We start from the raw sequence: 144,179 nt of genomic DNA, 5'->3' as shown, positions 1-144,179 counted from the left end.
GCATAGTTATTTTTATGAACAAAAGGGATGTGGATTATATTTACTTTTCCCAAGTGGAATGTCTTACCCAACCATTTCTATTTCTTGCCAATCCATATGTCTAAGTTTGCCATAAGTAAGAACAGAGTTGAACCTGGAGTTAAGGTCTAGAAAGCTGTCAAACTTCTATTTATATAAACATTATGAGAATGTTAAAATTTAAAAATTAAGGTTTACATATTTTTGTCTTTACCTTCAAGATACAGACTGAATTGAGAACAAGCTCAAGTCTCACTGATTTACAAAGCATTTAGGCTAGAAAGTTCTATTCATATAATAAATATAAACTCAAAATATAACATTACTAAATAAAGCTATTTTTCTTCATTTAGCAAACATAATATTTTAATATTTGTTTATATCAATTATATGGCAGTATTATAAAGCATAATACATATTTTACACTGAGAAATGCTTAGTGAGACATTTTCTTTCTGTCTTCATGAATGCTTATTTCATTGCTAAAAAAGCTAGCTATATTAGGTAAAACTTAAGTTATAAAAAATGTGTTCATAATAATAATTTGTCCATGTAATCCACGAATAGCTAAATTTTGGAGAAAAGTAACATTTTAACAGCTTTCTGGTGACTTATCACACTAGATTCAACTAGTATAATTTGAAGAAAAAATGCATGTTAGTATAGAATATATAGCCTAATTTTATTTTTTTTTACTTACTTGATCATTTGTGTGTGAGATATAGAGAGACAGGGAGACAGACACACAGAGAGACAACACACAGGGCAGGTGGCATGTATGACATAGTGCATGTATAGACAATCAGAGGATGTCCTGTGGAAGCCAGTTCTCCCTTGCCATCATGTGGACTCTGAAAAAAGAATGCTTAGTGGCAAATTCTTCTACCACTGAGTCCTCTCACTAGGTCATGTCTAGTTGTTTGCAGGTTTTCAGTTCAGTGTGACTTTATTTTAAAAATTCCAAAATGATCCATACTTAAACATAATAAAAGCAATATGCAGCAAACCAACAGCCAACATCAAACTAAACTGTGGGAAACTTGAAGCAATCCCACTAAAATCAGGGACTTGACAATGCTGCCCACTCTCCCCCTACCTATTCAACATAATACTGGAAGTCCTGGCTGGAGCATTTAGACAGCAAAAGGAGATCAAGGAGATACAAATTGGAAAGAAAGAGGTAAAAACATCACTCTTTGCAGATGACATGATAGTGTACTTATGTGGCCCCACAAATTCCACCAGAGAACTTCTACAGCTGATAAACAAGTTCAGCAAACTGGCTGGATACAAAATTAACTCAAACAAATCAGTAGCCTTTCTATATTCAAAAGACAAACATGTGGAGAAAGAAATTAGGGAAAAGGTACCCTTCACAATAATCCCAAAAACTATGAAATACCTTGGTATGACTCTAACTAAGCAAGTGAAGGAACTGTATGACAAGAACTTCAAACCTCTAAAGAAGGAAATTGAGGAAGATCTCAAAAAAATGGAAAGATCTCCCATGCTCATGGATTGGAAGGATCAACATTTTAAAAATGGCCATCCTACCAAAAGCAATCTACAGATTCAATGCAATCCCCATCAAAATTCCAACCCAGTTCTTCATTGAGTTGAAAAGATCAATTTGCAATACATATGGAATAACAAAAGACCTAGAATAGCAAAATCCATCTTCAACAACAAGAAAACATCTGTGGGAATCACTATCCCTGACCTCAAGCTATATTACAAGGCAATTGTGCTGAAAACTGCATGGTACTGGTACAGAAATAGGCATGTAGATCAATGGAATAGAATAGAAGATCCAGAAATGAGTCCTCACATATATGGTCACTTGATTTTTGACAAAGGAGCCGTAAACATTAAATGGAAAATGGACAGCCTATTCAACAAATGGTACTGGTCCAACTGGCACTCAGCATGCAAAAGAATGAAAATAGACACTTTCTTATCTCCTTGTACAAAGCTCAAGTGTAAGTGGATCAAAGATCTCCACATTAAACCAGATACACTGAAACTTTTAGATGAGAAAGTAGGGAAAACCTTAGAACACATAGGCACAGGAGAAAATTTCCTAACTAAACACCAATGGCTCAAGCTCTAAGGTCAAAGATTAACAAATGGGACTTAATGAGATTGCAAAATTTCTGTAAGACAAAGCACATTGTCAAGAAAACAAAATGGCAGCCAACAGAATAGGAAAAGATCTTTACCAACTCCACATCAGATAGAGGCCTAATATCCAAGTTATACAAAGAACTCAAAAAGCTAGACACCAGAGAATCAAACAACCCTATTAAAAAATGGGGTACAGAGCTAAACAAAACGTTCTCGGTTGAGGAATATCGAATGGCTGAGAAACATCTGAGGAAGTGCTTGACATCCTTAGCCATCAGGGAAACGCAAATCAAAACAACCCTGAGATTCCACCTAACATCAGTCAGATTGGCCAAGATCCAAAACTCAGATGACAGCAGATGCTGGTGAGGTTGCGAAGAAAGAGGAACACTTCTTCACTGTTGGTAGAGTTGTAAACTGATACAACCACTCTGGAAATCAGTCTGGCGATTCCTCGGAAAATTGGATATAGTACTACCTGAAGACCCAGCTATTCCACTTCTGGGCATATACCCCAGAGACACTCCAATATACAACAAAGATACATGCACCACAATGTTCATAGCAGCTCTATTTATAATAGCCAGAAGCTGGAAAGAACCCAGATGTCCTTTAGTAGATGAATGGATACAAAAATTGTGGTACATTTACACAATGGAGTACTACTCAGCCATCATAAACAATGACTTTACCAAATTCTTAAGAAAATGGTTGCATCTAGGGAATATCATCCTGAGTGAGATAACCGAGTCACAAAAGAACAGACATAATATGTAGTCACTGATAGTAGGATGCTAACCCCAGAGGGTCAGACTGCCCCAGAAACAACTTAAAGACTGTGTGAAGTTCAAGAAAAAAAGAAAAGAAAAGAAAACAAACAAACAAAAAAGTTATGCTCAATCCTTACACACCAAGAAGATGTTGACTAATTCTGGTTACACCCTGTTTTACATGTACTTTTTGCTCATTGTAAATGGTAAGACTTTAATGCAGAGTATCAAACCTTTAAAAAAGAAGAAAAAAAAAGCCAAGCACTGACACAATTGTGTTTGTATACATTTATGCAAAAAGGTTTAAAATTTTTTTCTTTTATCGTTGTTTTTAAAATAAAGTTTAAAAAAAAGAAAATAAACTTTCAATTTGTCTAATTTGACAATTTTGACAAAAACAATTCCAAAGTGATGGATTTATATGTTAGGTTGTGAAGCAATTTTCACAGTTTATTTTTCTACAATTGAATTTTGTGTTATACACTTGTAGAATAGAAGGCTCTGTTCAGTTGTCTTGTCAACAGCCTGAAACAACAGCTTGCTATCTTGTCACAAAATTGGGTTGTTTTTCATCTGACATTCATAATCAGTGCTGTTTAAATGACATAAAACACAAAACAAATACCATCTTAATGATTCAAATGTAAACTTCAGTGACATCAGTTAATCACTACTAAAAAATGAATTAATTTTTTAAGAGAATTAGAATCATGCTTTCAAATAATTCTTAATTTTTTCTTGTCTTCCAAAATGAAACAAGTGATACAGTTCTCTTGTCTCTTCACCAATAATATTGCTTTAATTCATCATCTATATTAACCATTTTATATATTTAACATAAGCCAACTGAAAAGTCTGAAACAAACAGTTCAATTTTTTGATACATACTGCTTACCTTTACATTTTTTTCAATTCTTGTTTTTTTCACAATGCAATAATTCTGTAAATGTTATTCAATTAAATTTTAATTAACTAGGCCTCAAAATATACATTTTATACAAAACTTTTAGTTCAAAAATAGTACTAAGTACAAAGTTAGCTAATATCCACTTACTACCTCACTCTAGTTGTACCCATTTGCCTTAAAAATCGTAGGTGTATGGGTTTCAATTTCAATTTCTGGGTATTCAATTTGAGTCCATTGATTGGACCTCTTTGTGTCTGTACCAATACCGTGCAGTTTTTATCACTATTGCTCTGTAGTATAGTTAGAGGTCAGGGATGCTGAAGAGCATACATGGGCTGGTCGGTGGTCACTGTTATATATGTAGCAGAGGACTGCCTTGTCTGGCTTTGTTGGGAGGAAATGTGCTTAGTCTGGTCGGTACTGGAAACTCCAGAGAAGGGGGTTGTTATAAAATGGAGTGGAAGTTGGTGGGTGGGTGAGTAGGTGGGGGAACATTCTCTTAGAGGATAAGGGAATTAAGGATGGATTTGGGGTTTCATGGAGGGGGTACTGTAAAGGGGGAGAGCATCTGAAATGTAAATAAATAAAATAATTAATAAAAGACCTCCTAATTTAAAGATCTATATTGGTTAGGTTTCTCAACCTGACACAAACTAGAGTTGTCTGAAAAGAAGGTACCTCAACCAAGGTTCACCTGCAGAGAGGACTGTTAGGCATTTTCTTGTTTGATGTGAGAGTGACAAAGGCACTGTGGGTAGTACCACCCATGAGCAGTGGTTCTAGTGTGCATAAGAAATCCAAATGAGTAAGTCATACAAATAAACAGCATTCCTCTGTGGTAACCCTCAAATTTCTGCCTTCGGTTTCCAGCACTCAACCTTGTCTTGGCTTCCTTCCGGGATAGACTGTAACCTTTAGATTATTTAAAACTTTTCTGCTCTTAAACTGTTGTCTGGATAGATTTGATCAGAGCAACAACATAATTAAGAAATGACCCATAAGAAGTTTATGATCTTTTCTAATGTCTATGCCCAATGAAATAACTTAAAATACAATGATGTAATATATGAATAATTCAAGATATAATCTGTGCATAAGAATAATCATGTAGCTTAGAGTTATTGGCTATATCAGTTAGCTAAGAAGAAATGAAACTTTGCATGGTTTATAAAAAGATTCTTGACCTATAGAAAACTAGAAAATAAACAGGAAATATAGAACTTCAAGAAGCTCAAAGTCAGAATCTTTTAATACTGATTAAAATATCAGGGTAATTAGATAATAATCCCATTCTACTGAGGTAGGTAATCAATCTGAGCAGTGTGAGGTTAATTTCCATGTGTCTATTTCATGAGCTATGTGATGCTCAGATATTCAGGTAAGCTTTTGTTTGATCATCATTATTTGTTTAGAGGTTGTAGGTGAGATTATCATTGAGTTGGTTAAGTTGATAGCAAAAATACCTACTTAGTAGGTCCTTATCCATCTGTTGAGACCTTAGATAGAACATAGTCTGTGCTTTGTTGTGATGTCTTTGAAATCACATTGGTACACACACCACCTGTTTTAGGTTGTCAGCTCGCTTTCTGAAAACATATGCTATCTTGCTTTTGTAACAAGATTATCAAATATCTTTAAGCATGTGTGTGTGTGTGTGTGTGTGTGTGTGTGTGTGTGCGTGTGTGTGTGTGTGTGTGAACAGAGAGTGTTATGAATACTTAGGAAGGTTAAGGAGAAGGATGAAAATGACAAAAAAAAAGTTATTAGACTATAAATGTTGTAATTGGGGTGAGAATAACTCAGCAGAACAGCCTTTGAGAGTGAAACTAAGAGGCACTATGTAGCAAACTTTCCCACAAAATGAAAACTGAAGGAACTCCTTAAAAACAGTCAAGCTAACATCCATATATGAGAAAGAACTTGTAGCATTTGTCTTTCTGAGCCTGAGTTACCTCATTGATTATATTTTCCATTCACCCATTTACTTGAACATGTCGTTTTTATGGATGACCAAGATTCCATTTTTATATGAGTATCTATCTCATACTCTCCAGTGCTCAGGAACACACTTAATGGGAACAAATAGGCATAGAAGTTAAAAGTTGGGGAAGAGTGCTGTAAAATTCTATTTTCTGAAGACATGGATACTATGCCCATAGGATGACAGCAGCACAGGTGATCTTTATAAGAACTGTACAAAGCTCAACCTCTCACATTCTGCTTTTTCAAAAGGCCCCAAGTCTGCCTGAAGATCTATAAGCAGATAATGACACTGGGATTCAAGGAAGATGTCATGCACTCACGTGTGTGTTTGTGTGTGGTATGTGTGTGTGTGTGTGTGTATGTGTGTATACATACCTGTGTACACATGCACACAACATAAATGTAGAACTGATACTTGGAAAATTAAGACATTTGCTGGGATAAAAACTATCATGAAAAAGACATTGATTAGAAAACAAAGTATGTATATGTATAAAATTATAGAAGAAATGAAACTTCAAAAAATACAGCATCAAAACAGAAACCAAAGGAGCTGTTCATTTCAATGGCTTCACAAAAGTTAGATAAACTATATGCTGGTTCCACATCTTTTCAAACACTGAAATTCTTTAACCACATACCTATAATTAGCTTAAATACACGTAGGGTTTATTTATAATAGATTCTTGCCAGTGTTCCTGTTAGTTTTAGTCTAAGATTAAAAAAGGTTGCAGTATCTATCCTGTTGTATATGTTAAATGAATCCCCAGAATATTAACTGAATTGATCAAAGATCTGAAACATGATGAAATTTTTCAAGAGCTTAAGACAATCCTCAAATTAAGAAAATAAATGTCTGTTCATTCACTCAGTTATGTTTTCCACATCATCTTCTTGGGTATTATTATTGTTCTCTCACAGTCAAACAGCATCTGTGAAACAACAAAAGCAAGGATTTGTATACACAATCCAATCATAAGTTGAGATCTCAGTCAATAATTTAAGCACAAGAATGATTTAATTGTGTATGTTTGAAAAATTAATGAAGGGCTTCACATTTCTTCCAGACTTTCTTAGTCAAACAATTTTGCCTACAAGGTTATCAGAAAGGAAATTAAGGTATTTATAGGCAATTTGAACAAATCACATTGGTAATCTTAATATTTACATGACAAATTACTGGAATAATTCAGTCTTAATCAGAATTTGGTGGAACTCAATTATCACATGTTGAATTTGCTTCTGGATTTTGCTATTCTTCTCCCAATTTCTTTTCCATATTATCCAACAATATGTAAATTAAAATAGAAAAAAAAAAGGCCTTTACTTTCCTGATTGTCACAGATTTTGAACTTGATTTACAGGTAAATAAACATGTATATCTTATAGACAGGTTTTAGGCAGACTCTTTTAAAATATGGTAGTAGTATATCTTTAGCATATAATTATGACTATAAATAATTTCTAGATTAATATACTGTTATATGTATAGACCAGGCAGAGCCTAGTCCAATCCTCATCAGAGACACTTTATCCAGCACCTGATGGGAGCAGATGCAGAGGCCTACATCAAAACCAAGCCTGGGGAACCATATGAAAGAGGGGGAAGAAGGTTCAAGGATGACATGAGAAAACCCACAAAATCAACTAATCAGGGCTGATAGAGGCTCATCAAGACTGAAGCAACACTCACAGAACCTGCATAGGTCATACATAGAGGCAACAGGCCCTCTGCCTGTATGTTATGGCTGTGTAGCTTGTTCTTCCTGTGAAGAGTGTCTCTGACCCTTTTGCCTGTTCTTGGGAACCTGTTTCTCCTACTGGGTTGCCTCATCCTGCCCTTCTGTGAGGGTTTGTGACAAGTCTTACTGCAAGTTGATATGATACCAATATTTGACTGATACCCATGAGAGGCCTGCTCTATTTTGAAGAAAAACTGAAGAAGAGCAGCTATAGGGAAGATGGAAAGTGGGGGATACTCAGAGGTGTGGAGGGAGAGGAAACTGTGTTTGAGATCAATTATGAAAGAAGAATAAATAAAATAAAAGTAGACATGTTTAAGTGATATAATCCCATATAGTATAAGTTGTTATCTATTAGACTAAAAATATAATTTCAACTTTAAGTAAACTTGGTTAAGAATACGCATGCACACTTAATTGCTCTTTTAAAATTGAAATAGGGGAAGAGCTAAGGGCCTTTAAAGAAAGGGAGGTCTTTCTACTCTCTGCTGTCCATAGCTGGAGGGCTAAGATGCCATGCCACTAGCCAGTGACTACTGGGTCCTTTGTCTTACAAAACCAAAGAAACAATTTGATAGGAAAGAAGTTTGATTATATATTCTGGCCAGATTCATGTCAATTTGATATCAGCTAAAATCATCTGAAAGGAGGTGGCCTCATATGAGAAAATGCCTCAATAGCATGTTATAGATTTGGTTAGCTGGTCCTGAAGAGCAGGCTACGTTTAAAAGGCCTGGTACAAGTAAAACCTTAGCATTGCTGCGACAATTGATACTTGTCAGCTGGAGCTAAGAAATTATCAGTCATTAATAAAAGCTCAATAGTACTGAGGCAAAATCTTCTTGGAAGTTTTTTTTCCAGAAGTGGCCAAATTTGTACCTCACATGGTAGTCCACCATGGTAGTGTAAGAGTCACACAGATAGTAATAGTTATGAAGTCATAAAGGAGCCATAAGAAAGAGTTTGGCACTGTGACAGGCAAGGAGAAGCCATGGGAGAAGGTGCTGCTTACTAAAGTGGTTGAAGCCCCAGAATTGAAGGGTTGTGAAAAAATGTTGAGTCTTGGCTCCATGGAAAGGAACTAGGAGAGGATAATGGTTCATCCCAGTTGAAGCAGAGATTGTAGAACTGTAGAGATGCTAGTCCCATAGAATGACCACCAAGGACAGCTGTAGTCCTTCAATAAGGACTCCCAGAGCATAAAAGACAACTCTGTGTGCTGCAGAGGGTGGAGCCAGAGAAATGACCCAAGTCCTTTGGAGGAGCCCAAAAGGCACTGAGTGGATCTCAGACACTGGGCATTGAGTTATTTACATAGAGTTTGGTTTTGCTTAGATTTGATTGTTACAGTGTCATTGTTCCACCATCTTGAAGTAAAAAACTTATTTTTGATTTTATACTGGCTCAAAGTTCATAGGCTTTGTATTTTTAATATAATTTTGAAAGTTGAATTTTTAAAACAACTCCACAAGGAGACCAAGAGACTCATCTAATCTGGACCCTTGGGAGCTTAGTCCTGCAGGAACTTGATGTGCCAAGGTGTGTTGAAACTGGAAGGCGGACTCTCCTCAATAAACAGAGAGGGTAATAAGGGGATGTACTATTTAACAGTGGGGACCGGGAGAATAGGGGTTTCAATTTGGATGAAAATTAATAAATGCGTTAATTAATAGAAAAATAATAAAAGACTATTTTACAGAAACTAAAAGGCTAGTTCTTTAAAATGAATTTTGAAAGACTGTGGGACTTTTAAATTGTAAGATTTTTTTTTATATTGCAATGTTTATATTCATGATCTTGGGAAATGAATAAAAATGAAAAATTTTGAGACTTAACATCAATGTTTGTGTGTCAATTTGACAAGGGATCATATCAATTAGAGAAAACGCATGACCCAAAGTAATCTGGATGCTGCTACTTTAGTGAATGGAGTCAAATTTAGTCATTAATTCTCACTTAACAATTGCAATAATACTTAGAACAAAAGAAATCAAATGGGTTAATTAGAAAAAGAATAAGAGAATAATCTTTTGACCTACCAATGATTTTTCTCGTGTCCTTGACCCTTTACAACAGGTTTAAGTCCCAATTACTCAAAATATTCTCTCTTGGAAATGATCAAGGAGAGATCATTTTTTCCTGACCAGGTATCAGTCAAAGGGATATGTAGAGGATCTCTCTGAGTGGATAAAGGGAATCCAGAAATAAAGAAACAAACTAAGCAAAAGCAAATAAGACAGGACAGAGCAGCTATAACAGAGACATGTGAAATAAATGAGAAACTATCTCAGAAGATTTCAAGACACTTCTATACACTCCCCTTACATTTGTGTGTGTGTGTGTGTGTGTGTGTGTGTGTTCTCTGAGATTTGCTTTGCCTTAAAAACTTTCTTTTGATCTTAACATGTGAATCAGTCTGCTACAAAACAAAGAAGACCAAAGGATTAGATATCCTACCATCTAAAAATCTTACAATTGAAATAAAAAAGTAGGTTTTCATCCAGTTTCTTCACTGATTAAATACATAGTGTTTCAAGATTCAGATATGGAGGACAATGTAACACAAAGTCCTCAGCATGAGAAAATGCAGTTAATAAAAGAAAGGAAGAAAGAAAGGGAGGGAGGGAGGGAGGGAGGGAGGGAGAGGAAAAAGCAATGGACAGAAAGAGAGAGGGGGGAGGAGGAATATTAGCAATGAACAAAGCATGCTAGTACATGAAAGTGGACATAGAAAAAATGGTGTGATACAGAAGGAGGCTTGTTTAAGGTTCCAGACTGATCAATGTAGTTGAGAAAGCACACCTCCAGCCTGAAGCTCCAGAGGGATGTAAAATCATTGGCTTTCTCAAATTTGGGATCAATGTAAAATACATTGGTAATATTTATCACCATCTTTTTTTTTAAATGGATGGGGTGGATTAAGATAAAATATATCTAAAACCAGGTAAATAACACACAGTAAAGGATCAAGAATGGTAGATAATGTTCAAATGTGTAACTACCAAAAATATTTTATTGACTTTTCTGGAATTTGTAAATCATATATTTACATACCTATCATTTTGAAAGTTACAATAAAATAGGACAAATGAAGTCAAAATAAGTGACAAAATAAACAGTAATTATCCTGACATTTTAAAAGTTTTCATGACAAATTTATTAAAGCAAATATTCACACTCTTTAGCTCAGCATACCAAGATTTATGGGCTTCACGTGGTACTAGCAGTATATCCTGATCATCCTCAACTCAAAGGGCAACTCAAATGATGATCCCCAGAGCTTTTGAAGAACTGGGGACCTGAACAAAGATCATCTGGTTAGCAGTTGTGGACCTTGTGAAAGGCAGTCATGCAGAGATCCCAGGCAGGCAGAAAACCATGTGAAGTAACTTCTGCTGCCTGACTCACTGCCTGTTCATTCCTTGTGGCAGCTCTCCCCAGGCCAAAGCCCAACCAGTAGCTGGAATGTAGGACGATTTGCATGACACAATGGTAGCATCTGTCTTCTGTTTTTATAAAGACATCACAGAAAGAGGCAGAGAATAACAGACACTAACCAGGACCCAAGACATGACAGACTTAGCTTTCTTTGATCTGCCATTGTGGATTTGTAATCTGTCAACATGATAGACTGAACTACATTTCCCGGCATTCTTCTTGTATGTTTCCGGCTAGAGAAGTCCAAGAGATTTGTGTAATATATGCTGAAGCTGAATGCTTAGGCTTATCAAAAACAGGAAGGTCTTTTGAATAGCTTCAAATCTCTGCATCATATAGAATTCCATTCTTCAAACATCATAAGAAGATGTGTAAAATTGAAGAAACAGAATGAGATGGTGTGGGCTGAAGACTACCGCGTTCAGACAGAAGACTAAAACAGAAAGGAAATGTGAAAACAGGGACTAGACTATATATAATCGTTTAGCTGAGTATGACAGGGAAATTTTTAACAGCAATATCTCTAAGAGGGAGGTGATTTACCTCCCCGATGAAACTCAGAATTAATGTAGTCATTTGGTCAGAGATGTCACCAAGGTCAAGGCTCCTTAATCTCATACTGTGTTCTTCTTGGGTCCTATCCTTATTCTCTTTGCATAGCCTGAATTGATGTTTCATCTTCCTTTCAACCAGAGGGAAGCCGGGGAGAGGGAGGTCAGTTTGGGCTTTGAGAGCGTATCCCAGAGAGTGCCCATGTGACTTCTAATCCTCATTCAGTATAGCTCACTGCACAGTCAACATGACAAAGGCCAGGTGTCCTGCTGACATGTCCAGAATTAGATAACTGGAGACTGTCATTTTGTTCTCTGAAGTATTCATTGTTATGTGCTCTCAAATTCAGTCCCGTTGGTTCACACAGAATGCGGGATTTCTGTGTGTTAGACAGACCCATTAGCTCTGTCTGTATATCTCTAAGAGCGAATGATGCAAAAAGAAAAGCTTCCACCCAGTCTGTGTGCCCATTGTAGAGAGTTCAAGATGAGAAATTGCTGGCATTTATTTTCCTCTTTGGAAAACGTAAAAATGTGGCTTGACGCTGTGTTTTTTAAAGACTGCTAGGTAACCCCCGAAATCTCATTGCTCCACATGGTTCCTGGCTATTGGCACCTGGACTGAAGTCAGCGCTGCGCTGCGGAGAGATGCATTGCTTCCCAGCATGCTCTACTTCTGCAATTTGTGGATCCTTGAGAGGGAGGCGATCTGATCACAGTTTCTGTAAATCAAGCCTGCAGTTTCTCTGCTAATCTAATTGCTTAACACGCTTAATGGGAACTCGGTGACTTTGGTGCTGACTGATCAATTCCAGCCTGGCACAAACACAAACCATAACTACCCTATGCATATCTGAAAATTTAGATATTTTTAAGCCTCTGCCTATGCCCATTCCAGTGAAACGGTAAGTTTGGGTGAAAACTCAACCCACTCAACAACTACCACTGGCTGCGGATTCAGCTTGTTTCAGTCAATGAAACTGAATCAGCTGGTTTAGTTTGCTCTTCCCATTTAGGAACCCAAGATATACACAGTTCCCTGCCTGTATAGAATATATACACGTGCTAGAATAGGCAAGATGCAGAAATACCTTTACAAAACGAACAATCTCTAATCTCTCATATATATTATATATTATATATTATCTCTAATATAAACACACATACACACACACACACACACAGAGAGAGAGAGAGAGAGAGAGAGAGCATATAAATATATATATATATATATGCTTTCACAATTTTATAGCAGCTTCTCAGCCTTTGGCGTCTATTCTTTCCTGGCATCACTCATTTTAATAAAACAAAGCAAAGACTTACATTTGTAAATAAATCTACTAACTATTGTTCCTTGCTCAGAAATTTAAAGAGAAATATAAAAAGCAACAAATAAAGAAGTTAATTTTTTTTTAAAATGGGATTTTGGATTATAAAAATCGACTTCTCTTTCTCTTTAACTTCCAATGAAACATCATTAAAACACACATTTATGTGTGTGTGTTTGTATAGGTGTCATTTTTATTTGTAACCCAAGTTAATAGACGGCAACATGACCAAAGCTTACATAAAGCATTTAACAAACAGAAACTTGGAGCAGACACATAAGAGTAAGTGCAGCGACGGCAGAGGATGCTATCATCTGGGTCTGTGGCTCTCATCTGGGAAAATGCCCCACTTGCAGGAGGCATTCACTGCAAGAGAGGATGTGGTGAATTTGATGGTCATAACCAGGCTGAGGAGGTGTTACTGGCATCCACCAATTAAAAATGGGAGGGGAGAGGGATTCTGTGTCAAACATCCCAAACATCTCAGGATACCCAGCAACAAACAACTATGCCTTCCAAAAGGCCTGTGGTGTTGTACTGAGGCCATTGAATACTGAGACGGAAGTAGACATGTGAGGAATCAAACTGTAAGTCTCCTGCCCCCAACCTTACCTAAGCAGGCAGCACCGCATTCAACTGGAAGATACTGTTCTGCTGACAGAGTTATTATGTGGATAAACAGAAAAGGGTTGATGAATTTTTTTTAAAGAGATCCATTTTGAAGTTTGTCTAGAAACCTGTGTCCTTGACAAGCGATACTAGTCCCAGAATTTACTAAAGTTTTCTGTAAAATTAATATATTAATTGGTTTGACTAAGTGATGAGCACTGAATTAGCATAAAATCCCTGTGGTTTATGAAACACTCCATGTATACATACATACATACTGCTCAGGGTGGGTCAGTTGCTTACTAGACTTGAGCTCACTCTTTTCCCACTGCTGAAATAGTGTGCACACTCAGTGTCTGTGTGTATGTGTGCATACACATGTACATCCAAACAGGCTACTGCAATTAAATACATTGTCTTTATTTCTTTACACACACTCAGATGGGCCTTCAATGAGATACAAAGAAAAGAAGTCAAAGAACCCTTGTAATTACTGAAATTGAGATCATTTATTAGGTTATACATTCTACCCACCTACTCCAACTTCTATCTTGGTGTCAATTTGGTTTTCATTGTCTTAGGTCTTTATTTACAATAAGAACATCTTCATAGAATTTAAAGAGCAATATGCAACATATAGACAATAATCAATTGTTCATATGTTTTGCAAATGTGAAGGAAAGTCCTCTAAAAATATATTTGTTAATACTGATACCACATTATCATAGTGTTATTTCTTCACGTACAGTCTTGCTAATAAGGAGATATTAAGGATTTTGGAAGTAAATGAAGCCTCTCTGATTTTTAAAACTTAATTTTTCCAAAGAAGTTAGGGCCACAAAAAATGGCATATAAGTTACTGGCCTTTGCAACCAAGAATCAAGAGGTAATTTTGATTCCTTGAACCAAGATTGAGGAAAAATAGAACTGACTTAATTCACTTCAGTTATTTTCTGATTTCCATGTATACTCCATGGTACATGTGTGATACACACACAAACACACATACACATACACACACACCACAAACATACACATAATAAAAAGAACAGAAAAATTAAAATTATTATTAAAATATAATCTATAAATCTCAAAATTATAATCTGAGATACTGTATGAAATTTTTATTCCATTATATATCACTTATATACTTTTTTTTAAAAAAAAAAGGAAACTAATACTTAAGGCTAATGTCATACTGGCAAGTTTTGTATCAACATGGCACAATCTGAAGTCATCAAAGGGGAAGGAGCCTCAACTGAGGAAATGCATCCATGAGATTAAGCTACATGCCATTTTCTCAATAAATGATCAATGGAGAGGGCCCAACCCAGTGTAGATAGTACCTTTTCTGGGCTGGTGGTCTTGTGTTCTATAGGAAAGCATGCTGAGTAAGCCATGTGAAGCAAACCAGTAAGCAGCCCCTCTCCATGAGCTCTGCATCAGCTCCTGCCTCCAAGTTCTTGCCCTGCTTGAGTTTCTGTACCAACTTTCTTTAATAATAAACAGCAATGTGGAAAATATAAGCTATGAAAGGACAGGACTTTGGTGCAGCAAAGGGTCACTTTCCCGGTGTAGAGGAATGCTGAGATAGGAGAGGGAGGTTGGGAGAGGGAGCACCTTCGTGAATGCAATGGGAGGGGGAGGTGTATGGGATTGCTGGAAAGGGGATAACACCTGAATTGTAAATAGAGAGAATATCCAATAAAATATTAGAAATTAAATAAATCTTGTCCTCCCCAACTTGCTTTTTGGTCATGGTGTTTCATTGCAGCAATAGAAATCCTAAGTACATGTGTATCACCTAATCAAATATGTACACACAAATCACTATCAAACACACATGTCAACAAGGAGGAAAATTATAAGGAAGGAAAGAGAACTGGGAGGAAACTGGAAAATAGGCAACATTGTCTTCATTTATCTTTTTATTTTACTTATTGAAATAACTTTAAAAGAAACTATGATGCGATATAGACAATACCTATTTCCTATTTGATGCATGAGAAGATGCCTGACATAATTTAACTCACTGTAAGTTTAATTTTTTTCATTAATTAAAATTATTATATTATGAAAGCTACATAATTATGTGTGAGGTTTAGATATTCAAAAACAAAGAAAAGCCTACATAAAAATAAGATGGAATACTGTGGGTTAACAGTACAGTCTAAAAGAGAGGAAAGCAAAAATCATAGTCAGATAAATAAAAGATAAAGGTAAAAATTATGATCTGCAGACTCATAAAGGTGAGGTAAAGAGGAGGAGGATGTATGAGTCTCCCTGGAAAGGGGAAATAGAAGAGATTTTAGGGGTAGACTGAGGTGAGTTCATGAGAATGGAAGGGATCAGGTGGAAGAATAGAGGGAGGGATTTCCGAAAGTGCTTGACAGGAACTGGGGATATTTGTAGACTGCTGTGGAAACCTAGTTCAGTGGAAACTTCCTTGAACATATGAAGGTGGTCCTACTGAGGACTCCTGATAATGAGGATATAAAATGTTAGCTAGGTATCTCTTATAGCCTTGCAAGAATTTCAAAGGTGTGTCAGGGTTGCATTCTATTAAGCTGTTGGTCAAGAGAGTCCCAAACAACTCAGGCTGATGATAAGTCAAAGTGTTGTTTTCTGAAAGTAATAGCAAAGACTCATTAAAGTGGACAATATACACAAAACTCACTGAATGTGAAGAAGTAGAGTTGGTGCTTACATGGAGTCCTTGCGCTTACGTTCTAGATTTCTTGATGAGGGAAGATACTCTTCAGGCTACCAAAAGGGAAACTGAATACTAACCAAACAAGATTGACCTTTGTTCAATGATTAATACTGTCTGCAAAGTATTCTAGGGTAATGGTAGCATAGAGCTTATGAGAGTAGCCCTACAATGTCAGATTTGACTCCATGAGAAGGAACTCAAACCTGACAAAAGAACCAGAGATGAGAGATCCCAGAAACATAGGGTAAAAGCAAACAAGACTGATCTAGTTTAAAATATCAATAAGATGATTCTTTGTGATATTTTGCTGTACTTGTAGATCAGTTTTTTATCAAGGAATGATCAGAGATATTTACTCCACAATAGATGGGAACAAATGTTTCTGCCAGACTTTATGGAAAACGAGTCTAAATTGGGGGTCTCCATCAAAACATCGGAGCTCAGAAGATTTTGTGAATGAGAATGCAGAAAAATTTTAACAGTTAGAGGAGATAAAGGAAACCAGAAGAAAAATTACCTTTTAATCAACTAAGCAAAGTGAATATGATCCCACAGAGAATGAAGTACCAAGTATGCTGCCTATATAGGGCAATACCAGATCCTCTGTGCATATATTATAGCTATTAGCTTAGTAATATGATAGGACTCTTGACTATGCTAACAAGAGAGTCTATTTCTTTTGCCTACTTCAGAACACTTTTCCTCTTGTTGAGTTGCTATGTCCAATTTCAATATAAAAGTTTTTGTGTTATCTTATTATATGTTCTTTTGTCATACCTGGTTGTTATTCCTTAGAAGCCTGTTCACTCTTAATGAAAGACAGAAAGGCAGTGAATTTGAATGTGAGATGTGGGGAAGAAATAGTAGTAGAGAGAAGGGAAACTTAAAATGGAATCAATTCTGTAAGAAAATAATTTATTTTCAATTTGAATAAAAGACATAGCTTTAAGACAGTTTACAAAAGATAGTTCTTGCAAATCATTCAGCAGGTGTATGGTCTGAACCAAATCAGAAAATGTGAAAGAAAGCATAGGAAAAGAAAGGGCAGACTAGTAGGTATGCTGCCACAGTGTTCACAAATAACAGCCTAAAGACCTGAGGAAAAAAGAAAAGTTGACTAGTAGATATGGGGAGTCATAACATACAGGTCTACTCACCCCTGATATGGGGTTCACAACAAACCCAAGTGTTGTGGTCAATATTTAAAAAATGAAATTCTTTCATCCCACACTTGCGTCAGCACACTGTCTTTCTCTACCAAGTGGTCTCAACTTCACCCTCTCTCAGCTCTCTCTCTTTTAGTCTGGCTACCAGTTTCCATGGAGAGTCGCAGGCAACCAGCTGCTTCTCTACCAGCCAAGATCTTAGCTCATGTTCTTCACAGCCTGATAAAATATGACTCCACAACCATTAACTTATCAAACAGGTTTATATGTTAAATTCTCAATCTACAAACCTCTACACAATAAGCGTACAATCAATGGACAAAGATATTAACTGGCCTCTTATATGACATAAAATACATGCACAGAAACCTTAGAAATAATCATGACAACCTTATTAAGCTAGAGATGCACAGAGAGGAACATACACATAGACTTTCATCTTTCCTTTGGAATCTCTGCCTATCTCCTTCTTTTCTACTTTCCTAGACCTTTGCTACCTATCTCTCTCCTGTCCAATCATGTATTGCCTTAATATAAACCTATACCCAAGTCTGATACAATCAAAGTCCAACTTGATAAAACACTGGTTTTATTGAGTTTCCTTATATGAATATTTGTGAGGAGTTACAGGACAGAAATAAGTCAAAGAGTCCTGCATCATCAAAGCTCACTTCTACACACGTTCTTTGCAACTTGGCTTGTTTGGTGGTGACTTTCAGCTTGCCATGTATACTCTGGGAGGGAGGTACCTAGTGAATCCAATTGGTTTCTAGAAGCTATTTTGAGTAATATAACTGTCGTGCTTAAGGAGCTTTCCTACAGGATAGATTGTTTTCATCTTGGAATAAACTATTACACAATGGGTTATGTAGGCATCGAGATAAGAGGAAAAGATTCTTAAAGAGGAGAATTTGGCATTAGATATCTCCAAAGGGTGCTTGCCAAATGAGAAATCTCTGCTTCTGATCACTTAGAAAACATTAGAAAGAAAGTATGGGGACAAAGTCTATGTACTATTATCCATTTCAAATTAGTTTGCAGATTAACATCTTTTGTTATGACATCTTTTTTTGTTTAACATCTTTTCTTTTGTTTTCTCATATTTGTGTTTTCTCTCAAACTTTCATAACACTTTTTTCTTACAACTTTACTTAAAAAAACAGAAATACATGTACAGATTTTTAAAGGCATTTTCACATAAAACTATATAAATATATTTTTGTCAGTATTTGATTTTTTTTAAAGGTTTGATAGTATGCATTAAAATCTTACTAGTTACAATAAGCATAAAGTACATGTAAAACAATATGTAACATTAAAATAGTCAAAGTTTTCTTGGAGTGTATAGACTACGCATAATTATTTTTAAATACCAAAACTTGCCACAAGGCTATCTTCTTAGCTCTTGAATTATTAATGACTTAAGGTCTAGGTGTACCCCACTCTGAGAGCGTGCTATACACTTATTGTTTTGTTTTGTTTTGTTTTGTTTTGTTTTCGAAGAAGGGCTAAGGCTTCCACTCTTTGGCCTTTCTTTTTTCTTTTTTATCTTTTTCTTTTTCTTTTCTTTTCTTTTTTTTTCTTTTTTTTTTTTTCTTTTTTTTTTGAGCTTCATATGGTCTGTGAGTTGTTTCTGGGGTGTTCAGATCTTTCTGGGGCTAGTATCCAATTATAAGTAACTACATATTATATCTGTTCTTTTGTGAGTGCATTATCTCACTTAGGATGATATTCTCTAGATACATTCATTTTTCTAGGAATTTCATAAGGTCACTGTTTCTGATAGCTGAGTAGTACTCCATTGTGTAAATAATACCGCAATTTTTGTATCCATTTATCTACTGAAGGACATCTGGGTTCTTATAATAGTCAACTGGGTAATTATAATTGAGGCTGCTATAAACATGGGGGAGCATGTTTCCTTATTGTATTTTGTAGCATCTTTTGGGTATATGCCCAGAAGTGCAATTACTGTGTCTTCAGGTAGTACTATGTACTTATGACATTTTTATATATGCTTCTTTTGATTGATTCATCTTCTCTAGCTACCTACCAAACATTTCCCCTACTCCTTGCAGCTGTACCTTTGCCCTATAAACCCCACTTCCTCTTTTATACTTGAATGCTCTGGTGTTGTTCCCACTTTCCTCTAAAGCCCTGGTCTCCTATTTCTCTCATTGAACTGTTTCTCTTACTTGCTCCTTCAGTATTCACATGTACTTCTTCCTAGAAATACATAATTAACAATTAGAAGCTAGGAACTGTATATGAAAAAGAATATGTGATATTTATTCTTCAGACACATGCACATTTCCAAATGTACTATTGGCATATTTTGGGGGGGGGGGTGACAGAATCCATACCCACATATCAAAGTACATGGCTGTGTGCCTATTACTTCTTCAGGTCTTCTGGCCTAAACAACAGATTGGTTTAGAAGTTTGGCCATTGCTCCTAGAGATTTCAGAAGACTTGCTTGCACATTAATATTGAAAACCAGGGCTTTCTTTTGTCAAAGGGCTCATGACCATGGAAGCTTCATTGTACATAAAAGAGAACCAGAATAAACTCAGCAGAGTGAGCTTGAAAGTTAATGCCTTTCCCTTTTTTACTTTTTCTACATTTACACAATGTTAGTGTCTGTCTACAGCCTTAAGATAGATGTTTACTTTCCGTCTCTCCATAACCAAATTAAACTGAGGCTTTGTTTTACTAGTGACAGATGCAGTGGTATTTAATACTTTTCACTATAATATCTTGAAGAATTCATATCCTATATTTCTCTATATAGGTTAGAAGTAATTTTATTGTGCTACAATTTGTAAACAATCCAGAAATTTAATCAAATTTGTTAACCATATATGTTCTTTACATTTTAGGTACAGGGTATTTGATTTGAATTTTATAGTAATATGCAAAATATTGAGCTAAACTAACATATTTCAAGAAAACAGTTATACAACCAAGAAAGTTAGAAACTCCTTAAAGCAAAAGTAGTTCATAATGTGCTCTGAAACATTACAACTCTGTATTACAGTAAAAGTGGTCATCTCGCCAAAAGAAAACTACAGATTCAATGAAATCCCAATCAAAATTCAAAATCAATTGTTTATAGATTTAGAAGAAGAAATTCTCAAATTTATTTGGAATAACAAAAAATGCCAGGATAAATAGTGATAAATAGTGATAAAAACTGCATGGTATTGGTACAGAGACAGGCAGGTAGATCAATAGAATAGAATTGAAAACCCAGAAATGAAATCAAACACCTGTGATCACTTGATCTTTGACACAAATCTAAAACTATCCAGTGGAAAGAGGACAGCCTCTTTAACAAGTGGCATGCAGAAGAATGCAAATTGATAAATTCTTATCTCCCTGTACAAAGCTCAAGTCCAAGTGGATCAAGGACCTCCCCCATAAAACCAGTACACTGAACCTAATTCAAGAGAAACTGGGAGAAAACCTAAAAAACATGAGCATAGGGAAAAATTTTGTTAACAAAACACTAATGGCTTATGATTTAAGATCAAGAATCAACAAATTGGGCCTCATATAATTAAAAACCTTCTGTGAAGCAAAAGACACTCTCAATAGGACAAAACAGCAACCAACAGATTGGGAAAAGATATTTACCAATCCTACATCTGATAGAGGACTAATATCCAATATATCCAAAAATCTCAAGAAGTTAGACTCCAGAAAACATAGTAACCCTATTAAAAATGGTAAACAGTGTGAAATAAAGAATTCTCAACTTATGAAACTCAAATGGCCAAGAAGCACCTAAGAAAATATTCAACATCCTTAGTCATCAGAGAAATGAAAATCAAAGCAACCCTGAGATTCCACTTCACACCAGTCAGAAGGGCTAAATACAACAACAACCAGCAATCAACCAAACAATCAAACAATTCAATTGAAAATTAGGACTTGGAACTAAAGACAGAGTTCTCCAACAATGAAACACAACGAATGACAAACACTCATCAAAAATGTCCTGCCCTTAATTGTCAAAAAAGTGCACATCAAAACTACCTTGAGATTTCATCTTACCCAGTCAGAAAATGGATAAAGCAACAAGAATTTGTAACAAGTGCTGGTGAGAATGTGGGGGATATGAACACATATTCACTATTGTTGGGGGTGGGCACTGATGTAACTACTGTGGGAATCCCTGAGGAGCTTCCTCAAATTTCTTAAAATAGCTATGTTGTATGATGTAGCTCTATGACTACTGGACACAGTTCCCAAGGACATTTTATCTTATCTGCTCTCCCATTTTCCTTCTTTTTCTATTCCCAAAAACCTGGAAATGGTAACAGACTGTATGACCTTCAACTGATGAATTGATAATAAAAAATGTGGTGTATTTACACAGTAAATATTATTAATCTATAAGGAAACCTCAAATTAACAGGTAAATGGGTAGAGCTAAAAATAATCATTCTCACTGAAGTCACCCAGATCTGGACAGACAAACATTGGATGTTTCCTCTTATTTGCTAAATTAAAATCCTTAGATAAATCTATTTACATTTAAATGACCCTAGACTTCAAGGAACTAGGAGACTGCCCTAAGGAGAGCTTTCCTGTGATGAAGGATAGAACACAGATAGTGTGAAAGAGAAAGGGGAGTAATAGAATAAGAGGTTAAATGAGATAGGAGAGAGAAGGTCCATGTAGAAAGAGAAGAATGGAGTGGGACAACTAGCAACAGTGAACTTGGAAAAAAGCCACCTGGGAGCAGTATTGTAGCAGATTCCTAAAATATATACACATACACATATACATATGTAAAATGAATTTAATGGAATTATCTAGTAGTTGGGGTGGACAGTGTTTCTCACAAACAGACTTTCAGTTAAAAAGTCCAATGTTAGGTATGCACTACCTCTTCTTCAGTTGTTGGTCACTGAGGGCCTAAAGATCCCCACTGTTGGGCAAGTGGAACCAAGGCAATGTCAAGAAGAATCCAAACCCAGAAAAACCCATCTTGAAACCAAGATCTCAGCTTGACGCTGGCAGGAAAATGATTGTTCCCTCCCTAATCTCCTATTCTCAAACTTCATGCTCAACACACACACACACACACACATACACACACACACACACATCACAATCCTTCTTGTGTAATTCATATAGCCTCTTAGCTAAATTACAGATTTAAGTTACTGGGATCCCTCATAATGTAAGTAAACATTCCTAGTACCTCAACCCCAGCCAATAATGTACACTGTTCTTGAAAAACACTACCCACTCCTTAAAGTTTATATAACCCTTGTAATCCCCAGTAAAGAGAGCTGAGTTTACTAAGAGAAGTAATTTAACATTTTTTTTTTTTTTTAGATTTTACAATGCCTTTCTTTTTTTCATTCTTTAATTATTTATTTTTACACTCCAGAGTTTATTCCATGACCCCTCCTGGTCTGCCCTCTAATTGTTCCATATCCCATACCTTCTCCCTGCCCCCACTGTCTCCATGAGGATGTATCCTCCCCACCCACCCACCAGACTTCTAAAATCCCTGGGGCCTCCAGTCTCTTCTGGGTTATGGGCATCTTCTCTGACTGAACCCAGACCCAATAGTCATCTGCTCTATTTGTTGGGGGCCTCATATCAGCTGGTGTATGGTGCCTGGATGGTGATCCAGTGTCTGAGAGATCTCAGGGGTCCAGGTTAATTGAGACTGCTCCCCTTATCCTCATCTTTCTCCAGCTTTTCTTTAATTTAACTATAGGGGTCAGCATCTTCTGTTTGTTGGTTGGGTGGGTGCAGATATCTGCATCTGACTCCTTCAGGTGCTTGTTGGACCTTTCCAAAGTCTTTCATGATAGGTCCCTTTTTATAAGCCCTCCATAGCTCAGTAATAGTGTCAGACCTTGGGGCCTCCCCTTGAGCTGAACCCCAATTTGGGCCTGTCACTGGACCTCCTTTTCCTCAGGGTCTTCTCTATTTTTGTCCCTGCAGTTCTTTCAGACAGGAACAGTTATGGGGCAGAGTTTAGACTGTAGGGTGGCAATCCCATCCCTCAGTTGATGCCTTTTTTTTTTTTTTTTTTTCTGCTGGAGGTAGGCTCTAGAAGTTTGCTCTCCCCACTGTAGAGTATTTCATCTAGGGTTCCCCCTTTGAGTCCTGAGAATCTTTAACCTCCCAGGTCTCTGATATATTTTAGAGGTTCCTCCCAACCTCCTTCTTCCTAAGGTTGCCTCTTTCCATTCTTTCTGTTGGGCCTCAGGGCTTCAGTCAATACCCACACCCAATAGCAGCTAATATTCCCCTCAACACCCTGTCTCATTTCCCTTCCAGATCCTTCCCTCCCTCTACCCTTATAGATGCTTTCTTCTCCCTCTCAATGGGAACCAGCATGTCTTCACTTGGGCCCTTCAGCTTGTTGACCATTTAGAGTTATATAAACTGTATCTTAGGTATTCTGTACTATCCACATATTAGTGAGTACATACTGTGCATGTCCTTTGGGGTCTGAGTTACCTCGCTCAGGATGATATTTTCTAGTTCCATTCATTTGCCTGCAAAACTTAGGATGTCTCATTCTTAATAGCTGAATAGTATTTCATTGTGTAAGTGAATCACAGCAACCTACGGACTGGGAAAAAAAAAAAAAAAAAAAAAAAAAACTTTCCTACCTTAAAATCTGATAGAAGGCTAATATCCAAGCAAAACACCAAAAAACCAAACAACCCAATTAAAAAAACGAAAAACAAACAAACAAACAAACAAACAAAAACCCATGGGGAATAGAATTCACAACAGAGAAATCTTGAATATCCGAGAAGCACCTAAAGAAATGTTCAAAGTCCTTAGTGATCAGAGAAATGCAAATCAAAACAATCTGGAGATTCCACCTTAGACCAATCATAATGGCTCAGATCAAAACCTTGGGTGACAGCACATGTCGCTGAGGTTGTGGAGGAAGAGGAACACTCCTCTGTTGCTGTTGGGATTGCAAAATGGTACAACCACTCTGGAAATCAATTTGGAAGTTCCTCAGACACCTGGAAATAGATCTACCTAAAGACCTAGTAACACTACTCTTGAGAATATACCCAAAAAGACACCCCATCATGCCATAGGGGCATGTGTTCTGCTATGTTCATAGTGGCCTTATTTGTGACAGCCAGAAGCTGAAAATAAGCCAGATGTCTCACAACAGCATATACCTTTCAATTCAAAAGTGTATTTCCTACAAATTACACATAACCAGCTTTAAAAAACTCATTCTTTAACCTTCAAAAGCTGAAATGCTGCTGAAATGCATAGAGTTCTACAGAAAGTGAGATCAGTGGTTGCAGAACTGCAATGTGTCACTATTATAAAACTTATTATAGAAATCAGTACTACTTTCATTTTCAAAAGTAATCTGGTAGTAAATCTTCCTTATATAAATATTAAGGGCTGTGGTACATTTTGTAATGTTTTTAAGGAAAATATAGGGTGATTTTTAATCATCATGTGAAGATAGTTTAATAACAGATTATAATTTTATCAGCAGAAAAATAATTCACATAAAATAAACACTCAGATTTATTGAATAAGATAATCTATACAAGCCTCTTCTTATTTGTCATATTTTGTGACTCTCGGCAACATCTGAAAAATAAAAATCTGATTTATGCATTAAATTCAACACAAAATATGACAATATACAGATATTTGTGTCATATATAATTTAAACATTATTGCTATATATTTCACCCATTGTTTTCATGGTTTTACCAGTGTTTCAACAACCCAGATACTAAGATTAAAATCATAGTCTGCCAGATATGAATGTCTGTTTGAACTAATGAATATTTTCATAAAAATAGTCCAACTATGAATGTTTAAAAATCCTTGTCACAACATTCAGCAAACTCACACATGACAGCTAGCATGTGTTACTGCATTTTCATGTTAAATATTTGATGATTGCCTCTTTAAATCCAAGATTCACAACCCAAAGGCTTTCATTTCCTTACACCATGTGTAATTCAAGAGACATTTATTAGTACAGTCTTCTTTTATGCATCAACAAAATATATCTGAGGAAAGCAATATATGAATTCCCTCGAATTTTGGACATATTTTAAGGCATTAATTATTTATAAGACTAGTTTTTTAGATGTATGCAATGCCTGTTTTTCTCTTTTACTCTGTGGAATAAAACTAAGATTTACAATAAGAATGATTCTTCTTAAAATTAAAACTATACTACAGCTTGAGTCTCTCTTAGGTTAGAATAAAAATGTATATACATTTCTTCACCTGCCTGTGCTTTCAGGAAAAGATTATAGCTTCTAGCCAGAACCTAGGTTTTAAGAAACAGCAAGCATTATTCTGTACCTTCTTAACATGGATTTCAGTTTTAGAATCACAAATGTAACTATAATATACACATTTTAAAGTTAAATAATTAGAATAGGTATAGAGGAGTCCCGTTATTACTATTTAATAAGAAAGACAACTAAATTTCTTAAGAGCATTTTTATACTAGGCAAAACAAAGTTTAAGCATTGGCAAGTGCCCATGCTGTCACATTGACTATACAGAAAGACAGATCACCATAGTAACCTTGATCTTGATGTTTTCCAGAAAGCAGACAATTTCAGTCCGTCATTTCAGGTAATTCCCTTATTGGCTTCGAAAGCAAAGAAGTTAGTATTCATGTAATGGATGCTCAACCTACCTTGCTAAGATAGGAAAATAGAGAATGTAGTTTATTGTAATCTTTATATTTTCAAAAGCATTCTAAGTATCACATATTCCTATAGGTGGGTTTTGTTTTAGGAACAGAGGGAGTTTCTACGTAGCTAAGACCTCATACTTTTAATCCTCCTGTCTCAGCTTCTGGGTCCCTAAATCTAAAGTTCAGTGTTAGCAATATAGATCTTAACATGCTTTCTTCATCTTTAACTGGTTGCAGGTTTTAGTGTGCTTTCAAAAACCTGATATGGTTTGACGTTATTTGAAGGTTTTTCTACCTACAGAAAATATATATGTGTGCATATATACATAAATCTCTTTCTATAATACTAAAATTTCAAAAGGCAGGCAAGTTTTAAAAGGACATTTCAGGCCTTAAGCCAAAACTGACATTCCACCTTTAATTATGTGAAAATCAAAAGAATGTATTTTAATGACAAATTATGAGAAAATCATGAAAACCATACTTTTTTAAAAAAGCAAGAATTACAAAATTGCTATTCCCTTTATGAACTGTTCCTGTCAATATCTGCAGACAATCTTTTCCTTATGCTGTTATAAGGAAACTCTGCTTTCTTGAGCCTGATCTATTCCACTCCTCATCTTACAATCACGTCTGTCAAGAGCCTAGCTCCCCAGCTGGTACATTTGTTGAAAATCTTGGCACTTAGTTCACATTTTCCCTCGGAACAATTTCTTCAATCACCCTGGCAGATTGTTAAAGCCACAGGTACTGTGCATCCCGAACCCAGGCCCTCAGCTTTTCTAGACGCCTGTTTGTCCTCTAGCCTGATCCTTGACTTTATTATTTCCCAAACCTGGGAGTTTGCAATTTCCCAACCTGCTCAAGCTGGCCCTTTATTATGTAAGGATTCTGCTTTTGTTTTTCTCAGTTACTTTCATCTTTTACTATTTTTACTATTATCTATCCACACCATGTATACCTTAAAATCTTCACAATTCAAAGCACAAATTTGTTGGGTTTTCTAATCTTTAATTTGTAACTTCAATGGCTCATTCATTTTTCTACCCAGAGACACACTTTCAAATAAAAGGATTGTAACCACTGGATTCATAACATAAATACTTTCCCTCACTGCTTTGGCATTTGATTTACTTAAATAAATCACAATTTGAATGCCCCAGGCAACTAACTGGGCCCTGTTAACTATTAAAGCCCAACAGTGGGGGGCTGTGGAGAAACTGTTATTGGTAAGGGCTTGTCAGGTAGCCATGAGGAGGCAAGTCCATTTCCAGAATCCACATAGAAAGTGAGATGCAGTACCATGTGGTAGCTTTTGCTCATAACCCTAGCACAGAGGAGATACAGATACAGATCACTGTGTTTGCTGGTTAAGCAGCCTAGGGAGCTCCAAGGTCAGTGAGAGACCTGTCTCCAAAAGTAAAGTGGAGGTTGGTAGAGGAAGACAACTGACATTTAGTCTTCACACATACATGTACATATAAATGTTCATGCACACACATGCACACACACACACACACACACAAGCAAATATTGACTCCTAAATCCAATTGCCAATAGTGATGGTAAGTTGATTCCTGATCTGCAATTATAGTGAACTCAGTTTTTTTTCTTTTTTTTTTTTTCAAAAGCAGCTCTGGCAAAGTTTTATTAAGGGAAAACTTTGTTTACTTGTCACCAGTCTCTTGTGGCTTCTAATAATATCAGAATCACTTGGGTCAGTGACAGCCAGTGTGTATGCTCTGTAGTATTTTTCCACACGCTGTGTCCAATTCACTATTATTGCCACTGTACCAATAGACACCAGTGTTAGCCAACATGGCGTACTATTCTATTTCAGATTTCCTCAAAGCCGGGCAGTTGTTGGCGAGGACAACCAACTTTGCTGTGCCTTGTCTGATCGTCTTCAGAGTCTGTTTGTACCCCAGCACGTACTTTCCACTTTTCATAACAAGCTGGACTCTAGAGTTGATCGACTCCAGAGATTTTTTCGTGTCCTTTCCAGCCACCATCTTCTTGCCTTATGTGTGGGACAACCCCAAACCAAGACCAGCCACTAAGATGGCCTGGGAGCGAGAAAGGAAGATAGTGAACTCATTGATAGGCAACTTTGCTCGTCTCCACATGACATTTTCAAACCCATATTGTCTTCAAATCAGAGAAAGCCCAGCCTCTACTTCATTCACATACTACTGTAGGATGAAAGAATATAGTGGAGGGAAAATCCCCTTTGTTTGTCCATCCTCACTCCTAAATGATTAATCCCATCAGTCTCTCCATCTCTCATCAAAAGTCTCTTCCTCGTTAAAAACTAAGAATTGACTCCAAAGCAAACCAGATGCCAAATTTACACATTACTTTACATTAACTAAATTTCACTGTTTTAATCAGTTTCATAACATAAAATTGCATATGCGTGCTTTTGTTTCCATATTTGGTCTTACTATGTAGCCCAGACTGGCCTTGAAATCACAATCTTCCTTCCTACATGTCTTACCTCTGCTCCTAAATCCTAGGATTACAGATTATACTATCATTCCTGGCAGTAGAATTCTATTTAGTCAAGTGACTGTTTAATCAATGTCTCTCTCAACCCAAACTCTTAGAAAAAAAAAAAGTTGTGACACATAAGAGTTCAACAAATTTTTGAAGATGAATCAGTAATAGTAAGACAAGACTACTCTACACCAAACACAAGATAGATCAAACCTTTTAAGACAATAATAACCTTGGTCTTCATTTACAGAAAAAAAACTCTTAGAAACTGGGTGGACACATAGAAGTAGAGAGATATATTTTTAAGATTGTTGTTTTAAATTTATGATCTAATGAGTACATGTAATTGTTTTGAGAAGACAGAAAATTTACCAGGAAAGTCCATGATGACAAATGTATTAGTCAGCAGTTATGGTGCATTTTGTCCACGTTTTCACAGTGAACAGTATTGTTCTGAATCAGGAAAATAGGAGATAGAAGTGCACCACAAGTTCTGGAGCTAATATTGTCTTGACAGTTTGAATTTAGAACGTGGAATGGCAGAGTGCACATGGTTTCATATCTGTAGTTACACATCAACTTAAAAGATGTAAAATATTACAATGACATATTAATGTTAATAATAAAAAACAAAGAAAAGAAGTGTAACCCTACAGGACATGGGGCTGTTTGAGAATTGTACAAAATATTTGGTCCAAAAGACTACAGTACTCTGAATCTGCCTATACTCAAAGAAGATATGGGGATGACTTTGGCTTCTGAAATGTAAAGTTAACTTTGGAAGGAAAGATGTGATAATGGTGATGTTATTGCTGTAGATATTGTAGGGAAAAGATAAAAGTCAGTTAACTAACATCTATCTTCAAAACCTGGTTCATTCACACTGAGTTCTGTATAGACATGAAAATATAAGGAAAAATCATACTCATATTTAATTTTAAAAACACTTTATAAAGTATTGAAGAACTCAATATAGTAACCGATTCAATAATCAAGAGGAGAGAAAGCAATTTTCAACAAAGCTAACCTCAATGGGGGAAGAAACACTCTTGAGAGACTATAAGAACGCTTTCAACTCAGTGGGAAGGGAACGCAAAAGCCCTCCAACTGAAGCTCATTGTACCCAGGCGCAATGCCTGCCAGGAAATGCTCATTCAACACAGGAAAATGAATTCTCATTCACTAATAAACATGGTCAATTCTAAAGATCCATTACAAAGCCAAAGTCTATAAATGTCTCACAAGTGACTACCTCTTAGTACAGCTCTTCTAAATTATAACTTATCAGAAGGCTTTTTGTTCTTTTCTTGGACTTCCATTCTTTATGGCACAATCATATGCCCCTTAAATTATTCTGGTAACTATGAAAGACCATAATTCTCCATCCGCAAAGATCCTGTAGTATAGGATGTTTAATTTTGCAAGGAAGGTTTGTACTTGTAAACAGGAAATGAGAAGATCAATTGCCAGCAATGTTAGCTATCAGCACCCAATCCCCCTGTCAGCCAAGCCTTTAAAAGTGTTGTCTCTTGAGCTGAACATTGACCTAGGAGTCAAGAAAATAGCCCAGGGGTTATATTTTCCAATAATCTACTGGAGACCAATGACAAGTTCACAGCCTAGTAGCAAAGCACTTCTTAACTCACAGGACCATCAAACCGGATTAAGTGCTTTGAAATCTATGGATAACAGGTGCTCCAAGGACTGAAGAGCTCACCAGGTCGCCTCTTTCCCTCAGGGTCACTCAGCTCCTTGTCCCCACACACTGAGCGAATATTGATGAGGAGAATCACAGAAGATGCCCATGGCAACAAAACATGATGTGGGGGAAGCTATTAAGTTCTAATGGCTTAGTGCAACTGTGATGGCAAAAATTCAGAGTGATCTGTAAGAATATTAATTCATTTTATCATTTTTTAAAGTTTCAGAAGTATAAGAAGATCCTCATTAAATATGAAAATTTCCTTTTATAGGCAATTATATTTTCTTTTACAGATTTTCTTTTACATGAAAATTGCCTCTAATAACATGTTATTAGCCAAGTAGGAAGTCATTTTTTTTTTCATGGTTTGATAAAATAGGAAAATCTCCCGGTAAGGTAACAGAATACCCAAATAAGGACTCAAATACAGAAGATGATTTAAAAATAATATTTAATGAGGTTAAATCAACTTGGAACCTAGCAAATGGTATTTTAGTTAACAGAAGCTGTCTGATCAACACAACTCAGTTACTTGAAAATTTATAAAAAGCTATTTTAAAAGTAATCTAATTTTTCAGTTAAAATTATGCCACAATTGCTCTGGAATTCAGTACGGATGTAAGGTATGACTATAATGCAGAAAACTAATTTAGTTTATAAATTCATCCATATTTGTTATTACAACAGAGGGTACACATAGATAACCTTTATACTGCTTATCTATTTTTAATTATAATTACAACATGTCTTCTTTCCTTTCTTCTCTCCCAGTATTCCATGTACCATTCTTGTTAAAATATTCTTCTAAAGCAGTGATTTTCTAATTGCAGTTTTAACCCTTAGAATTCCTTTGCAATGGTATTAGATCTGTTTCTGCTCCATGAGAGTCCTGAAAGGCTTTGAAAGAAGCCACAGAATTCACTAAAGATTGCTGTCAAACCACCGTATCATTAAGCCCTGGGCTTACTCAAATTGTTTTAGTTTTGGTGAAAGAATGGACTACTTCATATTTTTCTTACCAGCAAAATAATGAAGACAGAAAAGAAGAAACTGTTGTGTACATTTTTATAGTAATATAGTGCTCACAGTGACATCGTAACATAGTACTCCTTGTTAACAGATGTTCTTAAACTACTGAAATGTATAGTATATAGTCTTAAGATTTTTTTAATTCTTTTTAAGCATATTAAAAAACAATAATACTTTGCAATATGCATATGCATGCATATTAGTCATTAATTTTATTAGAGAATTGATTTATAATGCTTGTAGCAAGAAAAATACAAGCACAGAAATAATCTGGAAAAAATATATAACTGTGGAAGTAAATGTTTATGTTAGGATAACCAATTAACATATTTTTTCTTTAAACTTAACTATAATAAGAAGTATGTAAGTCCAACTTGGCCTTGAAACACATAAAGAATAAATAATAGACATATTGAGCTGAAAAATGGATCTAAAGAATTAGGAAGACCATCCAGTGTGGCAGGCAGAAGGGGTAGTTCGGAAGGCCAATACTGAAGACTTAGATTTGTATGTTCCTTATCTTGATTCTCAATGGACACATCCTAGATTCTAAGTCAAGCCCATGGACGTACATACATACATAAACATATGTACACTTTAAAATAAAACATTTAAACATTGACAAGATTAACAGATATTTATAAATATATAGAGGAAAATGAAGAAAATCTTGACAAGCTTCACCTTGTTTAGAACATAATCATTAACATGTACACAGATGCTGTTTTCTCTATAAGCTATTAGATCCTTTATAATTACTATTTATTTACTGTAAAGTTAAGTATGTTTTACTGATGTAATATGAGCAAATAAACCTTTTGTCTATGACCAAAAGTAAATAAAGAAAAGCTACCCATCATTATCAAACTTATATTAAGAATACCTGAGTAGTTCCTGTAACAGTACAACCACAATATTTGCTTCCTTCATTCTCCCTCTCCATACCTCCATCCCTTCCTTCCTCTGTTCCTCTCTCTCTCTCTCTCTCTCCCTCCCTCCCTCCCTCCCCCCTCCCTCCCTCCCTCCCTCCCCCTCCCTCCCTCCCTCCCTCCCCCCTCCCTCCCTCCCTCCCTCTCTCTCTCTCTCTCTCTCTCTCTCTCTCTCTCTCTCCCCCCCCCCTCTGTCTTTTCCTTTGTGGAAGCTAAGCTCTCCTGGAAGCTGACCTTCAGTACACAGGCTCAATCCAGCATTCTTAGATTCAAATAATCATAATAAAGTCATTGATTGGAATAAAACTAACAATCTAGAAAAATGAATGATATAATTCTGCATAATAGCTATTTACATGGTATACATTCTGTTTGGTCATTATAAATTAATAGAAAATATTTAAAATATTTTAAAAATATGTGTATTTGTAGGTAAATAGTATATCATTTTGTATAAGATATTTAAGAGCCTTGGTATTTTGGCACCCCCAGAAGTGGATATTGAGAGACATAGCATTTCATTCAATTTTAAAATTAATATTGTTTTAAGATCATATAACCAATAAGTGAGAGAAAAGAACTCCTTCTCCAGTCTAACACACCCTGAAGTCCATATTCATAATGTCACTCAAAGTGTGCCAGCTCCCAATCCTGAACCCATCTTTCAAGATATGCATGGCTCTGTGCTTTGGCCACATTATGTTCACCACGGCCTAAGTCTGAGCAGAGAAAAGGGCCACAGTGAATATGAGTAATGCTGTTAGCTTCCCCACAATAGCTTTGCAACTAACAAAGGTCATCAAGGTAAAACCTTTACATCTCACTTTTCACAATATGAAAACTATGTACAAATGAGAAAAAAGGCCTTTCTCCCTGCCTGAGAATTCCCTACTTTTTGTAACACTCCTGAAAGATTATTTTAAAATTATTGGCCTTTTTAGAAATAAAATGCAATTTTTTATCTCAAGGACACGGTATGTATTAAATATAATATTTTTCTATGAATAGTTTACTTTGTTCACATAAAAGATAGGGTTGAAAAGCCGAACTAAGTATACCTCTAGAGTTGGAAATGTATTGTTCATAACTAAAGTGGTATGAATGAGATATTCTAATTTAAGCAGATGTGATTTATTATCTTCATCATATGTTATAGACTACAAGATTTAGGAAAAAAACTGAATTTAAATATCATTGAGTGAGTCCTGGGTGATTTCCTCCACATCATGTTTGTAAAGGGGTTGAGAAGGTAAGAATCTTGTTCAGTAGATGCAATGGAGAAAACATTGTCCATGGCCATGCATTGAGACTACAGCCATCGTATTAGCTACTTGTTCCTGAGTTTCCACTGTGTGCTCAGCTCATATGGAATTGCTCTACAATAATTCTCACAGTATCTAGCACACTATTAGGAAAATAATACTCTTGCAAATAAGGAACTTAAAAGGTAAATTAATAAAGACTGAGGTGGGGCATGAAACATAAGGTGGGGAATAGACATTAAAGTTAGCTACTGTGGTGACTCAGCAGGTAATTGTGCTTGTCTACAAAATTCATGAGCTGAGTTCAATCCCTGGAATCCACACAAAGGGAAGAGAGGATGGACTAGCAAAAACTGTTCTCCATCACGTATACACACACACACACACACACACAGAGAGAGAGAGAGAGAGAGAGAGAGAGAGAGAGAGAGAGAGAGAGAGAGGCACAAGTGCACATGTATAAGCACACAATCAATAATAAATAAACGAATAAAAAATCCTCACCAAATGGAACTAAAGAAGTAGTTTTAAAAAGAGATAAGAAAGTGTAACAAAAGTTTATGGTCATTTTTTTTTTTTTTGGTTTAGTGTATTGCTGTTTAGGAAAACCTCACTGATTTTATTAATTATACCTGATATATATATGCATATATATGAGAAAAAAAGGAGACTAACAAATATGTTCAAAACTTACTGAATCTAAAAAAAATCAAAATATAATTATAGTAATCCACAAAATTTAAACCAAAACACCTAATCAATATTTCACAAGACCAAAATGGGTAGGGTGAAGAGAAAGGGGTAAGTGGTACTATAAAGTTGCTTGAATATCTTTCATATTTTTTAAACAATAAGTGTAGTTGTTTAACTAACTTTTAACTACATATGTGGGAAGATATGGTACATAAATGATTTTGAGAGAACCAGTGACAAAAAAGTAGCAACAATATTGGGCACATGACAGCAGTAAAAGAGGAATCATGTTGATAGATGGTTGCAAAGATTAAAAATGTCATCCACATGCCCATTTTTTATTGGATATATTTTATTTACATTTCAAATGTTATCTCCTTTTATTGGTTTCACCTCTGTAAACTCCCTATCCCATCCCCACTCCTCCTGCTTCTATGAGGGTGCTCTCCCACCCACCTATCCCCTCCCTGCCCTGAGAATTCCCTACACTGGGGCATGGAGGTTTGGCAGGACCCATTGATGTCCAACAAAGCCATCCTCTGCTACATATGCAGCTGGAGTCATGGTTTCGTCCATGTGTACACTTTGGATAGTGGTTTATTCCCTGGGAGCTCGGGAACAACCCCATTTTCAAATATAATTACAGACTATTGTTAAATTAAATCTAAGTCACCATGCCTAAAAGAAACAGAAAAGGTGACAGAGACACAATCATACAATGTGTCCGCTTTTTAACATAGAGATACTGGTTATGTGTTTCATCATTCTATATTTTTTCTTTTCTTATTGGATATTTTATTTATATTTACATTTAAAATGTATATCTCATTTCTCAGTTTCCCCTACAGAAATCCCCTATCACATCCCTTCTAACCTTCCCTTGCTTCTATGAGGGTAATTTCTCCACCCACCCACTCCAGCCTCCCAACCCTGGCATTCTCCTACACTGGAGCATAAAACCTTCACTGAACCAAGGCCCTCTTGTTCCATTGATGCCAGATAAGGCCATTCTCTGCTACATATGTGGCTGGAGACATGGGTCACTCCATGAGTTCTCACTGGTTGGTGGTTTAGTCCCAGGGAGCTTTGGAGAGTGTCGGGGGGAGGGGTGTCTAGTTAGTTGATATTGTTGTTCTCCCTGTGGGGTTCCAAAAACCTTCAGCTCCTTCAGTCCTTTCTCTAACTCTGTCATTGGGGACCCTGCTCTCAGTCCAGTGGTTGGCTGTGGGTATCTGCTTCTCTATTGGTCAGGCTCTGGTAGAGATTCTCAGAAGACATCAATATAAGACTCTTGTTAGTCTTATATGTCTTGGCATCTTCAATATAGTCTGGGTTTGGTAACTGTATTGTAATGGATCCCCAGGTGTGGCAGTCTTGTGTCCTATGAGTTTAGATATTTTTTCTCACCACTTCTCTAGAGAAAAAAAACATAGGAAAGTGACAATATTTACAACACATCTATGGTAAAGCTAGGGTTCCTTTTACAAGCACTGTAGGTTCATAGCCATGAGTAAGGTGTTATGGTATGGTATAAACTAAACAAATAGACAAACAAAGGAGGTAGATGAGACATGTAAACACGTCTCTTCATCCCATCATAAAATACAACTTATCTTATGAAAATCTATGCCTTTCATTCCTCACTGTAATATTGATTTTGTTATAAAGCTAAAGTATTTAGAAGATTGACAAACTTCACTTTTTTTTTCTTTTTCTTTTTTATTGGATATTCTCTGTATTTACATTTCAGATGTTATCCCCTTTGGCCCATCTTATCCCCCCATCCCTCTCCCATTGCCTTCATGAAGAAGCTCCCTCTCCCAACCTCCTTCTCCTACCTCAGCGCCTTGGTATTCCCCTACACTGGGGAAAAAGAGCTTTTGCTAAACCAAAGTCCTCTCCTCTCATTAATGACAGAATCCTATCCCCTGATACATATGTACCTGGAGCCATGGGGCTCTATATGCAAACACATTGGTTGGTGTTTTAGTCCCTCAGAACTGTGGTGGGTTTGGTTAATTCATAACTTTGTTCCTCCCATGGGGTTGCAGACCCTTTCAGCTCCTCAGTCCTTTCTCTAGCTCCTTGATTGGGGTCCCCCTGTTCAGTATAATGGCTAGCTGCAAGCATCCTCCTCTGTATCAGTATGGTTCTGACAGATCCTCTGAGGAGGCATCCATATCAGGTTCCTGCTAATAAGCACTACTTGGCATCAGTAATAGAGGGTGGGTTAGTCCATAGTCCTTCTCAAAGCATAGTAAATTACTCTTTTATCCTTATAAAATAGAGCCAACCTTTTATTAACATCTTTCCCTGTAAGCATGGGTGGAAAATTCAGGGCATTTGACAGACTCTACATGTGAACTGTTCAATAACAAAGTATGTAATTCACTTGGCTTCTCATAGTGACACCTTGAATTCTCTTAATATATAGTTACTTTCTCTGAAATTAAACCAGCAGATATGTGAATTATTAATTATTCATACTATACCAATGAGCATGAATCTATCGTAAAGAGATACAGAAATTAAGACGAAGAGTAAAAGCCAACTCTAGCCTTTTAATATTGAGGCTCTGCTAAACCAGTTTCTTCAAACATTTGACTTGGATAATAACATCAGTATGAACAGCTGTGCTTGCTGCTTAAGTTTCCAACAAAATAACCGGTTTGTGAGTATACACATCCTGTCAGGCAGTAACAAGCAATACTCCTCACAGTTCTGTAGTCTTTGACTTAAAGAGCTTATTAGGGTTCTTTCATATGATTGTACCTTATCAAATATTTAGTACTTACTCTCCTGGCTTTCCAAAGAATTTGAAGCACATTGCAAAACATCTTCAGAATTCTTTCATCGTTTGAATACCAATAACTTCATACTAAACCATAAAATTATAATGATCCCCAAAACAAAACATCCACCTGGGAAATAGCCGAAGTCCATCAGCTGTGACATTGTGTCACTAACAGGGATACAGAGTCACTGACAAGCATGGAGCTCAGAATTACTAAATAAGAAGTTTACCCCAGGCACATTAGATTTGTAGATTATGAAAATACCTACTATAATTAATTAAAAAAAATTTATTCCGAGAACGAGCACTGTTCCTAGGCTGTACTTTTACCAAGAGAAAAGCAAGCAAAAGAATAAGAATGAATTGGCAGCAAAGAGAAACATAAATGGGAAGATGGAGTTAATCACAGTACAGAAATTGAAATAGCCATTTACTTATAGCTGTCAATCAAATGTTACTGTCAGGTGTTACCTGGATAGAGAGTGGAAACAGATCTTCAATTGATGCACGTCAGAAATAACAAGCTTGCTTCTCAACCCCCAAGAACAGAGAAGGGTCACTGAGAAGTATCAATGATTGTCCCATCTCATTGTTCGAAGCTGGGAGAAAGGGGGAAGCTAGGTCAATAGTACGAGAAATTAAAAACAAATGTGTCCTATTTTGCCTGGATCTTTGGTTTTAAGTAGTTTTCTTTTCTGTGCCCTTGAGCATTCATAAGACAGAGGGATCTGTCCCTTTAACTCATATATGGTTAGCTCAACAAAATAACCAAAAATGTACCTAAAATTTCCCAGCTAGGATGTGAACCCTTTTTCTATTTGAGTGCAGTAGTAGCATTATGACTATTCAGAAAATACATAACTCAGAAGATCTTATTCCACGCACAGAAGAACTGGAAGTCCCCAAAGAGTTATGCCCTTTCCTTGGCTAGAATAAACAACATACCAATCCTGCTTCACAAAATGAGTCCACCAATGACACATCTGACTTCTTGTATCATACAGGCACTATACTGAGCACAGTGGGAAATGCAGAAAAAAATATCAAATATGGTGACTGGATTTTAAAGATCTACAATACGTGGATAAATTTCTGTTAGTGCAGAGTATTCCATAAAAGGATTGATTATATACATGAGTGTTATATAAATGAAAACAAGACATACTTTTCCCAGTCACCAACTACTGGAGAATACATAACTGTTAGGATGGCAGAATCTCAAACCCTATCCAAAGTAGGGAGAGAGGACCTCTATCCAAGATCCCTGCTGCCCACCCCCCAAGGCACTGAACCTTCTTAGTAGCTGTCCCTATCTTGAGATTTATATATGGAGTCAATTTTGAGAATTTCTGTCTTAGATCATTTGTAGGAAGACTAATTTTTAACTCTGTTGCTCTCCTAGTGAGTAGGACAAGAGATAAAGACAGTAAAGGTTAGGCAAGAAATCAAAATTTTAAACAATGAAAGCAATAAAAACATGAGTGATGTCCAAGGATCTAAGGTGATTTCTATTCAGAATTCAGCTTGCCAGCTGAGACAAAGAAGCAAACTCCTACAGAACGTGGAGAATATTTGTCTTGGCATGGAAAGGGGGGCTGGGAAAGCAAGTGCCTGAGCACTAGCTAGATTCAGGGATTATATCACTCATGGATGCATGGAAGCCCCCTGTTAAGATTGTGCTTTCTCCTTAAAGATTGAAACTTCCACCCTATGTCTCTGAATAATACTGCCAATCCCTCAGTTGGATCTTTGCAATTTGACCTGAAGTTTAGGACCTTGTCCTGAAGGTGGTGGACAGCCATGAACAATTCTGGTAGAGTGGCAATGGTAGAGCCTACAGCAAAGCCTAAAGAACAAGCAATCATTCACACTCAGAATTTCCCAACACGCCACCATTTCCCTTGGGACCTAGGAGAACTCAGTTCTGTTCTTAGTCTCAGTTTGCTTCTCACAGTAAGTCCCAATAGATTTTAGCCAAAAATGTTATAATAGTTCAACATCCAGCATCATTCTGTTGTTATCAAAAATTTTAATCATTTTTAAATGTTTTTGGTTTCAACTAATATACAGGAATGCATATGTATACATAGATATATTTCTAATAGGATGGGTCTATATTGCTCTTTTGAAACTGTCTATTGATTTAAATATATTATAACCATTTATTTCATAATTTAGAACTCAATGATGTAATTTTAAACTTAATTTTTATTAAAATACTCTTATATATAAGATAATTAAATGGAAATTTGAGAGAATGCATTTCTAAGCTAAAATGTATGAACATTAAGTGAGGTTGGATATAAGCAATATCCTCAGTTCTTTCCAATTTTCCTGTTTTGTCAAATTAAACATAGTAGATACTCAATTAATAATAATTGTCTTGACAAACAAGCGAATCACACCAGTTAGGTTGTACATACAGCTCATTAAGCACTTAGTATGGTTAACTTTACAACTAGGTTCCAGATAAGAGAATCAGGTATAAGAAGAAGCTAAGCACATACAATAATGCATATTAAAAACAAAGCAGACCTAGAGGTATAGTTCAGACTTTTCTTAAAAAACAGAACTAGAAACCCTGTAGTTCATTATTTCATTTCAATCCTAAATACTCATTTATTTTTAACAAGCCCCCCAAAAATGCTGATAGGCAAGGTCCTTATTGCATTGAGTGATGCGGAAGGCTGATGTAGATTTACAAACTCCTCAGGAAATTCTAATGACTGTTGACTCAGACAATTTCATTCAAATTCTTCTCTGGTTTTACTTCACACAATTCTAATTTAGCTCGGCCAGAGCAGAATCAGGATATTAGCTTTTGTGTTTATAATATGTAATCGGAAATATTGTCCAGAATTATTCACAAATCCACACCCTTGTACTGGCAGAAGCTGAGGAATCCCGAGCCTCAATGTGCTGCCCATGTATTTTTAGAAATACCATTCTTTCACCCCAGGGACAAAAGGGAATCTCTAGATGGCCTTTTCATCAAGACTAATGTCTAATATGGTTAACTACCAGCAATATATAATGAGTACTATTTCCAAAGTTTCTAAAAAATATGTCACATGAATATTTATATCCCAGAATGAAAATAGAAAAACGGACACAAGTACTATCAGGATTCACTGATGATGTTTTATAGGCCTTAACAAACCCTTGCCCCAGAGATTATAGAAAATTCTTCCATAGTGTCTATGCAACCAATTTATCCTGCGTAGAGATTGCATATTTTTAACTTCCTTCTGATATTTATTGAACACACAATGTTCTTATTGCTTTCTAGTTCCCTTCTGAAATTCTAACATGATTAATGAAATATTTTTTCTTGTACATACACTTTCGGCATTCTTTTGAACTGTGATGTGCAATACTGTTCTGAAAGATGGTCACGTTTTTGATTATGAGTAGAAAAGTTAGGACCAGTGAGCCACTTGTGCACGGGCAGCATTTTCAACACCAGGTACCAAGCGCTAAAGCGCAAGGATTTCAGCTGAGGGCTCAGCCACTAGATGCCGCTGATGTGTCTAGAGGCCTAGGAAGCAAATTCTACAGAACTATAAAGGCTTACTCTTGGAAAATAAAATGCTGTTACTATGGTGACCAGCTGAGATTATGGATAATGAGAGTACAATGTTTTCCACTCTCTGAGGAGCTATTGTTCTCCACATATTGCTCTATGCTGAACATTACTGACCTTCCCAATGTATCAAAATCATTGGTTCTTTTCCTTCTAAAATAAAGGATATTTTATCCAGTACCATTGTATGAGTGACCAGCTGTGCAATCAGTTAATCACATATTCAAACAAACGCATACACAGTATGGAAAGAACCTATTATTCAATATAATTTTTCATACATTGATACAGAAAACTGATCAATTGATCAAAACTACATAACATCATAGTTTCCAAAACTTTATGTGATCTTGTGTTCTTTAAATATTCCCTCTTCCAGAATAAAAAAATCCAGAAATTAACCCAAAACATATCTCTTTGATAATAGCATTTTATATCTACCTAGAATTAGTTGTAGATAAGTACATGTTTCCATTGAGAAGGGAATACAAGAATTTTCCATTGTAGCTAGAGAGAAACTATGAAACACATATAAGTATGTCATTTCTAAAGCTAGCAGTAGAGAGGTAAAACCTATAGAGAAAAACAGAAATATTTTATATAAAACATATTAGAATGCATTGAGGAGTATTCTTAGGACAAATATGATTATATTGTTTAGTAATTATCTGTTGATTTTACTGAATATTTAATTATTATGTTCACAAGAAATTTGAAATTAAGATTTATTTATGCTCACAACATTTATCATAATGTCTTATTATGGTATGAAAAGACATAAATAAAATAATAATAGAATAAATTATTTAACATAAAAACAAGCAGACCTGAATAGGACAAATGAACAAAACAGAAAAAAAAAGAGTCAAAGAAAAAGATCAAAGAACATACATAAAAGTAGAGACACGCATTTTCATATTCAGAAATCCGACATAAACATAAAATCAGAAATCATAATATATATGAAAATGACCTATAAGGGGAAAGGGGTCTGAAAAAGCATTAGATACAATTACACTCCAAAATTAAGTTCATTTTACATTAGTCATCAATTGCTGGGCATGGATCCTGGCCTTGAGTGATTTGTACACATAGGCAGACTCTGATGGGTAAAACTTACTTTTTATTTAAAGTGGGTTATCAAATGGAGATAGCTTCTAGGACTTGGGCTGTGCCCCTTCTGTTTTGGGGCAGGGCATGCACAGTCCTGGTTAGGCCTTATGCACAGGTTTTGTGAGTTCATGTGCACACCTGCCATGTTCTATTTGAAAGGCCTTGTTTTCTTGGTGGCTTCCATGCCCTTTGGCTTTTAAAGTGTTTCTGCCTCCTCTTCTGCGGGGTTCCTTGATCCCTGAGGGTAAAGAATTGATGAAGACATCCACTTGTTACTAAGTCTTCCAAGAACTATCTCTCTGCACATGGTACAGTTGTAAACCTTTGTGTTAGCTTCCATCTACTGCAGGAAGAAGCTTCTCTGGCGATGGCAAGTGAGACACAGATCTATGGGCTTTCCTTTAGAAGTCATTTTTTGCTAGGTTCCTTTTGCAGAACAGTAGTATTTATTTTTCACCTAGGACGCTGGCCACTCTAGCCTCAGCTTGTTGGCCATGTGTGCAGTGTCAGGGGGTGTTCTATCTAATGAAGTGGGCCCCAGTCAGATATAGGTTGGTTAGTTCCACAAGCTATGTGCCACAATTTCAATAAAGTATCTTGCATGAAGACCACCATCTTTGTAGTTAGGTTGGTGTTTACCTCTCTCCTCTCATAGCATGCAGAATACCTTCCTATACCATGAACATTCTGTTTTTAATGGTAATTAGGCAATTCAAATTTTTGGAACATTGGGCAACTTAGTTAAATATGTATCTGTATAAAAATCATCTTCATGTATAACTATTATATCCTAAAAATATCATTGCAAGAAAGTGACTATGAATTCTGTGCAGCTTTTTCCCTGCCAAAAGTAGATCCATTAAATATTTAATTAGTATGTGACCCAATTAGTTAAAATAGCTCATTAAAATATTGCTACATTTTGAGAAGTAATTGTAAATGAAAAAACATATAGTACAAGGTCTCATCTTAAAAAGAAACAAAAGTTTTTAATTGGATAGGCTTATATTTTCATATACAGAAATTAGCTACTTAGGTTAAATCTAGTTTCTGACCAAATCTAAAATATTTTACTAATATCTAAGGAAATACATTTGTATATTTTTTTACTCTAAGATATTTTGTTTCAAATCAGATATTAAGAAAAGAGAAGAGATTAAATACAAAATGAAGCTTTATTGAAAGCTAGGTGATATTTCAAATTGATACATGTGGCAATTACTGTTTATTGTCATTTTCTGTGTGTTTAACATATCAGTGGGTCCTTATTCTCCAGAAGTTTATCAAATCCAAATAAGGCTTTGTATAAGTGCAGATAGGAAACTTGAATTTCAGTGTTGAGGTAGATCCCCCATGCTGATCATGCAAGCTGCAGTGTCAGAGCTGAAATGGCAGTGTAGACCTACTGAAAAGCACACATGCTTCATGAATTTTATATCCTAATAAAATGTGTTTATTTATTTATTTCAGATTATTGTTGCCTAAAAGAGTCATTTTTCTGCACCTTAAGCTGTTGCCTGTAAATGAGAATTTTAGATAGACTTAGGTGGAATTTTCTCAAAGTGAAATAAGAGGACACTCAACATATGCACAGAGATCTTCAAGATCTTTCAAGACAATAATCAGAGACTGAATTCCCATATCAGAACCTTCATTCCTTACCAAGACTTGCTTTCAAATACAGCAACACCACTGTCAGTGCTTTATCTATGAATCTGTCTTCAGTAATTTACCATTTTCTGTCTATCACCATTTTTTTCTTGGTCTAGATAGTTATCATGTAAAGGTCATTGATTAAAGCCTGCTATTTTACCTCAGATCTAACATACTAATTCTTAAGAAGAAGCTAAGATATGGGGAATGGTAGGATACATACCTCATAAGATCAAACACAGGCCATGGGAGGTGCTCTTTAATAATTATCTGGCAATATTTGTTATCACTAAGATTGTGAAAATATCAAGTGCTAATATGCTAATTTTATTCAAATGTTCGATAAACATACGTACCTGTTTTTTCTAGGCCCACATTATTTCACATTAAAAGGAAAAATGGTAAAGCTTATTTTTATTGATAAAAAAAATAAGCACACACACACAGAGACACACATATACTCATACAAATTTAATAAAGTAAATGCATGTATTAAAACCTCTTATACTATATTTCATTATGGTGTACATTTGCATTTTTTAAAATGTATGTATGGGGCATGCGGACCAAATGCTCAGGCTACCTGCCACCAGACACAGTGGAAATCTAGTGACACAAACCTGGTGACACTGTGCTGCAAGTAGCCAGGGCACAGAGAGGACTGGGCCAACCACATGGAAAGTGGCCTGACATTGATTCAGGGAAGCAGGAACTCTGCCTTAGTGACACAGTTTTTACGGGGGGGGGGGGGGGCACGCATGCAGACCTCATGTCATCTGCCACCGGGAACAGCAGTGATCCAGGTACAAAGGCGAGGTACACAGGAAAGACAGGAACAAATCACAGACAAGATGTCAAGAGGAAAGGGAAAGAATTTACCCAATGGAAACCAAGACAACCTAGCAATACAAGAACCCAGATCTCTTACCACAGCAAACAGCAGAATGCCAAACACTCCAGAAAAAGAAGATTCAGATCCAAATCATATCTCAGGATTATGATAGAGATTCTTCAAAATGAACAGGAGGAAAAGTATAAAGAAATAGAAGCTTTTAAAGAGAAAACAAGAAAAACACTCAAAAAAATCAAAAAAATAGAGGAAAACATAACCAAAGAGATGAAGGAATTGAAGAAGAATTTAAAATGGAAATGGAAACAATAAAGAAAACACTATAAGAGATAACCCTGGAGGTAGGAAACCTAAAAAAGAAAGCAGTAGACACAGATGCAAGAATCTCCCACAGACTACAGGAGATGGAAGAGAGAATCTCAAGAGCTGAAGACAACAGGGAAAACATAGACAAAACAGTCAGAGATGATGCAAAAGCCAAAAAGCTCCTAACACAAAATATCCAGGAGATCCACGATACAATGAGAAGACCAAACGTAAGGACAATAGAAATAGAAGTGGGCAAAGAGTATCAATTAAGAGGAACAGTAAATATCTTCAATAAAATCGTAGAAAAAAAAAAAAAAAAACTCCCCTACCCTAAAGAATGAGATGACCATGAGCATAAAAGAAGCCTACAGAACTCCAAATAGAGTGAACCAGAAAAGAAATTCCTCCTGACACATAATGGTCAAAATGCCAAGTGCCCAAAGCAAAGAAAGAATACTAAAAGCAGTAAGGGAAAAAGATCATGTAACATATAAAGGCAGACCAATCAGAATCACATCCGATTTATCAAAAGAGACTATGAAAGCTAGAAGACCCTGGACAGATATCATGAAGACCCAGAGAAAACGCAAGTGTCAGCCAAAGCTGCTATACCCAGCAAAACTCTCAGTCACCATAGATGGAGAGACCAAGCATTCCAGGACAAAACTAAGTTTACACAATATCTGACCACAAACCCAGCACTACAAAGAATTATAGGTGGAAAACCCAATACAAGGAGGGAAACTACATCCTAGTAAAAACAAGAAAACTCCTAAGCAAGAAAACCAAAAGAAGAAAGACACACAGCCACAAGTCTACCTCTAAAAGCAAAAACACCAAAAAAAAAAAAAAAAAAAAAAAAAAAGCAACCACTATTCCTTAATATCTGTTAACATAAATGGACTCAATTACCCAATAAAAAGACATAGGCAAGCAGACTGGATACATAAACAGAATCCAGCAATTTGCTGCACACAGGAAACTCATCTCAGAGACAAAGATAGACACTATCTCAGTGTAAATGGTTGAGAAAAAACCTTCCAAGTAAACTGGCCCAAGAAGCAAGCTGGAGTGGCCATTCTAATATCTAATAAAGTAAATTTCCAACCAAAAGTTATCAAAAAAGATAAGAAAGTACACTTTTTACTCATTACAGGAAAAATTTGTCAGGAGGAATACTAAATTCTTAACATATAAGCTCCAAACACAAGAGCTCCCATAATCATAAAAGAAACACTACTAAGGCACAAAAAATACAATGTACCCCACAAAATAATAGTGGGAGACCTCAATACTCCACTCTCATCATGAACAGATCATGGAACCAGAAACTGAACAATGATGCAGTGAAACTAGCAGAGACTATGAACCAATTGGACTTAATAGACATCTACACAACATCTCTTCCTAAAACAAGAATACACCTTCTTCTCAGTACCTTACCATTGATCATATAATCGATCACAGAACAAGCCTCAATAGATATGAGAAGATTGAAATACTCTGATGCATCCTGTCAGATCACAATTGTCTAAGGCTGGTCTTTAATAACAACAAAGACAACAAAAAGCCCAGATACATATGGAAACCAAACAATGCTCTATTAAAAAATGCCATGGTCAAAGAAGAAATAAAGAAAGAAATGAAGGATTTTCTAGAATTTAATGAAAATGAAACACAACATAACCAAACTTATGGGATTCAATGAAAGCAGCATTGAGAGGAAAACTCATAGTTCTGAGCACTTCCAAAAAGAAACTGGAGAGAGTATACACTAGCAACTTGACAGCAAAGTTGAAAGCTCTAAAAAAAAGGAAGAAAATACACCCAAGAGGAGTAAATGGCAAGGAATAATCAAACTCAGAGCAGAAATTGACGAAATAGAAACAAAGAGAATCAACAAAACCAAGAGCCAAGAGTTGGTTCTTTGAGAAAATTAACAATATTGACAAACCCTTAGTGAGACTAACTAGAGGGCAAAGAGAGAGTATACAAATTAACCAAATCAGAAATGAAAGTGGAGACATAATAACTGAAACTGAGGAAATTCAAGAAATCATCCGATCCTACTACAAAAGCATATAGACAACAAAGCTGGAAAATCTGGAGGAAATGGTTGAATTCCTAGAGAGATACCAGATACTAAAGTTAAACCAGGACCAGGTAAACCATCTAAATAATCCCATAACACCAAAAGAAATAGAACCAGTCATCAAAAGCCTCCCAACAAAATAAAAGCCCAGGTACAGATGGGTTCAGTGCAGAATTCTATCAGACATTCATTGACGACCTAATACAAATACTCTCCAAACTATTTCACAAAATAGAATCAGATGGAGCACTATTTAACTCATCTTTTGAGGCTACAAAAACCTTCGTTCCTAAACCACATAAAGACCCTACAAGGAAAGAGAACTTCAGATCAATCCCACTTATGAAAATTGATGTAAAAATACTCAAAAAAATCCTTGCAAATCGAATCCAAGAACACATCAAAACGATCGGTCACCATGATCAAGTAGGATTCATCCCTGGGATGCAGGGATGATTTAATATACAGAAATCCTTCAATGTAATCCAATGTAGGCACGTAGATCAATGGAATAGAGTAGAAGATCCAGAAATGAGCCCTCACATATATGGTCACTTGATTTTTTACAAAGGATCTGTAAACATTCTATGGAAAAAGGACAGCCTATTCAACAAATGGTGTTGGTCTAACTGGCACTCAGCACGAAGAAGAATGAAAATAGACACTTTCTTATCTCCTTGTACAAAGCTCAAGTGCAAGTGGATCAAAGATAAGATCTCCACATTAAACCAGGTACACTGAAACTATTAGATGAGAAAGTAGGAAAAACCTTAGAACCTCTTTTCCTATATTATTGTTACATATATACATATGTGTATGTATATGTACCCACAAATACTTAATTACAACCTTAATATGTATTCGTATACCTTTATGCAAAAATTCAGAAAATTTGTACATTTATCTTTGTTTTTTAAAATAAAGTAAAAAAAAAAATGTTCTAAAAAAAATTTAAACCAGATTCACTGAAACTATTAGAAGAGAAAGCAGGGAAAACCTTAGAATAAAAAGGCACAGGAGAAAATTTCCTAAACAGAACACTAATGGCTCATGCTTTAAGGTCAAATATCGACAAATGGGACTTAATGATATTGCAAAGTTTCTGTAAGACTCAGACACTGTCAAGAAACAAAATAGCAGCCAACAGAGTGGGAAAATATCTTTACCAACCCCACATCTGATAGAGGCCTAGTATCCAAGATATACAAATAACTCAAGAAGTTAGATACCAGAGAACCAAACAACACTATTAAAAATGGGGTACAGAGCTAAATAAAAAGTTCTCAATTGAGGAATATCGAATGGCAGAGAAGCATCTAAGAAAGTGCTCAACATCCTTAGCCATCAGGGAAATGCAAATCTAAACAACCCTGAGATTCCACCTCACACCTTTCAGAATGGCTAAGATCAAAAATTCAGATGACAGCAGCTGCTGGGGAGGTTGTGGAGAAAGAGACACACTTCTCCACTGTTGGTGGGGTTGTAATTTGTTACAACCACTCTGGAAATCAGTCTGGCGGTTCCTCAGAAAATTGGACATAGTTCTACCTGAAGACCCAGTTATTCCACTTCTGGGCATATACTCCAGGGAAGCTCCAACATACAATAAAGACACATGCACCACAATGTTCATAGCAGCTCTATTTATAGTAGCCAGAAGCTGGAAAGAACCCAGATGTCCTTCAGTAGATGAATGGATACAAAAATTGTGATATATTTATACAATGGAGTACTACTCAGCTATCAGAAACAATGATTTTTATAAAATTCTTAAGAAAATGGATGCATCTAGAGAATATCATCCTGAGTGAGATAACCCAGTCACAAAAGAACAGATATAATATGCAGTCACTGATAGTGGGATGCTAACCCCAGAGGCTCGCACTGCCCCAGAAACAACTCACAGACTGTGTGAAGTCCAAGAAAAATAAAGGCCAAAAAACTAAGAAAAATCATTATGCTTAATCTTTATACACCAAGAAAACTTTGACTAATTCCAGGTTACATTTTGTTTTATATGTACTTTATGCTCATTGTCACTAGTAATATTTTAATGCATACTCTCAAACCTTTAAAAAATCAAGTACAGAAAATATATATTCATATACTTTAATGCAAAAATGCCTTTAAAATCTGTACATTTATCTTTGTTTCTTTTAAAAAATAAAGTTGTTCAATTAAAAACTGTGTGTATGTCCATGCTTTGCCTTCATGTATGTAGGTAGTGAATAGGATGTTGAGTCCCCTAGAATTATAGTTACACAAGACTGAAAGTTGTCATGTGGGTGCTGAGACATGGGCCAAATTCTCTGCAAGAACAGCCAGTACTTCCTACTGCTAAACCACCTCTTCAGTCTAATATTTTTGTGTTTATGTAGCAACTAAAACAGATTTCCTTGAAAGATTATCACAAAAAGAATTTATAAAATAGACATCTCTCTTTTACCTCTCAGAAAAAGTGACTAGTTACTCACTGTATAAAACTTATTAGCATATTTCGGTGGGTCATAAAATGTAATATTTGGAGTTACATTTTTATGGAAAGAAAATCTATTGGTTTTTTTTTTTTTCTGCCAGAAAAAAAAATGTGGTTGCCTTGTTTTGGATGAAATTTATTTCATTGTCCTTAAGTTTCTATTGGGTAACTTCTATCCCTACTGAGTCATAAAACTGCTTCTTCAATAGGAAGTAAATCAAATCTGCACAGTCCTTTAAAATAAAATATCTGCAGGCATTCCATTAGACCTCCCTAATAGGGTACCCACTAATTTTTCTTATGTATTCGCAAATTTTCAGCTACATAAGTATAGCTTCCATCCTTAGTCCTCTATAACAGTGTCTCAGCAACCACTTCTAAAATTTCATTTATTACAAAAATCCCATCCTTGACATTCAAAATACATCATATGCATTTCTTCTTAGATGTGTTTTATCATGCATTTTTCTTATGTGTTCTCCTAATATTTTTAACACAGCATGCAGCAGTAAATGACACTTTTAAAAGTGTTACTCTTACTATTTCTCTTTCTGTAAAATAAAGTAAAGGCTTCTCCATTACAGAATTGTCATAAGGGTTAAATGAAGTAATGTGCAAAATTTTTGAAATGTTTTTGCAACATGATTATCAATCTGTATCATCTTTCATTGTAATTACCTGGAGAGATGGCTGGCTTTGGATGCTTGTGTTACAGAGTAGTCATCAGGAGGAAAGAGAAAGAAAAATAAATGTGGTTTTTTGCAATTAATAATAACAATAGATGTAATGATGAGGTAAATAAGAGACTAGATCAGGATTGTGGTTCAAAAATCATGAGCTGCTTATTGGTTTTATAGTATATTTTTTTCCTTTAATTAGATTACTTAATTCTTTTTGCTTACAAGATTCAATTACAAGACACACTAAAACAAACTTCACAAATAATATAGAAAGGACTTAGGAGATTGCTCAGTAGACAAGAATCCCCTGATTTCTAATCACAAAAGAAGTGCCCAAAGCCTTAGTGTAGGCTTAGATTTTCCAAAACCTACATTAATAAGAGTTCTTTAACACTTCAACCTCCCTTCTAGTCCACCTACCAGAGGTAAGGGAAAAGAAATCTTAATAGAAAATGGAGGTTGTGAACCTGTTTAGAAGTAGTTCTTTGGGGAGATCCCAATCTTTGCTGTCAGGATATCAGCAGTCCAGTCTACTTAGCAAGCACCAAACATGAATCAATAGTGGCAGCTGAATACAGAGGAAACTCTAAGTTCCACCAAGTTGGTATGACTCCATGAAAATTCAGTGTGGGAGGATGCAGCCAGGATATTGCAAATTCTTTGGCCAGTTACTCTCACTGAAGTTGTGACAGCCAAAGATCAGAGACAGGGTGCAAGGTGAACCAATGCAAAAGCCCTTTTACTTTGTCTTTGGGATTATATTTATATTCTTTTTAAATATCATAAGTCATCTTACATGTCTTCTTCAGCAAAAGATCTTCTCTTCTGCATCTGCTTTAGTAAAACATCCTTTTACCTGTCTGCTTCAGCAAAATATTACATGATATAATTGAGCATCCAAAGAAATCATAAATTTCCACTTCACCTTAGTATCCAGGTTAAAGAAAACCCAAGTATGTCCAGATGGACCAGTAACTACAGTATTTATGGGAGGCAGATGCTGAAGACTCATGGGGGCTCTATAGCTGCTATATCAGTTACAGACTATTTCCCAGGGTAATGGCGTACCACATGATAAAACAGGACAAATGCTATGCATTCTGCCCCACCCCACACATACATGTGAGGAACTAAGCATTTATATTCAAAGCATGCAATTACTAACAAATAGCAGCATAATAACTGAGTGATGTCATAGTGTGTTAAACCTGTAATCTTAGAATGGTTGACTACATAACTAATATGCAAAAATGCAATATTTATAGGATACCATGATTTGAAATTTAAACCCAGGTTAGAACTGACATTATTCTACAAGTTATTTAACCTATCCCACTCTACATTGACAAACAGCTTGGAATACTCAAGATACAATTCATAGACCGCATGCAGCTCAAGAAGAAGGAAGACCAAAGTGTGGATGCTTCAGTCCTTCTTAGAAGGGGGAGCAAAAATATCCTCAGGAAAAAATATGGAGACAAAGCTTGGAGCAGAAACTGAAGGAAAGGTCATACAGAGACTGCCCCACCTGGGGATCCAGCCCATATTCAGCCACCAAATGCAAACAATATATTACTGATGCCAAGAAGTGCATGAAGACAGGAGCCTGATATAACTGTCTCCTGAGAGGCTCTGCCAGAGCATGACAAATACAGAGGTGGATGCTTGAAGCCATCCATAGAACTAAGAACAAGGTCCTTAATGGAGGAGTTAGAGAAAGAATTGAAGGAGTTGACCGGATTTGCAATCCCAAGAACAACAATACCAACCAACCAGAGCTCCCAAAGATTAAACCACTATACCAAGAGTACACATGGATGGACACATGGCTCCACCTGGGGAGGTAGGAGGGGTTGTGTGGGTGGGTGAGTGAACACCCTCATAGAAGCAGGGGTGGTGGTGATGGTATAGAAGTTATGAAAGGGAATCCGGAAAAGAGGATAACATTGGAAATGTAACTAAAATATATACAATAAAATCATAAAAAAAGAAAAAGTGTTAATGTTATAAGGAGGTAATCAGAAAGAATGATGATATGGGCACTTTTTTCCCCTTTCAACAAAGCATAACACAAGCTTATATGGATTATTACATTAATAGGCCAAACACTGAAAAAATTGAAATCAAAAGAAATGATACTTAAAACACAATTAACTAGAAAAACTACTAAAATTCTTTCCAACTCATGGATTCTATCCACATTTGAGTCTCTTGGAGCCAACACTATAAACTGAGTTGACTCATTTCTTGAAAGGAATGGCTGAACACCTTCCAAAGTAGGGCATCGTTCAGTTACAACTGTGGCTTTGCAAATCTCAAATAAATAAAATTCAAGTGAAGATCTGTCTTCTGAATTTTTAAATGCAGACTTCTAGAGCTACCTTCTTATTTTAAAAAATTCCTTGTCTTTCTGGGCTTTCATAGAAAGGTATCTAAATATGTTATATAGGCCTACATGATAAATTATACAGCTGTGCTTTATCCTTCTTAAGAATATTACCTTCTTAGGGAATAGAGTCAGATTCTCACTTCCATGTATCTGTATATTGTCCTTTTCTAAAAAAGCAGACTATGGTTCCATACCACCTGACTCTTTCTTTGTCCATTGTCCATGTCACATGAAAAGCAGGCCTTTATGCACTGAGACAGTAACTATAGCCGTGTAAATGAGCACCCACATAATAAGAATTTCTCATCAACCCTTGGTTTACATTGCATTAACATAAAATATCCATTGAAACATTAAAATTAATACATCATAAAACAATGGTAATGCTTCATACAAAATATAGTTTTATTTGAATCTCAACTCCTCACAATAGCTATGAATATCCCCATTCAAATTGCTATCATGAATATTGTATAAAATGAGAAGAATAAACTAAAAGTAAAATTAGAATACTGCTTTATAAATTATAATATGTCAAGCTAACAAATGGTAGACTTGTCATATTGAGCAACTAAATGTCTAAATGATCATTCAGCACTCATAGTGTAGGAGGAAAAAAACAGTGGCTTTGTTGCCTCTAAAGCAGTTGCTCGATTTTTCATACTGTCATTCTGCTCTATTAGCAAAGCCTAACACAATTAGGTATGAATATGCAGTAATAACATGCAAATTGTTCCCTCACAATTGCCCTAAGGCAGCAGTCTCAGCCTTTCTAAGCTTGATTCTTTCTACATCATTACAGCCTTGGCATAATTCATCAGAATAAAAAATACCTCTGCCTTATTGCAAGTGGCCAGCTAGTAAAATCGTCAGGAGCTGTTAACCACTCTCCTTCAATGGGTTTGTTAGCTATGCTGTCCCCAGCTCCCTGCCACTCCTGCACTTGTACATGTTTCCCTTGGGTAATGTTAGACACTACATTTGAGCCTGCCAGAACAATTAACCCTACTGTTAATTAGAATGAAATGTCAGACTCACAGATGGTACAAGCTGGCATCTTGCCATCCCTCCAACTGCTGCTGAACGCAGCTACCCTACTGCTGACAGCTGCTCAGCCATGTCCCAAACCAGCAGATGTCAAAACTGTCCAGCTGAGGGAGGTTACAAAAAGCAAAGAGGAGGGGTTTCTCATCCCAGTGGTGATGACGGCTGTTTTAGTGCTGTTGGATCTCTTGCCTGTTGTCACACTGTACCAATCAGTGGGAAGTCTGTGAGCAGAGAGACACAAATTTAAAATAATGATGCTAATAATCATAACACAAATAAACACAACATGGCTGTAATTCCAGACAAGCATACCGGCATCAGCAGCAAACAAAATCACCGAACTTTTCCATAGGGCTCTCTGTAACTCGAGCAGCATATTTTAATGTGTAGTTTCAAAGAGAAAAGAAATCTCTTCACATTCCCAAACCAGGTCATTAAAAAGCCAGAAAACACCATCTATCTAATCTAGAGACAAATTATTCACTTTTTTTTCAGAAACCAGGCCTACCTACGGATGAAATGACTACTTTTTCTGATCTCTCTCATTGTTCATAATTTATAAGCATAATTTATTAGGTGATGATTTGTTTCCCTCTCTTGTTATACACAGACCCACAGTCATTAAAACAAGATAACATAGCATCATTCATGAAAATGTCAAAAACGAAAGCCTGATTAGAAAAGAAGTCACAACTGAGTACCATTTGGATTAGAAAGTACCTCCCAAATTCTGACAAGAATGTAGTATGAAAATTGTGGCTAAACAAGCAAACAACAATAATAATCTCATTTGAATTATTCAGAAATAGAAGCCATTTCTAAACCTGAATGGACTAGACAATAAACCATTCTTATTCTTTACTTGGGAAAACAATTTTTCATGAGTGTTATTAAACATGAGAGGTGTAGAATGCACTCCCTTTCTAATTATGCCTTTCCTGCCATCTCTGCAGTATGACTGCAGAAAGATATTATTGTATAAATGACACAGGAAAGATGCCATATAATTTATAGTTCATGTTTCTGCTATTTCAACTGCAATCCAACATCACATATTGTTAAATTATTCATTCAGTGTTATATACTTAGGCACACATTCAAAAGTACAATGTAAAAAGTCTTTCGAGTATACAGAAATGAGTTTCAAAATCATATACATACTAATCATTATTGAGGCCAAAAATATAGTACCAACTGATATACAGATGACATCACAATGAGTTTCTGTCATACATGACAACAACTAACTAGCTATAGGAAGAATTTCACTGAGAAACCATTGAATAGTTGGCAGTTTCTGTAAAACCTGTAGGACAAAATTGGAGAGGATGGGGCAGCTGAAACCTGGGAACAGGATAAGGCATTAAGATGAATGACCTCACAATACTTCTGGGAATGAAGTCCAATTGTCCTAACTTGGGTTGCTATACAGCACTTAATATGTGAGTATAACTTCGAATGATTCCAGTGGAACTAAGATAAATATTTAGATCACTATTATCAGAAACATGAGTGGAGTCATGTATCAAATAGAAGGGAAAGGTGAACGCACACTTTAAAGTCACTACTGAGATTGCTTACAAATGACTAGATTTCCATATTTAATTTATGTTGGTATTTGAGAGAATGTTGAACACAGGAGATTGAGAATAAATAAGGTGTTACATAAAGTGAGAATAGACTTCTGTGTGAATTTCAAAGCTCACTAGGAAAGACCAGTATCATTAATAATGATTACTACTACTAATTTCTATAGCACTATAGCACTTCATTACAAACTGAGTCTTCCTTGAGTCCTACAATTATCCTGAGACACATGTGTTAATCATATTCAGGGACAGAGTCAAGTCTAATTGATGAGTTTCCAATTCAGTGACAGAACTTTATCAGACAATAGAAATGGATATTCACTGAAGAAAGAAACATAACATGAACCTTAGGTGTACACATGCAAGCTCATATGCATGGGTACAGCAATACACTTATGCACATACACAGCACATGTGAATAGTACCACATAGACACATCATTTATTTCTAAAGGTAGCATTTCAGTAACCAAATAAGATGCCCCCACCAAAAAATATCAAAAGTAGCAATGAAAATAATCAGATAGATTCCTGTCCTTTAGATGCTCAGATTGTAAAATAAAAGGACAAACCTGATAACAATATAAGACTATCTCAGTCTCCTAAGAGCAGAGTCATTGTGAAGGACCAAAGAAAAAAAGCAGATGACATAGGATTCAATTTTCACTCACTGGAAGCATTAAGCAAAATCCCTTAAGGGTATGTGACTAGTAAGAAACTTAAAAAGTAATTTTTAATGCTCACAAAGTAACAGAGTAGAAAAGAAAACCCAAATAGTTATAAATACAGTATTTTCAAAAATAAAAGTATTATTTGCAATGTATGCAATACTGCCAAAATGTTTGTTATTTTAGCACTTCTTTATAAAGTATGTCCCTACTGTCACATAGAATGTTTACGTAGTATGCTGAGTGGAAAACACAGGATAAAATAAAGGATGTCTTAATTATAAATGCAGTTTACATTTAGGATGTCATATGCAGGACAGTGACACAATGTTAAAAATGCGATAGATAAATCAAAATTAGTTATAAATCCCAAACACACTTGTGCATTTTTATTGGGCCAGAAATAAATATAAATAGTACAAAACAATTGAAAATTAAAAATTTTGTGTAATTTTTAATGTAAATATGTATGATTTTTCGTAGTTTAATTTAGGACAACGTACCATGAGACTAGAGAAATATATAGTTTAAATTCACAAACATTTAACAAATCCAAGCATATAAATCAGACTCAAGCAGATATAAGATAAAATACATTTCTCCGGAGGCTCCTGATTTTCTATCATTTAGCTTTCTTATGAACAAGGGTGTGTTTTTATCTCTGCATTCATTGCTACATAGATTTCAAATCATGGCTTTCATCATCTATGTTCTGCATGTTGTATATTTTATTTTGTCAAGCACGCTTGAATATGCAAATGAATTTTACTAGTTAAGATAGAGAATGTACAACAATTTTGTCATGAATTTATGAATTATGTGCACTGATCATATTTCACTGTTCTCATAATGCAACAGCACAGAAGGCATCAGCCTCACATCTCTGTGAACTGCTCTCAACCAAAGAATAGTTCAAAGAGCTAAAGACTCCTCTAGCTTGCAACCTATGTGCTTTTAAGTAAACCCCTCCTAGCTAGGTGTCAATGTGGAATTTTGTGAGCAAGGTGGTATAAATGGATTACTGCAATCTTTTAAATTAGACTTATCCTCCACTATTGGATATGAATGGCAGAGAATGTCCTCAACAAACTAAAACATCTAGTAATCACTTTGTGCCAACACCATATTAAAAATAAAAGACAAATCAGGGATTTTTTTTTAAGTGAAAGAGTCAACTTATTTGGCATTAAATATTTAGGTAGAGAAAATGGATCCTCTGATTTCTGCAGATGCCCAAGCACAAAACAGATGGTTAATTTGCTATAAGTATGTGCCTGTTTAGATTTTAAAAAATCTGTATAGTACCACATCAATATAAACATTTATTAACATAAATATTTCCTACCCTTGGTCCATATTAGAGCACCATTGGTGAGATAAAACACTGACCAAGGTAAACTGAGGAGAAAAGAGTTTGTGTGGCTTAACACATCCGTATCACCATTCATCATCAAAGAAGTCAGGGTGGGAGCTCATCAAACAGGGGAAAGAACCTGGAACCAGGAACTGATGTGGAGGCTGTGAAGTAAGGTTTCCTACTGAATTGCTTGCCCTGCCCCCTGGCTTGCACAGACTGCCTTTTTATAGAACACAGGACCACCTGCCTAGAAATGGACCTACCTGCAATGAGCTGGACCCTCACATATCAATATCAAATCAATACAATACACTACAGGCTTTTCCACAGCCTGATTGTATGAATGCATTTTCCTAATTGAGGCTCTGTCTACTCCAGTGACTCTAGCTTATATCAAGTTGATATAAAACTAGCCAGCGCTCCTTTCTTCCCTCTCTTCTGTAAGGATCTCATGAACAAGAGATAGCAGAGGAAAACAATAGAGACAAGCATGAGGAGGAAAATGTATGCCAGCCATCATAAGAAGGGAAAAGTTGAGGATATGTATCTAAAGTAAACAAATACAGAAAGAACATAGAGTCTGAGTCTAATAAATATTATATACTGAGCTAGTGTGTGCTATATCTAAGTATTTTAAATTGCCATACATTGCTGTAGCATTAATTCCCGTAGTGGCAACTGTGAGGAATTAAAAAGAGATTTTAATTCAGCAACATGACTGCTCTTTCAAGGGATCAAATCCAAAGACCTAGGTCTATGTTATCCAGCTGAGTGTAGACAGGTCATTAATCCCTTCGGCTGGAATCTAGACATTCACAGGGGTGATTAGATAGTAGAAGGAAGCAGATAGGTTTGAAAGTGACATCTAAGTGAGGGGCAGACAAAGTGACAAAGTCAGTTGGGACACAGTGCAGTGGAGTTGAGTTCATTTTTTTTTTTTTTTTTTTTTTTGAGTTCATGCAGTTCACTGCAGGTGAGCAGATGCAGGTGAATCCAGGGAATACAAAACAGCCAGAAGATTAGAACAAATTGCCAGAGTTTGGTAGAGGCCAAATAAAGCAATTCAGTGAGAAGTGAAAGGGGCCAGACTGAATCAGTCAGTTGGAGTTGAGTTTGAACCAGAAAAACTGAGTTTAATAGACAGCCAGAGTTCAGTAGAACTAAAAAGGGTGAGCTTGTTTAGCAGTAAATAAAAAAAAAAAAAAGTTACGTCTACAAGGAATTGTTCAGGGGTGGTGGAAGGGTAGTGGTAGAGACAGAAATTCTGTTCTCAACAGATAAAATATCACTGGGGGGGGGGGGGATATTGCCTTCCTTGACTAAGAATGACTATTATAGGCTTATATATTTAAATACTTAGTCTTTAGGGGTTAGCACTATTGAAGATTAAGAGATGTACCTTTCCATCCAGAGACTGCCCCACCTGGGGATCCATCACATATATACAGTCATCAAACCCAGACATTATTGCTGATTCCAAGAAGTGCTGGCTGACAGCAGCCCAATATAACTGTCTCCTTTGAGGCTCTGCCAGAGCATGACAAATACAGAGGCAGATTCTGACAGCAACCATTGGATTGAGAACAGGGTCCCCAAAGGAGGAGTTAGAAAAATGATTGAAGGAGTTGAAGGGGTTTGCGACCCCAAAGGAAGAACAACAATATCAATATCAACCAACCAGACCCTCCAGAGCTCCCAGGACTAAACCACCAACCAAAGAACACACATGGAGCATCCTAAGGCTCTAGCAGAAGAAGTAGCAGAGAATAGCCTTGTTGGGAATCAATGGGAGGAGAGGCCCTTGGTCCTGGGAAGGTTTGATGTCCCAGTGTAGGGTAATTCCAGTCCAGGGAGGTGGGAGAGAGTAGGTGGGTGGGGGAGCACCCTTATTGATGCAGAGGATGTGTGGGAGTATGGAATAGGGTGGTTTTAGAGGGAAAACCTGGAAAGGGGATAACATTTGAAATGTAAAAAGGAATAAACAATAAAAGAAAGAAAAAGAGGTGTGCCCTTGTTGAATGAAGTGTGTCACTAGGGATAGGGTGATAGAAGAGGTGACAATTGCTGTTTCAAAGGTCCATACCAAGCCTAGAGTCTCTTTCTTCCTGTTGCTTGCAAATCAGGATATAGAACTCTCAGCTACTTTTCCAGGATATTATCAAGCTCCCCACCATAAGCAAGCCCCAATTAAATGGTTTCCTTTGTAAGAGTTGGTGTGATCATAGTGTCCCTAGAATGCTGACTAAAACAAAGCTGAAACATTAGTATCAATGGTAGGTGGAATAGAGTGCCTTAACCAGATCAAATTAATCACAAAGCTTAACACATCATATTGTAAAGCACAGGGATGCTAGATTCTATGGTGTGTGCTTGCTAAGATCACAAAGCTGAAGGATATCAAAATTGGAGGCTGTAGTCTCTTGATGGTCTCAAGACAACCATAACCATAATCTTGGACATTGCTTAAGGGGCAGTGCTGGAACAGCCACTATCCTAAGACAAATGCACAAATTCTAACACAATGTGAGGGTGAGGGTTGCTACAGGATGCTCCCCTTCTCCTTGTTCTGCCTGCTGGGTGGATTCAAGCTTTCTTCCAAAAACAATAGGTAACTAACAAAACAAGAAGTCTATGTGTAGCTGTTTTAGGCACTACATTTTTCCCCAGGATATAAGAGCATTTCTTGCAGGTTTATGGCTGCATGAGTTCCATTTCTCTCTTTTTTCTCCCGACAGGAAAACGTAGTCAATGACACTTCTTTTATAGAATAAATATTATTGGAATCTATGGGTTGAAATCTGTGTTCCACTGAGTATGCATATGTTAGAAGGTCTTAAAGTGGAATAGTTCTTAGATTTTTACATAATATAAAAAAATAACTTAGACTCTCTAGGCCTACACTGTTCACATTATTAATGAATTAGCCAAACTCTTCTTTGTTTAGTATTGTGGGGACCAAAGCAGATCTTTCACCTGCTAGGTAGTTATGCTGTTGATGAGCAGCACTGCTAGTTTAAAGAAATAAGTACATATTTATTAATTCTTTGAGAATTTCATACAATGAAATTTATCACATTCACTCTACCTCCTCCCAGACCATTCTCCTTTCCAAACCGAGCCAGAATTTTCTTCTCTCTGAGTGTTGTTTTGAGATCCTTATACCTGAGTATGACATTTACATCATTCCTGTTCCTCCCTTGCTCTCCATGTGTTCCTGTGTCCCATTCTCAAATTTATGATCTCCTGCTTATCGCTCATATATATATATATATATATATATATATATGTATATATATATACATATATATGTGTGTGTATGTGTGTGTATAAATATAAATTTATGTAAACATATATTTGTGTGTACATAATGTTTACATGCACATATGTATGATAATATATAATATATACATATATGTGTATATATATACATATATGTGTGTGTGTGTGTACAGTCATATACATCCTATTGAGTACACTTAGCTTTGTTTGTGCAGGTAAGTTTAGAAATATACCCCATCAAGTCATCAAATACAATTTTGGTTTTCCTTATGTTCTTGAATGTATAGCCCTCCCCAGTGGGTTGGCTAACCACCAGGTCCCCGACATTTGAAGAAAATTGATTCTACCTCTCCTGGAAGTTGCTAGGCTTTGTACTTGTTATATCATCTTCTGTGAGCTTATACATGCACATGCCTTGCTGAGTTTAGAAAACACAAATCTATCACCTCTGGAAGAAACCACTAAAGTCACTAAAGACCTGTATAAAAACTTTGTAATGAACTCATTATTTTGCATGATAAATATTGACCAATATACAAATTGTGTGAAATCTGAAAAGTAAAACAATCATGCCTTCTGTGTTCAGAGATCAGTAGCTCTCCATAGGGTTACACATGTAGCTCTGTTAGTTTAACCCTTAGAAATTTTACCACTATTAAACAATCTAAAAATCACAGAACTCGAGTTTTTATATTAAAAAAATCATCTCGAAGGGTATTTAAGGATTTGAGGATTGCTTTAATCTTAGAGATTGATCAGGCAAGGCATCTTCAAGAAGTGAGAGAAAACTAATTTTGAAGAACTTACCAACTTTCTAACAGTATCATTCATAATTTCTATAGAGCTCCAAGAGAATAACAGACACGTTAAAATTGTAACACTACATTAAGTCCTTTTATCTTGTGCCTTAGAGTGTGTTTCCTTTAGTCTTACAGAAACTCTTTAGTCTTACAGAAACTCAATTATCAAACGTAATGTGTGAGTTTAAATATGGTGGCAGACTGATTGCCTAAAGGGGATGGTTACATTTTTGCATTGTTACTTATGAAACAAGTAGAGAGGGTTTGAGCTGGCATTTAAACCAAACACATTTGCTAGAATGTTCTGATATATGAAGAAGAGGTTTAAGGTGTCATATCAGTACATGTGTAAGTACACTCTTACTGCTGACCCTACAATGAACTTAGTAGCTTATTCTACACTAATGCTGTCTCTACTACCACAAGCAATTTATTCTGCTTCATGTTCCTCAAATGCTAATAAATCAGCATTAGATCCTTTTTATGGAGTTGTTCATTCTAAGCCAGCACAGTGAGAAGAGCATTTGGATTCAAAGTACAATATTGGCACACATATTGATTTTAATTAGTCTAATTAGTTCATTACACTAAGAATCACCCAGATCATTTATTACATCAAACCTAATGGCATATGATCAAGGATTTAATATGATAATGAAGTAGATCAATTATCACTCATAAAGGAAGTCATTAACAAGTGTAAACATTGTCAAGCTGAATACCATTACAAATTATGCAGTCATACCAAAGACAATTTGCATACACACATTAATTGTATAGTCAATCTTCTCTTGAATATGTTTTTATCTTAAGTTCACTCTCATGTCCATGAAGACTACTTAAAGTGATACAGAGCCTGGTTAAATGTTGCAGCACTTATGAGTCAATCCTAGAAATCCAACAGTAGGCAATTTGATTATTAGAGAACATTAAAGCTCCTGGCTAAAACTGAGCAGTACTCAGACTTCTATCTACCTTGAAAACTTAAGAATTAGTAAAATTTGGCAATGTAGGAGCCCTGGCGTCGATAATGATACATGACCAGTGGGGTCCTTGAGATGTCTCTGACAGGACAAACTCTGCAGGCTTACTAGGATGATTATTTTTGTCCTTAATTAAATAATAATCACAACATACAATTACATCCACCAAGGACCAAGATATCTGCAAAAAGCTTTCAGATTACAGCCTACATGCTTATTCCCTGATGCTTCTTGCAGCTTTCAAATTACAAAGGCATCTTAAATAAAAGCACCCCAGTGCACATGCCTATCCTAACTCAAAGCTTTACAATTTATCATTATTATTGCTGTCACTACCCTTTGCTTAGGGTTCCCTCACTCTCTTCTAAATCCACTTGACAGTACTGCAGATTCGAGTCACTGAAAATTTATTTTTCTGGGAGAACTTGTGGAGTCCGATATAAAATATTTCCTTTTTACCCAGATGAGGTATGATCTAATGATCATTGCCTAAATGATGAGTTTACACCCACAAATGCAGTCTCAGGAATGCTCTCAAACCTATAAAGTTCTCAAATGAAATAACAGACCTTGCTATGGTCAGGGATGTACATAGAATTTAAAGTTGCATTGTGAGCATGACTGAGCAGTAAACATCTAAGCTAAACATCTTAAATAAAATATGTCTCTGAAAGAGTACATCTGTCTTTTGTAAAGTGGGCGAAGCTGGAATGAACACTGTGGGCTTGTCACATGATGCCTCCCCTCCATTGTGTGTGCACCGCTGTCATGTTGGGAGTCTCAAACACATTTACTCATGAAGCATTTAAAACACTGTTGGTTTCCACTGAGCCTTCATATAATACCTACTACATGTGCCTTACAGAGATAAGTACAGTATGTTCAGTTGACAGCGCATTTCTTAATTTAGCAGCTTCCCAGATTAAATGTTGGAGCAAGGAGTACATTCTGGTCGCCCTTGTTTTTGCTGCCCTTGCTATGGCTTGTGATTCTATGCTTAAAAACAAAAATCCTTCTTTAATTGTTATTATCTCTCATTCCCTCCCCCTCCATCACTCCCTCTCTCCCTCCATCTCTTGCTGTGTGTAGGTATGTGAGTGTGTGTGTGTGGGGGGGGAATACACATACACTATAGCATATAAGATCAGAAAACAGCTTTCTCTCCTTCTACTGTTTGAGTCCAAGTATCAAACTCAAGTCATCAGGCCATTGATCAGCTAGTTCCACAAAGCCAACCCTCTCTGCCTGAGATAAGTATAAGGCAGCCATGCCAATTTCTACTTCTTAACTGGTAAGTATTGAAATTGTTAAATCCTGTGTGCTTCATTTCCAGGTTTGCCTCCTTTTGGCTTCTCCCTTCTACTCGCAGATACTCCTCTACTAATTCCCTTGGTATCTTCCCCAAGAGAGTCATGTTCCCCAGGACTAGCTACAAGTATCTGGGTAAATGGTTTAACTCCTTTGAACCCTGATTTCTGAACCATAGCTATTAAGAATAATCATCTGCATTAGCTCACATGAGGTATTCTGTGCATTTTAAATTTAGTTTGCAGCACACAGGAGACAATATAATCATGGTTGTATTCTAAAGGGTATGGTCCACATTGCTTTTGTTCTGTCAAAAAAATCTAAGTCTCAATTTTTATAACTAAGATGCAAAACAAATCATATACTAGACCAAAGGCAGTAGAACAGGTAGGTAATCACTACAGAACTCTTAAATGAGGTGGTTCTGGGTGAAATGATATTAGTGGGTGACAGAAAGGCAACCTCTTAAAACTCTGAGGCCTTAAGATAATTGATGTTCTTGAAAGAGACTAACCACCAATAACTGATATGGAAGAGTCGCCTTCAGTTCCCCCAAATTTAATGAAGGTCATAGGGCTAAGTGAATTTTTCCAGAATTATATAGTTTTAAACATTTTAAAAAAATATTTAGGAGTTAACTGTAATGTAGCGTGCCATTATTTTATGAAGCAAAAGCAATAGGCCTGCGAGTTTGTCTACTGAGGAGAAAGAGAGCCCTGCTGGTAGGAAAAATACATGATAGGCATGCTCTGCTACAATCACAAGCCTAGACAAGTCAGTCCTGGGTTTCCTGTTTTGAATTGCGATTAGTGGATGGTTTGCTATTGAACTAGAGGACACCAACCTGTTGGCACCTTGAAAAGCAGCCTCCTGGGAAACCCAGCCAAAAGCAGTACACCAACACTTCACATTCCATTGTGGGTGACAGAGAGAGAGAGAGAGAGAGAGAGAGAGAGAGAGAGAGAGAGAGAGAGAGAGAGAGAGAGAGAGAGAGAGAGAGAGAGAGAGAGAGAGCCTTAATTAGTCCATAATTAGCAGAAGAAGGCACACACCACACCTGGCTTGACAGCTGGATTGAAAGCACCACTGACAGCTGGTGCATTTATACTTTCTTGTGTGGGGACTGATGAGGGCTTGCCTAGAGAGCTCAAGAACTGCAGAGAGGTTACATGTTTGATGAAGATAATAGCAGCTAAAAGAGTATATTGTTTTGCAGGAGTTTGAGTACTGTTCTAGCAACATTACAATAGAACACACTTAGTAGGCAATTAAATATTGCATACCCACATAAATATTTGAACCAATGTCTGGTGTGTTAAGGAAAAAGCTCTGATGGAGCAGAATTTTAAACAATAAATGACTGAAATATAATCACTAAAGATATTCTTTGGCATCAGTAGGGGTGAACAATATCCCTAAGAACATGGACACACTAAATTTATGACCATCATATTTCAGGAGGAGCATGAACTCAATCCTAACTGCTAACCTTTGTCCTAAGTTATTCATTACTGTTTACAGTGTGGGGCTTTACTCAAACAATTAATAATGATGAGGTAAAGTAGAATGTTGGAATAGATTTCTTTGCGTGCTTACTACACGTTTACAGTGTTTCTTCCAGCTTGTAATGATAACTGTGTAGTGTCTTCAGGTTCAACAGGCTGAGGGATGAACATTCCTGTCCCAACTTCTGTGCTGGCTCTAGATTGAGGCAGCAGTTACACTGCATGGCTATCAGTGGCTTCAGGAACTTATGGAATTAAGGTTAAAATACTGACTTGTGTATCTGTTTTATTCTTACAACTTTATTTAAAGTAAAGAGATATATGTAACAATTTTTAAAAGCATTTTGGAAATTCTTTTAGAGGTTTGATAGCATGCACTGAAATCCCACTAGTTACCATAAGCATAAAGTACATGTAGGACAGAACATAAGATGGAAGCAGTCAGAGTTTTCTTGGTGTGTATAGATTAAACATAATGATCTTTGAATACCAAACATTGCCACAAGGCTATATTCCTAGCTCTTGTATAATTAATGATTTAAGGTCTAGGTGTAGCACTCTGAGAGGGTGCTATACAATTATTGTTTTTCCTAAGAAGGACTGAGGTTTTCACTTTTTGGCCTTTGTTATTCTTGAGCTTCATATGGCCTGTGAATTGTTTCTGGGGTATTCAGAGCTTTCTGGGGTTAGTATCCAATTATCAGTGACTGCATATTATGTCTGTTCTTTTGTTACCTCACTTGGGATGATATTTTCTAGATGCATCCATTTTCCTAGGAATTTCATAAAGTCATTGTTTCTAATAGTTGAGTAGTACTCCATTGTGTAAATATACCACAATTTTTGTATCCATTCATCTACTGAAGGACCTGACTTTTATTCAACAACCCAACTTTTCAGACCTAAGGTAACTTTGCTGCGATGCTTCCCATTGCTTTCTCAATGCACACTGAGATTTTTTAATTCTATCCTTTTATAAAGCAGTGTACTTCTGTAAATAGTTTCCTATTTACAAAAACTCATGAGGCAAGCCAAAGCCTACCTCAGGACCACATTAGCTTTTGGGGATTTTTGATGAAGATTATGAATGGCATAACCCAATGCTAGAAAAAATTTAATTCCAGGATATTCTTTTATAGGTAGTTTTCGAAACAAGTTAATTGAAATAAAAAAACAGTAATACAATCTAGTCTTAGCTTATTCTAGTTTTGACCAATTTCTTCAAGCCCACATTTTTTTTCAGTTTAAATATCAGGAGAGGATATTTAAATGGTAGGAATAGGGAATCGAACTCTGTTCCTTAATGTGCATGCTGTCTATGCTCCTTTAGTAATCACAGCAACCAACTGTTGGCTGATATCAGTACATTTTTAATTGGACACTCATCATCAACAAATGTGTTGGGGGAGAGACAAGAATAATGAGACACAGAGAGGTAGTTATGTAATTTTGTTTTATGACCTAAACTTTATATAACAGTGATTGTTACAGGTCATTTGATCTTCCAAATTTCTAGGTTGTAGGTAGTAAGGGAAATTTCAACAATGGTGAAACGAAACATCACGGGGCAATTATACATAAGAGAACAGCTAAAGGGGCTGAGATTCCCTCACTGAGCGTGAGACACTCATCGCACAAGCTGCAACACCAGCTCCAAGCCTTCACTTGAATATATTCTTCTGTCATATATTACATCTCTAATAATGCCCCCCACCCCCTCCATTCCCTTTTCCTCACCCCCCTTCTCCCCTAGATGTACCCCCACTTCTCTTTCCTTTCAGAAAAGACCAAGCCTCCCAAGGATATCAATTAAGCATATCATTACAAGTTGCAATAAAACTAGGCGCATACCTTCAAGACATGGCTGGACAAGATAACCCAGTAAACTGAAAACGGTCCCAGGAGCAGGCAAAGGAGAGAAGGATAGCCCCTCTTCCCACTGTTAGAAGTCTCACAACAAGACCAAGCTACACAAATGTAACATATATGCAGGAGACCTGGGTAAGGGTCATGTAGGTTACCTGATTATGAATTTAGTCTATGTGAGCCCCTGTGAGCCCAGGTTAGTTAATTCTTTAGACAGTGTTCTTGTGGTGTCCTTGATCCTTCTGTGCCTTTTATTTATCTATCTATCTATCTATCTATCTATCTATTTATTTATTTATTTATTTATTTATTTATTTATTTAATGTATATGAGTGCACTGTAGCTATTTCAGACACACCAGAAGAGGGCAACAGGTCCCATTACAGATGGTTGTGAGTCACCAAGTTGTTGCTGGAAATTGAAAATATAAGGACATCAGGAAGAGCAGTCAGTGCTCTTAACTGCTGAGCCATCTCTCCAGCCCCAATCCTTCTGGGTCTTATAATCCTTCCTCGACCTCTTCTACAGATTCCCCAAACTCTGCCTAATGTTTGGCTGTGGGTTCCTATCAGTTGCTGGATAAAACCTCTTTGATGATGATTATGTTAGGGTCCTATCTGCAATTACAACCAAGTATCACTAGGAACCATTTCATTGACTTCTTTCCTTCCCAGTTCTCTTGGTTCTACCCTAGGTCTGTGGGCTATCCAGCCTCTGATTCCTGGTCCTCCAGGAAGTGACAAGCATGGGTTCCCTCTAGTGTCATGTGCCTCAAGCTGGACAACTTATTGGTTGGTCCCACAAGATTTGTGACACCTGTACTCCAGCACATCTAGCAGGCAGGACAGATTTTGCCTCAAAGGTATCATGATTGGTTTGGTGCAGTCCCACAATTGGGAGCCTAGGCTGATTACAGAAGATACATTATTCACATTCCATAGTCCTTATTATTAGGAGATTTTTTAAGGGTCACCCTCATAAATTCTAGAGTTTCCATTGTACAAAGTTTTTAGCTCATCACCAAATGCCCTCTCCCCAATTCCAGTCGACTGCATATTCACTCCCTAGATTCCTCCTCCCCAACCTGATCCCTCTTGTTCCCATCCCTACCCACTCCCAGTCCTAATTGCAGTCTTTTAAGCTCTCTGCAATATTACTTTAGATTAGTGGTTCTCAGCATTCCTAATAATGTGACCCTTTAATACAGTTCCTCATGTTGTAGTAACCCCTAACCATGAAATGACTTTCAACCCAATCTATAACTATAAATTTGCTACTGTTACAAATTGTAATATAAATATCTGTGTTTTCTAATGGTCTTAGGTAACCCTTTTGAAGGGGTCATTCATCTCTCTTGTAAGAGGTCACAATCACAGGTTGAAAATCATTGCTTTAGTTAGACCCCCCCCCTTGAGTACTTTTATGATTTGTGTATATAGGTACTTGCCTTGGTACTCTGACAGTAAGAACCATGGATTTCTTGTTACTGTGTCTTCTCTACTATCTAATATCAGCCTTCATAGATATGATTTCCAATAAGTATCAGAGGCTTTACCATGCGTTGATTTCATTTAACAAAAAAACTATTAATGGGTGATTTTCTGTGAATTTCTCTCACTTATTAACAAGCTAATTATAGAAAATATGGGCTCCAATTGTGCTAGGTTAATTTCTGTTACATATCTGTACACAGATATTTGAGTCATGAGCAATCTTGAAGAAAAGTGTACATAGTTTTTTTTTCTCTAAAATAAAATTAATGTGTGATTATTGCTCTAGGTGTTGGAAACAATGTTCATCCCCCCATGTGAACTGTAGGAATGTAAATTACACACTATAAAGATCCCTTGGAGTTTTTCTACTCTATCTTCCTTTTGCTCTTGTTGGCATTCAACTGGTTGCTTTGTAAGACAAGTAACAAGGGGAACTGAGACAAATGAATGTTTGCTGGTAGATAATGACGAATAAAGTGCTCTGTAATGTAAATACCTGTGTTTTCAGATTTTCTAACCCTGTGACCTTTGTGGTTCTGAGACCATTCTAACAGTTGTCACAGTTACATTGTTAATTTACAAGTAAGATAAATTCTTAGACCTTCCACACTTCTTGGCTGAAAAAGGTAAGGTTATAAAAACAATTGTATGGCTATTGATAGGTAAGCAGGTTATTCCTGCAGTTAATCTTTCCATTATTTCCTAGATAACTTAGTTTACCAACTACTAAGGTGGTTTGAAGAATTAAGGAAGATGTATGCATTTACATACAAATGTACTCCATTTTATATGAGGGAATTGAACTTGTATCACCTTTGGTATTCATATCTACTTTGACTTACCAGGACAAAATAAAATTTTCTAATAAGGCCTAAGCAGTATTTATTTTAAGAGCCATAAGCTGTTAATTTGTAAGTCATAATAAACTCAGAAAATAGAAAAAATTGCAATAATCATTATGCACTAGTAGAGGTGACTGAGTAATTTTTAGACATGTCAGAGTATCTTGAAATTTATAGCATTATTGAAAATATCTATTGTATGGTTTTCTGTTTTTCCTGTTTTTTTCTAACCTTCAGAACTGTGACATTGTATTCAATGACCTGTGTCAGTCTCAGAACTAATACTCCTCATTAACTTATCATTTTCTTGATTAAAGAAACCGAGTTGAGGACCAAACACTACTTAGGCAGAGGGATCCTAAAGACAAAACACAGAGTTTCACAGGGATGTGGTTACACATGACAGAAACCAACTTTGTATATTGCCTATTTAACAAACTAAAAAGTCTGTGATTGGAAATGTTCAGATGGGACTCGGCTATGACTGAGTTAATCTTGAACCAGTTCATTTGATTCAAACTCTAATTATTCAGCAGTGTAACAGCCTATAAATAGGACTATGGTTAAAAGACTTCTAGAACTGCAAATAATTATCTATCTGCCTGTCAAATTTTAGATGTTGCCTTTTTTGAACTTTATGATACAGAGGCAGACCAGGGATTTTGAAGTTTGTGTCTGCTGTATGATACATATTTACAACAGGGGTTAAGGGAGAAATCTGCCTACAAAGAGTCAGAAATAATAAAATAGTGTTAATCATATTAAACCTTTGGACTGGAGAAACGATAAAATCACAGTGTGCTTCAGAAGGAAACACACAAAAGATAGCTAGGTTGGATGGATTGGAGATAAAAACCACTGTTCTTAGGGATTACATGGAAAGTTCCTTGTTTCTGTGAGATTACAGATGGCTAAGACTCAGGCCAACAGTGACTCCTTTAAGATGACAAGGTCTTTAATACACATAATAAAAGAGAATGCCAATGAGGGGTCAGGAGGCAGAGTTGAGTAGCTAGGAACAAAAAAAGATAAAATCAAAATTCTGAACTGAGATCTCTGTATGGTGTTGCCAGCAAGGAGAAAAGAAAGAACTCTGAATACACTGAAACTATTAGATGAGAAAGTAGGGAAAACCTTAGAACACATAGGCACAGGAGAAAATTTTCTGAACAAAACACCAATGGCTCAAGCTCTAAGGTCAAAGATTAACAGATGGGACTTAATGAGATTGCAAAGTTTCTGTAAGGCTAAGGACATTGTCAAGAAAACAAAACGGCAGCCAACAGAATGGGAAAAGATCTTTACCAATTCCACATCAGATAGAGGCCTAATATCCAAGTTACACAAAGAACTCAAAAAGCTAGACACCAGAGAATCAAACAACCCTATTAAAAATGGGGTACAGAGCTAAACAAAACGTTCTCAATTGAAGAATATCGAATGGCCGAGAAACATCTGAGGAAGTGCTCAACATCCTTAGCCATCAGGGAAATGCAAATCAAAACAACCCTGAGATTCCACCTCACACCAGTCAGATTGGCCAAGATCTAAAACTCAGATGACAGCAGATGCTGGCGAGGTTGCGGAGAAAGAGGAACACTTCTCCACTGTTGGTGGGGTTGTAAACTGATACAACCACTCTGGAAATCAGTCTGGCGATTCCTCAGAAAATTGGACATAGTACTACCTGAAGACCCAGCTATTCCACTTCTGGGCATATACCCCAGAGACACCTTAGTACACAACAAAGATATATGCACCACAATGTTCATAGCAGCTCTATTTATAATAGCCAGAAGCTGGAAAGAACCCAGATGTCCTTCAGAAGATGAATGGATACAAAAATTGTGGTACATTTACACAATGAAATACTACTCAGCCACCAGAAACAATGACTTAACCAAATTCTTAAGAAAATGGCTGCATCTAGAGAATATCATCCTGAGTGAGATAACCCAGTCACAAAAGAACAGACATAATATGCAGTCACTGATAGTGGGATGCTAACCCCAGAGGCTCGGACTGCCCCAGAAACAACTCACAGACTGTGTGAAGTTCAAGAAAAAATAGAAAAGAAAACAAAACAAACAAAAAAAAAGTCATGCTCAATCCTTACACACCAAGAACACATTGAAAAATGCCGGGTTACACCCTGTTTTACATGTACTTTTTGCTCATTGTAAAAAAAAAAAAAAAAAAAAAAAATAGCCAAGCACTGACACAATTGTATCTCTATACATTTATGCAAAACTGTTTAAATTTTTTTATCTTTGTTTTCTAAAATAGAGTTTAAAAGAAAAAAAGAAAGAAAGAACTCTGAAGAGGAGTGCTGAGCGGAGCACTGAGTCCACTCTTAAGATTGTGATGTTGAGGATACACAAAGGGTGTACCAAGATAGCATGGCAGAAGCAGAACCCAGATAGACACATGACAGCTTATCTGGAGGTTGTAACTTCAAGGGACCTTCGTGAACGGACTCAGTGGCCATGGAAGAAACCAACCAGAGCACAAGTGCAGAATGACAGTTTCTGCAAAGTAAGATCTCCCTTTCTGAAGCATAAAATAGAAAATAATTCCTGGGGGCAGGGGGAGATAAAGAATAGATCAGTGTCCATGTCCTAAGAGGGTCCAGGAGATAAAGGTCAAGAATGGATGAAGGTAAAGACTCATGAGAACCCAACTAGCTTTGGACACCCTTAAAACGAATGCAATGAATGGAAATTTGGAGCAAAGGGCAAGCTATCTTATACTTTTAGCTAATTAAAAACCATTCCATGGGAAATAGTCCAGGTAATTAAGATACTGTTTAAGGTTTTTAACGATTCAAATTTGCGCAGAAGTAGCTTTCTAAGTTTACCACTATGCAACGCAACATTTTGTGAGTGATAGCAAATTTTTCTGAAATAAAATCTGCTCTCATTTATACATGTGGAACACAACATGGCCCTAGAAACAGACTAGACATGGGTATGTGGTTCTTAAAGAATTCTTCCCTTCTAAGGGCTCCAACTTTCATCACACAGAGGCAGGGCTTCTCACTGATCCTGGAACTAAGGCTACTAGCTAATGCAGGGACCCCTCTGTCTCTGCTTCTTAAGGAAAGCTGCCTGCTTGTGTGGCTTTCCACAGACTGTAAAAATGCAAACAGCAGTCATCACATTTGCATAGTGTGTGCTGTATATATTGAGCCAAGTCCCCAGCTTCCAGGACTTTGACTGTAAAATGCAAGTTATTTCTATAAATCACATGCTGAGAGGCAAAATCGTCAGTGACAAAATTTGCCTCATGCTTGTCTCCTACTTTAATTTTAAATGTATCTTTCATAAAATGTATTCTTGATCAAAATTTCACCTCCCCTATCTCTCCCTCAGATCTCTTCCTCTAGCTCTCTCTGAAGAGGTTCAACAGGCAAAAATATTTAAATAAATAAAGCACAAGAAATCCACAGAGACATTGATAAATAGAGAAACACACACACACTCACCATAAAAATTAGAGAATTCAAAATTAAAACCAAGTTGCTTTTAGCCCAATAAAGAAAGTTATAAGAAAAAATGTTAAGAGCAGAACCTGGCCTACCTGCCACCCGGATCGGCAGCCCATACAGGCTGAGCACCTGCGATTGGGAACAAAAAATTAGAACTTCTGTTTCCACCCTGAGGCGACTTCCGAACGCAGAGCAGAGCCTGGCCTACCTGCTACCCGGATTGGCGGCTCTTAGAGGCTGAGCAACTGCGATTGGGAACAGAAAATTATAACTTCTGTTTCCACCCGGAGGCGACTTCTGGACACAGAGCGGAGTCAGGCCTACCTGCCACGCGGAACAGCGGCTCATAGAGGCTGAGCAACTGGTGAGTGGGAGACCTAGACTGCAGGGGAGCAGAGAGATCTCTGCAGAGTGCACAAGGAAAGTGCACACCCTAACTTGCCCTGCCCCGCCTTGCCCAATCCAGCGATTGGGAACAGAAAATTAGAACTTCTGTTTCCACCCGGAGGCGACTTCAGGACACAGAGCAGAGCCTGGCCTACCTGCCACCCGGATCAGCGGCTCATACAGGCTGAGCAACTGCGATTGGGAACAGAAAATTACAACTTCTGTTTCCACCCAGAGGCGACTTCCGGACACAGAGCAGAGCCTCGCCTACCTGCCACCAGTGCAGAACCAGGGACACAGACCAGATACAAGGGAAAGGCAAGAACATATCACTGACAACAAAATGGCAAGAGGAAAGAGAAAAAGTATATCCCAAGGGAACCAAGACAATCTAGCAACACCAGAGCCCAGATCTCCCATAACAGCAAACATCGGAATTCCAAACACTCCAGAAAAAGAAAACACAGACCTGAAATCATACCTCAAGATGCTGATAGAGATACTTAAACAAGAAAGGGAGGAAAAGCAAAAAGATTCAGAAGCTTTTAAAGAAGAAACAAGAAAAACACTCAAAGAACTCAAAGAACTAGAGAAAAACAAAACCAAAGAAATAAAGGAATGGAAGAGGGAAATTAAAACAGATTGACACAATAAAGAAAACGCTAAAAGAGATAACCCTAGAGTCAGAACACCAAAAAAAGAAATCAGGAGTCACAGAAGCAAGCATTTCCAATAGATTACAAGAGATCGAAGAGAGAATCTCGGGGGCAGAAGACAACATTGCAAACATAGACAAAACAGCCAGAGAAGATGCAAAAAACAAAAAGCTCCTAACCCAAAATGTCCAGGAAATCCAGGACACAATGAGAAGACCGAACCTAAGGATAATAGGAATAGAAGAGGGAGAAGAGTATCAACTAAGGGGCACAGTAAATATCTTCAACAAAATCGTAGAAGAAAACTTCCCTACCCTCAAGAATGAGATGACCACGAGCATAAAAGAAGCCTTCAGAACTCCAAATAGGTTGGACCAGAAAAGAAATACCTCCTGACACATAATAGTAAAAACATCAAGTGTCCAAAGTAAAGAAAGAATACTAAAAGCAGTAAGGGAAAAAGGTCAGGTAACATATAAAGGCAGACCAATCAGACTCACACCCGATTTCTCAACAGAGACTATGAAAGCTAGAAGAGCCTGGACAGACATCATGCACTCCTTAAGAGAGCACAAGTGCCAGCCCAAGCTGCTATACCCAGCAAAACTATCAATCACCATCGATGGAGAGACGAAGATATTTCAAGACAAATCAAAATTCACACAATATCTGACCACAAACCCAGCACTACAACGAATTATAGGTGGAAAACCCAATACAAGGAGGGAAAATACAGCCTAGTAAAAACAAGAAAACTCCTAAACAAAAAAACTAAAAGAAGAAAAAAACACAGACACAACTCAACCCAAAAAAGCAATAATGGCAGGAAACAGAAACAACTATTCCTTGATATCTATTAACATAAATGGTCTCAACTCCCCAATAAAGAGACATAGACTATCAGACTGGATACATAAACAAAATCCAGCCTTTTGCTGCATACAGGAAACTCATCGCAGAGACAAAGACAGACAATATCTCAGAGTAAAAGGGTGGAAAAAAAACTTCCAAGCAAACAGCTCCAAGAAGCAAGCTGGAGTGGCTATTCTAATATCGAATAAAGTAAATTTCCAACCAACAGTTATCAAAAAAGATAAGGAAGGACACTTTTTACTCATTACCGGGGAAATCTGTCAGGAGGAACTCTCAATCCTTAACATATATGCTCCAAATAAAAAATCACCCACATTCATAAAAGAAACCCTACTAAAGCTCAAAAAATACATTTCACCCCACACAATAATAGTGGGAGACTTTAATACCCCACTCTCACCAATGGACAGATCAGGGAAACAGAAACTAAACAAGTACACTGCAAAACTAGCAGAGACTTTGAACCAACTAGAATTCATAGATATATACAGAACATATCATCCTAAAGTAAAAAAATACACCTTCTTCTCAGCACCCCATGGCACCTACTCGAAAATTGACCACATAATTGGACACAGAAGGAGCCTCCATCGATATAAGAAGATTGAAATACTACCATGCATCCTCTCAGATCACCATGGTCTATGGCTGGTCTTTAACAACAACAAAGACAACAAAAAGCCCACATACACATGGAAACTGAACAATGCTCTGTTAAAGGATAGCAGGGTCAAAGAAGAAATAAAGAAAGAAATTAAGGATTTTCTAGAATTCAACGAAAACGAAAACAGAACATACCCAAACCTATGGGATGCAATGAAAGCAGTATTGAGAGGAAAACTCATAGCCCTAAGTTCTTCCAAAAAGAAACTGGAGAGAGCTCACATCAGCAACCTGACAGCACAGCTAAAAGTCCTATAACAAAAGGAAGCAGATATACCCAAAAAGAGTAGACGGCAAGAAATAATCGAGATTAGGGCAGAAATAGACCAAATAGAAACAAAAAGAACCATTGAAAAAATCAACAAAACCAAGATTTGGTTCTTTGAGAAAATCAACAAGATTGATAAACCCCTAGCCAGACTAACTAGAGGGCAAAGAGAGAGAATCCAAATTAACAAAATCACAAAGGAAAGTGGCGACATAACAACTGAAACTGAGGAAATTCAAGAAATCATCAGATCCTACTACAAAAATTATACTCCAGAAAATTGGAAAATCTGGAAGAAATGGACAAATTCCTAGACAGATACAAGGTCCCAAAGTTAAACCAGAACCAAGTAAACCATATAAATAACCCTATAACACCTAAAGAAATAGAAGAAGTCATCAAAAGCCTCCCAACCAAAAGAAACCCAGGTCCAGACGGGTTCAGTGCAGAATTTTATCAAACTTTTATTGAGGTTATAACACCAATACTCGCCAAACTATTCCAAAAGATAGAATCAGATGGAATATTACCCAACTAATTTTTTGAGGCTACAATAACCCTCGTACCTAAACCACACAAAGACCCTACAAGGAAAGAGAACTTCAGACCAATCTCACTTATGAACATTGATGCAAAAATACTCAACAAAATCCTTGCAAACCGAATCCAAGAACACATCAAAACGATCATTCATCATGACCAAGTAGGCTTCATCCCTGGGATGCAGGGATGGTTTAACATAAAAAAATCCATCAACGTAATCCACCATATAAACAAACTCAAAGACCAAAATCACATGGTCATCTCACTAGACACTGAGAAAGCATTCGACAAAATCCAACACCCCTTCATGTTAAAAGTCCTGGAAAGAACAGGAATCCAAGGCCCATACTAAAACATAATAAAAGCAATATAGAGCAAACCAACAGCCAACATCAAACTTAATGGCGAGAAACTTGAAGCAACCCTACTAAAATCAGGGACTCGACAAGACTGCACACTCTCCCCCTACCTATTCAACATAGTACTGGAAGTCCTGGCTGGAGCAATTAGACAGCAAAAGGAGATCAAGGGGATACAAATCGGAAAGGAAGAGATAAAAACATCACTCTTTGCCGATGACATGATAGTGTACTTGAGTGACCCCAAAAATTCCACCAGAGAACTCCTACAGCTGATAAACAAGTTCAGCAAGGTGGCTGGATACAAAATTAACTCAAAAAAGTCAGTAGACTTCCTATACTCATAGGACAAACATGTGGAGAAAGAAATTAGGGAAAACATACCCTTCACAATCGTTATAAAAACTATGAAATACCTTGGTGTGACTCTAACTAAGCAAGTGAAGGACCTGTATGAAAAGAACTTCAAACCTCTAAAGAAAGAAATTGAGGAGGATCTCAGAAAATGGAAAGATCTCCCATGCTCATGGATTGGAAAAATCAACATCTTAAAAATGGCCATACTACCAAAAGCAATCTACAGATTCAATGCAATCCCCATCAATATTCCAACCCAGTTCTTCATGGAATTGGAAAGATCAATGTGCAATTTTATATGGAATAACAAAAGACCTAGAATAGCTAAATCTATCCTCAACAACAAAAAAAAAAAAAAAAAAAAAAAAAAAAAAAAACATCTGCGGGAATCACTATCCCTGACCTCAAGCTATATTACAAGGCAATTGTGCTGAAAACTGCATGGTACTGGTACAGAAATAGGCATGTGGATCAATGGAATAGAATAGAAGATCCAGAAATGAGCCCTCATGTATATGGTCACCTGATTTTTGACAACGGAGCAGTAAACATTCAATGGAAAAAGGACAGCCTATTCAACAAATGGTGCTGGTCCAACTGGCACTCAGCATGCAAAAGAATGAAAATAGACCCTTTCTTATCTCCTTGTACAAAGCTCTAGTTCAAGTAGATCAAAGATCTCCACATTAAACAAGATACACTGAAACTATTAGATGAGAAAGTAGGGAAAACCTTAGAACACATAGGCACAGGAGAAAATTTCCTGAACAAAACACCAATGGCTCAAGCTCTAAGGTCAAAGATTAACAAATGGGACTTAATGAGATTGCAAAGTTTCTGTAAGGCTAAGGACATTGTCAAGAAAACAAAATGGCAACCAACAGAATGGGAAAAGATCTTTACCAACACCACCTCAGATAGAGGCCTAATATCCAAGGTGTACAAGGAACTCAAAAAGCTAGACACCAGAGAATCAAATAACCCTATTAAAAAATGGGGTACAGAGCTAAACAAAACGTTCTCAGTTGAGGAACACCGAATGGCCGAGAAACATCTGAGGAAGTGCTCGACATCCTTAGCCATCAGGGAAATGCAAATCAAAACAACCCTGAGATTCCACCTCATACCAGTCAGATTGGCTAAGATCCAAAACTCAGATGACAGCAGATGCTGGCGAGGCTGCGGAGAGAGAGGAACACTTCTCCACTGTTGGTGGGGTTGCAAGCTAATACAACCACTCTGGAAATCTGTCTGGCGATACCTCAGAAAATTAGATATAGTACTACCTGAAGACCCAGCTATTCCACTTCTGGGCATATACCCCAGAGACACCTTAATACACAACAAAGATATATGCACCACAATGTTCATAGCAGCTCTATTTATAATAGCCAGAAGCTGGAAGGAACCCAGATGTCCTTCAGAAGATGAATGGATACAAAAATTGTGGTACATATACACAATGGAATACTACTCAGCTACTAGAAACAATGACTAAACCAAATTCTTAAGAAAATGGCTGCATCTAGAGAATATCATCCTGAGTGAGATATCCCAGTCACAAAAGAACAGACATAATATGCAGTCACTGATAGTGGGATGCTAACCCCAGAGGCTTGCACTCCCCCAGAAACAACTCACAGACTGTATGAAGTCCAAGAAATAAAGAAAACAAAAAAATATACATATATTTACAAAACAAGAAGAATTTGACTATTTCCATGTTGTGTTTTGTTTTGCATGTACTTTATGCTTATTGTAACTATTAGGTTTTCAATGCATACTGTCAAGCCCTTGAATAAAATCAAGTACTGACTAAAAAATATATTCACATGGTTTTATGTAAAAATTATTTTAATGTCTGAAAAAACAGTACTGACAAAAATGTATAATTTTAAGCAAAAATTTTTAAAATCTGTACATTTATCTTTGTTTTATAAAATAAAGTCGTTTAAAAAATATTAAAAAAATATAAGAAATATATAAAAAAATGAAAAAATGTCTTTTTCACTATAAGACATACAGATTATAAATTCTCAAAAAGAACTTATGTTTGCTGATTTTTAGTAATAAATATATTAAATTATATTTAATGCAATATTAAGACTGTAGAATCAAAATCATTTAAAAAATATTGTATTTTTGTTTGTTTCTTTCTTCTTCCTCTTCTCCTCCTCCTCCTTCTTCTTTTAGTGTTGAGACAAGGGCTGATGGCTAATTTATCTCGGGCTAGCCACATATTCATTATGTAGCCAAGGAACTCCTACAAGCCTTACTCCCTTTCTTAAATGCTAGGATTACAGGAATGCCCTGCTACATTGAGAAAGACTTCCTGTGTAAGCAAATCCAATTTATTATAACAAACCATATGGCAGAGGAATTAGGAGCTCAGACTCTGGAGACACCTAATGAGGTTCAAATCCAAGTTGTGCTACTTGCTGTCTGCACAGGTTTAGTCACATCACATGGACTTCCTCTGCCTCCCTTTCCTAATTTGTTTGGAGAACTTTGGAAAGGGTTGGATATTAAATTTTTATGCTGAAAATCAAACCTAAGACCTAAGACCTTGTACGTGGAGGGCAACTGCTCTAGCACTGAGCTGCATCCCCAGACCTCTTATTAAAAACATATCATTGACAGTGATAAAAGTTCACACTTCACAAACTAACTATATGAGCTATTAGATCTAAGATTACCATTATTGTTTTATAATCAAAATGCCTTCGCAGAAGACTTTTTTTCTTTTTGTCACTTTGTTTGTTAATTATAGAAGTGCAAGCATATGCCAAGCAGGCATAAGAACAGGCCAGGTTAACATCTGTTTACTGCCATTAATGTTAATGCAAGATGATACAGCCACCTTGGGTGTCCTAGAAATAGTGATTCCTAAGGCACACTGCATAATTCTCATTGGAAGAAATTTAAAAGGGGAAGACCAACCATAAGCTCCCTTCCAAGGACACTTGTCAGAATTTGTCACTTGTAGGACAGTGGGTGTGGTCTGTCTGATATGAATATAGTCATTTTACACATTGAAACTGATTTCTAACTAGCTCTAGTGACAAGAAATTTGTCATATGGCATAGAGGGTGGCATGCTGACTTCAAAACTGTTGAAACTTTGTAAATAACACTGTATCAAAGTGCATATGGTAATGATGCAAAGAAGAAATGAGAAATAAGTAACTGAAATTCTAAGAATATGAAAAGTCACTCAAAACTATATTACATTTTAAAAGAAAAACCCAGTGAGGAAAGGTCACTAGAGTGAAAGTGATGAGCTTCTGGTAGTACTCACTACAATGGAAATTTCACTTCATTACTCATCTATATGCTTTTTGTTTTACTACTGTGTGTGTCTTATATTCATAACTATCACACATTTAAAAATCATTGGTTTGTTTCCACAATAATAACAAGAAAACAACAACAAAACCATGTGTAATACTTAAGAACAAGGACAAGGGGCTGGGGTGGAGGCGGGACTAGGGGTGGGTTTATAGTCTATCTCTCAATAGCCTTGGTAATAGTTCCTCTTGGTTTCAACCTGATTGGATATGGAGTCAGTCAACACAAAGATGAACTACTGGTCACCCCTATGATGGATTTTCTTGATCAGGTTATCTGTAGTCAGAAGACCCATCTTGAATATTGGTGACACATTCTGGTGACAGACACATGAAGGGAAGTCAGAGAGAAGCTGCTTGTACTTTTCACTTCATTGCCCTGGTTCCCAGGTTTCACTGCTGCTGCATGTCTTCACTGATATGCAGATACAGTTTCGGGGTGGGAGGTTCCCAATATGAACTGAAAACAAGGGTCTCTCTCCAGAGGCCTTCAGGGTCTGGCAGAAAATGCTGAGACATCCAGAACCATGGACTGAGCAGGTACTAGGGTCTCAACCTCTCCAGAGTAAAGACAATCCTCCTCAGACTACCATATGGTATCATGAAAGGTCTTTGTATGTTTTTATTCTTTCATTCTCTTCCTCTCATAAATCCTGATTGATATAGGCACGCATCTCAAATCAAATGACTCTCTTTTCTCACAATCCTCAATTCTTGTGCTCAGTCAAACCTAAATGGCTATATATATATGAGTTCTATGGTGGAAGTTTTAAGAACACTTAAGTATACTATCATATTATCAGCAAATAATAATATTTTGATTTTTCCTTTCAATTTGTATTCCTTTGACATCCTTTTGTTGTCTAATTGCAAACTAATAGACAAAATAAGCTTGTGATTACTTTATTGAATATGTAGGGAAAGATTGGCATCTTTGACTAGTCTCTGATTTTAGTGGGCTTGCTTCAAGTTTCTTTCTATTTAGTGTGATGTTGGCTACCAGTTTGCTCTATATTGTTTTTACTATGTTCAGCTATGGGCTTGAATTCCTGATATTACCAAGAATTTTAACATGAAGGGGTTTTGAAATTTGTCAAATGCTTTCTCAGCATCTAATGAGATGTTCATCTAGCTTTTACCTTTGTGTTTGTTTATATAGTGGATTATGTTGATAGATTTCTATATATTGAAACATTCCTGTATCCCTTGAATGAAGCCTACTTGATCATGAAGAATTATCATTTTAATGTGTTCTTGAATTCGGTTTGCAAGAATTTTATTGAGTATTTTTGCATCAATATTCATGAGGGAAACTAGTCTTAAATGTTCCTTCTTTGTTGGGTCTCTGTTGTTTAGGTATAAAAATAATTATGGCTTCATAGATGAAACTGGGTAGTGTTCCTTCTTTTTCTATTTTTCGGGAATTGTTTGGAGAGTATTAGTATTAGGTCTTCTATGAAGGTCTGATAAAATTCTGCACTAAAGCCTTCTTGTCCTGAGCATTTTTGGTTGAGAGACTTTTAATGACTGCTTCTATTTTGAGGAGTAATGGGAGAGTTTACATAGTTTATATGATTCTGATTTAACTTTGGAACCTGTTATCTGTCTAGAAAATTGTCAATTTCCTCCGTATTTTCCAGTTTTGTTGGATATAGGCTCTTGTAGTAGGATCTGATTGAGCATTGAATTTCCTCAGTTCTTGTTATTTCTCCCTTTTCATTTCTGATTTTGTTAATTGGGATTCAGACCCTGGTTAGTCTGGCTAAGTGTTTATCTATCTTGTTGGTTTTCTCAAAGTACTAGCTTCTGGTTTGGTTGATTCTTTTTATAGTTCTTTTTGTTTCTTCTTGGCTGATTTCAGCCCTGAGTTTGATTATTTCCTGCCATGAACTTCTCTTGGGTGCATTTGCTTCTTTTTGTTCTGGAGCTTTCCCATGTGCTGTCAAGCTGCTAGTGTATATTCATTTCAGTTTCTTTTTGGAAGCACTCAGAGTTATAAATTTTTCTCTTAGAACTGTTTTCATTGTGTCCCATAAGTGTGGGTATGTTATGTCTTCATTTTCATTAAATTCTAAAATGTCTTTAATTTCTTCCTTCATTTCTTGCTTTACCAAGTTATCATTTAGTAGGGAAATATTCAGTTTTTATGTGTATGTGGGTTGTCTGTTGTTTATGTCTTTATTGAAGACCAGTCTGAGTCCATGGTGATCTGATAGGATGCATGGGATTATTTCAGTCTTCTTGTATTTGTTCAGACCTGTATTGTGACCAATTATATGGTCAATCTTGAAGTAAATATCATGTAATGCTGAGAAAAAGTTATATATTCTTTTGTTATAGGGTGAAATGTTCTACAGACATTTATTAAATTGATTTGGTTCATAACTTCTGTTCGTATTACTGTGTCTCTGTTCAGTTTCTCCTTCCATGATCTGTCCATTGATGAGAGTGAGGTGTTGAATTCTCCCACTATTATTGTGTGTAATACAATATATGCTTTGAGCTTTAATAGAGTTTCTTTTATGAATGTGGGTGTTCTTGTATTTGGAACATAGATATTCAGGATTGAGAGTTTGTTGTGAAAGATTTTTTCTTGTGATGAATATAAAGTGTCCTTCCTTATCATTTTTGATAACTTTTGGTTGAAAATCTATTTTATTCTGTATTAAAATGGCTAATCCAGCTTGTTTCTTGGGACCATTTGCTTGAATTTTTTTTTCCCCAGCCTTTTACTCTGAAGTACTTACTGTCTTTGTCCCTGAGGTGTGTGTGCTGTATGCTGCAAAATGTGGGGTCCTCTTTACTTATCCAGTCTGTTGGTCTATGTTTTTTTATTGGGGAATTAAGCCTATTGATGTCGAGAGATATTAAGGAACTCTTGATTGTTGTTTCCCATTATTTTTGTTGTTAAAGTTGGAATTATGTTTTTGTGGTTGTCTTCTTTTGCATTAGTTCAAGGAAGATTAATTTCTTGCTTTCTCTATGGTGTAGTTTTCCTCCTTGTGTTGGAATTTTCCATGTATTATCCTTTGTAGGACTTGGAAAGATATTGTGTAAATTTGGTTTTGTCATGGAATATTTTGGTTTCTCCATCTATGTTAATTGAAATTTTTGCTGGATATAGTAGCCTGGATATAGCTCCCTTTGTGATTTCTATATTTTTTCTATTTCCATTTTTAGATCCTGGATGATTCTGTTGCATTCTTTCACCTGTTTGGTTGATTTTTGTGTTTCCTTTTTAAGGGCTTCTGCCTGTTTACCTGTGTTGTCCTATATTTCTTTAAGAAAGTTATTTATGACTCCTTAATGTCCTCTAACATCATCATAAATTGTGGGAACCAGCTCTCTCTCAGTGGGATCTGGGTATATAGAGCTGTGGCACAGGGTCAGCCCAGGGAACAGGTGGAAACTTGAAGGATCCTGTGACAAACTGTTCCTTGGTTCTTGTGTCCTGGAGGCTACGGGTGGGCTCCTCTTGGGCCAGGAATTTGAGCAGAAATGTTGGTCTCACCTGTGCTCTCAGATGTGTCAGCACTCCTGGGAGACCAGCTTTCTCTCAGAAGGGTCTGGGTATAGAGAGCTCTGGCCAGGATCAGCTCCACACACCGGCCTCTTCTATGTTTTATGCAAATAATGTGAAACTTAATCAGTGTTCTAGTGATTAATTTTTATAATTCAACATATTAATGAATAAAATACTAACTATGATCGTATTAATAATTTGTTAAAATTATTTCAGGGGTCCAAGTAGCATTGTGCAGCTCTCTAAAACCTTTTGTCTTTTTGGCTATACTGAGAATGGTGACTGCTTTCTCATGCTCACAATATTTCTTAGCTGCAGTTTTGGTTCAGCTTTAGAGCTCCATGACATTTCCCCTTTAAATTAATCATGCCCATTGATGTTGTTATTTTTAAGGTGGGCAGCCATATCATTCCAAAATTGTTTGTCAAATATCAAGTTATTAGACACAGAATCAAAAAAATTAAGTAAAATTATATGTTCTAAGTACATTTATTTTATATATTTAGGTGTGTGTGTGTGTGTGTGTGTGTGTGTGTGTGTGTGTAACAACAATTAAAGAAAAGAAAAGGGGGACCTGGGTATGACTTTCAGAAAGAGCTGGGAAATGTTAAAAAGAAGGGATTGGAAAGGGGAAAATGAACTACATTTGAACTTAATAAATTATTTTTAACGACAACTACCAACAAGCTTCGCAGCTTTAAAATAGTGCTATAATGAATAGTTTCTAAGTTGATAAAAAGTTTATTTCTTCCAAAATGTGAAATAAAAGAATTATCCTTGGCATGAATTTGTAGCACAGTCTATATATATATATATATATATATATATATATATATATATATATATATATATATATACACAGAAGCAGAGAATGCGCATGAATGGATGATATGAGATGCCTTAGCTTAGAGAAGACCCCTAAACCACGCTACATTATAGGCTTGAAAGATCCTATTCATACATCACTGAAATGTCACCATGTAATGGGATACCCATACGTCCTGGCTTCTCAAGACAGTTGTGGTTTATGTCTGTTGTCCGGGTATAATTATTAATAGTACTCCCACTTTCGAAAGTGTCTCAGTTTGGAAAATAAATCTTATAGTCACCGTACCATGCAGTGATGCAGTCCCATTGCCTACCAGGAAAAGATACGTGGACTTTTTCTTCAGAAAGATTTGTGAGGACATCCAGGCTATCTATGGACCTCTTTACCACTCTGCTCCCTGTGGCCTAGAGAAGGAATATCAGTGGAGTTGGGTATTAATAAACAATGAGAATGAAACCATAAGAAGAAGAATTTATAACCATGACCCAGACAAAAATATATCTACTAAAACAGGTCATAAAGAAATATCTAATTCCACCATATAGAAATATACTAAAGGATATAATAGCAATATATTAAGAAATATAAGTGTTGATATATTTAATAAACAAATCTCAACTGACCATACCAACAAAAAATAGTTCATTTCAACATGATGAAAGCAATATCAGTTTAGTCATTGTGTGTTCTTCAGAAGAACTGGCATTAGAAAACTGAATACATTACTGAGAATCCACTCAGAATTATGGAACTTTCTACATTGTATTTTCCATGTTCTGATCACTGCTGGTTGACACAAAACAACAATTTTTATATTTCAATAGCTGACAATTAAATGTACATTATAATATCCCTCATACATATGTAAATCCATATATATAAACGTAAGATTCAATAGCTGAGTGTCTATCCTTAAAACTTAGACACATTTGGAATGCCGTTGCGTCATCCTGTGGCATGGGCCATGTATGGATTGGCACGTACTGTGACTGTTGCTGACCCTGCTGTCTCCCTCTTCTCCTTTTCCATTTACTTTTACAATGCCTACTCCTAGAAATTCCTTGTTTTGTCTATTTCATTTCAACCCTTCAGAGCAATAACTCCTTTTTAAGAGATGAGTGAAATACTTTTCTTTTAAAGTATTACTTTGTTTTGTATTTGGCTTGGAATCATTATTTAGCCAATGTTATTGACATTGTAGGTGACAATGCTTCGTCACAAAGTCCTGCTCTTTATTTTTTTGTCACGAGCATGTATAACATTTAACTCAAATATTTTTGTCATAAGAATGTATAACATTTAACTCAAATACTCTACTTAAAATGCTTATGTCTCTACTATTTGGAAATGTGATTTACATAGATACACATTAAAAGTTAGGAAAATAAAATATATACAATGTTAGAAAAAAAACAGGTCATAGGTTTATTATCAAAAAACTAGTGTTGCAGACAAACTTAAAAACCATTATTGTAATTCTGATAATCTTGGTCAATGAAGGTGAAGGTTCTAACATAATATTAGTGTCAAATATAACTAATCTATTTCAAAACACCAATATGAGCAGCCAATGTATACATGGAACATTTGTAAATTCTTTATGTTTCTGAACCTGACTGAATGTTTCCAAGTACTAAATGAGACACTAATTACAGCAACATTCTTGGTAGGAGTCCATATTTTATAACTAAGCATAGAAAAAGAGGAAGATATTTCTTCTTAATCTTTTATATGTACATTAATTATATTCTCAGGTCATCTTGTTTTAATAATTGAACTGGGAATAATTTAAGACATTAAAGCTATAATATTAATATATAGGACAAAAATATTCATCCTACAATAAAAGAAAATAACAATATTTAGCGGGTACAATGTCAATCTATATAGCTCCTAAGATGGTGAGACAGATATATATATTGCTTGGACTAAGTTAAAATAGTTTTGTGTGATTTCAAATGCTCACCTAGGATCACACCTGATCTTCAAGATTTTCATGACTAAGCAAAAGGTTGTGTGAATTAAGATCCTAGATGTGGAATCATTAAAAGTTTAATAAAACTGTGTCTTTGAAAATCTTACTATATCTGAATATTTACTTTCATAGAAAAAAATGTTTTATATGTACTTTGAGGTAAAAATCTGTTCTTATAGGTCAAAATGCTGTTAATCTGTTGATATATCACAATATAAAAACATAATAATATAAAATAATTATTGAATGGCTAAGCTATATTTTTATGGTAAACCATTGCTTTTATTTCAAAACTTCAATTCATGGTTAAGAAGTAAATAAATATCTTTAAAAATGAATACTTAATGCATTTTAGTGAATATTAATGTATAAAAAATTACTTATTATAAACTTGAATTTTCTCTTATTTTTATTGGATATTCTCTGTATTTACTTTTCAAATATTATCCCCTTTCCCCACACTACCTTTACACCTCCCCATCCACTTTCTTCCATAAAAGTGCTCCCTCTCCCAATAACCCTCTCCAACTCAGTGACTTGGCATTCCCCTACACTGTGAAAATGTTCCTTCACTGGACAAAAGGCCTCTTGTTCCATTGATGTCAGACAATGCGATAGTCTGGCATCTGGATGCCTTGCAACTGGAGACAAAATTCTCTCCATGTGTGCTCATAGGTTGGTGTTTTTAAAACTTTGGTAAAAGTTCTGCTTTATTCTTGTATTCGGGTAGTCTGTATTTATGACAGTTGACTTATATTCTGGGTTCAATCAAATGCTGAGTTAAATATTCAATCATTCAACAGTTGGGCTGTATTCAACACTCAGGAAAGGAAGGCTCCCGCTAAGGTTCATGCTGCCAGTTTAGTTGCCTGAGTTATACCCCTAGAACCCACAAGGTAGAAGGGGATAACTGACTCCTCCAACCTGTCAAGTTTTCAGAGACATACCTTGTTGTGGACATACAAAAATACTTAACAAAGCATAATTTTTTAAATTCAATTGAGAGGATCATCCATACTAACCAAGTCATAGAGCTAACAGTGGGTCTTACTGAAGTCTCGGGGAGAGGCTTTTTAGACTGGAATATGAATAGAAATCGCCTGAGTTCAGTGTAAATCCCAGATGGTTTGAGGTGGGAACAGAGACTATGCCCTCTCAGACATTTCTAGGTGAGGCCTGTGGTTTGGCTCTAAGATTATGGCACATAGGTGAGTCTCTGGCTCTCTGCCTTAGGACTTCTGGGAACAGACATCTCTGATAGTTTCTGAGATTGGTAATCACTGAAGGAAGGAAGTTGCCACCTACACAGCTAAACATGTGAATAAAAAAATGTACATTCTGCAAACAGGTTCTATTAAAGACAAAATATGAGAAATGGTAACATGGCCCTGAATTATAGGCTCAGATATCAAGAGGACTAAATCTCAGAATAATATAAATCGTCAGAAGAAATAAAAAATAATGGAAAAGGCAAGAATGCATAGCACATATAGCTATAATTCTGGTTCAAAAAGGCAAGACAAGGGAAGGCAAAACAATTTTGTTAATATTTTAGATTTAGATTAATTTATATTGAGATCTGGAAGAATAGTCTCAATGGACAAGAGCAATATAGAAGTTATAACAAAAAATATGGCTAATATATTAATAAGCATATCAGTCCTACATAGAAAAAGTTGAAGAGGTTAAATCTGTAAGTACAGAAAAATATGCTCCCAAATCTATGGAGCCAAAGACATATTTTTAAAATATGAAAACACATAAATCATCTAATGATAATCACATCAAGGAGGGTAACATGTCTTTGAAGATAGATTTTTTTCAAGAAAAATGATAGTGTTAACATGCAAATAAATAGCATCTTCATAGTCACTATCAATACTTTGAAAATCTATTAGGATTGAGATTAGGTAGAAATACTAGCTTTTGCATGAATTTACAGTGCAAGCTGAAAGGCTTTCTTGAAGATGAGTAGAATAAAGAATAAAATGAATATGGAACAAAATTCCCCCAAATTATTTCTTCTATAACATTCCAGAAATGGCCACATAAGTATAGTATTGTTATGCAAGTCTTTAGGAATGAGCAAGAAAAACAATTGCTATGATTGCAGAAACTTTGAATTGAGAACCAACTGAAGACACATTATTTTCACACCTAGTCTACACCTGAGTGTTTCCTTACTACTGAGTAACTAAGGATAGCATCGCATCTAGAAATTATCCATTGTTCAGACAATAAAGCCAATGAAGTACTTTGGGAGAGAATCACCTTTTAGACCATCCAAGCTCCTCTGCCTTAATTGCACCCTATTGTACTAAGTGCCCCTTTAACAGGAGGGAGGATGCCATGCAACTCCAAGGCACTTGACACCATGGGGAATATTTTTCTCATCTAGAAGGTACTTACAGAGGCTGCACCGACATTCACTGTCTAGTGCCACTTCACACAAATGCCTCTCCACATTTCTATGTTGTTAATTTACCTTTAAATTTGTCACTGAAAGAATGAGTTATATTTGCACACTTCACAATTTTGCAGAAAGCAAAATGTATTTTAACTAAAATTAAACTTTAAACTTAAAGAGCTCTTAAAACTGCTTGAACCAACAAGTATATCTTGTGTATGCACTATAAAGCCCAGTGTGAAAATCACAAGGTGAAGCGGGCAACAGGAGGGAGAGAGAGATTGAGAGAGAAAGAGAAAGAAGGAGGAAAATGAATATTTGAAATAGACTGCAACTTCCTGTAGGTGCTCTCTGCCAAGACAGGCTGCTAGCTACTCTCAAAGATAGCACAGTCTGAGGCTTCCCAGGAGATCCTCTGCACACAGGGCAACTGGGCAACTGAGCACCAGCTTGTCTGTTCCCCTAAAGACACCACAGCTTGAAGGCTTCATAGGAGTTCCTCTGCACACAAGGCAACTAGGCAGCCTACACCACAGTCTATACCACAGTCTACACCACAGTCTACACCACAGTCTGAAGACATGGAGGGCAATTGACCCAAATAACTGACAGCCTCCGTGAAGTTCTGCTGCACACAAGGAAACAGAATCCACAATTTGTAAGTGCCCCTGGAGAACAAATTTACAAAGGACAACCGCTTGACTGCTCCTCTAAAGACCCAACAGTCTGAAATTATTGCAGCCAGGGCAACAGATCAGTAGCTTCTCTGCACCTCTGCGGATCCCACAGTCAGAAGGCCCCACAGGAGGTCTGCCACAGCTAGGGCCTCAAGCTTACCAGGAAACCTGAAGAAACCCAGACACAGAATCTAAACAGTTACCCAGACAAGGATACACTAGGGAAAACCAGATGGAGAGAGGCAAGCACAAGATCATAGTAAACAGATGTCAATATATATCATCAGAACCCAGTTTTCACACAACAGAGATCCCTGGCTACACCGAACACCTGAAAATCAGGAAGCTGAACTAAAATCATATCTCATGAAGATAATAGCATCCTTTCAGGAGGATATAAATAGCTCACTGAAAGAAATACAGAAAAACACAGGTAAACAGGTAAAAGCCCTTAAAGAGGAAACAAATGAATCTCTTAAAGAAATAAACAATTAAACAGGTGAAGGAGTTGAATAAAGTGGTACAAGACCTAAAAGTGGAAGTAGAAACAATAAAGAAAACACAAATGGTGGCAAGCCTGGAAATGGGAAACCTAGGAAAGAGGCTAGGAATTACAGCTGTAACCATCACCAACATAATACAAGAGATTGAAGAGAGAAACTCATGTATATAACATACCTTAGAAGAGAGATTGACACAACTGGCAAAAAAAGTTCAAAGAATTTAAAAAAAAAAAAAAAAATCTTAACCCAAAACATTCAGAAAATTCAGGATACAATGAACAGACCAAGACTAAGAAATGTTGAAATAGAGTAAATCAAAGAATCTCAGCTCAAAAGATCTGAAAACATCTTCAACAAAATAATAGAAGAAAACTTCCCCAACCTAAAGAAGGAGATGGCCATAAAGGTACAAGAAGCCTATAGAAAACCAAATAAATGGGACCAGAAAAGAAAATCCTGTTGGCACATAATAATCAAAACACTATATGACAGAACAAAGAAAGAAAGAATATTAAAGGTGCAAGAGAAAAGGGCCAAGTAATATAAAGGCAGACCCATCCGAATTACACCAGCCTTCTCAACAGAGACCCCCAAAAGCCAGAAAAGCCTGGACAGATGTCATGCAGACTCTAAGAGAACATAAATACTCACCTAGGCTATTATACTGAAGAAAACTCTCAATCAACATAGATGGAGAAACAAAAATATTCTAGGACAAAACCAAATTTAAACAGTATCTAGCTAGCAACACAGCCCTACAGAGACTTCTAGAAGGAAAACTATAGCACAAGGAGGGTATCTACACTTAAAAAAAAAAAGAGAAGATGTTAATCATCTCACAACAAAGCCAGACGGAAAGAATCACATGCACACAATGCTACCTACAACAGCAAACATAACAATCATCTGTCTGTCATGTCTCTCAACCAGACCTTCAAAGACAACCGAAAACCAATATCCCTCTAATTATTCCATAAAATCAAAATAGAAGGGACACTACCTACTTCAGTCTATGAATCTGCAATTACTCTGATACCTAAACCACAGAAGGACACACAATAAAATAGAACTTCAGACCAATTTAACTTATGAATATCAATGCAAAAAATACTCAATAAAATTCTTGCAATCTGAATCCAAGGGCACATTAAAACCATCGTTCACCACATCCAAATAGGTTTCATACAAGGAATGAAAGGTTAGTTGAATATATGAAAATCCATTAAAGTAATCCATTATATAAACAAACTCAAAGTAAAAAAAAAAAATGCATGATGCTTAGAAAGCATTTGAAAAAATACAACATCCCTTCATGATAAAAGTAATGGAAAGATAAGAAATTCAAGGCCCATACTACACATAATAAAAGAAATGTAGTGCACGCCAACAGCCAATATAAAACGAAATAGAGAGATACTTGAAGCAATCCCACTAAAACTGGGTACAAAACAAGCATGCCCACTCTCCCTATATCTATTCAATATAGTACTGAAGTTCTAGCTAGAACAATAAGACAAGAAAAAAAAATCAAGAAGATACAAATTGGCAAAGAAGAAGTAAAAGTATCACTATTTGCAGATGACATGATAGTATACATAACCAACTCCAAAAATTCTACCAAATAACTTCTACATCTGATAAGCAACTTCACAAAACTGGCTGGATATAAAATTAACTCAAATAAATTAGTAGCCTTTCATTATACCAATGATAAACAGGCAGAAAAAGTAATTAGGGCAACAACTCCCTTCACAATAGCCACAAATAATAAAAAATATCTTAGGGTAACACTAACCAAACAAGTGAAAAGTCTTATAACTGTGAAAAGCAATAACTGTGAGTCTCTCAAGAAAGAAATCAAGACAGACCTAAGAAAATGGAGAGATCATCCATGCTCATGGACTAGCAGAATTAACATTGTAAAATGGCCATCCTACCAAAGGCAATTTACAGATTCAACACAATCTAAACACAATGCTTCAAAGATATGGAAAGAGCAATCCTCAAATTCATCTGGAAAGGAAAAAACAAAACAATAACAACAAAGAAACCTGAGAACAGCAAAAACAATTCTTAACAATAAAAGAACTTCTGGGGAAATCACCATCCCTGACTCAAGTGATACTACAGAACAATATATATCTCAAGCTATACTACAGAACAATAGTGAGAAAAATTGAATAGTATTGGTACAGAGGCACACTGACCAATGGAAGGGAATTGACACAGAAATAAAACCACACACTTAAGAACACTTGACCTTTGACAAAGAAGCCAAAAATGTACAATGAAAAAAAGAAAGCATCTTCAATAAATGGTGCTGATTCACATTTGTCATCTTGCACAGATCTCACAACCATGTGGATCAAGAACCTCACTATAAAACCAGATACAGTGAATCCAATAGAAGAGAAAGTGGGAAAGAGCCTCGAACTGGCACAGGAGAAATTTCCTAAACAGAACTCCAATGTCTCAGTCTCTAAGATCAAGAATTGATAAGTAGGACCTCATGTAACTGGAAAGCTTCTGTAAGGCAATGGACGCTGTCAATAGGACAAATTGACAACCTACACTGGGATATGCTTGGTATGTACTCACTAATTAGTGGATATTAGAAAACAAAAAGTACAGAATAACCAGGAAACAGTCCACAGAACTCAAACAGCTTAACAAGTCAAAGGACCCAAGTGAGGATGCTTCAATCCCACTTGGAAGCAAAAGAAAGCAATCACAGGACAAGGGTGGGGGCTTCCTGGGTGGGAAAGGAGATAAGCAGGGGAAGAGGGGAACATGATCAGAAATTGGGTCGGGGGAAAAGGACTGAAACCCTGAGGGCTAACAGAAAGAATGGAAATAGGCAACCTCAGGAAGTAGGAGGTAGGAGGACGCACGAGAACGTATCAGGGACCTGGTATGTAAGAGATTCTCAGGACTCAAGGGGACCTTAAATAACATGTCTGAGAGTAGCAAGAAGGAACTAGTAGAACCCACCTTTAAACATGGAAAAGGGCATCAAGGGTTGTGGTTACCATCTCATAGTCAAAAACTCTGTCCCATAATTGTTCCTGCCTGAAAGAACTGCAGGGACAAAAATGGAGAAGAGCGCGAGGAACAGAAGATACAGAGTCGAGCCCAAAATGGGATCTAGCTCAAGAGGAGGTTCCAAGACCTGACATTATTACTGAGGTTATGGGGCACTCACAAAAAGGGGCCTATTACGACCGCCTTCGGAAAGACCCAACAAGCAGCGGAGTTAGATGGAGATATTAATACCCAGATAATGAACAGAAGCTGTTGATCCTTGTGGTTGAATTAAGGAAACACTGGAAGAAGCTGAGGAGGAGGACGACCCTGTAGGAGGATCAGCAGTCTCAACTACCCTGGACCCCCGAGATCTCTCAGACACAGGACCACCAACCAGGCAGCATAAACCAGCTGATGTGAGGCCCACAACACATATACAACAGAGGACTGCAGAGTTTGGACTCAGTCAGAGAAGATGCACCTAACCCTCAAGAGACTGAGACCTTCCAGTGTGGATGTCTGGTGGGGTAGGTGGGGAGGATGGGGAAGGGGACAACCTCGTGGAGATGGGGGAGAGGGGAGGAAGTATGAGATGTGGAACAGTCAGAGGGTGGAGAAAGAGGGGAATAAAATATCTAGCGTTAAAAAAATAAAGATGAAATAAAATCAAAAAAGGAAAAGAAAGAAAGAAACAGACTGCAAGTCTCAAGACATTTCCTCAATTTCCTCATTTATGTAGAGTGTAAGTGGAAAAAAAGCACTCATGAATATACATGCCTTGTCTTTGTCCACAGGCTTTTCACTGAGGTTCTCACCTCATTTTGGCCATTGTAAATAACTTGTGATCCAGATGCACGGTGTTAAAGACTCTTTGGAATCCCCAATCTGCTTAGAATACATGGTCCCATTAAATATATGGTGGTTTCTCTATCTGGGGTGCCCTGAAAATACTTTAACAATACTACTCAAAGGCAGCAGCAAATACCCTTTGATGTAACTATCTCGTATTTGAGAGTTTATTTTAAAAACCATGCTGCTTATTTATAAACAACACATTAGAGGATGTGTTTAAAAATATCCTCTAAATTAGCAAATGCTGGGAGCAAACCTGCATACTACTGATGAATATGTGCTGCTTACTTTTAATATCAAGTGTCTTTTATAAGTTACAAAGTGAGACTGCTTATTGAAACAATGTAATAGATTGGCTAATTTCACATAGATAATAGGGATGATCAGTAAATTTGCTAAGTGGTATTCTGCCTTATAATGATGTCTGTATATATACTTTAACTTCTCCTTGATTATACACACACATACACACACACACACACACACACACACATACATACATACACACACACTCACACACACACACACACACACACACACACACACACACAAACACACACAGACACATATTTGGGAATCAAGTCAAATTAGTAACAAAACTAAATCTGATGCTTGTTATAAACTGCTGCCCATGAAAGTCCTGAGATAGAGGGTTATTCCCTTCCTTTTATTCTTTTAAACATTTTAAACATTTAGGTCAACAAAATTAATGTTGACCATAGTCCAACCTTCTTCTTCACATTCACTCACTCCTTTTTTCTCATTACTATGTGTCAAGACTTAATGTCTATTATTTTTATTAGATGCTCTATTGCATCTTTACTAGTGTCTGTATCCACATGGATGCATGGCTGCCCTCTAGAACATGGCAAACTACAAGAGCACATGCCCATTAAGAAATTATGTCTCCCCAGAAACCATTAATAGTCTATAGTTCTTCAACTACACAGGCCTTGCTAACCCTTCCTCCATCTCTACTGGAATGATGTCTGGTTTAATTTCATGAAGACCTTGTAAAGCCAAATAAAGTTGTTGAGAGGTTGTAGGAGCAACCAATTTTTATATCCAAAAAAATAAAATTTTGAGACAGTACTCTTGGTCCTCTGTCTCTTTTTATCATTTCTTATACAGGGATACCTGAGCATTAGCAGGAGACAGTGTAACATAGATGTCCCATTTCAGAATGAACAGACACTTAGGTCTGCATTTTGGCTAAGAGGATAATTAACTTAAGACTTAATAAACGTCACCTAGGGGGTTTTACACTTATTTGTGATTTGTTCAGCAACAATTCTTTTTGCCCATTTCTCTACTTTTTCAGAATAATATCTGTTCTTTCTCCTTCAGGATGACATACACTATGAATACTTCTCTTTCTAAGAGGTGAGGCTAGCCCTACCTGTTAGTGCTCCTTGTATTTCACAGAGCTTGTTGTACTTCACAGGTTATGAGCAAAAAATAATTCTACTTTTTATGGGACCTTCGAGTCGTAATCATATCTGGGTTATGTGATGAGACTTTGGACTTTAATCTTAACTCTGGAGCAAATTAAGGTTTTTGAGGGTTAATAGAGTACCATTTTGAAAGCATGAAGGGCATTCATTTGGGAAGGCCTAAGTGAAAATGTTCTGAATGGTATTTCTCAAAAATTTGCATTGACACAGTTTATTGAAATGTGATAATGTACGGAGACAGAGAAGAATGTAGTTGGTTAGGGACAGAAATTTGAAGATAGGATCCATAAGATTGATGGCTCTATAAGAAGCAAAAGACTTGTTATTCACATATCACACACACACACACACACACACACACACATACACCCTCCCCATCTCTTAGTCTCTCATTGTTTACACATGTGCCTAAAGATAAGTAGAAGACCATTGTCTATAGGCCATAGAGAAATCAGTTACCACATAGTGAAGACAGCCAATACATTGACCTTAGACATTATTATCTAGAGCTATGTGGGGAATATCTGTTTTAAAGCATTAGTAAATAATGTCTTGCTAGTAGTCTAAGTAGCCTAATATGTTGACATGAGGAAGCTAGAATCGAATTGCATTGACATGTGGATTGCAATTTTAAATCAAATAAAATGATTTCAAATACTTACTGGTAACCTCACCTATTACATGCTACCTGCTTTTGTTGAAACAGCCCAGCTGATATAACTGACCTCAGCTCAGCATTTTACTACCATCTGTACATCTTTTGTTATTTCAACCTGGCATCCCACTTTTCTTTGAGTGCCTTTCTTCTCTTACTATCTGAACTGGATGTAACTATATATATTTCTATGCTAAACTCCCTTTAAAAAACTATGAACAGGCCAGTGCTCCGGGTTTTATGCCTTACAGTTCTTTTACAGGGTAGTTTTTACCACTGGTAGTTATACAGAGAGAAAAAAGCTGACTTCCTGCTCTTATTTTTTTCACACTTAAATCTACAAAACCCAATAATGCTTACATGCTTATAGGACAATCAGAATGAATACTCTTATTTCATTCAGCAGGAAATTATGATCCTGCTGCACCTGGCCAAAAAGATGTCATAGTGTTTCATATACGTAAAATTAACATATTTTTAAAAACCATAAGGAGGTGCTTGTAATTTCCAACTGGTAGATATGTATAAGGGCAGATGCAGAGAACATAGACAACTGTCACATGGCAAAGAACATGTGGCTGAAGGGCTCAAAATAATGAAACACAAACAGTTTAAGGCAAAGGAGAAACCCAGTTTAGCGCAAACAGTAGTGCTGGATGGGTGACGGTAGTTTTTCTACTGCCAAATTCCACAACTTATTCAAGAGCCTGATGTTTGGAAAGAGTCGATTAAGTACTTGTATAATTAATAAACAATGAAGTAATACATTCGCTCTTATAATCAACTACTGACAGAACATGTCTACACAACACAGAGCTTTACATTAGTAGTGTATTGGTCATCCAGGTTTCAAAACATCTCTATAATAATATTGTATGCATGTGCATATTCCTATTCTTTGATGTTGGGGACAAAGTTCAGCTAGTCAGCCCAGGCAGGTTGTAGACTCTTTGCCTCAGTATTGCAAGATTTGGGCTTATATGCATGTTATATGCAGTTAGGCTACCTTGCATTTTATAGCACTGTTATAGTTTCCAGATGCCAGTGATTCCTCATTGCAGGATTGGCCACAGGACGTAAAATGTTATTCCTCCCCTTCATGTCATCTGTGTTCCTTCTCAGCCCGAATCCTTAGCTAGGAGACCCAAACTTACCACATCTCTGTTGCTCCAAAGATTTCCCCATGATTCTTTTCCCCTTTGCTTCTCTTATCTGAGAGTATCTGTGAGACCTTTTTGGAGGTACATGTCCATCTCCTGACTTGTGAAATTCATACAGTTAACCATATTCACTTGGGAATTAAAAAAGATTCTCCCCGGAATATCATTATTTCCCGTGAGGTTAATGTATGTGCCTTTTGAAGAAATATGAACTCCTTTCTTCTCTGTCTACCATCAGCTGCCACTTAAAACCTCAAAACATTGTATAAATAGAGCAGGTGGTCCATACTTTTTAAAGATTTCCTTAATCTTTCAAATCATATAAATTATACATTGAGATGTGCATTCCAAAGTGCTAATGCAAATGTTTACATTATTATTTAACTAACTGGAATTTTGTGCATTTACTTTCATGGATGAAGGGAAATCTAAGGATTAGTTGAAAGATACCTTGCTTTGCTTTTGACTCTGCAACTGACTAAATATAATTTTCTCATTTTAATCTGCTAATGAAAATTGAATGTGCTATAGATAAATCAGGTAGACTCAGGGATGGACAGAATATTATGTGGGCTTAGTCCACACTGTGTTACTAAAGTATTGATGGTGGAAATGAGCACAGCTGATAAGATTACGCTGGTAGAAACTTTGCATGACGTATCCTTCTTTGCTTAAAGTGTACAAAGTTCCTCAAAGACTCCACTTAGCTCTAGATCTTGGTTGCTGGCAAAAGTAAATCATGGAGCTGTAACTAAGCAATGTCTTTCGAATCCTCTTCAGCTCTGCTTATCCGGTTTAATCGACATTCAGATAATTCTCATCTTAAAAATAAGAGTCCTTATTAAAGCACAGTCCTTAACATGATTACACCCAATTGTAGATTACACCCAAGTACACTCAAATGTAGATGCATGCCATCAAAAATCCAGTTAGGCAAGATGTATAACACCTGAGAATTTGAACTAAAGTGACATTTCCTTGCCCCTTTGTCATGGTAAGGTTGCACTTAGCCCAGAGTTCTATTTAGAATTCTACCTGCCTGAGCATCCTCCCTTTCCTTACAGCCATGTGTTGGCATGTAATTGGCTTGACGATAAGTAGAGGCAGATTCTGTAAGACATTCATTGTTGTCAGGACTCACAGGGGAAGGCAAATTACAGTGTGAAAACAGAGCAAGAAAAATACATGTGATTTAATATATTCATAAAAAATTTACATATAACTGTGATGTAGATGTAAATACTGAGCAATGTGCATTCCCTAAACAATGGAATGCATCCAAGTAGCAAGAGGTGGCCACAGAGTTCCTGGGTCTGACCAGTTTCTGCACTGAATATATAATCCAGGCAGAGTTCATTGACATGAATGGAAATCCTCGACTTTTCTCTCATCAGCATATGCTCCTTCAGCAGCGTCAGTTTTTATGAGTGTTGAACACTTATTTAATAAGATTTATCTGACACATGAAGGTTCAGCCCTGTCTCAGTAAAGACTTCATCAACATTCTGTGGAGAATCATACAATCCAAATACTGGTGGCCAGAGAATCCAGAGCAACTAATTACTTTTAACATTTACCTCTGACTATGTCTTTTCAACCTATGTGTGGCATCTTTCATTATAGGAAGAAAAATTCATCCTAGCTCTAAATTAGTTCTTCTAAAGAAAACAGAAATTATTTCTTTGTATCCAGCCATTGGGTGGAATTATGATTTCTACGTCATGTGGCATATCCTCCAACCTCTTGTTTTGTAAATAATTTACCCATCTCACCTACTTTTGAAGTGTGTGTGTGTGTGTGTGTGTGTGTGTGTGTGTGTGTTTGTGTGTGTCTGAAAATATATAGCACATGAGTGGATACCTGAAAAAGCAAAAAGAATATGTTGGATAATATCATGATTAAATAAATCACAGAAAGTTGAGCTACCTGATACCAGTGCTAGGTTTAAACTTCGATCCTCTGAAATACTAGCATGTCCTGTGGACTGCTGACCTATCCATTCTAGTGCCTATTAACTTAGTGTTATGATTTTATGATTATGTTGTTTCCAGAACATGTCCGGAATATATTATATGACTTTTAAATAAACATAACTTATACAAATACCTTTTTCTACTCCTTAAGCAAACAGAAAATGCAGAATTCTATTGAGATAGTGTTCTAGGAGGATTCATGCTATTATTTTCCTCAGTCTACTACTATCCTCATATTTGATTTCTACTATGGAGAACTTGCAGGCAAATGTAAGCATTCCAAAATGTTTATATAGTTATTATTGAATCTATTTTTCTTACCAGACTTCTAAAAAATCCATTCCTAGCATTTTTATCAAGAAATGTTTTAAACCCAAGCCCAATTGTGTTTCAAAGGTCTAGATAGAGACACAGATTTACCAGTGTAATTTTTTAAGGCAGTATAATTGGAAGTTACATAGCCAGGATCTACAGAAATCCAAATTTCCTATTTTAAATAAAAGAAAGGTTCGTACTCTTAGGTTTTGCTCAGCTAGAACCAGGAAGTAAAAAGTCAAAAATGAAGGATTGTTTTAATGGGTGCCACCTTCAGCAGCATTACAAAATAAGTAGCAGAGCTCATGATTTTCCTATTAATAAGTCATCTGGAAAATTAGATGATGTATGTAAAAAGTCAGCCTTTATTCAGTATTCAACTAATTGACCCAAATATTAAGGACCAGGCATAACATTAGGCTTGTCAGGAAGCAAGGCATAATTATATAACTATCTCATCATCAACAATCTAGAAATAAGCAGTAAAACAAACATGAAAACTTACTATGCTAAAACATGAAAAATATCCAGTAGTAGTAGCTACACAAGACTCATTGGAAGCATCCTTTCATTCATCAGCAGGGCACATAAGGAATTTGTCAGGGAAAGCAAGTTGGAGCATGGAGAGCTTCAGTAGAGATAAAAAATAGAAGACATAAGCAAAAGCATAGGTTGGAGCAGAAACAAATGTGAAACGCCTGGACTCAAAGTCAAAGTGAAGACTGGTACCCAAGACATCATCCTGGAAGAGACACTCACTTCTTCACTAAGTTCACCGGATTCTCACAAATGTCCACCTCTATACTAAATAGGCTCAGGGAAGCTTGTCTTAACTGGTCTGTGATTTAAGAGAGTATAGTTATGCTATAAAATTACATTTCTTTTAAGCAAGTTAATCACACAGTATAAAAACACATGGTATATCACTGGCATGCATCTGATAGCCATAGGAGAACTTCTTGTGGATCTAGTAAGAAACAAGGACAAAGCAGGAACATTCTGCGTGTGCCATAAAAGGGAAAGGAAATAAATAATCATGGTAGAGGAGAAGAAAGGGCCTCACACAGGAGGAATGGGTGAAGCTTGATCTTTCTGGGCTGGGAAGCACAGACACCAAGTGGACAGGAGAGCTGAGAAAACTGCCTCTTCCCCCTGACCTGGAGAGCCCTGGGAAAATGCAGACTCACTAGCAGCTCTGCTGGTTACCTAAGTGCAATTCTGTACATTCTTCAAGGGACTGGCACTGTCAGCTGATTTCCACATTACTGTTGTGACTAACATTCCTAAATATGTAAGCTTTGCTCTCTTTCCCCCAATCGTTAGTAACAGAAGATGCTTCCAGTATACTAGAATATAACACCATGATATTATATTGATGCAATATAATACATGATATTATACTGATGGAAAAGCAAACAGTGTGGGAACTGAGAAGGAGAAGATGATGGATCGGAAGTACCTGGACAGAAAAGGCTCCAAGGAACACCAAGTGAAGCAAAGAACCTGGCCAAGAACAGAATGCCCAGTGAGTGAACCATAAGTTGCCCCAGATCCACAGTTTTCCCCAAAGAAAAGGACAAGTTTGAGCAAAGCTTGGAGTTTCTCAAGTAAAGACACAACAAACTCTCCTCTCTCTCTCTCTCTCTCTCTCTCTCTCTCTCTCTCTCTCTCTCTCTCTCTCTCTCTCTCTCTCTCTCTCTCCCTCTCTCCCTCCTTCCCTCCCTCCCTCCCTCCCTCCCTCCCTCCCTCCCTCCCTCCCTCCCTCCCTCTCTCTCTCTCTCTCTCTCTCTCTCTCTCTCTCTCTCTCTCTCTCTCTCTGTGTATGCATGTGTGTGAGAGGGAGGAGATCTACATTTGCTTTTGATTATATTGGGGTAAGAAATGTTTCTCTTTTTTACTTTGAGAAACATTTATAGAATATTTTGAACTTTTCATGTCACTGGTGATACCTAATTAAGGGACACACCAATGTAAGATTAGTCTTTCAATTTTATAAGTGTCATTACATATAATTGAAGAGAAATGAGTTGTTCCTACTTTAAGGTGGTAATCACTTCATGCCATCCCGTATGATTCACAGAACAACCAGACTCACAGTAAATTGATATCAAAATAAATGTATCTTAGCAAGGGTGCCGAGGAAGAGACATAAAATTCTAAGCAATTAAAAGTGAAAACACTCCCAGAAAAATGCTCAATAAAGACAAATTTTTAGAGTCATGCTGGGAGAAAGTTCTCCAGGCTGTTTCTCACATTCCTGTGGCAAAGAGTAGAGAATTCACTGTCTATTCTTCCAAGACATGGTTTGCCATTTTTGTATGTGTGTGTGTGTGTGTGTGTGTGTGTGTGTGTGTGTGTGTAATATTTTTTGTGATTGATTGTTAAATGAGCAGCCATGAAAAATGCAATGGTTCCCTTTTAAGGAAAAAAAGTTTTAGGAAGAGAGAGAAAGGGTGGTATTTCCCTGTGTAATATGACTTTTAAAGGTGATTGCCAATAACATTATTCAATGTATGGATCTTATTTCCCTAAATCTCTCTGATCCATTTGACTTTGCCCCAAAGGTATATGGAAGCAAGATGTGATGGTTAGTTCTCAGTATCTCAACACACACTGGAATCATCAGGAAAGAAAGGACTTCAGCTGAGAAAAGTTATCCATCAGAGTGGACTGTGAATAATGTAAATAAATCCATGGGATATTTCCTGATTTACGATTGATATGAGAAGGGCCAGCACACTATGGGAGGTGCCATACTTGGGCAGGTAGTTCTGATGAGTAAGAAAATAGGTCAGCAAGCTATCAGAGAAAAGCTAGTAAACATCCCTCCGCCATGGTCTCTGACTCAGTTCCTCACTTCAGATCCTGACGGCTTGAGTTCCTTCTCTAAGTCCATCTGTAATCAACTGTCAGAAGCATAAAATAAATCAACTCTTTCCTCCTCAGGTTCCTTTTGGTCTGTGGCTTTTCACAGCATCAGATAAACAGTAGACTTCCTTGTATGCTGTGTCTTACACACTTGCCTTTTGTTTTCCCAGTCCTTGCCTAACCATGGGTACAGGAACTAAATTCTCCATAATCCAATGATCCCTGATTTTTTTCTGGTTCTGGTTTTCTGCGGTCCTCTCCATTTGTTATAAAGAGAGGAATCTTCTTTGCTGAAGCATAGTAATTAACATTGTCTGTTGGAATAATGATAAGATATAATGTAGTGAGAATTTCTGCTATCCTAGCAAAGTGGCAGCAATAGATTCTTTTCTAGGATCCACAGATGAGATCTATCCGAAGCCACCTGAGTCCTGTGTCCAAAGTGTGCAATGTCTTTATCAACCAGGGACCCTGGTCAACCCCTAATGATAAACATATGCCAATATCACTTGGACTATCCTGAACAACCATTTGACAAAAGGTTTCTATAGCCTGGTATTAGTCCATGATCTTGTGAGGAACACAAGATCTGTGTATGTGTGTGTCATACATATTTATTTACCTATATATACTTACATGCATTTGGGTGAATTTTAGGTAAGTATAGAATAATGTTTGCTATGACATTATAAAACGAATACCTCCTCCTTCTGTATTTACTTCCATCCTTCCACCTAGTTCTAAATTCCATTTCCAACATGAAATTGCCTGTATATTTTTATTTCTTCCTAAACTTCCCATACATGGTCTCTGTTCACTTTATGGTTTCTGTGGTTACTCCATGTTATGTAGACATATCTGAAGATTCCATGGTAGGAACAACAGATGAGAGAATATACAGTGCTTGTCTTTATAGGTATAGTTAGCTCACTCATGATAAAGAGCATGCATATGAAGTCAGCTCACAAGTACTGTAACCCCAGCCTCAGAAGAATCCAATGTCTCTAGCCCTTGTGGGCACTGTACTTAAGTATATAGATGCACATACTTAATAATAAAATGAACTTTAAAAATGAAAAAAAATCATTGTGCTAAGCTTCCTTGCATTTTAGGATTGGATGAACATTGTTTTTGAGCCCAGTACCTTCTTCTCCCAAGAACCATATCATTTACTTTTTTAAATCAAAAGTAGTCATTACTTATTAAAATTTGAAAACAGTCACAAAACAAATGATATCAACTTAGAGCTTCAAATATTTGATTTAGATTCCTCTCTCTCTCTCTCTCTCTCTCTCTCTCTCTCTCTATATATATATATATATATATATATATATATATATATATATATATATATAATTACATAATACAGTTTCCATTTTCCTTTTAATTTTCCAGTAGTACATGCTTTGCTGGTCTGGTGTAATTCTATAAAATTTAAATGCAATATTCTAACAATTTCAAATGTGACAGTGAATAATAATCCAAATCAAGAAAATAACCTAATTAAAGTGTTGTTTCAAAAGAATAAAGAGATGAGTAAAATGGAAAATAGGCATGAGATATTAATCAAGAGGAATATCAACAGTACCAATGCATCAGGAAGTAAGCACATATCTCATGTATAACTCTGTATCACACAAATATGGATACACAGGGTAGAAGAGTCAAACCCCTTTATGGAATCAAGGACAGTACCTTTAATTTCTTTCTCTTTATGATGGGATTGTTTTTCTCATGAGGTTTTGGCAGGCCCTAAAAATTGATGTCATTTTTGATTAATTCTTTTTGTACTCTGATGACAGCTAATGGAATGATTTGAAAGCTATTTGCTTTGAAAGAAAAAGAGATCCAATATAGCTGCCTTTTATGCCCATTCGTAAAGCTTTTTACCTCTTTCTCTTGAAATAATTAGTAAAAGAGGAGAAAGATTGCTGTAATTACTAAGCATTATAAACTGTATCTGGGTTTGTGACATTAACAGTAGCTGTCATTAAAATTAGATCACTTGTCTCATCTTAAGAAAATGTTACCTTTTACTATTCTAATGATATAATCTGAAAAAATATCTTGACAGGATACTAATTCTGAGAATGGAATACAGACCTTTAAACATATATATATATATATATATATATATATATATATATATATATATATATGCATATATACCCTGTAGAAAAAGCTATGAGGTGATTAGTATTCTGTCTTTAAGTGCTTAAATTGACATTATAAAAATGGATCATCAACTATTTTATAAAACTCAACAGATTTCAGGTATTATATTTAAAACCAATTTAAGAACAAATTAAAAAGTAGAATACTCTTTTAATTATATTCAAGTGATTAAATAACATACTTCAGGGACTAGACTTCAGGTAAAACTGCTTTAACATACATAATATTTACATACATTTTATTATCTTTCTTATATTTCTGTCTGCAACATTTTCCCCTCTTTCTTGTTTGTGGTAATTATAATACATCAGTAATATAGAAAATACATTTTATGACATTGTAACTTTTTGTATCATTATGTGATAATATAAAAGTATACATCTGTAAAAGCTTTTATTAGAATGTTGGGTGTGACTGAGTACATATCAATAACACCAGCACAAGGGAGCTGAATTCAAGAGGATCAGAAGTTCAAGGTCAGCCTTGATTTAAACATTTCCTCAAAGACCAAAATTGAGAAATCCTGTCTCAAAGCATAGAAAAAGAGAAAGAAAAAAAAAAAAAACAGAACTGTGAACAAGACATTGTCCTATGAAAATATTGAAAATTCTTATGATATAAGGACACAAAGCACTACAAATAATAAAAATTCAAATTATTTATGCACACATGAAAATGTTAACTATCAATAATAGTGTAGAAGATCTAATAACCTCAAATTATAATAATTGAGCATTTTCTCTGTGGTATCAAAATGTATAATGCATACAAGCATAAATATTTTAAATTTCTTAATTTATTAAGTGGTCTTTGACTAACATTTTGTGTTTTGTAACCAAACATTTTATGTTCTGTTGTATAATAAGTTGTCCTTGGTATGAAAATTAACAACAAAAATATTTGGAATTAATATACCCAAAGCTATTCTAGGAAATTAATGACTTCCCTAACCATGAAAAAACAGTAGATTCTATTAAATGTGATAAATGAAATGTAAATTAAAATTTTAATAAGGTACTTGTTAATCCATTTGTTCACAGCTAACTTGAACTCAAGTTAAATTAGCTCCTAATTATCAGCACTAGAGATAGGATTTCTTCTAAATCTCAAGGGCAAATAAGTGTTGGAGGATGGCTTATCCCAAGACAGCTCCATAAAGTGTTGTTAAAAGGATCCACCAGTCACTGTTTCTGTGACGCAGTGCATTGAGAAAATAATTCTGTGCTGTTGGGAATAGCAAAAGTCCTCTAGAAGAGATCACAACAGTAGGTTCAAAGTCACTGGTATGTTTATGCCTGATCCTTTACTGAGTACCTATGTTAACCTTGGTTCTTTATCTCAAAGGATTGTAGAGTTCTAAGTATAAAATATTGTGACTACAAATTCCAGGGTTTCTCTTGCACAAAAAACATTTACTACATACATTAAATATTTGTTCCAATTAGCATGACAATGTATCTCAATTCTGGATCTGAGAAGTTACCAAGTTACTACAATATGTCAACATGTCTATAATCAATACAAATATGAAATTCATATAAACTTAAAAATAATTCATTGTAGACAACAACAAATAATTTTAGGATAATAATTTGGATGGCCTATAACCACAGATGTATATTATTAACTAAATAATAAAAACAGACCATGCAAAATGTGCAGGCAATAGATAATAGTGTCATTGGAATATAAAAATAACTTGAATGTTCAATTGCCAATGGACAAATAAGACACAGTATACTGACACCGAAGATTATTACTATGAGCCCTGACGTACTGATGCATGCTACAATATGCACGAACTTTTGATGTATATTCTAAATGAAATATATTAGTATAGAATACCCGCATTTGTCTGATTTGTTGGTGGTGTAGTCTAACCAATAGAAGTAGAACTGTGTTATAGTTTGGCAGAGATTTCGAGGAACAACCATGAAAAAAGTATTTCTAGTGGACATGAAACTTCTTGCAGATGAGACAAAATAATCACAAGGAAATTATCTGTGACTTTCACACTTCTGTCAATAGCCTAATAACCTAAAAATAACAAATATACTGAAGGCTGAAACTCCATATTTCGTTAGAGCTGCAGAAAGAATTAAAATGACACTGGTTGCCTTTTGGGATATTGTTTGTTTTTATTGTATCTTATTTTATTTTTTTCAGCGGCTGTTTGTCTTCTAATGAAAGAATGAATATGGGTTTGAATGACTGGGTGAGTGTCAAAGATCTGTGAGGCACTTTCATAGGAGAAACTAACAGATTATATTGCATGATAAATGCCTATACTTGTTTTTTTTTTTTTTTAAAGGTAGTTAAATTAGGGGGGAAGAAATAAAAGAAAATATAGTGAACCTGAAAAGAATGTTCAAAAATAAAAATAATGACTAACTAGTGTTAAAGAGGATGGTAATCAACTGTTTCAGCATACTGAGACTTAGAATTGAAAAACAAGCAAGCAAACAAACAAATGATTTTGCCAAAATATGAATCTAGAAAATTATACATAAGACACAAATCCAATGGGGTCTTATGGAGACAGAACTCTTTTCAAAAGCTCCTTTCCTCAGAAGTTAGTTGGTGATGAATATAGCCTCCAAATGATGAGAAAGAAGGAGATCATCATAAGAAAAACAAAAATATGAAAGAAATGGAGATATACAAAGTCTAATGGCTCATCTAAAAGAATAAAGATTTAGAAAGAATATTTATGACATATTGTCTAAGGCATAACCTTACATAAATTAGAAGTGTGAATCACTGATACATTCTAGAAATTTAATACTAATCAAAATAAAATGAATCAGTGATGTGTTCTAGAAAGTTAATGCTTATATTAATATTAATCAAAATAAAACGGACCAACACAAAACATGGAAAAGTATAGTAGAATAGCATTTGCTCTTAGTGTTTATCTTAATTACTTTTTGTTATTAGTATTTTGGATGTTCATTTACAATTTTAGTCACAGGAGAATGCTATAAAAATTATAAGAGAGATGAAAAACATCCTGAGAACACTATTTACTGTGGCCAAACAAGCAGATGAGAGAGATTCATATCTTACTCTGGTGTAGAGCTACTAAGAAATGACAAAGTCTTCTTGTCCATCTAAGAATGTTGGCACTCCTGTGGCTAATGCCGGAGACTGCTTACCTGCAGAGACCTCCTACCAGGACTAGCCAATGCCTCTCCACCATGCTATATGTAAGAAACACACTAAGGTATTGGGTTGTCGCATTGCTGGTGCAGCTCCATCAGAGCATGCTCACCCAATCCCAATACTCCTGTAGTGTCTCCATGTCTGTTGCCCTTGTTTACCCCAGTCTGGTTTCTCTAATGAAACCATGAAAGCACATATGCACACCCACTTAAATAAAAGAAATAGATCTAACAAAGAGAATACCTTTGAATTCTTAAAATAAAGGTCTCCCGGATATATACCAGGGGATATCTTTCATGCTTAATAGATCAATAAAGGCTCTAATCCTACAGCTGAAATCTCCATGCCAAGTCATGAAGTCGTGAACCGTGGCAAAGCTAACCAGAGGCCTCATTGAAGAAAGAACTAAGATTTTACATCTCACCCTATCTCACAGACAGAACATAAAACGATACACTCTAAAATGCCCAATGGTTTTTCGTCACTAAGGAATTATCTGGGATCTTGAAGAGTGTGACACATCCTGATGCCGTAATGACAGGCTGAGTTGCTGAGCAGCAGTTTAGAGGTTCCTGATACTGCATCTTGGCCACTTGCTGAATATCAAAGTAGCACCAAATGGTGATTTGGAAAATAGTAAGCTGACTAAGAGATTGTGCAAGGGAACCAAAAGCAGGAAAACACTATACATTCCTGAAAGTAGCCACCCTAGGAAGGACTTTACATCCCAGGTGCTCTACAATGGCACACTTCCACTGTCTACATGGCTGGTGTGATCTGCTTTGTTGCACTTGGCACAGCAAATGGCAGTGTCCCCAAAAGTTCTGAGAGATATTCAACCCCTGAGAGTTGGTTCTCCTGGCTAAAGGTTCCTATTCAAATATCCTCAAGTCAATTCAGCTTTTGACTAAGTCAACAAGCAAGGTGAACTTCACACCATATTTCCCAGCTTTGGACATGAGATCTTTGACACTTTTAGTGCCCTCTTCCCCTTACAGAGAAGGGCCAATCTCCATAATGCTGAACTGCTTAATAAGAAAGGAAAGAGCTACCTCATCACCAATGATCATCTTATTAACTTTGTCTAGCATATTCCTGATCATCTGGATCTGATGTGCAAGTGTACCTCCTCCCAAGATTGCTAGGAAGAGTCACTCTAAACTCTGAATTTTTGTAAAGTAGTTTAGTTCCCTGTTCCTCAAAAAGCTACAAGGTTTCTGTAGAATTTTTATCCTGTAGGCTCCATGTGTAGTCAAAAAATCATCAATGGCATAGACACATCCCCCTAGATTGGACAGTGAAGCATGGAAAGCATTGGTTTTGACTGGCTTGGCTTTAAACTTGTTCCCACAATCATCCTTCCCTTTCCCTCCTATTTCTACATGAAAGCAGAGTTTTTCCATAGGATTACAGGCAGGGTTGCTAGGTTGGTATGGGCATTCTCTAGTTCTTGTCCCACACAATCTTTTAAGGATAGAATATTTCTGCCTAGCAGGGATTTGAGTTCTATAACAACTAACTTCTTAAAGTGCTTATCAGGAATAGAAACATTATCAGATGAGCTCCATGGTTTATATACTTGACTCCCATTGTTCAAGCTGAATTAGCCTTGGGCAATTTAGATTCTTTGGTTATTTGGCATATGGTTATTCTTCCTAGGAAGATTGAAGTCCACCCTCACAACTTGCTTCCCCTTCATGACCAGCTTGTCCAGTCAGCTTGTTAGAAGTGACATTTTGGCAACACCATTGGGTCAAGTGGCCTAGAGCTGAAGAAGATAAAAGTTCTTTGTAAGGGTTCTTACATTGTAAGATGGACTAAAATGAAATAAGAGCACTTGGGAATACTCCGTGAGTAAAATACCTCTCTGAGAAATAGATGCAGAGGACCTGGGTCAAGATTAGAACTTTAGTTCTTTCTGTTCAAACCCCTGGGAAGTGCTCTTGTAATATATTCACTGCCAAGAGATACATTACTGAGAAAATGATGGAATCTATCATATACAGAGAAATTGACTTCCTATCAACTGCATAATATGAAAAGAAAAAATAGTAATGAGAAGCACTGTCAAAATGTGAAATGGTATGAAATATATTCAGCATCCACACCTAAAAAGAAAGAGAAGCACCTGGCGCAAATTCTTTCAGGGAAATTAACAGTGAATAGGAGGCTGGGAGGCTCCGGCTGGATGCAAACTCTCATGTTTTTCTTGCACTAAATTCATTGACCTTTTTCTTTTAAATCTTAATGAGACTCGGAAAATAGTTTCAGTGATGAGGTAAGATGTAGGCAGGTCTTCATCAGGAGAGAGTAATTACAGTACAGCATCAGCCAAAAGAAATAGGCTGTAGGAGTTCCAGTCATGGCTAAATTCAGTATTACAACTCAGAAAATATTATTCAATAATTCATAAATATTTATGTGTTTTATAGTGTTTGGACCATCACTTCTCTTTGACTTATTTGAAACTAAGAAATAGGCATCTTTAAAATGTTTTCATGGAAATAAAGGTAGAAATTTACTCTTCATCATTTCTCATTGAAATGTAAATATGTTATTAATTGAATAACCACTCAAAAACAATGAATAATGGTGAGTGAAAGTAGTAAATGCTTCAAGTGAACTTTCCTGAAACACTATCATTAGAGTAAACATTTTAAAGAGCAAAAATATAGATTTCTGGAAAATTACTACTAAGTCTGCTTTACATTGTGCCCACTTAAGAACTATAAACATAAAAACATCTAAAATCAATGATTTGCAAAACCGTTTATATTTCAACAGTTGGTCGTACTTATCCCAGGCAGAGACTGAAGCACTGTGCTGATTATTCTGACTTCAGGTCAGTTTAGATGCAGGAAGTGTCTCATTGTCCTCAAATGCAGACACCCTCACTTCCCCAGCAGACATTACTCACTCTCTACTGTCTTGAGACAGTGTTATCTTATAAATTCCAGGTTAGTTTTGCATAATAATGAATTTTATTTACTTGTGGGGACTTTATTAGGAAGTATTTACATACAGTTACAACTTATTATCAATCAAAACATTGCTCAGATTTTGTATAATAATTATAGATTTAAATTTATTGGTAAGGCAAAAGCTACTGCTCTCTTCATTTTTATTCACCAGATGCAAATCTACCTTATGAAGCCAAATATTTAAATATATTTAAGGGAAAGGATAAGCTGAAGATATTAACTATTTTGATATTTACACAAATTCATAACATGTCATTATTTAATTCTCTATTCAAAATAAGACTTGACAGGAATATCAGCGATAACTTGTCGCATAACCACTAATGTGCTATTCTTCATTTTTTTTCCAGTTTATAAAACTTCACTGTAGTTTAGGTTTCAATATCTGTTATTGGCTAATATGTGCAAAGAACTTAAGTAAATTACTTAATCACTTACAAGACATTGACTTCAAAGTTCAAACATAGGTCTGCCCACCTCCCAGCACCTACTTTGGCCAATATAATGTCGATCATTCTTTTCTAGACTTCAATATTCTTATACAATGTAAGTGGAAGTTAATTATTTTAAAATATTTGCTTCTTTAAAGTTCTACCTTTTCTTTAATGTGCATCCAAATTGTTCGATGCCTAAATTACCACTGCATTTGAAAAGAACAAAAGAGTACTTGTTCATTCTAAAACAGCCTATGAATGAACTCTTATGAGATTCAAAATCATCCATAACTTTTTCAGGATGTGGCATGCACAACGGCTGTACCGGGCAGCACACCAGAACAGCTCTCAAATAAAAACAGAGAGGAAATAACACTAGTGCAGTTAACAACAAGTTTGAGTCCTTTGAGGGAAAATAATCTCCAGTGGGTATTCTTATACCCACAAGAAAAATATTTGAATAAAATATCTAATTATTTATTTGCCAAGGACTAATGGGTCCTCTGTTGATGCGGGAAAGTATGGTTTGTAACACACATAAATGTGGGTTAGTTGTGACTCATGTTTTAAATATTTTCTCATTAGAAGTTGAAGTGAAAAAAGAGCCATTAATATTTCTTAAAATTCCAAATGCAATGACTTGTTTAAAGATATTATTACCATTACTAGTCTGTTATTTTTTTCCTTTCTCCTGTGAATAAAGAAAAAATTATGTACACATTTTGAAGACTCAGAATATATTATGAATGATTAAAACATGTTTGAAAGTATTCAATATCTAAAAATAAATAGTATTAAGTAATGTTTGCATGAATTAAATTTTTCATGTAGTACTGATGAAAACTAAATTCTTTGTAAATTTTCTATAGCATCTCAGGTTATGTGTTACTGACTCTAGAGATTCCTGTGTGTTAAGTATACACTACCACTGAGTTATACACCCAGCCCAACTGTGTATGAGCACCCTTCAGAGGGAAAATATGCTTCTAAAGAGATAACACACAAGGTTATCTCCAAGTTGGAACGGTTCTCATACTCTACGTTATGCTGGCCTTGTGTTTTAAACAATGTATTGGTGAGTGATTAAGAACATAAATGATATCATATGGACTATCAAAAAGCCATTTTGATAAAGTCTTCCTTCACACAGAAAAATGATAAACCACATATTCAAAAATTCCTACTTGCTTTTCGTAATTAATTACACATAAACACAGAGACATTCACAGTTTCATTTAAACTTGCTGACAAATATGGATCCCAGTGTTTCTATTTTTTTATAGACTGCTTGGCTCTCATCAAAATATAAGACTCACATTGGTGAATAATTATTGAAAATTACAAATAATTGAAAAGTATATGGTAGAGATCCTTGAAAAAGAAAAACAAGGAAAAGAAACTAAGAAGGGGTTTTTACTAGAATTAGAAAATAAACCAAAGTCAGCACCTATAATTATTATTATCAAAAGAATGACTCCAACAAGCATTTCCATCTGTGCCCCAAAGCTGTCTCTGTGCCATAGTGCTCTGTAATACAATACTGCTCCTACTAGACATAGTTTGTCCCCCAGGACTGCTGACATACCTAAGCTCACAGGTGTGGCCACCTCTAATGTCTCAATAACTGGCCAAAGGGGGACCTGCTTGAGGCCCTTATGACCAAGAAACCACTAAGAAACAGAAAACAGGATCCTTCTGGTTTCCATCTGCATCCTGGAGCTGTCTCTATGCCACAGCTCTTGGCACGCCAATCTCCCCAGGAGACAACTTGTCCCCAAGGAGTGCTTACACACATTAGCTCACAGGCTCACAGGTTCACATGAGGGACAAGTTCCAATCAGAGACAGAAAGACCAGCTAACACCAGAGATAACCAGATATCAAGAGGCAAGCACAAGAACAAAAGCAACAGATAAAAAGGCAAATTGGAATCATCAGAACCCAGTTCTTTCACTGTAGCAAGCCTTGGATAAGTCAACATATCAGAAAATCAATATTGTGATTTAAAAATCACATCTCATGATGATGATAGAGGACTTTAAGTAGTCTATAAATCACTCCCTTAAAGAAATACAGGAGAACACAGGTAAATAAATGGAAGCCTTTAAAGAGGAAATACATAAAACCCTTAAAGAAATACACTAAATCACAACCAAACAGGTAGAGAAATTAAAAAAAAATCCATGGTCTAAAACATAGAAATAGACACAATAAAGAAATCACAAAGAAAGATAACCCTGGAGATAGAAAACACAAGAAAGAGACCAGGAGTCATAGCTGCAAGAATCACCAACAGAATAAAGAAGATATAAGAGAGAATCTCAGGTGTGAAGATACCATAGAAAACGTTGGAAAGCAGTCAATGAAAATGCAAAGTGCAAAAAGTTCATACCCCAAAATATCCAGAAAATTCAGGACACAATAAAAAGACCAAACCTAAAAATAATAGCTACAGAAGAGAGCCAAAATTCCCAACTCAAGGGGGTCAGTAAACATCGTCATCAAAATTATAGAAGAAAACTCCTTAACCTAAAGTAAAAGATGTTCATAAGAATACAAGAAGCCTTCAATCTCCTAATAAATTAGAGCAGTAAAGAAATTCCACATAATAATTTAAACATCAAATGAACAGGACAAAGGAAGTTATTAAAAGCAGTAAGGGAAAAAAGCCAGGTAGCATAGAAAAGGGAGACCAATCAGAATTACACTAGAATTCTCAACAGAGATTGTAAAAGCCAGAAGATCTTGGTCAGATGTACTACAAACTTTGAAAGAAAAAAAAATGCCAGCCAAGGCTACTATACCCACCAAAACTCTCAATTAACACAGACAGAGAAACCAATTTTAAACTATACAAACTCTCTCTCTCTCTCTCTCTCTCTCTCTCTCTCTCTCTCTCTCTCTCTCTCTCTCTCTCTCTCTCTCTCTCCATATATATATATATTAAACAATCATTGTTCCTGAATATCTCTTAGGATGAATGGACTCAATTCACCATCTGAACTCAAGGTCTATTTCAGAGCAATGGGGATGAAAACTGCATGGTATTGGAACAGAGAGAGGCAGGTAGATCTTTAGGAAAGACTTGAAGACCCAAAAGTAAAGCCACATGCCTATGGTCACCTGATTATTACAAGGAAGCAAAAACCTTCTAGAGAAAAGATGATAGCATTTTCAATAAATGTTGCTGGTTCAACTGAGGATCAGCATAAAGAAGAATACTAATTGTTCCATTTTTATTGCTGTGTAGAAAGCTGAAGTCCAAGTGAATCAAGGACCTCCACATAAAATATGCTCAAACTAATAGGAGAGAAAGTGGGGAAGAGCCTTGAATACATGGGCACAGGGGAAATTTTCCTGAACAGAACACCAATGGTTCATATTTTATGATCTAGAATTGACAAATGGGACCTCATAAAATTGCAAAGCTTCTGTAGGGCAAAGGACACTGTAAATAGGACAAAACAGCAACCAACACAATTGGAAAAAATCTTTGCCAATACTACATCTTTTAGATGACTAATATCCAATATATACAAAGAAAGTATAAGAAGTTAGACGCCAGAGAACCAAATAATCTTATTTAAAACAAAGCTAAACAAAGAATTTTCAACTGAAAATCTCTAATGACCAAGGAGCATCTTAAGAAATGCTTAACATCCCTAGTCGTCAGGGCAATGCAAACCAAAACAAACCTGAGATTTCAGTTCATATCAGACAGAATGGCTAAGATAAAAAAAAAAAAAAAAAAAAAAAAAAAAAAAAAAAAAAAAAAAAAAAAAACCTCAGATGACAGCAGATGCTGGCAAGGATGTAGAGAAAGAGGAGCACTCTTCCATTTCCTGTGGGATTGGTACAACCACTCCAGAAATCAGTCTGGTAGATCCTCTAAAAATTGGACATAGGATCAAGGATTTGAGGATCAAGCTATACCACTCTTGGGCATATACCCAACAGATGCTCCAACATATAACAAGGACACATGAACCACTCAGTGAGTGAGAGCCAGTGTGTTGTTGTTGACCAAAACTCAGTTACTACTTAGGCCCAGATCCATTGCTTCAAGATGGCTTACCATAACATCTTCCCTTTCTCTGAGCTGATGAAGCCCATGTAGTGGCTGGCCTTATCGATCCATTTCTGTGGGAATCTTACATATCTGGGCAACAACAGGATATCTTAAAGCCTCACTAAGGTTCTATTATTGATGTTATGGCAGACAAATAACTCGTTGGAATGAATATTTGCAAGTGAAGCAATTTGGGTGATAGGATATACTGTGGGGCACCCTGAAAATTTCAGAGACACTACTACAAAGAAATACATGATGGAAAGGCCAAGGATACAGGAATAGATCAGAAGTCTGTATATGTACAGAAATCTGTAGCTGAGAGAGAAGCATGCCATTGCCCAGAGGAGTCTGTGAAAGGGTTTGTTGTTTGCTTATTTGTTTTGTTTTAGAAGGTAAATTTTCTTTCCTTTTTACTAATTTTTATTTTAATCTTTTATTTTCTTTTGGGAGAGCAGTTACAATATGGAGGGTAGATATGAAGGGACTGGGAGATGGATTGGTTTGAGTACACACTGAAATTCTGAAAGATTCAATAGAAACTATGCTTTAAAAAACCCACATTTGCTACTGAAGTTTCTAGTAATAGCCCTCATGTGGAATCATTTCTCTCCAAAAATTAGTAAAGTTTAAAACTAAATCCATCTTCTAAGTAGTGAGAAAGGAAATTGCCCTCCTTTACATAAAAGCATAGCTGTGTGCTACCTCATTAAAATGCCAGTTTATAAAGTATATATAGTTGGTAAAGAAAAAATACAACTTCTTGTCAGGCCTGAGGTTGACAGATTTGTAAATGACATAGTTTAAAGGCAGAGGATTATCACCTTCCCTGGAGGTGAAAGGAAGGTCCCCAGAAATAAAACCTCTCCCTGTTAAGCAAGAAGTTTCCAACGTAAGAAACACACACATACTCAAGCATACTTCAGAATATGCATGAGACAGTTCACAGGCTACCAAAGAAAGATTCTTAAACAGTTATTCAAACACTGAGTATATTGCATATATTACTTAAGGTTCTAAAGATTTGCTTAAAATACTTTTCTATATCAAAGCTTGTAAATATGGGGGATAGTAATGTATTTTTATATTGCTTTGGAATTATTCCCAGTTACTATATAGTAAGTTTTCTTGTGCGTTTGAGAAACTATCCTAAAAATACATGGCATCAGAAATTATTATTCTGGACATGATATCTATGAAAATTATCAAACTGTAAAACTATTGATAGTTCACCAAAAGTTAGTTTTAATTATTAGAATGTATAAAAACAAACAAAGAAAGACAAAAATTCCATTCCACACACAGTACTGACAAAAGTATTGAAAATATCATAGAAACACAACCCTACCTTTGGTTATAAAAAAGGGTTGTGACATGTAAGAAACATACTGTCATGGTGGTGTGTCCATTGTACTTGGCTATTACAGGGTAAATTCCTTTGAACTTTAACAGCTCTTCCAGTACTATGATAGACACTTCATATTACTCTGAACATGTACAATGTAAATCCCGAGGTCTAGGCAATGCAAAACTATACAGTCACCAAAAAAGCAAACACACAACCAAATGAAAGCAACTGACACAAATAACATAGGTGAATTGCAAAAATTCCATGTGTAGCAAAACAGCTCATTTCAAAAGAGTGTACATTTTGTTTTTATTTATATATTGGTCTAGAAATAAATCTCTCTTCTGTTAATAAAAATCACTAGTTTAATAGCATCAAAACAGGATTTGGGAACTGGAAAGGGAAGCTCTGGAGTAATAAATGTTCATGACTCTGGCATATGTTACACCAGGATGGATGCTACCCCTGTATTTCCTAAACTGAATTAAACTCTATGCTCAATTCTTTTGCTATATACTTTACATGCTCATCATTTTCTATATAGTTTAAATGTTAATAAGGTAGAATTTGACATTCATCAAAGAAAATCAAGTAGGGAAAGCATAGAAATACTTTTTCAGAGAAAAAAAAGAACTGTCATTTTGTACAAACTAATCATCTGTTACATGTGCTGACAATGGATTTATTAGGCACAGATACCATGAAACAAAAACTGGCCACTAATATTTTTCACATTTTGTAGATTAGTATGGGGACATTCAGGAACCACGAAGATAGTTCAAAATAAACACTTTTTGTATATCACAGACTGATAAGAATTAAATAATTCCCAATATAGTCAGGGTTTTGTGTATCATATCTATACAATTCAAATCCATTTATAAGAAGCTTCAACATAGAGTTATACTAATTTGTCCACTGAAATTTTGCTGCGACGTAAATGTATTAGAGAGGTAGGGAAATGGCTCAATAGTCAAATAGCTTCTTCCCTTACAAATTGAGTTTAGATCTCCAGGAAGCATAAAAAAGTGCATTGGCACTATAATCCTAGCGTTCCTCTAGAAATATGAGAGATAGAGACAGGAATATTGCCCAAAATATCACAAGCCCGATAGCTTGGAGGTCATGAGGAACAGAAACAATAAGAGAAACTCTGCTTCGAATTGTGGATAGAGAACTGGCTTTTGGAGCTCTCTTTTCCTGCACATTTATACAATAACATGTGAAAGCAACTTCACACACCTTAAAATAGCTCATTTGTAGGATTTATAAAGTATTCACCAAAATAGATTGTTTAGCTACCAGAGGTCACAGTCGTGTCCAAACCTCAGGTAAGTCTTCACATGCAGATATTCAGCTCTTCCTCAGAGCCTGCCCAGATTCCTCCAATAGCGTCCCTACCCTAATCTCCACATCCTTGCCCACAACTCCAGCAGAAGCCTTCTGTTCTACCAGAAGATATGGAAAACCTGGAACCCTAGCAGCCACAAATTTGTCCAGAACCATGGAAGCCTCACCAGTTCCCAGAACTCCAGAAGCAATACTGGTACCCAAAACTCCAGAGAGTTTCAGGCCACCAAAAGCTCAGCAGAAGAAACCTACTAGATATGACTATGATCATGAGAACCACAGGCCACCTGAGCCAGAACACCAGAGGAAATAGAACCAAAGGGAAATAAAATTTGCATGCAGTGATTCATTAAGATTGATGGGAAAGTCAGGACAACTTACCCTGCTGGGTTTATGGATGTCATCAGCATTGACAAGACTGGAGAGGACTGTCTGATCTATGACACTAAGTGTTGCTTCGCTGTTTATCATATTACACCTGAAGAAGCCAAGTACAACTTGTGCAAAGTGAGAAAGATTTTCGTGGGCTCAAAAGGAATCCCACATTTGGTGACCCATGATACTCATACTATTCGATACCCTGATCCCCTCATCAAGGTGAATGACACCATTCAGATTAATTTGGAGACAGGCAAAATAACTGACTTCATCAAGTTTGACACTGGAAACCTGTGTATGGTGACTGGAGGTGCTAACTTGAGAAGAATTGATGTAATCACCAATAGAGAGACATCCCGGCTCTCTTGATGTGCTTCATGTGAAAGATGCCAATGGCATCAGCTTTGCCACTCGGCTGTCCAACATTTTTGTTATTGGCAAGGGCAACAAACCATGGGTCTCTCTTTCCCTAGGAAAAGGAATCCGCCTCACCATTGCTGAAGAGAGAGGAGAGGCTAGTGTCCAAACTGAGCAGTGTGTAAAGTGGTCTCTAGGAGACACGCTGGAGGAGTATTTGTACTCTCCCTACTGCAAACCATTGTAGGCAACATGCTAGATTAAACAGCATGGTGAAAATAATAATGACAATAACAATACTAATAGTAATAATAATAATAATAAAACACAGGGTGTTTGTATAAAGATAAACTTGCTAATCAATGGAACTGAGCCGAATGAGGGCCTAGATATGTAAATCCACAGATCAATAGATACCTTATTATTTAATAAAGAAACTAAAATTATATAATGGGAAAACTAAAAGCATCTTCACCAAATGTTGGTGCATCATCATCATCATCATTATCATCATCGTCATCATCATCATCACTCCAAGTGAAGTAACCCAGACCCAGGAAGACAAACATGGTATGTACTCACTTATACATGGGTATTGGCTCTAAAGTAAAGAATAATACTGCTAGAATCCACAGAAAGGCTACGTAACACAAAGGGATAAAAGGGGCTGAAATGTTTCTCCCTGGAAAGGGAAAATAAAATAGACTTTGTGGATGGGCTTAGGTCAGTGGGGATGGGGACAGGAGAGATCAGATGGGAAGGGATGGAGTGAGAGAATACTGGGAGTGACAACTAGAATTGGGAACATTTGTGGAGTAAGGTAGAAACTTAGTACAATAGAAACTCCCAGGAATCTAGAGGGGGTCCTACCAAAACTTCCTAGTAATGGGGGATACAGAGCCTGAAATGCCCATCTTCTGTAACTAAGCAAAGCTCACAGCAGTGTGACTGGGACACCAACCCACAACAATCTTTCAACCGACAATTTATCTTACCTGTAAAATGTGCTGGAATAACGGTGACACAGAACCCGTGGGAGTAGCCAACCAATGACTGGTCCAATTTGAGAATCTTACCATGAGAGGGAAACCATACCTGGCACTACCTGGAGGGACAGGAGCCAGAGTCTTCATAACCCAGAGACTTAGGACAGAACCAAATATAACCTGCTAAAAAGGGTGGGGGCGGTCAATGAAATGATTTCTACTATGCTGTACTCGTAGACGTACACATAGTGTACGGGAGCACAGGATAACTGTCCGAGAAGCTCCGTTCAGCAGCTGATGAGAACAGATGCATAGCCCCATAACAAACATTAGGCAGAGCTCTGGGAACCCTGTGGAAGAGGGGGAGAGGGCTGTTGGAGGCAAAGGGGTCAAGGACATTGCCAAAAATCTCACAGATTCAATGAAGCAATGATTACAGAACTCACAGACACTCAACTGACAGTCAGGGAGCCTGTATGGCTCTGACCTAGACGTTCTGCATAGATGCTATGGTTGAATACCTTGGTTTTCTTGTGGGACTCCTAATAATGGGAACAGTGGCTGTCTCTGACTCTTGTACCTGCTTTCAGAACCTGTTTTCTCCTACTGGGTTGCCTCATTCAGCCCTAATATGAAGACCTGTGCCTAGTCTTACTATCACTTGCTTTGCCATGTTTGGTTGATGTCCCTAGGAGGCCTGCTCTTCTTTGGAGGAAAAAGGAGTAAGAGTGGAACTAGGAAAGTTAGGGGTAAAGGACTGGGAGTAGAGACAGAGGGAGAAATTTTGTCAGGATGCAATATATAAGAGAAGAATAAATAAAAACAAAATATATTTTTGGAAAATAACATTGTTTTTCAGTTTTCTTTATATCCTCTCCTCCTCCAAAATGCCTACCAAAAGATGTCAGTTCCATGAAAAGCTCCTGTCTCAGTCAGGGTTTCTATTCCTACACAAAACATTATGATTAAGGAGCAAGTTGGGGAGGAAAGGGTTTATGTAGCTTACACTTCCACATTGCTGTTCATCACCAGAGGAAGTCAGGACTGGAACTCAAGCAGGTCAGGAAGCAGGAGCTGATGCAGAGGCCATGGAGGGATGTTATTTACTGGCTTACTTCCCCTGGCTTGCTCAGCCTGCTTTCTTATAGAACCTAGGTCTACCAGTCCAGGGATGGCACCACCAACAATGGACTGGGCCCTCCCATCCTAGATCCTTAATTGAGAAAATGGCTTACAGCTGGATCTCATGGAGGCATTTTCTCAACTGAGGCTCCTTTCTCTGTGATAACTCCAGCTTATGTCAAGTCTACACACAAAACCAGCCAATACAGCTCTCTAATAAAGAAAGGGGAAACGTTATATGACCAAATATAGAGTAAGCTATACATACCACTTCCCTTCAAAGAGCAAAACTATACCCTGAAAACTAAACAGAGAAAAAAACTTAAATGTTTATTTCAAATGTTCATGGAAGTAAAGTTTTGAATATCTTTATATAATCTCTAACAAGTATTAAAATTTCACAGTTATGATTACTGTTATACAACATAAAACCAACTTTAAAGTTCAGGGATATACTTTCATGTTTTTAAAGAAAAGATTATGTTATGCTAAATAAAACAATTACCCTGGAAAGAATTTGCTGTTATTTTATTTGGGTCTGCCTGTAACTATCAGAATTACATGGATAAATATTTTTCGACCTCTAAAGCAGGTAATTCCTCTGCAATTTAAGTTGTGCCAAGCATAAGAAATAGACTCATTCCAATTACTTTAAAAAGATACGACACTGAAAACAAAATCTAACAAAGGCACCACAAGAAAGGAAATGAAATGATAAGCCATCTTATATATGAATATTAATGCAGTATAGTCAATAAAATCCAGAAAGTAACCTAGTACTTCATTCAAAGAATAATATGCCATGACCAAGTGGGTTTTATTTTAGAATTGCAAGAATGTGAGCTCTGCTAGGACAATTGACTTCAGGTAAAAGCACAAAATCCTTTGTAGAATAAAAAAAGAATGACACTTCTTTAAGTCAAATGATGTGCATATCTCAAATTATTTGCAAACATTTATTGATAATGAAATACTTGTGAATGCCCAGTGTAGCAATATAAAAAACAAGTATGCTGAACTCCATATTACATAATGTTTACCTGGAAATAGTATACACAAAGAAATCAATAACTGGAATTCAGTAATGATTATAGATTTTGAAAATGGGGGAGAAATTTTACCATTGCTTAAACAATACATGATTATATATTTGAAAATCCCAGAATAGAATAGAAAAAAATACTATAATAAAATAACCTAATAATATATCTGGTCACAAAATATGTAAAATGGTCTTGGTAAAAATCATAAGACAATGCAAAGAGCAGACCACTTACACTTGCAATAAAACCCCAATAAACTACAATGTCCAACTATCTCAATCTAAATCTAAGCAGACTTACACAGTTTATAAATAAATCATGTGGTGTGAATAATTGCATGCACACACTTGATTCTGGATAACAGCATCAGGCATTATTAATGTTAAAATTTATGTTAGTGTTATTATAGTCATAGTTCAGGTTCCACTATATTATTTTGAAACTCTGTCAACGATAAAAAATGTATGGGAATATGTGGCAGGTTTGTTTTATTTTAAATACTCATTTGTAATTACGTGTATTTGTGTGTGGGGGGTGGGGGGGTGGGAGTGGGTGGGTGGGTGTGTGTAGGGGTGTGTGTGAATGTGAATGAGATTGCCTGTGGAAGGCAGAGGCATCAGATGCTCCTGAAGCTTGAGTTGCAGGTGGTAGTGTGGCTTGACAAATGGGTGTTGGAACTGATCTTGGGCTCTTGACAAGAAGGGTATATGCTCTTTACCACTTACACGTTCCCAAGGCAACACGGTTGAGTACTATATGATTTCTTCTATGAATGTCATAGTATAAAATGTTACCACATTTATCCATTCTTTTTCTGTTGCTGTGATAAAGCACACAAACAAACATGACCCAGGGAACGTATAGAAGGAGGGGTTTATTTGGGTGTATGGTTACAGAGCAACTGAGGCTGTCATGTCAGGGAATCTTGGCAGGTGGCATGGACACCTGAAAGTTCACATCAAACCACGAGTAGGACACAGGATGTGCCCTGGGAATGTTTGAGACTTGGAAACTCACAGGTGATCCTACTACCATACTTCCCCCAGAAAGACAACATATCCTGAACCTACCTGAGCAGTTACGCTAGTGGGTGGGGAGCAGGTATTTGAAAATTTGAGCATATGGAAGACACACTCATTCAAACCACTGCCCCAAGTCATATTCTGTTAGATGATTTCATAAAAGGTACATAATTTTGTATGCCATATCTCATTCAAGTAAAAGTGTTGCAGCTCCAAGTGAATGTACCTCCATAACCAGGAATCTAGGCCACAGGGGCTCATTTTGCTGTAAGCTCTCTGGGGTTCACCTTGTTAGAGTTTCTTTTTAATCGTGTTTGACATTCATTAAGACTAGATCTCTGATATAGTTTTACATACCTTCCAGACTAGGAAAGAAAATGCAGTTGTGTCCTCTATAAGGAAGCATAATAGATTTGTAAAAAACAAAGTAATATGACCAATTTTGTATGACCAAAAACAGAACACAGATTGTAAAATATGTAACTTAAATCATTGTGTCTGACCAAAAACTTTCACATTACCAATATGACTAATGAAATTTGAACAGTGTTTTAAAAATATAAATAGATTTCCCCTAATAGAGTGGATATTATTATTTTGCAAAGAAAAATTGTTTTAGCTTAATGATGCATGGAAGTGTGTGTTAGCATTTGTGGACAGCTGGGCTAATTGGAGAGGCTAAGTGGGAGGATTTTCTTGTATTTCTCAGAGTTTCGTGCTGTTTACTGAATCAAAATGTCACTGCAAGTTTATGGGGTTTTGGTGGGGTTTTTTCCTACATCTGTGGCTTAGAATGAATATGGCAGATGGAAGTTAATATGACAAATGTATGGTGCCAAAGATATTCTAGTAACAACAGTATCTTTGAATGATTATCTTACTCTGCAAAACTAGGATGTTTCATGTATGTGTATGTAATAGTTGACATTGAGTCCAGGGTCTCATTTGTGTTTAGCAAATAGCAATCTCAGCCTCTAGGCATATATTCTAAATGTAATAATTTCATACATTTTTTTCTGAAAATCAGTTGCAATGATACATTTAAGAATGCTATCTACTATGTAATATGAAAAAAATTCTTTCTTCATTGTAAGCCAATCACCTACATCAACCAGGTACTTTCAAATGCCCTGAAGATGTGGCATTCAGGACACACTTTCTGCTCTCAAAGAGATTACCTTCCTGCTGCTGGCAGATAATGGGTATGGGGCAGAAATGAACATATGAAGAAGTGAGCAAAGTAATTTGAGACAGAGATATAGGCCAGCATGACATATGATAAGGTAATGAGCTAGAAAGAGACTGGAGGAAACAGTTTCTGACTGAGATGATCTGAGCCCCCGTGGTCTTATCCCTGTGAGGTGAAAGGTATGAGAAACAGAGATGGTATTCAACTCTGATTGCTAAATGGGTGCATTTTTAAAATTTCTTTTGTTTCATCCTTAAATTCATTGTAGTCTATAAAGTTAGAATTAAAATGATTTCAATAACTCACATACCTCCAAGTCCAAAGACAAAATATTTTGTGTCTTAAGTCACATTCTTTGGATAACAAGCAAAATATTATTTCAATCTGTCACTGTTTCAACAGCTTCATATATTTAACAAGAATTTATCTTATATTTTTAATAAAAGTGTTTTCTCATGTATTCTTCCTCCCTCAACTACTACTTCCAGATCCCCTTCACCTCTATACCCACAAAATTTTCACCCTCCAAAGAACATGTAAACATCAAAACAATTAAAATAAGCAAGCAAAAGACCAAGAACACAAAAAAGGTCAAACAAAATGACACAAAACATCCACAAATACATCATAAAATTGCTTGTTTTGAGATTATAATATAATTCCATCATGTCCTCTTTCTCTTCCCTTCCTCCAAACCCTCCCATATACCTTTTTATATTCTCCTTAAATTTATGACCTCTTTTATTATAAATTATTGTTATATACATATATGCACATATATTCCTAAACATATAAATACAACCTGTCCTGTGCGTAATGTTACTTGTATATATGTTTGCAGGGCTGAGCATTTAGTATGAGACAGCCAGTTGGGGTGCTCTTACTTAGCAAACACTATATCTTCCTCTCTTGGAATTCTCTACTTGTCTGTAGGTCTTTGTATAACGTTATGGAATCTTGGGCTTTCTCTGATAAACTCTAGCAGGTCTGTTGCCATTGCTCTTGCTCAGTTTAGGTTAAGGCAGTGGTGTTGGTGTTTTGGTATGGTTGTAGCACTTGATATTGCTAAAATAAACAAAATTACTGCAAATTACCTGATACTCGGGGTCTTAATGTCTTCCTACCCTCTTTCCTTCAATGTTCCCTTTGCCTTAGATATAGGATTTGTTTTGAAGATGTATCTATTAGCAGATAATATTGATTTGTTGTAGTTTCAGAAAAGGTCTCAAACTGTTACAAAGACAAATTTCCTTAATGAGGGATGAAAACTTACTTTACTAGTGAACAGGGTGGCAAACATTCACCAGGTAGTTAGATATTATGCAATTTAATAGAGTGGTGATTGTAGGTTATTGTCCTAGGTCCATGATTTCAGTAGTTCTAGACATGTAGGAAATCATTCATCCATTCCTTGAAATAATTCACTCTTGCTGAGCAGTTTCATGTTGGCAAATTTCTGCTGGGCATGGTGCTGTTCTGGAATGGTGCTGATACACCCAATAAAACAGATTTTTTTGGAGAAAGCAGATTTTTGCCTTGCAAGCAACTATACATTCTTCTTGGGTAGGGGTGTGGTCTTGTGTCTACTTCCCCTACTCAGTGCTAGGACACTGTATGGCATAAACCTGGCCAAGTTTTGCCTGTGCTGTCATAATAAGTATGGCTTCATACGTGTATTTGTCATATTATGTGTGGAACACACTGCTTCTTGGAGGAGTCATCCATGATGTCTGGCAGTTATAATAATTTTGCTTCCTGTTCCGCATAGAACCCTAAACCTTGAGAAAGAAGATTTGATGGAACTATCACACGTAGGATTGGGTGCTTCAAAATCACACTTTGTTCAGCTGTCTGTCTCTGTGTTAGTTCCTATCCACTGCAATAAAAATGAAAACAAAAGAAAGACAACTATTCTGATGAGGGTTGAGTAAGGCAGTGATCCTCATGGTAGTATACCATTAGATTTATTTTATTATGGTATTGTTTTAGGAGAATGATAGTAGTAGGTTTTGCCTTAGGTGTATGGCCTGTCTAGTCTCATTTTCTTGGCCCATAGAGTGACATTTATGGGTTTCCTCCCATGGAGTAGACCTTAAATCTAACCAAAAAGTGGCTAGTTAGTCCCATAACATTTTTGCCTGCATTGTACTAATATATTGTAGTCATTTTACTATTGTTGTACCAGTGTTTGCAGCTAGATGATATTGATGAATCCCTTTCTCTTCTGGTAGTATTGACAGGATTTTCCTGTAATATGAATAGTAGGAGTAAAGTTTCTATTTAGAGTGTTGACCAGACAGAAGTTGGTACCAGGGAAAGGGATCTTGCTGTGATAGGCCTGAACATCCTATTGTTTGGAAAAATGTGGATTAGGGAACTTTGGAATTGAAAAGCAGTGGAATGCTTTAAATACGGATTAATGGGCTAAACTAGTAGGAATATAAAAGATTTTGTTACTGAAAGTGGTTTGAACTGTTCAGACTGAGCACAAGAGGGTTCATTGAAGAGTTTCAGTATGTAGCTGAGAGACTGTTTTTGTAGTATTTTACAGAAAAAAAAAAAAAAAAAAAAAAGAATGTGGCTCCTTTTTTTGCCATTGTCCAATGAGTAGAATCATTAGGACAAAACAGCAACCAACAGATTTTGAAAGATCTTTACCATCCTTTAGCCAATAGTGGGCTCTAACATCTAATACATACAAAGAACTCAAGAAGTTAGACTCTAGAGAACCAAACACCTCTATTAAAAAATGGGTTACAGAGCCAAACAAAGGATTGGGGAATCTCAAATGGCCCAGAGGCACATAAAGAAATGTTCAACATCCTTAGTCATCAGAGAACGCAGAATCATTATGATAAAAATAGCACTTAAAATCAACCAGGGATCCATATGTTGTGGCTTGTACGTTCTGGCAGCTCTCCTAGCATCGTCACCCTGCTCTTTTCTCCTCTGTTGTTAAATAGGCCATTGCCAGTGGACTCCATCCATGATGCTCACACATCATGATCCACTATACCCATCCTTTATCGCAAGTTGGGACCAATAATTTTTCCCTGACACTAAGAGAACTGATAAATGGATCAATTGTCGTGATTCATGCAAAAATAACATGCTATTAAGAAGCACTATTTATTAGGAATAGTTATTTCTCAAGCTTTCTAAAACTTTTTGATATGTTAATGCCATATTTTCCAATAGATATCGTGTTGACATGCTTCTATGTTTTCTTCATTGTAGAAATGTGTACTTTATGTTACAGAGCATTTATTTACAATGTAGTCTGTGTGAGAGCATTGGTGGGAATTATTACAAAATGGCCACCCCTGTCTTTGCTCCTAAGCTCTCAGGCTGCTGTGTCTGCTGTAAGAATGCATTAGCAGATGTGGACATGAAGCACGTTTGAGTGTGCTGAAATAATGTCCCACAGTCTTGGTGACTTTACGTTTAGAGATGGAGAGCGGAAGAAGTTGGTTAATGATTTGGTGAGGTGACACTCAATTAGTTTTGGTCAGATAATCTGATGATAGAATGAATAGCTACTTTTTTGCCAATACTAGCCAGTCTCTTGCTTCCTCTCCCCAGTAGAGCAGAATTTCTGTTACTTTTTTCTTTTGAAGGCTATTTTAAAAGGCACTGGTGGAAGATTCTAACTAAAGGGAACTCTGACTCCAAAAGCCCTGTGTCAGACATTAGGATGGAGTTCATAAAGTAGATTTCTCATATCTTAAGAAGCAAGGCTGTTCTTATTTCCGTTCGTTTCAAGCAGGCTTAAATTTTGGACTTGAAAGCCTAAGTTCAGGACAGTTACTTGATGTGCTGTCACTAAAGTCCTTAAAAATGTGTCAACAGCCCTCCAGAATAGTCATTCGCTTTCCCCAGAAGAAGCATTCTTTTAGGGAAAAAATTATGTTGATAATTTTCAAATTATTGGAACTCCCCAGGCCACTTATAGCTGGCCAACTGTATGTGCTGACTCAAGATGAGGTGCCAAGTCTGGACTTTTGGCAGTCACTGGCTTGACCTAGTCAAGTTCAAGAAACAACTAAGGGCGGGATTTCAGCATCCACATTTTAACACAATTACCAGTTTACTTCTGGATGCAATCCAGTACTTTATTTTTTAATATGTGAGACTCAATATCTCTTTGAAATCACGTTCTCCATATGTTTTGCTTCTAAGAAACTCAAGAGGTTTTAGGTTAAGAAAAATAAAATCACCAAAATGTTCTTTGCTTTTTTGAATTCTGAAAACTGAGGACTAGATAATCTGACAAGTTTGTTTTCCACTGAAGGCTCAATATTTTTAATTCGAGTGACTGTATCTTTTGATGGTAATATTCAATGTTTAGAGCATAGAAAATGGAATCATTCTCTTAATGCTTATAAAGAATTGGGAACAAGTGTTAAATATCTGCTAAATTAAAATGGTTTCTCATCTATTATGTTTCTTTTATTAGATAATCATATACTGTTTTCAATGAAATAATTTCATGATTGTGATCATGTGCATAAACTTGGACTAGCTGTGAAATCTGGTATAAAGAAAGGAAAGTATGTGTTTCTAAAATAAAACCCCTGTGGTCATTATATATTAGTGCGGTGGGGCAGCACAATTCTTTGTAAGAACACACACACACACACACACACACACATCAAATTAATGACACCAATAAGAATATCACATTTCATATTAAGCCACAAGGAATAGCAAGTGCATACAATCACAATGAGAAAATGTAAGCTTTAAAAATTCAAAATTGTTGAGGAATAAGCTTACTAGTGTTGAAGAAATAGGATACTTGTCTTTTCCCCACGAAACAAGCATAGAAACATCTAAGCCACGTGGTTATTATTCCATTAGGAAAGCAGTTCCTTGTACACAGTAAATATTCATTAAAGGATCAATTTAAAATTTCTATGCAAATTGTCCTGGGTTTGAATTCTGACTCTAGCATTTACTAGTAGTTTGTCTATTGGACAGATTAATGAATTGGGCTTCATTTCCACTTAATGCTGTTAGATAAGTAAATGAAGCAAAATAGAGTATTTAGTCCAGATGTCTAAATGCTGCTATTATGATTAATAAAACATGACTACTTTGGGGATTCCTAAATGTTAGCACTGAGTGGCACCAGCTGGTTCAGTGACTTTCAATTTGCCTCCTATGGTGCTTGATTGTAGTAGAGACATTTCAACTCTGTTTGTTTATGAGCATATAAAATGTATTATTTTCCACAGGAATTTTCACTTGAAAGAAGTTCATGTTGCTAAGCAAAGTTTGAAAAAACATTCACTTGTTCCAAGCTCATTAAAGACGCTGCAGTTGAAGCTCAGGAAAGTTAATAATGAAGCGCTTAGGACTGGAATTCAGGTCAACAGAGTTCTGACTCCAAGTGATCTGGTATTTCCACTCTCTCCCTGCCAGTTGTACTTCAAGTTTCATTTTAATTAAATGATTTCAGGAAGTGAGATAGCATCTGCATATTCTTCTTCTTTTATGCATCAATAAATGATAGATTTTCCCCAAATTTCTTTTAAAAGAATTACTAAAGAATTTGGGATGATTGCGAAAAAATAAAAGAGGAATGAAAGAAATCATCTAACTATGAATTAAATAGTTTACCAATAGTTCTAAGAAGTCATTTGAAGACATCTTTGCTTTTCTGATAAGTATACATTTTCGTATATGTAGAAACTTTGTCATTTTACAAATGTAAAAGAATTTCTTTCAGTGTATAATATGATCTTTTTCCTAAGTAGGACAGTCAGAAGATGTTTCTGATTTCATTTTTATTTACCACAATTAATTCTTTAAATAACTTGTCTATTGATTTACTTAGGGATTGGCTATTATTAAATTACATTTACAATTCTCCTAGTATAATAATTAGTTCATGCTACTTAATCATAGTTCAACTTCTAATTTTAAATATATTTAAATTTTGGAAGTTCTAGTTATTATTACTTTTGGGGCCATTTCTTAGATGCTTGGCAAGAGGTTACCTTTACATAATACCAACAAAGAACCTTTAAACTATATACAAACACTATATAATTTTTATTATACATTTTAGACCCAACACAAAAATAACATTATAACAGGGAAGAATTTCCTCTCTGTGTGTGTGTGTGTGTGTGTGTGTGTGTGTGTGTGTGTATACATATCAAGTCATCCAAGTACGCTCTCTAATACTATAAAGTCATTATATTATCCCTTGGTAGTAACAACAGGAGAAATCTACATACACTCTTTCCTGGATTCTACAATATCTGATAATTTCTGTAATTATAAAAGCAGTTAGGAAACATATCACTTCAATTTTATGTTAATGTTTTATAACATACATGCATTATGCAGTTCATAAGTTCTGACACCTATTTATTAAAACATATACTGAATTTCACAAAAAATTGTAAGTATTTAGCATTTATTTAATCTTTTAAATATTAGTTTCAGTAACTGTCTAAGCATTGAAATTTCTACTCAACTAAAATTCTCCAGAAGTTATACATTTCTTCTATTTGACTATATTAACAGTAATTTCCACTTCATTAAGTTAGAATTGGGGGGAGGGGTGAACAACTGTATGATGAGGATCGAAGGAGCTTTGAATTATCATGGACTCCATTGTGGTAGAAGTTCTAAGTCAGCAGACAGAAAAAATGATATAATTTTGAGAGTTTATTCATGATGGTTCTTTTCAAAGGGCCATCAGCATAGCTTCCTGTCTCCAGTTCTTTGGGTCTTTAAAATGGTTAAATCTACTTTCTTTACTGAATATTCTGGGTTCTACAACTGGACATTGCCATCTGGCAATATTGAGAACCTACTATAAACTCTCATGTAAAATCCACACACGCAAGTCTACAGACCATCTCATGAATCTCAGTGAGGAGCAGCAGGGTGTCTTTAGCCATATGGTAGGTGATTCACAAGTTTGTCTTACAAACCCTGCATGAACTTTCCCAGATGTGTGCAATCCAGCAGGCTCAGCCCTTCGGTTTAGTGCTTGCTTGAAGGGCACTAAGAAAATGCCTTTTCCTGGTGTAGCTTGCTCTATGTCTCTGCTCTCTCCACCATTTTGTTCTTTTTTCTAAGTCTAGCTTATCCATTTCTTCTTCCTTTTTCCCACATCATTCCAACACCGTGTCTCATAACTTCAGCAGTTTCCTTTCAGCATGAGCCACATTAGCTTCTGTTTTCCTAAGCTTTGACCCTAAACAACCTGCCAGACTTATTCTGAGTAATTTTCTTTCCTCAAATTAACCTGGTTTATTCAATTTCTGCTTTGTATCATTGCCAAAGGCAACTATATTATCTTTGTCGTTGCTGTAGAAGGGCTCTCCTTGGCTCCACATTCAGGCTATTAGCAGATCTTATTTTTATTGTTTTCCCAGAGACAACATATCAGTCTTAAGAGCCCTTGCTTATTGCCTGCCACTTTACTGGCAGTTACTCCTAATTCACCAGCCAGTTTGGGATCCGTGTTGGTTTTTATATGCTCAGCCCAGGGAGTGGTACTATTACAAGGCGTGGCTGTGTTAGAATAGGCGTGGCCTTAGAGTAGGCATGTCATTGGGGGTATGGGTATTAAAACCCTCATCCTAGCTGCCTGGAAGCCAGTTTCAGACTAGCAACCTTCGGGTGAAGATGTAGAACTTTCAGCTCCTCCTGCCCCATGCCTGGCTGGCTGATGACATGTTCCTGCCTTGGTGATAATGAATTGAACCTCTGAACCCGTAAGCCAGCCCCAATTAAATGTTGTCCTTATAAGAGTTGCCTTGGCCATGGTGTCTGTTCACAGCAGTAAAACCCTAAGATTCCATCTCTTGCATTTATTCCAGGGTTCCGGGTAGATTTGGGCTCCTATGTGATGCTTTATGTACACTTTTATCTCGATCAAAACCATCAGTGACTATTTCTGTCTAGTAGCTGTAACTTCAAAGAAATCATTCATGGCTTAAAACAGCAGATACACCTAACCTTTCTCAGTGTTTTCACAGTTATATTCTTTGTTGTCCTTGGCGAATAATAGTCCCAGCATCTGAAATGACATATTCCTCTCTTCTATTGATCTGAGTTCAATTTTTCCTAAATACATTTGGTCTTTTGCCTTTTTAATAAAGTTTTTCTGATAGCAAGTCTTCTTTATTAAACACCTAAAAGATTTTTGTTCATTTTTTAACATTGTGAATGAAAATATTAGTATCAGATAGCTGTATTTTATGAATACATTTATAAAAAGTAATATATTTTCATTTTTTTAATACTAGAAATTTTTCTCGGTAGACCTAGTTGGCCTCCTACATAAAATAGCACAAACTGTACTTAAATTTACACTGGTCTCATCTCAATTTCATTGAGATTTCAGGCCTGTACCACTACATGTCACAGTAATGGAAGTTTCTTATAGGGCTGTTTTTTTTGTTTGTTTGTTTTTTGTTTGTTTGTGTTTCTATTCCCATAATCTATACTAACTTACAGGATAAATTCAGAATTAATATTGTGGGTCGATACAATAGCTACACATATTATTTTCAATTTGGTCTCAACTTCATGTCATTTATCCTTCAGGTTGTATTCTGCATGCCATTCATTACATATTTTTATTTCTGATTCGTGGTATTGCACAATATTATGATATTTAGTGTTGGTGTGTTATAATCAGATGGAGTAAGTCACATTCCATGGAACTGGGGGATATTGTCTAATTCTAGAGTTTTAAACATATCTTATTGAATAATTTCTAAGTCATGTTTCTCAACTTAAAATCCCATATCAAGGCATTTTTACTCAAATGAAAAAAATTTTTAAAAAGGCAACTGTATGCCTTTCATTTAAAAAAAGAGAGATAGTATAATTTTTCATTGATTTGTAAGAAGCAAAATATTTAGGTCAGTTTTGTCAAGTGAATATTTCTCCAGCTATAGAAGCATTTGTTTTAAAGAATTTTATGGAACACATAACATGAAGAGGTGAGAGTTGCACAATCATTAAGTTGGAGGATCCAAAACACGATCTTTGAGAAATAACGGGATATATTAGAGCTGGTACTTAGCTCAAAAATAATAATCCATTACAAATGTCAAAACTATCTTATAGTTCTAACTGTAACAGAGTCTCTTTGGTTTTCAAAAGCATAAGTAGAAGCAATGGGGGTTTAAAAACATTTTAATCAAATATTAACAATCATTGTCTACTGTACATGCAAAAATCTACTATATCAAATGGTCTGAAATATAGGGTAAGCTGCTACACAGTGTATATTTCTAGGCTACTGAAGTATTTATAAAGAATTGGTTGATTTTAAACTATTTTGTCTACTTTCCCGACTTATGAAATTTATCATTTTCCATCTTGCTTAATAGTACAACTAAATAATAAAAATCCACGCATGTTTGTATGAACATATGAGTTCGAGTGTAATTGTATCATCTTTGTCTGTTGCCTTGCAATTATTTTATTGTTATCTATAGCCAAAGCTCCAGATTTAAAGAGGTATACAAACTTTGTCAAATCCCATCCTATTCACATATATTATGGATAAACTAATCACTTGCGAAAAAGAGTTCTATTGGTATTAACAATAAACCTGTTCTAGTCTATTGAGTAGATATGTAAAACTTGACAGAACAACATTAGAAAAAATGACCTTTCTTAAGAGAAGAAGAGAGGATGCCTACCTTGTCTCATAGTCAGTGGAAATAGTTTTGAAGTTTACTTACTCCTCTGAAGTTTAAGAAGTTTATATCTGACTCATGACAACATGCTGAAGGCAACTACCCATGGAACACCTATTTCACTAGAAAGACAACGGCAGAGAATTCTGACTTGCAAGCCAACAAATTTCTCAGGTGGAGCAAGCATGAGCGCCCAGTAGATATGTAAAAAAGAGACAGGCAGGGAAAACACTGTCGTAGATTTCAACCTCAAAGGCCATCTAGAAAGGTAAAGTCACCAGAAAGAGGAGAGCAGCAGAGGCTCAGAGGCAAAGATTATGGTCTGCATCATGAACATTGCAATACATTGATTTCAGAAAAACCAACTCACTCAATGCTCCAATGTGTAATCTTTGCAAAAATAGAATCTAAAGCACATCCAGGCTGTAAGACTGTCGTTTCCATCAGCCATAGTAGCTTCTGAACAGTGAGTTGTTTCTCTTCTTTGGTCTCATCTTGGAGAGATTCAAGAGATTAGATACTATAAGTTAAAAATAGGGAGTTTGGATCAGTCTCGATATGTCCTTCTACAAACTTCCTACAATAAGGCTGTACCCGAATAAATGACACTGCCACAATGAACAAAGTGACAAAAGGGTTATTAATAAACCAAGATTAAAAGCCATAAGAACTGAGCATGCAGAAAGTGCTCCTCCCCCTACTTGGTTCAGGGAACCAGTAACCAGCATTGGATTATTCCCTGCCGGAGGAGTTTGAGTGCAGAAACAGCACACAGACCATCCGCCACCAGAACAGCTGAGATCCAGGGACACAGGTCTGGTGAGAAAGGGTTCCAAGTAGCCAGGGAGCAGGTGATCCTGTTACACAGGCCAGGTACAAGGGAGAGGCAAGAACCAATCACTGACAACAAGATGGCAAGAGGAAAGAAAAAGAATGTACCCCAGGGAAACCAAGACAACCTGGCAACACCAGAACCCAAGTCTCCCATCACAGCAAACAGCAGAATGCCAAACACTCCAGGAAAAGAAGACTCAAACATGAAAGCAGACCTCTAGATGATGATAGAGATACTTAAACAAGAACAGGAGGAAAAGCATAAAGAAATAGAAGCTTTTAAAGAGGAGACAAGAAAAACACTCAAAGAACTAGAGTAAAACAAAAGCAAAGAGATGAAGGAATGGAAGAAGGAATTTAAAACGGAAATGGACACAATAAAGAAAACACTAAAAGACACAACCCTAGACGTAGAACACCTAAAAAAGAAATCAGGAGTCACAGATGCAAGCATTTCCAATAGACTATAAGAGATGGAAGAGAGAATATCGGGGGGCTGAAGACAACATTGAAAACATAGACAAAACAAAGAAGATGCAAAAACCAAAAAGCTCCTAAACCAAAATGTCCAGGAGATCCAGAACACAATGAGAAGACCAAACCTAAGGATAATAGGAAAAGAAAAGGGTGAAGAATATCAACTAAGAGGCCCAGGAACTATCTTCAACCAAATTGTAGAAGAAAACTTTCCTACCCATAAGAATGAGATGACCATGAGCATAAAACAAGCCTACATAACTCCAAATAGGTTGGATCAGAAAAGAAATTCCTCCCAACACATAATAGTCAAAACACTAAGTGCCCAAAGCAAAGAAAAAATATTAAAAGCAGTAAGGGAAAAAGGCCATGTAACATATAAAGGCAGACCAATCAGAATCACACCCGACTTCTCAACAGAGACTATGAAAGCTAGAAGAGCCTGGACAGACATCATGCAGACCCTAAGACAGCACAAGTGCCAGCGCAAGCTGCTATACCCAGCAAAACTATCAATCACCATAGATGGACATTCCAAGACAAAACTAAATTTGCATAATATTTGAACACAAACCCAGCACTACAATGAATTACAGGTAGAAAACCTAATAGAACAAGGGGAACTACATCCTAATAAAAACAAGAAAACTCTTAAGCAAGAAAACCAAAAGAAGAAAGACACACAGGCACAATTCAACCTCCAAAAGAAAAATAGCAGGAAACAGCAACCACTATTCCTTGATTTCTGTTAACATAAATAGACTCAATTCCCCAATAAAAAGATATACGTTGTTGGACTGGATACATAAAAAAAAAAACGAGCATTTTGCTGCATGCAGGAAACTCATCTCAAAAATAAAGACTAACACTTTCTCAGAGTAAAAGGTTGGGAAAAACCTTCCAAGCAAACAGCCCCAAGAAGCAAGCTGGAGTGGCTATTGTAATATCAAATAAAGTAAATTTCCAACCAAAAGTTATCAAAAAAGGTAAGGAAGAGGACTTTTTACTCATTAAAGGGAAAATCTGTCAGGAGAAACTCTCAATCCTTAACATACACGCTCCAAATACAAAAGCACCCACATTCATAAGAGAAACCCTACTAAAGCTCAAAAAAATACATTGAACCCCAGACAATAATAGTGGGAGACCTCAATACCCCAATTCACCAATGAACAGATCATAGAAACAAAAATTGAACAAGGACACTGTAAAACTAGCAGAGGTTATAAATCAACAGGAATTAATAGATATCTACAGAACATATCATCCTAAAGAAAACAATACACCCTCTCACCACCTCATGGCACCTTCTTGAAAACTGACCACATAATTGGTCACAAAATGAGGCTCAATCGATATAAGAAGATTGAAATACTCCCATGTATCCTTTCAGATCACCATGGTCTAAGGCTGGTCTTTAATAACAACAAAGACAACAAAAAGGCAATATACACATGGAAACTAAACAATGCTCGATTAAATGATAGCAGGGTCAAAGAAGAAATAAAGAAAGAAATTAGGGATTTTCTAGAATGCAATGAAAATGAAAACACAACAATACCAAAACCTATGGGATGCAATGAAAGCAGTACTGAGAGGAAAATTCATAGCTCTGAGTGCTTCCAAAAATAAACTGGAGAGAGCATACAACAGCAACTTGACAGCACAGCTGAAAGACATAGCACCAATGGAAGAAGATACACCCAAGAGGAGTAGATGGCAAGAAATAATCAAACTTAGGGCAGAAATAGATCAAATATAAACAAAAAGAACTATTCAAAGAATCAACAAAACCAAGAGTTGGTTCTTTGAGAAAATTAACAAGATTGATAAACCCTTAGATAGACTAACTAGAAGGCAAAGAGAGAGTATCCAAATAAAATCAGAAAGGAAAGAGGAGAAATAACAACCAAAACTGAGGAAATTCAAAAAATGATCAGATCCTACTACAAAAGCCTATACTCAACAAAGCTGGAATATCTGGAGGAAATAGATCAACTCCTAGACAGATACAAGAAACAAAGTTAAACCAGGACCAGGTAAACCATCTAAATAATCCCATAACACCTAAAGAAATAGAAGCAGTCATCAAAAGCCTCCCAACCAAAAAAAGCCCAGGTCCACATGGGTTCAGTGCAAAACTTTATCAGACATTTATTGACAACCTAATACCAATACACTCCAAACTATTTCACAAAATAGAATCAGATGGAACACTACCTAACTCATTTTTTGAGGCTACAATAACCCTCATTCCTAAACCACACAAAAACCCTACAAGGTTAGAGTACTTCAGACCAATCTCACTTATGAATATTGATGCAAAATTACTCAACAAAATCCTTGCAAACTGAATCCAAGAACACATCAAAATGATCATTAACCATGATCAAGTAGGCTTCATCCCTGGGATGCAGGGATGGTTTAATATACGAAAATACATCAATGTAATCCACCATATAAACAAACTCAAAGAAAAAAACCACGTGGTCATTTCACTAGATGCAGAGAAATCATTTGACAAAATCCAACACCCCTTCATGTTAAAAGTCTTGGAAAGAACAGGAATCCAAGGCCCATACCTAAACATTATAAAAGCAATATACAGCAAACCTACAGCCTACATCATTAGGGAAAACCATAGAAAAAAATAGTCACAAGAGAAAATTTCCTGAAAAGAAGACCAATGGCTTGTGATCTAAGGTCAAAGATTGACAAATGGGATTTAATGAGATTGCAAAGTTTCTGTAAGGTTAAAGATACTGTCAAGAAAACAAAATGGCAGCCAACAGTGTGGGAGAAGATCTTTACCAACCCCACATCAGATAGAGGCCTAATATCCAAGATATACAAAGAACTCAAGAAGCTAGACACCAGCAAAGCAAACAGCCCTATTTAAATATAGGGTATAGAGCTAAACAAAATGTTCTCAGTTGAGAAATAACAAATGGCTGAGAAGCATCTAAGTACTTGCTGGACATCCTTAGCCATCAGGGAAATGCAAATCAAAACAACCCTGAGATTTCACCTCATACCAGTTAGATTGGCCAAGATCAAAAATTTAGATGACAGCAGATGCTGGCAAGGTTGTGGAGAAAAAGGAACACTTCTCCACTGTTGGTGGGGTTGTAAACTGGTACAACCACTCTGAAAATCAGTCTGGTGAACCCTTAGAAAATTAGACATAATACTACCTGAAGACCCAATTATTCCACTTCTAGGCATTTACCCCAGAGATGTTCCAACATACAACAAAGACATATGCACCACAATATTCATAGCAGCTCTATTTATAATAGCCAGAAACTGGAAAGAACCCAGATGTCCTTCAGTAAATGAATGGATACAAAAATGGTGGTACATTTACACAATGGAGTACTACTCAGCTATCAGAAAAAATGACCTTATGAAATCCTTAAATAAATGATGCATCTAGAGAATATCATCCTGAGGGAGATAACCCAGTCAGAAAAGAACAGACATAATAAGCAGTCACTGATAATTAGATACTAACCCCAGAAAGCTCTGAACACCCCAGAAACAACTCACAGACTGTGTGAAGTTCAAGAAAAAAAAAAGAAAATAAAAAAACATTATGTTTACTCCTTATGCACCAAGAAAACTTTGACTAATTCCAGTTTACATCCTGTTTTACATGTACTTTATGGTCACTGTAACTGTAAGGTCTTAATGCACACTATCAAACCTTAAAAAAAAAAGCCAGGCAATGACAAAAATATATTTGTATATTTTTATGCAAAATGCTTAAAAATTTGTACATTTATCTTTTTTAAAAATTAAGTTCTTCAATAAAAATATTTGTTCATTTATCTTTGTTTTTTTAAATAAAGTTCTTCAATAAAAAAATAAGAAAAGATCTCATCCTAGCAACTTAATAGCATACCCAGAAGCTCTATATAAAAAAGAAACAGACCATGCTTCAAGAGCAGTAAATGTCAGAAAACAGTCAAACTCAGAGCTGAAATTAGCCAATTAGAAACAAAAGGCACTATTCTGAGAATCAATAAAAGAAAGAGTTGGTTCTTGAAAAACAATAAACAAGGTAAACCCTCATTCCATCCAAGTAAAAGACACAGAGAGAATATAGAAATTAACAAAACCATAGATAGAAAGAGGGACATAACAACACCAAGGAAATCCAAAGATTCATTAGGTCATACTAATGTAGTCAAAAATACTTTTATAATATTCCTAGTAATAATCTTCCTGATGGACCCACCAATGAAAGGACTTAACTTCAGGGTTCAAAAAGACAAGTGGCTTTATTTGATTCAAGCACTTTTTGTTTCTTATTATCCTTGGAAAGCTCTGAGAAATCCCCAACCACTAGGTACTATGAATCCGCACAAATTTAAATCCAAGAACAGAATTTTACACTAAGTATCTGTCTGTAAGGTGCAGTTTTTCTTATGTTTCTTAAAGTATCAAATAGTGTTTTAACTTACACTCTCATTAAGTCAAAATTATTGCTTTACTGTTATATTCCCTCTATTGTATAAGACAGTCTAACTTTTCCACTTATTAGCTTTTTGTTTGATGGTTATTAGATTCCTGACGTGAACTTCAGTCATCATTATGCCTTCATCACACCCACACTACAGCACTTTTTCTCAATATGTCCCCCTCCCACTTTCGCGGCTTCCTTTTGTGTAATTTTCTGAGTCTAGTTTCTTGCCTAAGCATACTGACAGGATCAAGGCCATTTCCATCTTTTATCCAAGAAAATCTGTGTGAGACTCAGAAATTTTCATAAACTGAATCTACAATATATCTTGAAAATTCAAAATATCCACATAGGATGGTTGTCATTGGCACCTATATTCCATCAACAGATGACCACTCCAGTAAAGTAAGCTCAGAAGTCAGTGACTTCCTCATTTCTATGGTCTTTCAATGCACCCACATTTAAGATCTGTGTTGGAGCAACCGTGGGAACAAATGAAACACTCTTCTGAAAAGTTCAATGCATGTCTGAAAAATTTTTGACAACTGCAGGCCTAATGCAAAGAAACAAATCTAATCTCTGTTCTCTGCAACTGCTAGAGGAAATTCAGCAGAGAGAGTAGAAAGATAATCTGCCAGATAATCTGCCCTTTACTTGATGGTTTATTTTATTAAAATGAATCACAATTAAAGCAGCAAATATTGTTAAGCACCATGAGAAAATAATCTGGCAGTGGACTGCTAGTCTTGACCTGTAGAACCTGCAAGAGCTAATGCTTCTCTGTTTAACTCTGTTCACTCAGCTCATAAGTTTGTTGAAGTAGCTTCAGTGGAGACTATCTACATAACAGATTTACATAATGATATTAATCAGTATCCTTTTCCTTAGAGATTTGGTTAATAAATATTTACCAACATTCTACTGCTAACCAACCAAAACATACCAGTAATATTAATTGCAATAATCATTGAGGTTGTGTTTGTTGTAACTGTAAATTAAATAACAAACATAAATTAATTTGTTTTTAAATTTTTCAATCTTTAAATGGACTTTATGTAAAATATATTTTAACATACTTGATTTCCCATTACAATTCATATGTCTTAATTAGAATATATTTTAAATGGACATATTTATTACTACATATAAATTTTTGAAACATAATCCAGTATTTGATACAATTAGCCATCTCTAATAGGGAAATGAAATGTCAAATTTGGGGCTTATATTAATAATAATTTGTCATGTGCTTTCTGTATGTCATAGATACTTATACTTGCTATAATAAAATAAACATTTATATGCCAATAATTTCCCCTCAAATCTGAAAGAAATACAAAAATCATTTGTTGTAAAGTCTAGCATCTATAAGAATACCATTTACAACTAATTTACTAAATAGTTTTCTAGACCTTTGCAGGCTTCATCAAAACTGATTATGCTAAGAAAATCATTTAATGCTTACAGAATTAAATTTCTTCTATATGAAATTACAATTGTAATTATTTATTCTGTAGCACATTAGAAAGCTTTAATAATCTTATGCATCTGCATTTCTCAAAAGATCATATTGTGAATCATGTCTGCAAAATTGCTCATGCATTTTTCTCTTTATGCACAAGTTCATATGTACATGTTAGGCTGTTGAGTTATTTCCATGATGACTTAATAACAAACTCCTACTCACCTTAAATAGGACAGTAAGGAGAAAACAAAGAAATTATCCTACCCATCTCTGTCTTGATGCCATAGATTGTTTTCTCTTGCTGTGATAAACACTGTGACTAAAAGCAGTGCTGGGAAGCAAAGGGTATATTCAGCTTATAGTTCTAGTCCATTACTGAGGAACCTCAAGCCAGGAACTTACAGGACAGAGCTGAAGCAGAGGACATAGAGGATTGCTACTTAACTGCTTGTTCCTCATGGTTCAGGCTGTTTTCTTTACAATCTATAATCATGTCTCCAGAGGTGTGTTACCCACAGTGTGCTGGGACCACTTGCAGCTATAAAGCCCAACCAACTCAGTTTTTGAAGAAACTCCATTTTGTGCTAGGCCAGGGGCTAAACTCCAATTCCAGGAAGAAATCCACAAAGTCCACTTAAGCAAACATCCCATGACAACCCCAACCCCTTAGTAGCATTCAAGTCAGGCTACAATAGCAGGGTCAAGATACATATAGGTAACATAAGACACTCTGGAGAAAATAAATGACCTAGTCATTCTGTTTGTCAGGTGTTTGTGCTCTGCATTCTATTACTGGAGATTATGCCAGAAATGCCGTTCTCAAAATATTAACTTGCAGACCCATATAGAAATTCTCCAAGTTTGCTGTAACCACAATAAATATCCTGCACTCCTAGACACAGGGCACACTCTGACCTGTTTATTGATGAGTGTGAGAGTCCTTGCTCCTGAGCTTGTAATAACGACCCTAACCTGTTTACATGGGAATTGGCTCCTCAGTGGTTTGGGGGGTCCCTACAACTTGGGCATAAATCAGCAATCATTAATCAAGGAAATTTCCCATAGCCTTGCTTACAGGCCAATCTGATGAAGTCAATAACCTAATTGATGTTCCTATTCTAAAATGTGTCCTGGTTTGTATTAAGTTTACAAGAGCTAATCAGTGGAGTTGCCAAACCAGTAACTGTCTTTGTGTTACTTACAGAAGACTCTGTGAAAATGCTTATCACATGCTTGATTCCAATGTCATTATATCATATAAAGTTCATCTTAATTTGGGTAAATCTTAAGAAATCTTCATCCTGAAATCTCCTTATACAACTCTTACTTAGTTTTACTTGTCGGAGAATTTCCTTTCCTAAGTAATTGTTACTACTTGTGTTTTTTTAATGTTAAAATTATTTTAATTTAGATATAGAAAACCTTATTGGAAGATGGAAACAAAAATCACAAAGCTTCCAGGCAACATTTTACTTCATGAGTTTGTTGCTCCCTCATTGGTTCAATATTCCCAGGATGAGAAAGGATTCAGCCACCCACAATAATGTTATTAATAGGGATGTGGATCAGTTTCACAAAAAAGCCAGTGATTCCCATGATAGCAAATCCTAACTCTGTGGCCATGGTGATCTTCTGGAATTCCTTTCTATCAGGTTTAGTACATCTTTTAACCAGCCAAATTGAGTCCTTTACAAACTGCCAACTTGGCTCAGCAAACTCAACAAACACCTGATCTTTATTTGTGGGATGGCAGTTTGAGAGGGTAGCTTAGGAGAGACTTCAGCCCAATGGAACCAGCACTGTATAATACAGGTTTTGTGAACCTTGTAAATTTCATGAAGTCCCTGAAACTACTAAGTTTCCTTGGAGTTTCAAGTCTCATCAGCCTTCTACTTATTCCCAAAGGAAATATTTAAAGTAGGAGAAAATAGCTATTCAGACCAGACAAATGTACATTGTTTATTCTTTTAAGTCACATGCTTAAAAAGTTAATATAAAATTCTAGTGTTGGACCCTGCTAATTAAGGTTGCCATCTAGCTTAAGCTCAGTGCAAAATGGAGAACTCCCTTTACCAGCAGGGCTTTTCCTTCTCTGACCTTGTCCAAAACCTTCACACCCTCTACCTACAGACTGTCTCAAAGCCTTGGTGAGATTATAAACTCAACTTTCTCTTTTCCAGATAAGAGGAATATAACAGGTACCTGGGATTCCTACAATGCCTCTTCATGCAAAAGACTCATTCGCAGAACTTTAAAACTCTAGCCAACGATTTTCATTTATCCTGAACAATGCTTCCATTCTCCAAGGTTCACCCAGAATAAAGTGTATGTACACAAACCCACCCCAAATAAAGATAAGATCATCTCGGAGTGCTATTTCATTGAAAATTTTCAGGCATAGACTTCTTTTCAAGCTTTAACACTAAGATCCCTGAGAAGCATCTCCATTCCCCTCCCAGACTCACTCTCAGCAGGAGCAGGATCCTGTAGAATTCCATTCTTTCTAAAATCCATTTTATCCTTCTAGAACAGAGCACGACTGGGTCCCAAAAACTCATACCACATTCTAGAAAAATGGAAATAATGAATTCAAGTATGCCAGTAATGTGGGTTAACATATCCAGTCACTTTTATTCTGAAACTTTATGTTATCCTGTAAATTATGCAGAGGAAAAAGGGATAAACATTAATATCTTGTTAATAAAACCATCAACTTTAATTTTTCCAGAGTTAGTGTATTTCCCCTTGTTTTATTCAATAGGGTTATCCTGTCAGCATTTAAAGATTGACTACTATGTATTAGGCACTGCAGTGCAGCTGAGTTAAGCAGCCATTGAATGGAAACATGAAAATCAAGATGGAAAAGGACACCACAAGCTTGGCAGTGTTGAATGAAGGACACTTTGGAGCACAAGTGAATGAGAAATATGTCTAATCTAAGGCTATGATCATAGAGTTTTCATGGATGATTTTTTTTCCAAACAGGCTTTAAAAGGAAATATGTCAGTGTATGACATGCATTTCAAGCTCAGGCTGGGTGAGCTGAGGAACAAAAACAGAGCACAAGGGCACATTCAGGGATCTCTAGTGTTTCGGTTCTCTGGCAACATAGAGTCTGGGGAGAGAAGGAGACTAAAGACCAGAGCACACTCGCTATAACAGATAGCATAATCAGAGAACCCGAAACCTTGACAAGCTCTGCTGCAAGAACGATAAACTTAAGTACTAGATGGTAAAGACAGGAGACAACAAACAAGAGCATCTAAATCATGAGTGAAGAAGCTTAGACTATGGTGACCATGACAGGAGGCAAATGAATCTTCCAAAAGCAGAAGACCTCGAAATTCCTCTGGAATCAAAGCATCTCCCTATAGTGTGCTGGCCATGATGAGATGCAGATGAAGAAGACTGGGAAATGCAGAGCTCAGGATTGTGAATCTAAGCTGCTCAGGAAACTCTTCTTTAGAACTGGGGTCAAAAGTGAAGTGAAAGCTGGACTGCTGTAGATTTCAGCAGTTTGCCTGTGGACACATTGTGAACTGTATCTGCTTCACTATATTTATTCTGCCTGAGAAGCTTATGAATGAAAACGAGGGTGGAGCCTTATTTGAATTACTCATCTCTCTATTTTTTACCTAAGACATTGCAACATCCCTGGGTATATGTGT

At 36.3% G+C, this 144,179-nt stretch overlaps 2 pseudogenes across 2 annotated transcripts; one reads left to right on the top strand and one right to left on the bottom strand.

Annotated features, from left to right (window-relative positions):
* Nucleotides 1–27,659: 27,659 nt before the first annotated feature.
* On the bottom strand, nt 27,660–28,047 carry LOC308430289 (large ribosomal subunit protein eL30-like; annotated as a pseudogene). The gene has a single exon. The product of its transcript is annotated as a large ribosomal subunit protein eL30-like (transcript).
* Nucleotides 28,048–53,125: 25,078 nt separating this feature from the next.
* LOC308430288 (small ribosomal subunit protein eS4-like) lies at nt 53,126–118,475 on the top strand (annotated as a pseudogene). Its single transcript has 2 exons — nt 53,126–53,355; nt 117,790–118,475. The product of its transcript is annotated as a small ribosomal subunit protein eS4-like (transcript).
* The last annotated feature ends 25,704 nt before the right edge of the window (nt 118,476–144,179 follow it).

The sequence above is a fragment of the Micromys minutus genome (genome assembly GCF_963924665.1).
Source record: "Micromys minutus genome assembly, chromosome: 15".
In the NCBI taxonomy this organism is placed as follows: Eukaryota; Metazoa; Chordata; class Mammalia; order Rodentia; family Muridae; genus Micromys; species Micromys minutus.
The sequence above is the reverse complement of the archived record's forward strand: the minus strand, read 5'-3'. Positions and strand labels throughout refer to the sequence as shown.